We start from the raw sequence: 144,179 nt of genomic DNA, 5'->3' as shown, positions 1-144,179 counted from the left end.
CACGTGGGTTCATATTGGGGGATATATATTGAGGGGAAAATGACATAAAATATTGGGGGATATATAGGGGGTAATGGGTTTTTATATTGGAAGGTATAAAAAATGGAGCTCAAAGATAATGAAAAAATATAAAAGGGTTTAAAAAATGTTAATGAAAAAATGGATACCTATAATATCTAGTGAAAGCGGGGTCTTTAAATTGGGAAGGTGTATTGGGTTTGTATTGGTATGGGGTTAAATAATGTGATTTTTAGAGGTATTTTCCAATATGTAGTCAAATTAGGGGTATTGTTTAATATTCCATGAATGCACTACATTGAGTGAAGCCCTTGTGATGCAACTCTAGAAAAACTAAATAGGCTCAAAAAGGAAAATGAATGGAAAAAGGAAAAGACGTAGGATTTTGACAAATAAAAAGAAAAAGTTTCCCTCATCAGACTTGAATTTGAGGAATCATGAAAGAGAGATAAAATATAAACAATCCAGCTAAATGAAATTGTTTTGAAGTATGAGGCAGAGGTTACTAAAAAGAAATAAGAGGTTATTTTCTAAATGTTAGATGTCAAAAGGAAGAATCATTTCATTAATAAGAAGGATCAAGAAATTTTCCACTTGAACATGGAGGTAAAATAAGTAGGTGAAGCTCCATGCAATGAAGGAAAGAGTTCCAATTGACCACAAAGAAAGATTCAAGAGAATACTAAAAGAAAAAAATATTCAAAGGCCAAGTGAATGACAAAATAAGATTCAAAGTGTTACTACCACAATAATTTATGCTAATGCTGTTACGGGTAAGGAAGAGAAAAGGATTGATCCTCCTCCAAGATAGAATGTCTTATGAAGATCATTAAGGAAAGAAATTTCATCCATATCACGGTCATCATTCAAACCCTATAAGAAAATTTGTAGGAACATGAGACATATATCCAAATGTCTTCATCAATAGAGAATATATGTCAATTATTTTCTCATTCGGGTACCACATTGAATGCTTCAATTATTATACCTATGGACATATAGGTCTTGATTATAGAGTCATGATGAAGTCTTCCATAAGGGAAAAAATTGATATCATTTAAAAGAAAGTTTGGAGAATAAAATAAAAGAAAGACAAGTTGATCAATGAAGAAATGTCAGAGGCCATGCTCCCAACAATTGTAAAATCACAAGACCATTTTGAATCTAAAGGTACAAAGGATGATTTCAAGGTTCATAATGATCTTACTACATAGTGGGTTCATATATTATTTTAAGCAATCTAGCTTGAGGACTTCCAGTCTTGTGAATGTTGAAGAGCGGGAGTCTAACTAGCAACATCGATAATTTGAATATCTATTCTTCGAAAGTTTGATTTGGAAAGGAATATTATTAGCAATTTAATGAAGGTTTGATGTATTTCTTGTGTCAAATTGGTTGGTTACTTCATGGTGTAGTTCAATGGTTCATGATTGAATTAAAGCAGGAATATGTAGTGGAATAGTTTGAAGAAGTAGCCAGAGGTAGATTAGTCAGAATTGTGAGCATGAAAGTTGAAAATCAAATCATGGACTATTTTGTGGCACTTAAGACTAAAATCAAGAGGTATTACAGAAATGATCATTACCATTCTCATAGAGGTAAATGTTATTTACAGGTGGAATCTGCTAGTAGCAAGCCATGGAAGGCATAGCATGTCAAGGGGAGAGAAGAAGTCAAAAAAGGAAAAGAATATTGTAGGACGACATAGAAATTTACTTTTTCAGGGGGACTTACCCTTTCCCATTGATGTCAAAGGGGGAGTGAATTCAGAAGAGAACGATCATAGGCATGAAGATAGGGGGAGAAATAATCATAGGGGGAGTATGTGTGTTGCCATCAATGAGAAAGGATGATATTATTGAATGGTTTTGTCATTGATGTCAACTTGAGTCTTTGAAAGCTATATGTCATTAATTACATTTATATGGATACTCGAATGGAAAAGAAGTCCTGGAAAGGTGATAAGGAAGGAAGCACTTGTGGTGTGGTGATGTTACCCTGCATGTCATGAGGAAATTGAATGAGAAGAATATTGAATCGGCATGAAATACTGTCATAGGATGATAGATCTCATCATGATGGTTGTAATGTTATGTGGCTTGCCTTGTAAATCCTCCTGGTTGAGAAGATATGTTCCTTAAAAGTTGAAGCCTAGAATTTTCCTCAAGGTGTACTAAATGAATTGAAAAAGTAGCTCTCTTATTGGTCCAATTTTGGCATTAAAAATTCATGATGTTGATAATATTATGGGCATGGGGGATTCACCTAATGGACCTCTAACATATCACATGCGTTCATGAAATACTACATGATACCCCTAATTTGACTACATATTTGAAAATACCTCTAAAAATCACATTATTTAACCCTCTACCAATACCAACTCAATACACCATCCTAATTTAAAAAACCTCTACTTTGATATTGTAGGTATACATTTTTTCATCAACATTTTTTATATGCCTTTATATTTTTCCATTAATTTTTAACTCAATTTTTTATACTTGCCAATATAAAACCCCTTTAACGCATATATATCCCCAAATATATTAATGTAATGTTTTTCTCAATATATATCCCCGAATATGAACCGACGTGGTATGGTATTTCTCCCTAGTAAATCCCCAATGATTATGGGCCATAAGTGTTTGACCTAGTTAACCCTCGAAAAAAGGATCTTCTTCATTATGAAATTGATCTCTTAATATGCATGAGGTCAGCCCTTAGGGTGCTTATATCGACCTTGTCTCAGGTATTAATGGTCGAGTCATATGGTTTAAACAAAGATCATATTGATATGGAAAATCCCCATTGATTTGAAGAAAGGTCATGTGCTCAATTACTCCTTAAATAAATAGATAATTATATGGAAACCCTATTGAAAGGCATCATCCAAGTAGGCCTTAATTCAAACACATGAAAAAATGTATATAAGGCCCACTTGTTCATGTATATATATGGGAATCGATGGGTTCAAGAGTGGCACAGACTCGAAAATAAAAAATCAAAATAATTTAAGTTTTATTCAGAATCATGCTTTTTGCTCTGCGCAAGTGGATACAATTATTTTCTCCATTTCATAAATGTCGCAGAGGAATGGTTCTATTCTTGTGAATTTATTTCATGGTTCTTGTCTCCTTAACAAAGTCTAACTTTCAAACAAGCAAATGAGTAAGAAATACACCGAATATTTATAATAAGAGTGTTTTTAAACATTGAATTGGTGCGATGGGTTTTATATGAATTGAATAGTTAAACTGATTCTCTGGTTGCAAGGTGCATCTCAGTGCAGTGCCACTGGTCTTTTTGTCACATAAATAAAATTTGTAGGAATGAAGGTTTGATTTAGATTCTAGCACAAATATGAGGTTGGCTACATTAGAAATTTTTTTGTGAGTGTGGAATTGAAGAACATTATTTGCGATAGAGTAAATTGTGTTGATATGATCTCTTTCATTTACAATATATCGCTATTTATTTTAATATAAGCTCAATTACAAAACTTCATTCTGCAAAAATGTTTGGTTGAATTCTTAGTTACAGTTCAGCTTCACTTTGGTTGAGTTTGGATGAGGAAGATATCTAAGTTGTTGTGGTTCAGCAGAGGTCTAATATTATTTTATTATATGTGATAGAAGGATTATAGTTTATTGGCTAGAGTCATGCCATATTTTGTTGATGGTTATGTGGAAGATGTATTAAAAAATGAGTTGGGTTGTAAATTTTGGTGTAGGCTTGAGTTTTATGAACATATATAGAGGATTAACAATGAACCAAATTGATTCAAAGTTTAATGTAAGAAGACAATTCAATTTGTCACATATTATGATTTGTTGAGGATTGACACTTTGGATATTTTCCTAACCTATGTGTTGAGCCACGTAGGCGCAACATGGCTTGACACATCTAAATTCCATGTCACTAGATATTCTTCCTATAGTGCTCAGTTGGCGTGATTCCTATGGTTGGAAATTCGGATGTTTGATGTTGAATGCTTATGGATTGGGTCTTATTCGAAGCCAGTTAATCAATGCAACAACAAATTATTATGTAAGCAATTTACAACAAAGGATTGAGTAGTGCAATTGGTGAGGTATATACATGGAATGTTGTCACACGTTCAAGTTCAGGAATAGCTTAAAGTATAATTTTTTTTTTTAATAACACTAATTTTGCACACTTTTAACAATTTCGATGACTCGAGCCAGAATCTAGAAATTCATTTGGACAGTGCCAAGAAATGTACAAATTGTAAAATGTCTAATTTGGCATACAGTTTATTGTGGCTATTTTTTAATTATGGGCTCATTATTCACCCAAATTGACATATGAAAGAAGCATTGAGATCAAAATTCAGAGATAAACCTAGTTGAAGTTCACTTGCATATTTTTGATCTGAACAGTGAGGATTTAAGACAACAAAGAGGGATTGAATTATTTTGTGCTTCTTATGGTAGAAGCTGAGACAATGGAAGGCAAGGCATAAGACATACTTCTGGCACATTGTATTGTGCATAAGGACAAGTGTTACTAGTGACATTGAGAACATTGGCAACAATTTTATGACAAGTGTTGTAATAGGAAAAATTGACTATTGGACAAAAACAATGGTAGTTAAATGACATATGACTAGTGATCATAGTGCAGAGGTCGAGGAGTGTGGCCAATGAGATTTATTTTATTCACTTATATTTATTTTCATAATGGTTAGGTGGTGCAAGGTGGATATTTGAGTCTCCTTTAAGTTATAACCTGAGAACACTTCAGGGTGGCAAGGTCATGCTAGGGAAAGTTGGAGCTTATAGGGTGTTGGATCATCCTTTTAGGAGTTGTAGCTTCATTATAAATATAATGATCTTCTAATAGAGTACTAGTAAGTTTGAGCTTGTAGGGTGTTGGGGCATCCTTTCAATTGGAACTCGTAAAACTAGGGGGTTGGAAGCTCCTTCCAGTTGGAGTTGGTAAACCATGGTTTTAACACATCCTTTTAGTCAGAGTTGATAAATGAAAGGATTGGAGCCTCCTTCTAGTTGTTTCTAGATAATCTCAAAACTTGGAGCTTCCTGTTGGTGTAATTTTTAAGACTGATATTAAAAGCGTTGAATGATTTTTCTCCTAGAAGGATTCCCACCTAAAAAATATCTTGTGTACTATATTCATAGTGGTACATTGTTAAATGGTGTCGTTAATTGTTTAACGTTTACATGATATGATTAAAAATTTTAAAATGTGTCCAATATTCATTCACCCCCATTCTAAGTATTGTTGAATATTCGAACATGTCCCATCCAAAAGAAAATTATAGACCATATCAAGAGTTTATCTATATATTATGTGAAAATACAATGTGAATATATGAAATGAAATCATAAGTAAATGATGAGAGGTATTTTAATATTGAAATATAAGTAAAGATATTTTGTCATTTCAATCAATGATCCAAAATCTTCTTTTGCTCATCAAATTTTTTTTAAGAAGCAGTCACATTCAAGCATGATACCAAAGACATAATTATTCATAGGGTGATGATATCCAAATTGATAATAAGATAAACAGACTATTTAGTTCAAAAAATTAATTTTTATTTTAAAATATCATATATTGTTTAAACTCAATCATTGATAAATTCCATTAAATTTTCATTCCCAAAATCTAATTCAAAAATATAATTAATATTATAAAATTAAGTTAATTTTAATTAAAATATTAATATTAATATTTAAAAAAAAATTATCTTAAATTAAAATCTCCATCCAACTACTCCAGTCACATCATTATACTCCAAAATATATACTACAACCAAAAACATTTCAAATTCAATGTTTATAACCTTAACTTTAATTTATGAATTTATTATTTCAATTTAATATACATATATTTAACATAATACAACATATAAATATAATATTATGAGATTACAGAGATTTAAAATAAGAATAAAATTTATATATATAATAATTTTTAATGTCAACCTTACTTATATCCAATTCTTTAAAGATCTAAATTGTCTACAATCTTAGAAACATAAATACGATATATCACCGTCTCGATTAAATATTTCATCATCACCTACCTCATATATTTATTTCCGTAGTTAGTATTCATGAATAGTTCCATGGTTAAAAATTATTAGTAGTAATGAGTTAGGGGAACTTGAAAAAAGCCCCTCCTTTTGGTATATTTGTATGGCCGGTCCCGCAAAATATATCATCTTTGGAGCTTTCATGGACGATACGTGAACGAACGTATAACTCCCCTGATAAAAATAGAATATTATCTCGATTATCCAAATGGGTATTTACTAATGTGAGTATTAAATCTATATAAAGAGGACACACATGGGTCCAAATGAAATAAAAAGCACGCGTAAAATCGAAATGATAAAGGCCCTTTATTAATGTTTTAAAGCAAATAAAACATTAATAAATATTGTTATAGATTTGCACTTCTAAAATTTTAATATCTTTTGGAGAAGTTTGCTACCAACGGATGAAAACAAATAAAACAAAAACCGAATGACAAAACTATATATATATATATATATATATATATATATATATATATTGCAAAACTAATTATTTAATTACATATTATTAATAATAAATTATACATTTAGGGATGGCCATATGGCTCTCCTCTGTTGTGGCAGCTAGGGTTGAGCCCTAACTGGTTGCTTCTTTGTTCTCCTTTTGGATTCTGCGAATGAAATGGAATACAACCCTCATGGATCTCAAATATTCAATCTCCTCCTTGTCGGTGACAATTGAATCGATATCGCTCACAATGCTTCCTATTTTGTCGGCCAGAAAAATCATTTCAATGCATGTGTCGAGGAAGCTTCTATCCTCCTCCTAATCCTTCGATGACGTTCCTTCATCAGCCTCTGGTCCTTGCGTCACCTCTAATATTGACACAATCCTCAGTGTCTTCAATATCTATCTTAGAATCATTCTTCGCGCTAGCATCTAGTGATTTGTTAGTTATCCCTCCCTTTGGCAAGGAGGGTTCTTGTTTATTGAAGTCACTTGTATATTTTTGTGACATTGTGAAGGTTGCTTCTTGCCCTTTGTGGTTGCCTCCTTCCTTTATTAGTTCTTTTTCAAACTCTTGCTTTGGATCCCTCTCTTCTGCAATTCCAAGTTTTGAAGCTCCCTTGATTGACATTCTAATTATGGCTAATTCTCTCTGCGAACCAAAAAAAATAATTCAAAAGTTGGATTGATCTTCAAGTTCAATGGTTTGTGTCCAAGGCTTATTGATCTTAACTATTGGATCTATGAGAATTGTAAGTCTCTATTATCTAATGCTCTCAACATCTATCCTCTCAAACAAGGTTTTTTTATTATTGTATTATAGAAAGTTGAAGACAAAGATTTAATTTTGGGGCTAGTCCCATTGTCCTGGGGCAGCATATGGCTCTTTGGGTAGCATTGCATTCCCTCCTTAGACCCCCTCTCAACTTAAATATCAACTTCTCTAGTTTGGGTAATTATCCTCAATCTTCCTTTGTATTTATGGAATCATGATGCTTTGACTGCAACTGCTAATGTTTTAGGAAAATTCTAATTCCAAAGAGTTGATACAAAAATCTATCTAAAGTGAAAATATGATCACATATGTGTGGAAATGGATTTCAGCAAAAGGTTTAAAAACTGAAATCAAGTAAATGGGTCATGTATATATATATATATGGATGCTAAAACTAGATTAAATGAGAATATTTCTTTTTGTTGCAGAGCTTGCTATGAGACAGGCCATTCTCTCAAATGTTATCCCAAATATGGTGTTATCTCTTACAGGAAATCCGACTGAAGGAAAACCTCTAAGGTAAACCTCTAACCTCTTTGAGGTTGAAAGTTGGCCTTTCAACCTGGAGAGGGATCTCTCCCAAAAAAATCAACTACTCTAGGTCACTATAGTAGTAGGTTTTGGAATTGAGTTTGGTTGGGACATGTGAAAATTACTACCATTATGCATGGAGTCTCTTATACAAAGACACTAGCTACAGGCCATACAAATCAGTCTAACAGAGGCAAGATATTTGCAAGTTTCTTAGACAAATAATTAATGAGATATAGTAGGATACAATAGAAATAAACATAAAAAGACAGAGAAACTGAGAGAGGTTTTCACGTAGTGGGGTTTCCTCTAAGCGATAACAGCTAGGAAGAAAAAACCTAAGAATATCATTCGTAAACCTCATTGATGGGGGGAGGCACCAATCGTGACCATTACACAATCTCTAGGATCTTCCTCTTGTGCCTAGCAAGGTAGAAAATTCACAAAAAGAGTTAAAACTCTCAACAGCAAGTCAAGTTCAGACAAGAATTAATTTTAAGGGTTCCGACATTAATGAGCCCCAAAAATGTACAATTATTTGGGCTCATTCAACCTCCTAATTTGGCTTAGTCCACCATTCTCATTTGTTTATTGCATGTTTTTGATTATTTTTATGTTAATAGAGTGAATTTGGTTAGTCATTATGCCAACAAGTCTAATGGGTGCGTTGTGTAGCCTCGTTGGTCAACTTGGAGACAAAATTGAAGGTCTTAATGAGCACTTGGCAGCCAAATTCGTGGGAGAACAAGCTAGAGGATTTGTAGGAAGGTGTCCCCGTCATTTATGGGCCCTTACCTCGAATTCTCCACCATCAGCTCGGAGTTCAAAGGCCACCAAATCAATGAGCACAAGGGCAGCCAAGCAAGTCAAGTAGGACTGCTGTTAACTACAAGTCTTGGGCAGCCAAGTCCCTAACTTTTAGGAGGACTGTTGGGTCCTCAAATTGTATAAATAAGAAGGCTTGGGGCCTCATTTTGGGTTAGCTAGTGGGTAGTCATTTTGTGTAGCTAGTTAGTCAATTTGGGGATAGCCAGTTAGTCAATTTGGTTAGTCATGTTGTAGCTCGGTTTTTGCTCCTTGTAAGCCAGTTTTGGCATGTCATTAGATTCATGGTTATTCAATAAAGACAGGCAGCTTTTGATCCAATTCTGAGTTTTAGGAGAGCAATAGACCTCCTCTGTTTTATAATGTTAATTTCTTTCTGTATCAGCACTTTAGTTCATTGCTTTACCATGGAATTTGAAATTACAGGTTTGCTGAGTTAGCTTTATGAATTTGAGTGAGTTTAGCTTATGGTTGAAATGTTTTTAGTTGCATCAGTTAGATTAGCAGGTTGATAACACACAGGAGCTCCAAGGAAAACGGTTGAGAAAGCCTCCACTGCCATCTCTGTTTGGAGATTGGAATGCAGCCTATACCAACCACAAAAATACGCATTTCTTTACTTTGTGCTTGCTGGAACACAGTCACGGTTATGTTAGATTCTTTCATGTACTTCACACCTGCACTACACACCTTCATCACAGCTTCATGCCCATTTCTCTTCACACTTTGGATTGTTGTTCATCGAATTCATAGCACAGATAGCCTAGGTTAATGAATCTTTGTCTTGGTGACAATCATAAGCCATTTGTTTCCTTTACACTGCTCCCCCTCGTTCCATTACCTCCTCCTTCGTCTTGATCACGCATGCAACCACATCCTTGACCTCTGCTCCGTTCTGTTAACTCCCAAAGTCCTCCACTCCTCACGTAACTTCATTCTTTAGCCCTTTCTTTGACATAGCCCTCTATCTTCCAACCTACTTCCTACACTCATTCCCCATCCTATTCCTCCACTTCTGAGCCATCACCAGCCTTATTCCTACCTTACATATCTCCCCCTACCAGTCCATCACTCCACCATCACTTCAAACACCCACGGTAGGTCATCCTGTAGCAATTTGTAGACATCCTGTAGAAACCTCTGAGTTTCCTGTAGGATCCCCTGCAGACATCCTGTAGGAGGCCACTCACTCGGTTGCTGAGCTTCTGAACATGAGGAACCTCTGTGGATGGATGCTAAGGATCCCTAGGGACCTCTCTTAGCCTCCCCAACCTTTCTCACGCTTTCCTTCCTTCTCCATCCCATCTGCACAACCAAACCCTAATTAGCACAAAATCACAATCATTCCATCCACTTAGAGGAAAAACACAAAAACATGTATTTTAAGATGCAAGCAGCTTAGATTCATGCATTTTCACTTGTTAGAGGTAATGGTAGCATTGGTAGAAGTTGCATTCACATTCTTTGCATTATAGAGGTTAGACTAGTCAAATTAGGGTTTCCTAGGTTTACATGCTTTGATTTGCTTTCAGTTCACTTTTGTCAAGAAAAGTAGCTTTCCTTTGAGAATAGCTTTCGTCCATCAATTAACAAGCTTCCTCTGAGAGCCTATAGAAGTTGGCTTGAGCCCTAGCGGACTTGTGCCAGCTGACCAAGTGACAGCTGCGACAAGAGCTAGTACTTGTGCATACAACACCGCCGCTTCCAAGTTTGTACGAACTACCGGGTTGATAAAATTAGAGATAGGAAGCTCCAGGAGTTGCATCATTATTGCTACAATACTGGAGCCCACCATCTTTTTGGCGCCGTTGCCGGGGAAGCATCAGAGTATTGGTGATTGTCGCTTTTCTTCTATTTTCCACTACAATCTTCTTCTAAGTAGTTTATTTCATTTCCATTATGCAATTTCGTTTATGCAAAAGTAGATTAGTATTTCCCGCTTTCATAGATTAGCATTTCCCGCTTTCATAGATTAGCATTTCAATTCCGCAATTTCAATTCTGCAAGCGTAGATTAGCATTTCAATTCTGCAAGCGTAGGTTAGCATTTCAATTCTGCAAGCGTAGCCTAGAATTTCATTCCTGCAATTTCATTTGAGCAAAATAGATTAGTCATTTCCTGCTTTCATTTCCATTCCGCATTTTCATTTTAGCAAGATAGTTAGTTGCAGTTCAATTTATTTCAATTTTGCAAGTAGAAATCGAAAAAAAGCAAAACTCAACCAAAAAGATTTCATTTCATGCTTTGTAGGAGTAGAGATAAGTTAGAAAAATGATTGCACAACACCCCCACTGCTTCACACAGCCAACGTTCTTCTTCGATGGCTGTGATGAAAGGACCCCTGGGTGGACATCAAGACATATCTGAAGAACCTCTAGGGGAGAAGAAGAAGAAACACTCCTCTGAAGCAAATGGCTACAAGCAGAAATTATTGGAGCAGTCCCTTGTCCAAAGATGAATTTGAAAATCAGATCGAAGGTTTCAAGAGTGATATGAGGCGGTTTCTTGCCATGCAACTGGATACCTTGCGGATCCAGAAGAAGCAAGAAGAAGCCAAGAGGGATTTGGCCATTTTTTGTCCTAGGTGCACTAGAAAGCATCCTTGGAATGAATGTCCAATGCACTCTCTAGAAGTGTGTTTCATTTGTGAAGAATACCATCCTACAAATCAATGCCCTTCCTTGCCCAGAATCAAAGCTACATATCAAAGAGCCAAGGGAGCCACTGAATCACTCTGTTATATGAACCAAAGGAGGCCACATGGACCCGTACCCTACCAGCAGGAACTACAAGGGACACCCGAGACCTATTATGACCCTTACCAAGCCACCTTCATGCCTTCTTGGGGTCCCCCTGCTCATCCTTCCTGGTCTACACCTCCTCCTTGGTCATATCCTCCTTGTTCCTTCACAGATCCATATTATGCCCAACCAGTTGCTCATTCATTCCACTCTTATGCTCAGCCACAGCCTCAGTGGAATGCACCTTATCAGGGGTGGAGGCCCCAGTACAACTCTCATCCCACTCATTTTCCTCCACCACCTGCTCATCCACAACCATCGCCTCCTCCTCCACCAAGGCAACCCCAAATGCCTACCCAACCTCAATTCCATCCATCTCCATCTCAAACTCACACCTCCACTCATCTACCCGTACCATTTCAAAAGCCATGCAATGGAGTAGCTCAACCTAATTGCAAAGTTGAGGCACAACATGTGCAAATGACTCCTTTTGAGCTCAATGATCTTCACCATAGCTCAGGAAAAGCATTGCAAAAAAGAGCACATCTTGAAAGCATTGAAGGATCACATCCAGCAAAAGAAGATTCAAAAGAGGAGATCAAAGAACCATTGATTGCACTTGATGAAGAGAAGAGATCAGAATAAGAGATCGAGAGAGTTCCCTCATGGTTACCATCAAATCTTCCATGTACTCAAGAGGAAGATCAACAAAAAGAGGAAGATCAGAAGGTCATGATAGAAGGTGACATGAAGAATGATCGAGACCAGCAAAAGAGCCAAGGATATCAAAGCTATATTGAGATATGGTTTCAGAAGGTCACTCAGTTGCAGCAGTACTCTCTTCCTCAGCTATGTTTTGTACTTTCAAAGTCAGATCATTTGGTCCCTGAGATCTGGATACCTATCCAAGCATGCATTTCGAGCCTTCACATCATTTTTTCTCTAATCTCGATGTGCACATGGCTCCATTGGAAGTATTCTTATACTTGAAAATGATTTTGTTTTTCAAGTAGGGTAGGGTAGAAAAAAGAAAAAAAAAAACAAAAAAAAAAGAGAAAAAAGAAAAAGAAAAAAAAATGAAAAAAGAGGAAAATAGAAATCTAAGGTGAAAACCTCCTCGGAGGCACCTTAGGTTGGCTCATTGATTGAAAACCTCCATGAGGCGGTCAATGGGTTGAAAAAAGAGAAAAGAGAAAAAGATCTTTGGGTGAAAACCACCCTTGGAGGCGCCCAGGGTAGGCAATTAGGGTGAAAACCTCCATGAGGCGCCCTGGTTGTTTTTCAAAAAAAAAGAGAAAAAGAAAAAAAACAATTCAAACTAATTTCCATTGGCTAATTGCAGGTTGCAAGAAGGACATTGTAGGTCAGGTGGATCACTCAAAACAAAGACAAAGGAGTTTTTGTGCCTTCTACAGGAAGTTTCGTATCTTCTACAGGAAGCTTACAAAAAATCCAAATTGATCTCCGAGGAGGACCTGAAGGTTTGGAATATGTCCATGAGGCCTACCCACATCCATGTTTCCATTCCTCACCCCTTTTCCATCAATTTTTTTCATGTCATTAAGCTTCTTTCCTCAAAACTGTGTCTTCTACAGGAAAGTTCTGTATTTCTACAGGAAACATCCTGTAGAACCTTTGGACGAGCCAAACCCAATTTCAAAAGTGAATCTGATGGTGGGAGTCTATTGTTTAGGCCTGCAAGCACTTGTGTGTCCATCCCTTGCCTTCATCCATCATTTTTTCACCACCTTGTGCTTCTCATTGTGCTTCTACAGGAACTTCCTGTAGAAATTGTGGGAAACTAGGCATGCATTTCAAAAAGTGGTTTGGCGAACATGGTAGCTTCCTCAAGGGTTCAGAAGTCCTCATGCAGTCTTCCAACTCATCCTCCATCATCTCCACACCTGCATCACAGCCAAAATTCATTTTGTCATCCCATGCAAGAACATGCAAAAAGCCTTAAGGCAAAAATCCATAGAACCAAATTTGTTTTTGCCATAACTTGAAAACCATGCATCCTTTTGAAAAACCGTTTTATGGGGAATTATACAAGGTTGATGACAATAGGCCTGATCAGTTTCATGCAATTCCGATGCACGGTTTCCAAGAAATCAACCTCCATCACCATCAGCCAGTTTGGCATTTTCTCCATAACCGTGCATCCGTTTTAAAACCTGTATCATGGGGAGATGCACATGGGTGATAGTAGCCTACCCAAGCAGTTTTAGCCGATTCCGATGCACGGTTTCCGAGAAATCGACCTCTACAATCTTCAGCCATTTTCCATTTTTCTCGAAATCCGTGCATCCATTGATCACGAATTTGCTATGGGAGATGCATAATGATGGTAGGAACATGCTCCCCGAGTTTCAGCTCAATCCGGTTTGCCGTTTGGGAGAAATGGCAAAAAGAAGTTCTGGTCCTGTGAAAATTCAATGGCAGCAGTTTCAGGATGCAGATCTGAACGTGGAAATGAACTCTTGTTGCATGCATCTGGCCAGAGGACACCTGTACAAGAAAACCAGCCATGAATCAGCAACCAAGCCATCATGCAACCATAAAATCAAATGCATGCAGCAATGATAGCCCACAATAGCTCACGGCAGCCATTCAACTTCGAGGTACGTGACTTAACCTTGTTCCTCTGTTTGCATAGATCTAATCTAAAGCAATGCATGAATGAATGAGATGAGTGGATTCAGCCAAGAAGGGAGCCACGTCCAATTGCACTCAGCAAGGCAAAAATCACGCATGCATGGATCAGCCATTCACGTGAAGTTCAAAAACAAAACACAGCCAGTTGTGGATAGTTTAAACTCCAGTGAAACAAATGGTAAGGGATTACAGGCAGATGGAACTGCAGGGGACGAACAGTTTGCATGGGCTAAGTGCAGGTCTCTGCCACCTCACCACAAATCACGCAGTGAATAAAGGAACGCTCGGCTGAAGACTCACGTTAATTGTTGTTCATGTACACTTGCTAACTGTTGTTCATTTACACTTGAAAATGTTAAAATCACGTCCTTCATCAAGTTTTTGGGCTTGTTAACAATTCTCCTGCATGCAAAGGTCATTCAAAGGCCGAATCACGCTCTACAAGCGTTTCTATAGGATGTCGTCTACAGGAAAGGCAGAGAACAACTCTGCAGAAGGAAAACGCTGAAAGATTCAGTTGGCTTTGTGCAAACACCTTTTTGATAAGTATGACAACATTATTAGCATGGCATTTAACAATGATAAAACTTTCCAAAAATGCTTTGAATTCATCATTGGGATTCTTTATTAATTTGAATACAATGTCACCAGAATATATTTCTTTGTTTGTTGATGATAACCGTCGGAAGGATCCAATGAAATCAGCGAAGAGCCTACTTTGGCCGTGCAAGTTCTCACAACAGGTTCATGGCTAACACAGCTAGGTGCATGTTGTAACCTGCCCACAGAAATCTGGGCTTTGTGTGAACTTAATGTTTCCACTTATCAGATGTGTATTCTAATGCTGTTTGAACAGGCAACAAATATCCTAGCTGCAGATCTGAAAAGGTGCTTGCAATCTCTTGCCTGTGTAAAGGGAAAATGTACTGCGTAAAGAACCTATGGGCAGGGATATAGGTGAAAAAGATACATTCCAGTTCAATGACAGTTTCGCCAGCAAGTTTTACAAGGTGAAAATAGGAACAATGGCTGCAAGAAAAAAGAAAAGAACCACTCATACAAGGCCTGTTCGTTCGCACAAATACCACATTAGAACAATATTATTGAATGAATCGATGAAGAATGTCAAGCCCCACTTGCATACAACCTTATCCATTCTTTTGATGTTTCCACAGCCTCAATTTCATTTGTCTTCCAGTGTTTTGCAATATTTTCAGAAAAGAGGGTCATCTTGATCTGGTGCACTTAACAGTGCTTGCATACTCAGTAAAATTGTTCGAATTTGCAATACTGGACTCCACTTGATGGAGATGAAAGAGATGCAGTTGCAGGATCTGTCCTATGATCACGGAGCTCAACATACAGTTTATATTGGCTTGCATACCTCAGTGTGAACTACAAATTGATATCTCTCAATGGGTATTTGAATTCCACGGTTGCAATCACAATTTAGACACACATGGAGATCTAACCTTCAGGTAGACTTCATGGATATGATAAAGAAGCAACAGTGAGGGTCTCAATGATGATGTAACAAACACAAAAAGACCACCACAGAAGGAACAGGCAGAGGAATGAGGGAAAAGGACAAGCTGTTGAGGCCAAAGCAGGGGTGGTAAAATAACACAAATGCCAAGGGAGAAGCGGTTGCAAGCACGAGCAGAGGAGACTGAAAAAGGCCAAACAAGTAGGGGCACACCCAAGGCAGCCACATCACAGCTCAAGGAGAAGGCACCCCCAGCCAAGCAAGCAAAATCAGAGAAAAGCGGTTCAGAGGAAGTTAGCAGACTGTTTCTAAAGGATACAGTGGTGCTGACTGTTTCTACAGGAAGAAAGAGTCTGTTTCTACAGGAAGACAGAGACTGTTTCTACAGGAAGAGAGAGACCGTTTCTACAGGAAGCCAAGAAAGGAGAAATCGGCTGAGATGTTAGCCAAGGAAGCCACCAGGGCCATCAAAGACAAGGGGAGAGATTTGGTTGCTCAGAGGATGAGCAACACTTTCAGTAGGGGGGTGATGATGAGCCCCAAAAATGCACAATTATTTGGGCTCATTCAACCTCCTAATTTGGCTTAGTCCACCATTCTCATTTTTTTATTACATGTTTTTGATTATTTTTATGTTAATAGAGTGAATTTGGTTAGTCATTATGCAAACAAGTCTAATGGGTGCATTGTCTAGCCTTGTTGGTCAACATGGAGACAAAATTGAAGGTCTTAATGAGCACTTGGCAACCAAATTCGTGGGAGAACAAGCTAGAGGATTTGTAGGAAGGTGTCCCCCTCATTTATGGGCCCTTACCTCGAATTCTCCACCATCAGCTCGGAGTTCAAAGGCCACCAAATCAATGAGCACAAGGGCAGCCAAGCAAGTCAAGTAGGACTGTTGTTAACTACAAGTCTTGGGCAGCCAAGTCCCTAACTTTTAGGAGGACTGTTGGGTCCTCAAATTGTATAAACAAGAAGGCTTGGGGCCTCATTTTGGGTTAGCTAGTGGGTAGTCATTTTGTGTAGCTAGTTAGTCAATTTGGGGATAGCTAGTTAGTCAATTTGGTTAGTCATGTTGTAGCTCGGTTTTTGCTCCTTGTAAGCCAGTTTTGGCATGTCATTAGATTCATGGTTATTCAATAAAGACTGGCAGCTTTTGATCCAATTTTGAGTTTTAAGAGAGCAATATACCTCCTCTGTTTTGTAATGTTAATTTCTTTTTGTTTCAGCACTTTAGTTCATTGCTTTACCATGCAATTTGAAATTACAGGTTTGCTGAGTTAGCTTTATGAATTTGAGTGAGTTTAGCTTATGGTTGAAATTTTTTTAGTTGCATCAGTTAGATTAGCAGGTTGATAACACACAGGAGCTCCAAGGAAAACGGTTGAGAAAGCCTCCACTGCCATCTCTGTTTGGATATTGGAGTGCAGCCTATACCAACCACAAAAATACGCATTTCTTTACTTTGTGCTTGCTGCAACACAGTCACGGTTATGTTAGATTCTTTCATGTACTTCACACCTACACTACACACCTTCATCACAGCTTCATGCACATTTCTCTTCACGCTTTGGATTGTTGTTCATCGAATTCATAGCACAGATAGCCTAGGTTAATGAATCTTTGTCTTGGTGATAATCATAAGCCATTTGTTTCCTTTACACTGCTCCCCCTCGTTCCATTACCTCCTCCTTCGTCTTGATCACGCATGCAACCACATCCTTGACCTCTGCTCCGTTCTGTTAACTCCCAAAGTCCTCCACTCCTCACGTAGCTTCATTCTCTAGCCCTTTCTTTGACATAGCCCTCTATCTTCCAACCTACTTCCTACACTCATTCCCCATCCTATTCCTCCACTTCTGAGCCATCACCAGCCTTATTCCTACCTTACATATCTCCCCCTACCAGTCCATCACTCCACCATCACTTCAAACACCCACGGCAGGTCATCCTGTAGCAATTTGTAGACATCCTGTAGAAACCTCTGAGTTTCCTGTAGGATCCCCTGCAGACATCCTGTAGGAGGCCACTCACTCGGTTGTTGAGCTTCTGAACGTGAGGAACCTCTGTGGATGGATGCTAAGGATCCCTAGGGACCTTTCCTAGCCTCCCCAACCTTTCTCACGCTTTCCTTCCTTCTCCATCCCATCTGCACAACCAAACCCTAATTAGCACAAAATCACAATCATTCCATCCACTTAAAGGAAAAACACAAAAACATGTATTTTAAGATGCAAGCAGCTTAGATTCATGCATTTTCACTTGTTAGAGGTAATGGTAGCATTGGTAGAAGTTGCATTCACATTCTTTGCATTATAGAGGTTAGACTAGTCAAATTAGGGTTTCCTAGGTTTACATGCTTTGATTTGCTTTCAGTTCACTTTTGTCAAGAAAAGTATCTTTCCTTTGAGAATAGCTTTCGTCCATCAATTAACAAGCTTCCTCTGAGAGCCTATAGAAGTTGGCTTGAGCCCTAGCGGACTTGTGCCAGCTGACCAAGTGACAGCTGCGACAAGAGCTAGTACTTGTGCATACAGCACCGCCGCTTCCAAGTTTGTATGAACTACCGGGTTGATAAAATTAGAGATAGGAAGCTCCAGGAGTTGTAGCATTATTGCTACAATACTGGAGCCAAAGACAAAAATATAAATTCTTCCTAAAGTGTCCCCAATCAGTTTCTCTTGAGGAAAATGACTCTAATGGTGTGCATTAAATTATGGACTTGGGTAATTCCCTTGAATATGTTCCCCAAAAAATTACGTTTCATAAAACCCCTCCTTGGGCGATCAAATGGATATGGATTAGACTTCACTGGTTTCAAAGAAGGAAGACCTAACAAAGATCAATCAAAGAGAATTGACAAGACAGAAACTCTAGAAAATATGGGAAGGACCAAAGTTGGAAAAAAAAATAAAAGTTAGTCTCCAAGGGTAACGAGAAGCTAACCCAAGAGAAAATAAATCTAAGATGAAAACGTTACACAAATGCATATGTATTTTGGTGGTTTTATGGAAAGTTTTTAGTTGGAATAAGAACAATATTTATCTATTGTGGGGTTATCATGCAAAGTTTCAGGATGATCCTCTAAGTTCTATCCTAAAAATTCAATGTTTCGTGCTCATTATTGTTCACAAAAGAATTGTATTAGTTTGGGTCAGATCCCAACTTTTTAAATATAATCTCAATATATGTTTCTATGATTTTTTTATTTTTTTTTGTAAGTCTGGTCTGTCTATCATCTGCAACTGCTGAAATTTACATATCGATAGCTCAAAATTATATTGGTATCACTGTGACAGGGTTTTTTAACCATGAAAATTTTACCGGAAAAATGTGCCAAAAAATACATATGGAAGACAATTATAAACATTGAGTCTAAAGATGCCAAAAAAGAGATAAAACAAGTAGAGTGTCATTGATCATTATTAGTCATCCAAATTAATAGAAGTTAGATTAGATGGCATTGCTCCTAGAGGAGGAGGAGGGAGGTAGCTGCACTTTAAATGTTTCTCTAGATGAGTAAACTAGATCTCCAATCTATCGAACTTCACCATAATTTGTGTTTTCCCGTGCCACACCACTGCCATGCATTCTCTTAAGTGACATTGGAAATATTGAAGTTGAGTGAGAGTCGTTGCTAAGGCTCCATGGTCCTTGAGACGGTTCCACTTAGCTTCTTCAAGATGTGCTTTCAAGGAATGTCTCCTTTTGGTCGGGGCAGTGCGAGAGGGTCTCCCACATTTGTGTGATAGCCAACGGGAAGCACCAAAACCAGGAGCACACACACTCCCCCTTTTTAATTTAACCATGGGCTTCTTCTCCTGACCACGACCTGGACCAAGGGAACTAGAGTTGGTGCAATGTATGAGTGTATAATGTGAGAGGATTTCCTTAGTCAGTTCATACTTTATATCTAACAATCGAAGAAAATACTAGAACACCAATTCAAAAGTGTCGATGAGTGTCTAAAGGGAACAAATTTCTTGAAGAGAAATTGAGCCACCCTACCACCCATCTACCACCTTGAAAACATATTAAGTAGACATGTAAGAAAACCAAGAGGTCATGTAGAACAAAAAATTGAGTAAAAAACATCTAAAACAGAATGAAGCCAGCAACCGTCACCTTGAAAGTAGTGCACACATTTCCAATGACTGCCTTCAGGAGGAGAGGTATGATCATTTCTCTTGATAAATCCCCACCTCCCAAGGTAGAGACATTGAAGAGACACCCTATAATAAAATAGGAAGGTATTTGGGTAGAAAACCTGTATACAACACAACGCCCACCAATCATGGATACAAAAGAAGAAGTAGACTAAAATGTGAGAGACAGAATAAGGAGGAAGGAGACATAACACGCTCAATGCCTATAATTCCCCTCCACAAGAAAAAAAACCACTACTTTGGATGTCACTACTTTCAGCCCTGACTCGTAGGGAAAAAACCTATAGAGAAAGGACCTCCGTAAACACCAAGTGTTAAATAATTTGTACTGCAACAAGACGACCACGCCTTTGAACCCATGATAGAGTAGAATGAAAGGAAAACATGTGAGATGCTAAACTAGACAAAGCAAACATTCTTCAAGGGTGGGACCACAAGTGTCGTTAGTATAGGAATAAATCGCGTTGTCACACAGCTCTTTGAAACCCTTTCCTACCACACCAAATACTAAGAGAAATATAGAAACCGAGGATATATAAAAGACTCCACCCATAATAAATCCTTACCTAACCAGGTTACCTAAACTATCTGGCGGATGCCATAAATATTTTTTAAGAGTCGATTTGAAATCCCTACACCTCGTTGCTACCACCAGCACTTCACCCTCATATGAAAAAGCATGTCTACTACCTACCAAACTTTCCTCTTAATAATCTAGTGCATGGGGAGGTGCGAGAGCGTCTAGCCCCTCCTTCGTTGGCCTTGATATCACCACCACCATCAGGGAAGTAATAATAAATTTAATAAATTAATAAATATCATTTGTTTTTGTAAGCTTTGCAACATTGCATCTTCAACGTGTCTAATATGTCACCTCGATCGGGGTGGGGAATTTAACCAGTGAGTTCATTTCAAGGCGTTTCTTAACATAACACCCGATCATTGTCTTTCTAAGACCCTGTGGACAATAAATATCAATTTTAAATTATATACATACATGTAAGTATTTAAATGTCTTTTTTTTAATAAATGTGAAATACTACCAAAAGAAAATCCAAATCTTAAAAATAACATAAATATGTTATTGATACTAGTTACACAATCATTAATCCTATAAAATATTTTTTTAAAGAAAAAAGAAAGAAACATAGTATTACATAATTTATTATTTAAAAGGTTTAAATTTTTTTCTTAATTATATATATATATATATATGATAATTTTAAGTTAAAAAGATTGAATCAATGGAATTGTGAATTTTAAGATGATTAATTGTGTTTGTCTTACTCTGTAATAGATGAAAATATAATTCTATTAATAAATTTAATATTCCTTATTTTAATTAGAATTTATATTTTCTCAAGATATAATCTTACAATTTGAGAGATCATTGTTTAGACTGAGCTTTGTCATAGAGTGCTACTTGGGAAACGAAAATTGATTATAACTAACAGAAGAATAGGTTTAATAAAATATCAATACTCATTATTTATAAGTACATAACTGCTAAAATAATATACTCCACTGAAAGAAAAAAGTGTAAGCCAAGAGGCTGAATAAAACATCAAGTTGCTGATGAAGTGATTTTGGTTGAATCCTATGTGTTTGTACCTACTAGGGGTGGTGGCTTCAAGCAACATTGAAGATGGCCTTCTATGTGGGTAAAATAGACATCCAAATTGATGATACAATAACACTAGTGGCACTGAACTTGTTGAATTTTTTTCAGGAATGATATGATATTGTTGTAGCCCTCATGTTTCTCCTTCAGAACCCTTCCCAGGAGTTTCATCGTTTTTGAGTGAAGTGTAATATCGTCTTGGATTTCTAGAGGAATGGAGGAATGGAATATGGCCACAATATTCTAACTCTCAGATTGATCCTACAACTAGCCTTAAAGGTCACTGCCACCAGATCCTTGATGGAAATGCATCTGATGGCGAGGCATGGCAATCTGAGATACAAAATGATATATTAAAAGTGACCAACAATATATAGAGAAACTAATGACCCTAGATTGAATGATTCTTAATACAATGGAATAAAGTTTAACATTCATCTACCAAGCAATTATAGAGTGTAATCTAGCTAGGTATAAAAAGGGATAAAAAAGGAAGATGAACTTTGGGTAGGGACCAAAAACTATGAATCCATTGACATTAATCATTGTACACACCACCAAGGAATTCTATATATTATGAACCAAATTCTACCATACACAGAGTAGAAAACTCATAGAGATAAAATAACTGTAGAAATTGTACATTGAATAGATTATTGTGGAATGGCCAACCCATTGGGATTAAATATTATTCAAGCTTAAGACAAGTCTTTTCCAGTCACCTCCCTCCCTTGTTCTAGTCTTTGTTGTCACCACTGCCAATGTCCCATATTTCTTCACCTTGGATATTGTTTCCTTACCCCTTACATGAATGGTCACCACAAGGAGCATGTAAAGCAAGTCAGGTTCCTAGAAGCCCACATTATCATGCAACAGAATTCTTTGATAAACAACACTAAGGAAAAGGATTTTCCCATGTACGAAAGATAATCAAGAATGAATGTCATAGAGAACAGGACTATGACAAGTGGTTATGGACTCCATAAAGCTAGTGTCAAGGGGGAATATCCCACCTAGGACGAGGGAATGTTGTAGGGGCAGGAAAAATTCCTAGAGCTGAGGTTACCAAATCAAGAAATCACAATCACAAGGAAACTTTTCATCTAAAAGTGAAGGGAATGAATATTGATTAACATGTGTGGATGCATGTGGTGGGATATCCATGCCATCACTCTTTATTAAATGTGATTGAAGGCCGCAAGGTGGCTGATTCCCCTGCTCCACTAACATACCTTCGATAAACTCAATGATAAATATTAATTAATTTAATTTTAATTAATTAATAAAATAATAATATATTTACATATAAGAAAAAATAAATACTATGATAAAATTTAAATTAACATAATAAAAACATATACATGTATAACTAGAATATAAAATTACATTTACCATAATTAAATAAATTATAATGGTGATACATAGCTTTAATGGTGAGTTCTCCTTAATTTGACAAGAATTACACCCAACGAATATTGGTCATCAATTAAAATAAATTAACATTAAAAAATATGATTTGATTTAGTTAATTTGAAGGCGGAGATGGGTAGAGTACTAGTGGGAAATTACTACCATTAAACATATCCTAATCAATCTCCATAGAGTGGACACTATCTATGAAATTATATCTAATATCTAGGTAATGGAAGAATGGGTTTAGAGGTTAAATGTCATTGTTGAAGGAAGAGAAAATATTGGAAGGAGTTTATATGAATATAGATTGACTTAGGTTAGAGGTATCAATGATGAGAATTAAACAATCATTCTCAATGCAATCTGGACATTAGAGAATAATTGTTTTATTGCGTATATGTGATTCAAATAAATTACAAACACATGTTGTATATGTGATTCAAAGAAATTACAAACACGTGTGTTTGAGGTTTTGACTATTTCTTTTTCATCTTTGCGTTATTATTTTAGTTTATATTTTGTACTTCTTCTCATAAACATATTGGTTAAAATAAAACCATTAACACTAAAAAAAACTCAACATAAAGGAAAAATTATTTAATTTAGTTAATTTGAAGGGAACAATGGGTAGAGTGTTATTGGGAAATTAATATCATTTAATCTATCCTAATTAATCATTAAGGAATTAATACAGCACCTATCAAAGTTATATCTCATGTCTGAGTAATGGAAGAATGGCCTCATAGGTTAAATTTCATTGTTGTAGGAAGAGAAAGTATTTGAAGGAGTTTATTTAAATAGAAATTCAGTTAAGTTAGATATATGAATTATTAGAACTAAACAAATTTCCTCGACACAATGTCGATATGGGAGAGAATAGTTGTTTAGTTGTGTGTATATGGTGTTTAGGTAAATTAAAAACATGTGTGTTTGAGAGTTTGAATATTTCATTGTCATTGTCATTTTATGTTATCTATTTAGTCAATATTGTTTTGCTCTTCAAATTAGTATATATTTCTTGTACTTAATCAAATAAAACTGAGTGTAGCTTCCTTCTATGTTTACATCCTCATGTGTGGTTACACAAAATATTAAGGGAACGAATAAAAAACTTAAATATTGGAAATTGAAACTAGACATGGTTAAAAATAATATCTTGAAGCACTTATGCTTATTTCGATGTGTGGTAGGAATCAACCTAGTGATGTAATGGGGGCATATGGGTCCAATAGAATTAATGATAGGATAGGTATGGTGCGGTTTGGTTTGTTATATTAATATCTAGTTGGTAAAATCCATTAGCTATTAATATAAGAGCTACTAATGGTTAGGAATAGGGTTTTTCATATAGTTATAAAAGTTGGATTCATCCTTACGGCTCATGTCAACAACTAGGATTGTATTCACTACAAAGAGAACACTTAATATTGGAAAAATGTATGGAACTTCTTTGAAATATTTCTCCCTTCTCTATTTATAGTAGAGCCAAGAAATTACAGATTTTCACGTCAATGCACCCAAATCGTCATGCCACGTTAGTGTGCTCATAAAAATAATCCACTAGTGTTGATCTAATAATGCACACCAATAATTGTTATTATTATAAAATTATAAAATATCAATTTAATATTAAAAATATATATATCAAATTATAAAATATAAGTTTTGTATTAAAAAATGTATATCAATACTCCACACTAAATAAAACAAGTAGTGCACATATGAAGAATTCAGTATATCATATTAAAGTGACTAATAATTTAATAAAAAAATAATATATTAAAAGCATTTTTTTCAATCAACTTAAAAAACTTAATCTTGATATATCATATTCCATATTTAAATATTAAAAAATAATAAAAATATTCTTAAGACTTTGAATTTTTTAAACATAAAAAAAATATAACTAATGTGCTATGAATATTACGATAGGCCAATGCATTATGATATATATAATCCACCGCACATTAAAATATTTCACTTACTAAAACGTATGTTGGTGTGCTCCAATAAAACACGTTAGTACCTCTTGTTATATGAAGCACCATATAACAGTAAAATAAAAATTGCATATTGATACATATAAAAATTGCATATTCATACATAATGGTACTATTGGGCCCACACTGTTAGGATAAAAAAAAATCACCTAAATTTCATTATCACATTTGCTTTTATACTTCCAGCCACTTGCACAAGCATCAATGACCACTTTTTTTGCAATGTTTTATACTGGTTCTCCAATAGTTTTATAATCTTATTGTCTAATTCAATTAATTTTTTAATTTTCAAAAATAGTGCACATTTCGATTTTTCCCATGCGGTAACCATGCTTCCTTAGGGAAAAAGATACCAAAGTAAATGGTTTCTCAATATGCATAAGTAAATGGTTTCTCAATATGCATGAGGTCAGCTTTATATGGACCTTGGCTCAATTATTAATGGCGATGTGACAAGGTTTCAACAAAGCTCATATTGGTGCGGAATCCCCATTGATTTGAATAGAGGTCATGCCGTGGAGTACTCCTTAAATAAAATAAAATAAATATAATAAAAATATGGAAAACATGTTTAAAGGTATGATCCAAGTCAGGCTCAATTAACAAGCATGAAATAACCTATATTTAACCCACTTGTTCAGGTATATATATGGGCATCTAGGGGTTTAACAGGGGCGTGAACTCAAAAATTGAAAACCAAAATAATATAAGTTTTATTGAGAATTGACTCTGGGATCTTCACATGTTGATAAAATCAATTGCTCTTTCTCATAGGTGTTGTGGAGGAATGACTATGATCTTGCGAGTTTATTTCATGGTTCAGCTCTACTTAATGAATTATTAGTTTTGAGCAAGCGAAGGACTGAGAAAGAAATTTCACTATTTATAATTGGAGTGTTGTTAAACATTGAATTCATGAGATCAATTTTGTATGAAATGAATAGTCAGTGTGATTATCTGATTACGAGATGTATCTCAATGAAATGATATTAGTCTTTCTATCATTTAAACAAAATTTCTGGGAAAGCATGATCGATTTCAGTTCTAGTACAAGTTTGAGGTTATCTATACTAGAACTTCAGTTGAGGACGTAGATTTGAAAAACCTTAGTTATTGTAGAGTAAAGTTGTTTGATATGATATCTTTCATTGAAAATATCTTGCTCGATTCTCTTAATAGAATTTTGACTACAAAATTTCATTCTAGCAAAATTTTGATTAAATTCGTAGTTAAATTTCAACTTCACTTTAGTTGAGTTTGGACGAGGTCGATATCTAAATTATATTATTTTAGAATAGGTCAAATCTTATCTAGTTATATGTGGTAGAAGGATTATGGTTAATTGGCTACAATAGTGCTATATTTTGTTGACGATTATGTGCAAGATGTATCAACAAATGAAGTGAATTTTAAATTATTGAGTAACGCTGAGCTATATGGACATATACACAAAATCACCAATGACCAACATAGATTTAGTGTAAGTAAATAGTTCGATTTGTCACAAAATGTGGTTTTTCAAGTATTAACACGTTGGAGATTTTCCTAAACCATGAACTAAGCCACGCAGGCACAATGTGGGTTGACACATCGAAATTCCATATCACCAGACCATGTTTTTATAGCGTTGAGTTGGAATGATTCCTGTGGTTGGCAAGCTCAAAAATACGTGGATTGGAAATGTCAAGGGCCATTGGTATATACATGAGAAATTTGGATGTTGGATGTTGAATGGTCGTGGATTGGGTCTTAGTCGAAGGAAATTAGTCAATATCATAAAAAAGTTAATATATAAGAAATATTTGGAAAAGCAACGAGTAACACAATTGGTGAGGTATATGCATGCCATGTCATCATAAGTTCAAACTAAATGACAAGTTTGAGAATAATTTTTATTTTTATTTACTCCTAATTTGTTCCACTTTTAATAGTTGTCGGTGGCTAGTGTTGGAATCTATAAATTCATTTGGATGGTGCCTGAAAATGTACAAATTGTAGAATATTTAGTTTGGCATATGGTTTATCATGGTTATTTTCTATTTCTAGAGTCATTATTCACCCAAATTGATATTCAGAATAATAACTAAGATCATATCATAGAGAGAGACTTTGTTGAATCTCACTTGCATAGAGTCAATTTGAATATCTAGAGTTTGAGGAAATAGAGAGGGCTTGTATGATTTTGTGTTTCATAAGGAAACAATTGGGACAACTTAATGCTTGGTATAGAACATACTTACGACACATTGTATTATGGGTGAGGGAAACAATTAGTAGTGACAATGGTAGCATTGGAAATAATTTTGTTACAAGTGTTATTTAATAGAAAAAATGAATATTGGATAGAAACATACATAGTTCATTAACCTATGAGTAGTGATCATAGTGGATAGGTTGAGCAATGTGACTAATGTGATCTATTTTATTCATTTTTCTTTATTTTTATGTTGTTTGGGTGGTGGAAGGAAAATATTGCAATCTCCTTCAGGTTGGAGCTTGAGAACACTTCAGGGTGGCAGGGTGATGGTAGCACAAGTTGGAGCTTGCAAGGTGTTGGAGCATCCTGATAAATAGAATTATTTTATAATAGAGTAATGGGAAGTTGAATCTTCCATTTAGTTGGAGTTTTCAAGGTGTTGAAGCATCCTCTCAGTTCAAGCTAATAAAACTTGGGGGTTGGATCCTCCTTCTAGTTGGAGTTGGTAAATCAGGGTGTTTGTACATCCTTTCAGTTGGAGTTCATAAATCAGGGGGTGGGAGCCTCCTTCCAGTTTTTGTTCAAGAATATTGGAATTTGGAGATTCTTATTGATGTAATTTGTAATACTTATATTGAGAGTGTTTGGTGGCTTTTCCCCTGTAATGATTTCCACCTAAAAAATATATTGTGCATTGTAGATTTATGTTGTTAAATATTTAATGTTTACATTATATGATTAAAATTGTTAAAAAGCTCCCAATATTGATTCAGCCCCCCTAGTATTGTTGAATATTCCAACAACTGTAATCGAATCCAGTTCCTTCATATTCATCTTAAAAAATGGAAGGTAGATCTCAAGATATCAGAGATGGGAAAGTCAAGGAAACATGCATTTCAATGATCAAAGGAAGTCTCTTGTATTAGACCAAGTTTATAACTTATTTGAACTGATGAAGAGAAACATGTTGGTTTAGTTCCTCTTTTCGGTGAATCGTTCTTTAAATTCTAGAAAGGTAGAATGGAAGCTTATTTGGGAGCTCTTGATATGATGTATGACATTTAGTTATTCTAGAAGCACATCTTTAAATGAATCAATAAGGTACAACATAAAAGAAATGAATGCATTTTAAGTGATTTTCCATATTTTGTGAAATCATATGTAGGTCATTACTCATTAGCCAAATATCTTTGGGAGAATATTCAAAATTTCTACTTAAGAATCATGCATGTCAAGATGAATATGTTGATGACACTCGAAGAAAACATCCTTACAACATTGAAGAAGTAGAAGCATAAGTGAACATGGAGAGAGAATTGATCAATCCCTCAAGGGAACTTAACAAAACAAGGAAGACAAATCAAATACTTGATGCAGAAGTTATTTAAAAGAAAAAAGAACTCGATGCAACTCACGAGGGCTTCACTTGGGGAGAAATACTATACCATGTGGGTTCATATTGGGGGATATATATTGAGGGGAAAATGACATAAAATATTGGGGGATATATAGTGGGTAAAGGTTTTTTATATTGGTAGGTATAAAAAATGGAGCTCAAAGTTAATGAAAAAATATAAAGGGGTATAAAAAATGTTATGAAAAAATGGATACTTACAATATCTAGTGAAAGTGGGGTTTTTAAATTGAGAAGGTGTATTGGGTTTGTATTGGTAGGGGGTTAAATAATGTGATTTTTAGAGGTATTTTCCAATATGTAGTCAAATTAGGGGTATTGTTTAATATTCCATGAACGCACGTGATATATCATAGGTACATTGAGTGAAGCCCCTGTGATTCAACTCTGGCAAAAATAAATAGGCTCATAAAGGAAAATGAATGGAAAGAGGAAAAGATTGACAAATAAAAAGTAGAAGTTTCCCTGATAAGACATGAATTTAAGGAATGATGAAAGAGATATAAAATATTAACAAGCCAGCTAAATGAAATTGTTTTGAAGTACGAGCTAGAGGTTACTCAAAAGAAATAAGAGGTTATTTTCTAAATGTTAGATGTCAAAAGGAAGAATCATTTCATTAATGAGAAGGATCAAGAAATTGGCCACTTGAACGAGGAGGTAAAATAAGTAGGTGAAGCTCCATGCAATGAAGGAAAAAGTTCCAATTAACTGCAAAGAAATATTGAAGAGAATACTAAAAGAAAATTTCTTCGAAGGTCAAGTTAATGGCAAAATAAGATTCAAAGTGTTATTGCTCCAATAATTTATTCTAAGGTTGTTAAGGGCAAGGAAGAACAAAGGATTGATCCGCCTCCAAGATAGAATGTCTTTAGAAGTTCATTAAGGAAAGCCATTTCATCCATATCATGGTCATCATTCAAACCTTATAAGAAAGTTTGTAGGAACATGAGACATATATCCAAATGTCTTCATTAATAGAGAATACGTGTCAATTATTTTCTCATTCAGGTACCACATTGAATGCTTCAATTATTATACCTATGGGCATATAGGTCTTGATTACAAAAGCATGATGAAGTATTCCATAAGGGAAAACGTTGATATCATTTGAACGAAAGTTTGGAGAACAAAACAAAAGAAAGACGAATAGATCAATGAAGAAATGTTAGAGGTCATCTTCCCAAAAATTGTAAAATCACAAGACCATTTTCAATCTAAAGGTACAAAGGATGATGTCAAGGTTCGGAATGATCTTACTACAAAGTGGGTTCATATATTATTTTAAGCAATCTAGCTTGAAGACTTCCAGTCTTGTGAATTTTGAAGAGCGGGAGTCTAACAAGCAACATCGATAATTTGAATATCTAATCTTCGAAAGTTTGATTTGGAAAGGAATATTCTTAGTGATTTAATGAATGTTTGTTATATTTCTTGTGTCGAATTGGTTGGTTGCTTCTTGGTGTAGTTCAATGGTTCATGGTTGAATCAAAGCAGGAATATGTAGTGGAACAATTTGAAGAAGTAGTCAGAGGCAGATTAGTCAAATCATGGACTATTTTGTGGAACTTAAGACTAAAATCAAGACGTATTACAAAAGGGCTCATTACCATTTTCATAGAGGTAAATTTTATTTACAGGTGGAATATGCTAGTGGTAAGCCATGAAAGGCATATCATGTCAAGGGGAGAGAAGAAGTCAAACAAAGAAAGGAATATTGCAGGACGACATAGAAATTTATTTTATCAGGGGGACTTACCCTTTTCCATTGATGTCAAAGGGGGAGTGAATGTAGGATAGAATGATCATAAGCATGGAGATAAGGGGAGAAATAATCATAGGTGGAGTATGTGTGTCGCCATCAATGAGAAAGTAGGAGATTATTGAATGGTGTTGTCATTGATGTCAACTTGAGTCTTTGAAAGCTATATGTAATTAATTGCATTTATATGGATACTCCAATGGAAAAGAAGCCATGGAAAGGTGAGAAGGAAGGAAGCATCTGCAATGTGGTGATCATACCCTCCATGTGATGAGGAAATTGAATGAGAAGAATATTGAATCAACAAGAAATATTGTCATAGGATGATAGTACTCATCATGATGTTTGTAAAGGTAGATGGATTTCCTTGTAAGTCCTCCTAGTTGAGAAGATATGTTCCTTAAAAGTTGACGCCTTGAATTTTTCTCAAGGTGCACTAAATGAATTGAAAAAGTAGCTCTCTTATTGGTCCAATTTTGGCATTAAAAATTCATGATGTTGATAATATTATGGGCATGGGGGATTCACCTAATGGACCTCTAACATATCACATGCATTCATGAAATACTACACGATACCCCTAATTTGGCTACATATTTGAAAACACCTCTAATAATCACATTATTTAACCCCCTACCAATACCAACTCAATATACCTTCCCAAGTTAGAAAACCTCTACTTTCACTATATATTGTAGATATTCATTTTTTCATTAACATTTTTTATATGCATTTATATTTTTCCATTAACTTTTAACTCCATTTTTTATACATACCAATATAAAACCCTTTAACCCATATATATCCCCAGATATATTAATGTCATGTTTTCCTCAATATATATCCCCCAATATGAACACACGTGGTATGGTATTTCTCCCTTGTAAATCCCCAATGATTATGGGCCATAAGTGTTTGAACTAGTTAACCCTCAAAAAAGGATTTTCTTCATTATGAAATTGATCTCTTAATATGCATGAGGTTGGCCCTTAGGGTGCTTATATGGACCTTATCTTAGTTATTAATGGTCTAGTCATATGGTTTAAACAAAGATCGCATTGATATGGAAAATCCCCATTGATTTGAACAAAGTTCAGGTGGTCTACTACTCCTTAAATAAATAGATAAATTTATGGAAACCCTATTTAAAGGCATCATCCAAGTAGGCCTCAATTCAAACACATGAAATAAGCTATATAAGGCCCACTTGTGCATGTATATATATGGGAATCGATGGGTTCAAGAGTGGCACTGACTCGAAAATGAAAAATCAAAATAATTTAAGTTCTATTCAGAATCAGGTTTTTTGCTCTACGCAAGTCGATACAATTATTTTCTCTATTTCATAGATGTCACGGAGGAATGGTTCTAATCTTACGAATTTATTTCATGGTTCTTGTATCCTTAATGAATTATAACTTTCGAACAAGCAAATGAGTAAGAAATGCATCAAATATTTCTAATAAGAGTGTTTTTAAACATTGAATTGGTGCGATGGGTTTTATATGAAATGGATAGATAATGTGATTCTTTGATTGCAAGGTGCATCTCAATGCAATTTCACTGGTCTTTTTTCACATAAATGAAATTTGTAGGAATGAATGTCTGATTTCGATTCTAGCACAAATATGAGGTTGGCTACATTAGAACATTTTTTGAGAGTGTGGAATTAAAAAACATTAGTTGATGCAGAGTAAATTTTGTTGATATGACCTCTTTCATTTACAATATCTTGCTTGATTATTTTAATAGAAGTTCAATTGCAAAACTTCATTATGCAAAAATGTTTGGTTGAATTCTTACTTACAGTTCAACTTCACTTTGGTTGAGTTTGGACGAGGAAGATATCTAAGTTGCAGTGGTTTAGAAGAGGTTTAATATTATTTGATTATATGTGATAGAACAATTACGGTTTATTGGCTAGAGTAGTGCCATATTTTGTTGATGGTTATGTGCAAGATGTATTAAAAAATGAGTTGGGTTGTAAATTTTTGTGTAGGATTGATTTGTATGGACATATACAGAGGATTAACAATGAACCAAATTGATTCAAATTTTAATGTAAGAAGACAGTTCACTTTGTCACATATTATGATTTGTTGAGGATTTACACTTTGGATAGTTTCCTACCTATGAGTTGAGCCACATAGGCGCAACGTGGCTTGACACATCTAAATTACACAGATATTCTTCCTATAGTGCTCGGTTGGCGTGATTCCTATGGTTGAAAATTCAGATGTTTGATATTGAATGCTTATGGATTGGGTCTTATTCGAAGCCAATTAATCAATACAATAACAAATTATTATGTAAGCAATTTACGACAAAGTATGAGTAATGCAGTTGGTGAGGCATATACATGGAATGTTGTCACACGTTCAAGTTCAAGAATAGGTTAAAGTATATTTTTTGTTTTTAATACCATTAATTCTGCACACTTTTAACAATTTCGATGACTGGAGCTAGAATCCAGAAATTCATTTGGATAGTGCCAAGAAATGTACAAATTGTAAAATGTTTAATTTGGCATATGGTTTATTATGGTTATTTTTTAATTATGGGCTCATTATTCACCCAAATTGACTATTCACCCAAATTGACATATGAAAGAAGCATTGAGATCAAAATTCAGAGATAGACCTAGTTGAAGTTCACTTGCATATTTTTGATCTGAACAATGAGGATTTAGGATGACAAAGAGGGATTGAATTATTTTGTGCTTGTTATGGTAGAAGCTGAGACAATTGAAGGCAATGCATAGGACATACTTCTGGCACATTGGATTGTGCATAAGGACAAGAGTTACTAGTGACATCGATAACAATGGCAACAATTTTATGACAAGCGTTGCAATAGGAAAAATTGACTATTGGATAGAAACACTGGTAGTTAAATGACATATAACTAGTGATCATAGTGTAGAGGTTAAGGAGTGTGGCCAATGTGATTTATTTTATTTATTTATCTTTATTTTCATAATGGTTAGGTGGTGCAAGGTGGAAATTTGAGTCTCCTTTAAGTTATAACCTGAGAACACTTCAGGGTGGCAAGGTCATGCTAGGGAAAGTTGGAGCTTACAAGGTGTTGGAGCATCCTCTTAGGAGTTGGAGTTTCATTATAAATATAATGATTTTCTAGTAGAGTAATAGTAAGTTTAAGCTTGCAGGTTGTTGGGGCATCCTTTCAATTGGATCTCATAAAACTAGCGGGTTGGAACCTACTTCCAGTTGGAGCTGGTAAACCATGGTTTTAACACATCCTTTCAGTCGGAGATGATAAATCAAGGGGTTGGAGCCTCCTTCCAGTTGTTGCTAGATAATGTCAGAAGTTGGAGCTTCCTGTTGATGTAATTTTTAAGACTCATATTAAAAGTGTTCAATGATTTTTCTCCCAAAAGGGTTCCCACCTAAAAAATATATTGTGAAATATCTTTATGGTGGTACATTGTTAAATGGTGTCATTAATTGTTTAATGTTTACATGATATGATCAATTTTTTTTAAAAAGTGTCCAATATTCATTCACCCCAATTCTAAATATTGTTGAACATTCGAACCTGTCCCATCCAAAAAAATATTATAGACCATATCAAGAGTTTATCTATATATTATGTGAAAATACAATGTGAATATATGAAATGAAATCAAAAGTAAATGATGAGAGGTATTTTAATATTGAAATAAAAGTAAAGATATTTTGTCATTTCAATCAATGATCCAAAATCTTCTTTTTCTCGCCAAATTTTGTTTTAAGAAGAAATCACATTCAAGCATGATACCAAAGACATAGTTATTCATAAAGTGATGATATCCAAATTGATAATAAGATAAACACACTATTTAGTTCAAAAAATTAATTTTTATTTTAAAATATCATATATTATTTAAACTCAATCATTAATCATTTCCATTAGATTTCCATTCACAAGATCTAATTCAAAAATATAAATAATATTATAAAATCAAGTTTATTTTAATTAAAATATTAATATTAATATTTAAAAAAATTATCTTAAATTAAAAATCTCCACTAACTACTCCAATCACATCATTATACTCCAAAAATATATACTACGACCAAAAACATTTCAAATTCAATGTTTATAGCCTTAAATTTAATTTATGAATTTATTATTTCAATTTAAAATAAATATATTGAACACAATACAACATATAAATATAATATCATGAAATTACAGAAATTAAAAATAAGAATAAGAATTATATATATAATATATAATAATATTTTTAATGTCAACCTTACTTATATCCAATTCTTTAAAGATCTAAATTGTCTACGATCTTAGAAACATACCTACGATATATCACCGTCTCGATTAAATATTTCATCATCACCTACCTCATATATTTATTTCCGTAGTTAGTATTCATGGATAGTTCCATGGTTAAAAATTATTAGTAGTAATGAGTTAGGGGAACTTGAAAAAAGCCTGTCACGCAAAATATATAATCTTTGGAGCTTTCATGGACGATAAGTGAACGAACGTATAAGTTTTGAGCTGCCAGCATGAGATCCAAAAAATAATAGAATATTATTTCGATTATCCAAATGGGTATTTATTAATGTGAGTATTAAATCTATATAAAAAGGATCACCTCAACATTACCAAAATATCTAATAGGGCGTGTGGTGGATCACCTCAATATTCCTCCAAAGATTATGGTGTTTCACTCACCCAGTTGTGAGGTAACATCCATGATTTCTTTCTCCTTTAGATTACCTAGAATCATCACGAACCATAATGTTAACATTCCATAATATGTCAAAGCCTCTCTAGAGAATTATGTTACCTTTGCTAGAGTTAGCTTAGATAGCTAATCATAGTAAAATTGGCGCTATGGAATTTGCAAACTAATACCCAACAATGCAAATAGACTTGAACAGTAGAGGCCATTTTAGGAATAAAAAATTATAGTTTTTAATTCCAATTTTAGAGCACTTAATGTCAGTTGATGTTGTTATTAGGGAAATATGTAAGGAAATATAACTACATGCATTACTTAGTTGGTACATGACAAGTAGCTCTAATAACTATTTGATCGGATTTTATGTAAGGGGAGACTCATTTGAAAATTTTATTCAACCTATCCATTATATTGTAAATCCTCACCATATAGATGGAACATAACTATTCGAATAAAAACTTTTAACCATTATGATAAAAATTATATTTTACTATTAAATAATGCATTTTAGTTGAATTTTCAATTGGCATATGCAAAACTGGACCTTGTCACAAAAGGTGTTGATTGTGATGGAAAACCTAAAGCCTTGAGTCACCTCCCTATCTCTAGGGGATTTTCATCTTCAGGATTCTTCCCTTCATCTGAAGTTCCCTCATTTTGTCACCATCGTTGTAGATCTATTAAAACATGAGGAAATTTTTCACATCGATGTTCTTTCCTCCTTCTAGGTGATGTCATATCTTCAAACCACTCAAGGTTTTTAATCCTTGTGAGCCTACTCTCAAGGGGTATCCTCTGTCTGCAGGTGACAACCACTGACTTTGCCTCTACACTCACAATCAAATTCCAAGATTGAACAAGAATTTCTTTTGTTTCACCGTGGCTCAGACATGGGGATAGGAAGCATTACAAAGAGATTTTTCTCAAATATTTTGTTATATCCAAGGATGTGTTAATCCTCTCAGTCTGCAGACTAAATGGAAGAAACAAAAATTGGGGTATTCCCTTTTTCTCTGATACATCATATTTTAAGGATTCTTTGAACCTACAACTCTGATAATCCACTCCCAAAATCTCTTAGCACCATCTTTCATTGTAGAATTAGTAGAATATATTATAGAAATATAGGTGGAATACCACTTATCTTATATTTTTAGGTTAGTTTATGACCAAACTTCCATAATCTTCCATTGCAATGGGATTTTTCCATCAACATTCATGATATTACAATGGGTGCATCAAACCTAGTCCTTGAATACAAATATGTATTTATATTCGAAGGGATCCTTTGTGGATTATTTAAAAAATATAGAGGATTGATAAGGAGGTTTTCATCAGGGACCATGGTTTTGGGGTCATTATAGGCTCTCATTTCAACAATTATTTCCTAAATTCAAGAATTTATACATGAAAAGCTAAGCCATTCCATTTTTTGTAAGATTTCCTAATATGAAAATTCGTTTGTTAACACTAAATACTATATCTTCTTTAAGAAACTCTCTATGATATTTATTAATATAGATATGGACATGATGGATAGCGATATTACAATATTTACATGCATCTATGTCTAAAGAGATATCAATAAAGGGTTACTTCATAGCATCATTATCAATTAGAATGACAAAGCCTTTTTATCGCTTGTGGATTATGAAAGCACAACTTTCTACTATAGGTCCTATCAATAGCCAAGTCATCTCTAGAATGCTTTCCCTTCTCAAATTTATTCTCATCCTCGTGGGGCTAAGAAAAATAATTGAGGATGGAAAGACCAAATAGGATATAAGAATTGCTTAGCTCACAAGTAGGATAAGATGTAGTGACAAGAACCAAATTCAACCAAATCTAGTCCTTTGGCCTCATCTCAACCCCATGTAGCACCACGTCATCCCACAGACTCTATGATCCCTTTTCCTCTACCATCATATACCCACTCTTTTCCAAATCCATTGGATGGAGAAGGGATAGACACAACCATGATCATGGATTTTTCCAGAAGAAGACATAAGCATCTTGATGAATTTGATCACACAAATAGTGATAAGGAAGCAGACATAGTTTTCGATCCTCCGAAAATGGAAATGCCTCAAGGAAATGTATCCATTGACTCCATGTCATCTAATATCAATAACTTCTTAGGATGGATTTATTTTTACAAGAAAAAAGATAGAAAATACCTTCAAACAACTCAATTATCATTTCTCTATGTATTTCTTACTTTAACCGTCTACATAGGATTTATTGTTTTGTTGCCTTAAATCATGATTTTTTTAATATGGTTGGGCTTCCCTAGTGAGTGGCCAATGTAAAATATCTAAAAATTTATGTAGCATCTTATTTGGAAGGAAATGAAAAGAATAAATAAATAAATAAATAAATATATATATATATATATATGTATATATATATATGTATATATATATATATGTATATATATATATATGTATGTATATATATGTATGTATATATACATACATATGTATATATATATATGTATATATGTATATATATATATATGTATATATATATATGTATATATATATATGTATATATATATATATATATATACATATATATATATATATATACATATATATATATATATATACATATATATATATACATACATATATATATATATATATATATATATATATATATATATATATATATATATATATATATATATATATATATATATATATATATATATATATATATATATATATATACATATATATATGGTTGGGTAAATAAGTAAATTAGTCGAGCATAATATTATATGAAAACATTTGTCATAGTTATAAAAAGTAAAATTTTACATGAAAAATATTTTTTCTTAAGACACTACGATAAAATTGTGATGGAATATATAGTAGATCTACTAATCAATGGCCAACAAACCACCTGAAATATCTAATATTTCCTAATGTTACTTGACATATCACAAATGGCAATGGTTAGAGGTTATCATGAAAATATCATAAATCATGGTTATTAGTGGTGATTAGGTTAAGCATTTAATGCTAATTTATTGGCATGGATAACCATTTGTAGTGATGAGAAACTATAATCAATTATCATTATTAGATTATGGATTAGAGGATTATTGGGTTAATAGTGTTGAACCATTGACATAATAATGATAAATTGGTTAGAATAATATCCAACTAACCCTTGATAAAACAACTATTAACAAATATATTTGACCATTATTAGCCATGATTGACCATTGGTGTCCATGAGTAAATGTATTCCTAATGGATTATTGTACTAAAACCTAACTCATAAACCCATTACTCATAGTGATGTTTTACCATTTTGCAATGAAACATTTTGCTAACAATAAAAAAATGTTTTTTCACATAAATGAAAAGTCTCCTAACACTAATTATGTACCATTTGATAAAATATATATTTATAAAATTACATTTCCACTTATGTATTTACACTATTCTTCATGCTTTTAAGGTCACTAACAGTGAAGGTTTTCTAGGGTCTATTGTTTCACTATTGGTGACCATGTTTGACTATAGGAAACTATGGTTCAAATTAACACAAATATATCAAATCTTGATACTAATAAACCATTAATTACCTAACCCATAACCTAATAATATTGTTTATTACGCTTAGCTCTGCAACCCTAGCTACCAACTAGAATGCTTTCACCATGATCCCACACTTAACCAAGGATGTGGTTGGTAGATATGATTGCTTGCATGGGTTTAATCTACATTCCAATGACTTAGATCTGAAATATGCAGTCATCGATCCATGTAAACACCCTTTGCATTGTCATGAGATATTATTGGCTATCTATAAGTCTGTTGGCATAGCTCACCCCTTCACGATACACGGTCACTTTTCCTTCCATCTTAATTTTTACTTCTAGTTGATAGGGGACCAAGAGGCCTTCAAATTTACTCTGAGGAGCGCCACCACCATGGATTGTTAGATGAAGGTTTGAAACCTTGATATTCACACAATTTTGAAATGATGCCATTTCTTCCATTTGACTGCGGATAAGACTGGAATTAGACATCATGGCTCAGGAAAACCCAGACTCACATAGAGCGGTGGGTCAAGATAGGAAGACGTCACTCCTTACTGATGTGAATATGGGGTTTTTCAATTTGGGTAGAGTTATTAGAGGCCTTTTGTTGGAATTCATGAAAAATCAAAACTCAAGTTTGTTCCTTGTATTGGGCTCTTTCTTCCCCTAGGGTGAGTTTACTCCTTTAGACCCTAAGAATTTTTTTATTTTTGTGAAACCAATCTTAGGGGTTTCCCTTTTTTTATAGATCAAAGACACAAATATCATCTCCACCTGTGTGGCTATGATAAATAATAAGCTAATAATTTTATATGTTTCTATTCCTATCCTATATGGAGATCATCAGGTGCTTAAGGATAAAAAATTCCCTCAGTGATTATGGCATAGGAAAGAATGCCTTGATTTACCTTGGATTGAGGGTAAGTGGTAGAGACAAAGGGTGGGATATATACTCCTCATCCCATACCAAATCCTTTAAGGATGTCCTAAAACTAGAACCTTCACGCCCAAACCCTAAATATATCTCTAGAACTAATTCCGTGGTGGAACAAGAAACATAAAACCTTTCTCTTGGAGTGGAGAACTTTATAAGTAGATTCACAACTATAGATTATGAATGAGAAGTGATTATTTTCTCTTTCAATGGATTTTTTCCTATATCATCTACTCTCTAGGAATGGGTATACATGAATTGGTATTATGGTACATTTATGCTCAAAAGTATTCTCTTTTGTGCTCTTCATTAAGTTAGAAGAACGACATAAGGTTTTCAATCAAAGGCCCTAATATTGGGGTTGCACTAGCCCCTACTCGAAAGAACCTTGTTCGCACTAGGAAGATAATAAAATGAACCATGAATGGAAATATTAGAAATGATCTATAGGATCTAAGGTCACTGCAACTTAAGAGCATAATAAAACATAGAAATAGAAGTCACCTAGTTCCAATTCTGCACCCTCCAACTCAACTAAGTGGCAAGTTGAACCATCTTAGCCTTTAATAGAGGAAGCTTGTCCTTCCATCAATATGGAAAGAGACTTAGACATAATTTTTCCAACATCAATGAGCAGCCACAAATGTACACATGAATTAGATCACTTAGATAGTGATAAGGAAATGGAAAATATGCTAGAGCATTTAACAATGGACACATCTCAAGAAAATTTCATCATTGCCTCAACTACATTTATTCCTGAAAACCCCTCGAAATGGATAGACATTCGAAAGAGAAAAGAAAAGGAGGAAAAACCCATGAACAATCTTGGGACTTGAATCCAAAGAGGAAAATGTATTGCTTTGTGGTGTGTTTGTTAAAATATTTATTTAATTTTATGTTAAAAGGTAATAAAAAATTATTTACAAAAAAAAATATGGTTTATTAGGCTTCTTATAGTTGATTAAAGTTGGATATAGTTGTCATTAAGTGATGTTACGCTACGAATGACTAATCATGTTTAACATAATATATACTAACAAACATGTTTAAATATGATTTGGTATACATTATATAATATAAATTTATTATACCAATGATTGATTCTACTAACTCATTAAGCCAAAAAGCCTAACCTAATCATAATGATTTAATATTGTTAAGCATAGTTACATATTATTGTCCAAAATTAAAGCTACACCATTTAGCGACTATTAAACACCAATATAATGTCTAGTAATAAATATTATTAACCATTATTATTCCCTGCCATAGCAGGGTAATAATGTATTAAAAAAGTATTAATGTTGACATTAATTTTAAATTTACTAAAAATTAAATGATCTTATCTAATGTTTACCTTTGAAAAAAAATAAATTATTTTTTTATTTTTTTTAAATGTAATTTTTCTACATTCTAATTAGTTAGAGTCTTATTCTGTAATGATAATATGTACTTTGACAGATTAATGACAATGTACAACCATCAGTATATCGTAAGGAACATTGAACAATAGTTACTGCAGCATACACAGATCCTACACAACATACATATATTGTACACATAATCATTAAGTAGTTGTTGCAGCATACATAGTGATGAGCCCCATAAATGGGTAATTATATGGGCTCATTTTGCCTCCTAACTTAGTTTAATCCACCATTATCTTAGCTTATTTCATGTTTTTTTATTATATTTATGCTTATGGAGTGATTTGGGTTGGTTATGATGCCATGGAGTCTAATATGTGTTTAATGTAGATTTTTGTTGAATTTTGAAGACAAATTCAAAGATTTAATGGACAATTGGTAGCCATAATTTGAAGTGGACGAAGGAGAGGATTTATAGGAGGGTATCCCCCTTATTTATGACTCCCCATTTCGAATTCTCCTTGACGAAGCTTGGAGCACAAACAACCAAATCAATGCACTAAGAGGCAACCGAGCAAGTGGAGGATAACTTCTGTTTATCTCAAGTTTTGGAAGCCAAGCCTCCCTGATTTTAAGGAAGTTGTTGGGAGCTTTAGTTGTATAAGTAGAGAGGCCTAGGGGATCATTAGGGAGTTGGTCAAATTTTCGAATTTTTGTTGCAGCTTTGCTCTGCTAAACTTCGAGCTTACTTTTGTTGACAGTTTCATGTAATCCTATTATTATTTTGATAATAAAGATGAGATCCTTTTTGAGCTAGCACTGAGTTACCTCAGAGAGTTGAAGCTCTTAGGTTAGGGCCCAATCCAAGCAGCTAAGCTCCACTTGTTTGTATTTATATGCTTTGTTTTAGTCTATGGATTAGTTGCTGTTAGATGAATTTCTTTCTTGATTAAGAATAGGTTGCTTTTGGTGATTTAGAAGGTTGTTTCCATTTGTGTTTCCTATAGTAGATTGAACAGTGATAGAAAGAAGATAAAAATGCCATCAACAATGCCTTGGCCTCCTTTCCTCCCTTTAGGACCATGAACTGAGGCCAAGACTCTCTTGCTGCCACAAAAACATAGATTTTCGTTCTCCATAGGATTTCTAGTGTTGCAGTTTGTTAGAAGGTTAATCCTTTGCTTCAGATCTCTTTCACCATGCTCATTTCCATCTTTTCAATAAGTCTCCTTTCATGCTTTCTCTCATTATAACATTTTTCGGCATTTCTTTGCATAGCTCATAGTTTAGATTAGCTTGATGCAAAATTCTGTTTTTTAATGTACTTAATTTCCTTGCTTGCTTGATCTCCTTGTTTGGTTTTCAGTTCTTTCGCAGCAAATCTCTTCTCACAACAGGACAGCCTATCAGCCATCACATTCTCACCCTGATCTATGCCCCACAGGTTGCCCAAAATTCACCCCAAAGCTGCCTTAGTTTTCTGCATTTCTCCATAGACTTTCCTCTCTTTCCTTGAGAAAATCCAATGATCTTTCTCTCTCCTAGTGATCCTTGGTGGACCCTAGGCATCCCAACACATCATCCTCACCCTCAGCTACCCTTTCCACCCACTCTCCCACCTTCAAAACCTCCAAAACGTCTCTCAGCATCCTCCTATAGACCTCCTATAGATTCGCTGCATCCTCTTGTAGATTTTCCTGTAGGCTTCCTTTTCAAGTCTCATTGCAAGAATAGCCCCTAGAAGCCACTTGAGACCTCCTAGGACCCATCCACACCTTCCTACATCTTCTCAAGTCTTGAAACCGCCCTCCATCGCCACTTAATTGCTGCCATGTTCACAAACAAATAAATTACATGCATGACAATTTCATATAAAAATACATAAAAATCCAAAAAGATGTTTTTTGCTCATTTGTTTCTAGAAATAGCTTGAGTAGATGTTGTTCATTCCTTCAATAGGTAATGGCATTCATTTCATGGTTTTCATAGTGCTTTTGGAAAAAGTAGGATTAGTTGGTTAAGTAGGGTTTGCTAAGTTTTCTTTACATTTCAGTCTTCCTTTCTGCAAGTAGAGTAGCCTCTGTAGAGTAAGCTTTCCTTTCTTTCATCACATATAAAGCTTCTTCTGGAATCCATAGAAGTTTTCTTGAGCTCCTAGTGATCTTGCACCAACTGACCAAGTGACAGCCTACCGTAAGAACTAGTACTTGTGCATACATCACCGTCGCTTCCAAGTTTGTTATGAACTACCGGGTTGATAAAAGTAAAGTAGGAAGCCCATGAGTTGTAGCATTATTGTTGCAATACTGGTGCTCACCAGCTTTTTGGCGCCTTTGTTGGGGAAGCGTCAAAGTATTTTGTGATTACTACCTTCTTCTGTTTTCTATCGCGACATTATGCTAAGTAGTTTATTTCAGCAAAAGTAGAGTAGTTGTTTCTTTCAGTTTCTGCATTTCCTTTCTTTCATTTCCAATTCTGCAATTTCCATTTCAGCAAAAGTAGATTAGTCATTTCCTTGATCCAGTTCTGCATTTCATTTCAGCAAGTTCATTTTAGTTAGTTGCAATTTTTTTTTCAATCAATTTCAGTTTTGCAGGTACAATCAATGGAGAAAAAAAAAACCAACCAAAAAGATTTCCTTTCATGCCCCGTAGGAATAGAGATAATTCAGGAAAATTCTTGCCCAACACCCCAACTACATCACATAGCCAACCTTCTCTCTTCTTCAGTGGCAGTGATCAAGAATAACCTTTAGGTGAAAAACCAGAGATACTTGAAGAACCTATAGGGGACGAAGAAGAAGAAAACATCCCTCCTAAGACAATGGCCGAAAACAGAAATGCTAGGGGGACTGGAGAAAGAATAGAAGGTACCTTTCCCATCTGGGAGACCAATGGGGACACCAAAGTGAAGAATATAAGCCCTTCATCCCTACGTCACGTCCATGGTTTGACTACAGAAGATCCTGACACCTTCTTGTTTGAGTTTGTTGTTATCTATCGAACCTATGACTATGTTGAAGATGAGAAAAAGTTGAAACTATTTCCTTCTACTCTCAAGGATGAAGCATTGCGCTGGTTCATGGGGTTACCTAGCAATAGCATCAAAACTTGGGCTCAGATGTAGCAAGCCTTTAATAACAAATATCGAGACTACTATAGGTCAAAAGATACCAAGGAGGAAATCTTCCGAATGACCATGGGAAGTGATGAATCCTTGGAAGATTATGAAGAGAGGCTCCAACTCAGTTACAAAAGGGCCAGGTGCACACTTGACCTTGAATCTCTGAAGTTGGTCCTGCTCAGGGGAATTCCAGAAGACCTTCTAGACACCCTCCATCTACTGGCTGGGGGAGACATCTACTAACTACCTTATGAGGACATAAAAACTGTTTTTAGAAACCATTCTAGAGCAGCTAGAAGGAGAGGTATGGGGATTCAACCCATAGCCAGTACCTCCTTATCCAATTCATCCATCAAAGGTGAAATTAGAAATGTGCTGGAAGACTTCAAGAGTGAGATGCTGGAGACTCTTGCCATGCAATTAGATACCTTGCATATCAAAAGGAAACAAGAGGAAGTAGAGAGGGCTTTGGCCATTTTTTTTCCTAGGTGCACTAGGAGGCATCCTCGGAATGAATTTCCCTTGAACTCTATAGAGGTTTGTTCAGTCAGTGAAGAAGATCATTCTATGGATATGTGCCCTTCCCTGCCCGAAATTAAAGCTGTATACCAGGGGGCCGAAGGAGCCACTGAACCACTCTATTTCATGAACTAAAGGTGACCACATGGCCCTAGACCATACCAGCAGGGGATGCAAGGGACATCTCAGGCATACTACAACCCCAACCAAGTCACTTCCATACCTTCTTGGGGCCCTCCTACTCATCCTTCCTGGTCCACGCCTCCTCCTTAGTCCTTTCCATCTCAGTATCATGCCCAACCAGCCACTCATTCATTTCAATCCTATGCTCAACCACAACCTCAGTGGAATGCATCTCATCAGGGGTGGAGGCCATAATAAAACTCTTCTCCCTCTCTTTTTCCTCCACCACCTGGTCAACCACAAGCATTGCCTCCTGCTCCACTAAGGCAACCCCAAATTCCTGCCCAACAGAACCCGAACCCGAACAACAGACAGGCTCAACAAGTATATAGTGGGGAACCATCATGCCCAACTTATGCTGTGGAGATTCAGGAGATTAACCCATGATTTGGGAAGGTTCTACCAGATAGCCAGCCTCCCCCTAGGGAGGTTGAGGAAAATAAAGAGGAAAGTAAACCTAAAGAAATTCCACCCTTTCCTGAGAGACTATCTAGGACAACGTAGCCCACCCGAGAAGAAACTGAACTTCTGGGAGAATTGAAGTAGTTATGTGTGAAAATACCACTTATCCAAGCCATGAAAGATGTGGCTATATACAATAGGATGATCAAACAGAAGTTCTTTAGGCATCTAGGCAGGCGCAAGAGAGATACCCCAACCATCAATCTCATAGGACAATTGTCCGACCTGATGTTGGGGTAGGTAATCTGTCTGAAATATCTGGACCCTAGAAGCTTAGTATTTGATGTCCACATCAATGGCACCATGATCCCACATACCTTGATTGATTTTGGAGCTGCCATTAATGTGATGACAAAGGACACCATGGTCAAACTTAACCTTAGAGCTCCTTGAGGAAGACCATGACAATACTGCAGCTAGCAGACCGCTCCACCATGACCCCTGAAGGGATTGTGGAAGATGTGATGGTCTCCATTGATTCATGGGAGTACCTTGTTGATTTCTTAGTTCTCCAGCCGAAGTCGAAGCTCATTGGGTATCGTCTCATCCTTGGGAAACCCTGGTTGGCTACTGTCAATGCCTACATCAGTTGTCAAGCTGGGAATATGACCATCAACAATGGGTATATGTCCAAACAGTTAATCCTATACCCTCCTGCTCAACCCCTACTAGAACATGATCTACCCCTCTGGTTGGAGGAGGAGGGTGAGGATGAAGTTTATTTTGAACCACTTTGTGCATTAGAAATTTCCATTGGGGGGAAACCGCAGTATGAGGATGATATCATTGAAAATTTAATTCAGAATCCACCCCCCAGTACCTTGCCATTAGAAGATATAGTGAAGGAAACCGAAGACAATCCCTTAACTGATCTCTGTGTGGCCGACTCGACCTCTCTCCGTGTTAAGAGTGTAGAGTTCAGCCCAAAAAGAACCTTGAAAATCAATCCATGCCTATCCACTGCCTAGGAGAAGGAGTTGTCCAGATTATTGAGAAAACATTTAGATGCCTTCGCTTGGAGTTATAAGGAGATGAAGGGAGTGCACCCTTCAGTATGTACTCATCATATATACATTAAGGAAGATTGAAAACCAGTCAGGCAACCTCAAAGGAGGATGAATACAACCCTTAAAGACATTGTTAAAGAAGAATTGCAAAAATTACTTGATGCAGGATTCATCTACCCCATCTCCGACAGTGAATTGGTCTCTCCTTTGGTGCTAGTGCTAAAGAAAAATGGTAAGTGGAAAATCTGCGTTGACTATAGGGAACTGAACGAAGCCACTAAAAAGGACCATTTTCCTTTGCATTTCATAGATCAAGTGTTAGATGGTTTGGCTAGGAAAGAGTTTTTTTCCTTCCTAGATGGGTTTAGCGGGTGCATTCAGATTCAAATCAGCCCGAAAGACCAGGTTAAGACCAGTTTCACTTATCCTTGGGGTACCTTCACATATCAGGTCCTTCCTTTTGGTTTGTGCAATGCTCCAACCACTTTCTAGAGAGAAGTATTGAGTATATTTTCTAAGCTGGTTCATGATGCAGTGGAAATATATATGGATGATTTTACTCCTTATGGTTATAACTCTCAGGAAGCTTTATCTAACCTAGAAAAAGTTTTGGACAAGTGTATTGAAATGAACCTGTCCCTCAGTCCAGAAAAATGTGAATTCTTAATGACTGAAGGGACCGTGCTAGGTCATGCAATATATCAACAAGGACTGCAGGTGGACCCCAACAAAATTGCTATTATCCAAAGGGTCTCACCTCCTCAAAAGGTGAGAGATGTCAGAAGTTTCCTAGGATTAGCTAGATATTACAAAAGATTCATTAACGATTTCAGTAAGTTAGCCTCTCCGTTATTTGGTCTTTCAGGAAAAGATGTTAAGTTCATATGGTTCGAAAACTGTGAAGAAGCCCTAGATACCTTGAAAAGCAAACTTGTGACTACCCCAATTTTGAGAGGCCCAAACTGGGCCCTACCTTTCCACATTCACACAGATGCCTCGAACAAAGCAATAGGAGTAGCCTTAGGACAAATTGATTAAAAGTTACCTTATGCCATATAATTTATAAGAAAAAACTTATCAAAGGTAGAGTTAAGCTGCACGGTGACCGATAAGGAACTCCTAGCTATAGTGCATTCCTTAAACAAATTGAAACATTATATAATAGGTTATCAAACCTTTGTGCACACTAATCATGTTGCAGTTAAATATTTAAAGAAAAAACTGGATGTAAATGCTCGCATTATTATATGGTTTCTTTCATTGCAATAGTTTGATCTGACCATTGTTGATAAGCTTGGTAAAGAAAATGTTGTTGTTGACTTTTTGTCTAGAGTAAATTTGCCTGCAGGTGAAGAAGGAATGGTGGATGATCAAATGCCAGATGAACACCTATTTTCTATATCAGTATTGTCTCCATGGTTTGCTGATATAGCAAATTACTTGGTTTCAACACAGTTTCCACCACACCTGTCCTCAAAGGAGAAGAGCAAGATCGTGAGGAAAAGCGCCCCTTTCACCTGGATTGGGGGCAACCTCTTCAAACTTGGCCCTGATCAGATCTTGAGAAGATGTGTCAGGGAGGAGGAAGTTTTTGACATTCTCCTCGCCTATCATGACGGGCCTTGTGGAGGCCATTTTGCAGCCAAGAGGACTGCCTTCAAAATACTGCAAGAAGGCTACTATTGGCCCACTTTTCATCAAGATGTGAGGAGATACACCAGCCAATGTGATCGGGGTCAAAGGATGGGGAAACTTACTCCAAAGGATGAGATGCCCATGCAACCTCAAGTGACCTTTGAGCCATTTGAGAAGTGGGGCATGGACTTTGTGGGTCCTATCAACCCTCCTTCAAAACAAAAGAAGTACATCATTGTGTGCACCGACTATCTAACAAAGTGGGCAGAAACAAAAGCAACCAAAGTAGCAACAAAGGAAAAAGTAGCTGAGTTTTTAAGAGAAAACATATTCTATAAGTTCGGGTATCCAAGAGAACTGGTCACAGATAAAGGAAGTCAGTTCACTTCCAATTTGATTGAAGACCTACTCACACATCATAAAATCAAGCACAGGACTTCCACCCCTTACCATCCACAAGCCAATGGGTAGGTGGAAGTCACTAACATAGCTTTGGAAGGAATTTTGACCAAGGTAGTAGCAGCAACAGAAAAGATTGGGTGGATAAATTAGTTGAGGTCACCTGGGCCTACAACACAACATGGAAGACCACCACAGTCTTCACACCCTATGAACTGGTCTATGGAAAGAAGGCTTTTCTGTCAATAGAATTTGAATTTAACACAGTAAGGATGGTAGCTTAGTTGGACCTAGACCTCAGCCATGCATAGAAGGAAAGACAACTCCAGCTCAATGGATTGGATGAACAAAGATTGCAAGCCCTTCTCCACACAGAGGTAGTTTAGCTTCAGAGGAAGATATGACATGAAAAAAATATCAAGGACAATCAATTCCAAGAGGAAGATTGGGGACTGCTCTATGACTCAAGGTATAAAGACTTCAAAGGCAAGCTGAGGAAAAGATGGCTGGGACCCCACACTGTGGAAAAATGCAATGCAAATGGTTCAGTCCTGATCAGAACCATTGATGAGGAAGCCATACCCATGCTTGTCAATGGACATAGGTTGAAAATTTACAAGAAGCCTCTCTCTAAGCGAGAATTCATTGAAGATCTGAATAAGACAATGATGGTAGTGGAGCATGTCTTAGCCTCCACTTCACCCACTCACCGAAGAAGAAAAAAGAGAAAAATAATAAGGACTCAAGTGAAAACCTCCATGAGGCACTTGAGTCCCATCATTGGGTTGAAAACCTCTTCTGAGGCGGCCCAGTGATGCAAAAAAGAGAGAAAAGGAAAAGAGAATAATATCCCTAGGTGAAAACCTCCCTTGGAGGTGCCCAGGGTAGACAATCAAGGTGAAAACATCCTTGAGGCACCCTAGTTGTCTTTCAGAAAAAGAAAAATAGAGAAAAGAAGAAAAAGAAAATTGAATTTTAATGTGCATTGCAGGTTCCAGGAGGACCACAGGGAGCAAGAGAAGATGCCACAAAGCCTATTTCATCTCCTCCACACTCTTCTCCATCATTTTTGACCATTCTTCCACCCCAGTGTGTTTTTTTGCGGGAAACTATGTGTTCAACAAGAGGCCCTTTGTTTTATATAGGAGGCTCATGTAGAAATCACAGAGAGCCAGAAAAGGTTCCAAAATGCAGTTTGATGGGGCTGGGAAATTTCATGAAGAGAATGTAGACTCTCCTACAGCTATCCACCCTCCTTGCCATCCATTCCACATCTGCATCACATCATCATCATCATCATTTTTGCCTTCCTGTCATAGAAAACACAGAAAACCAGTTTTAGAAAAAAAATTAAGAAAATAAAGGGAGCAACACCTAAAATCTCACCTACAACTTACCAAGTACCTCTCCATCTCCATCATCATCTCTGGCACCATCCTCACAACTCCCAGCACAAAAATCAGCTAAATTTTTTAAAGGGAGAAGCAGCTAGAGGAGCTCCTGTAGGAATTCCTGTAGCAACTAATCCCATTAAAATCAAGCCACAACAGCACAAGAAGTGAAACCATGGGATTGAAGGGGACATATGAAGCTAGATCCAACCAGAGGATACCTGTAAAGAAAAAACATGCCACACATCATGAAGTAGAGAGCATGCAGCAAAGGAAATACAGGCATGCAACAATTGAAATACAAGCATGCAACAACAAAAGGAACCTAAAATGCCTCACAGCACATACATTCGACTCGCAAGTAAGTTACTAACCCTCTCCTTTGTTGCATCTGTGTAATTGGAAAATATGCATAAGCAAATGAGATGGTTAGTGTTGAACGAGAAAAGGTGGCCAGTTAACTGACCACCCTCATCCAGTTGACTGCACTCATCCGAAGATGCCACCACACGTGCACCTAGTCAACTCAGAAGAAAAATCCCAAGGACATGTAGTGGAGGGTTTGCAAACTCTGATGCAATGATGAGAGGTGATTGTATGAAAGAGCCATGATGACAAGGCAATTGGGGACCAATTGTCCAAATATGGCAACGTACATTTTTGCCAGCTCACCCCATGACCGGAAATATCTAAATGAAGGAATAAGTACTCCTCCTTGAAACTCCTTCACCACCTTTTTGTTTCATTCTATCCTCATCCACTTAGCTGCAGAAAGCTCTTTGTCACCACCACAACCTGGAAACCATCGTTCTCCATCGCCTTCATCCAACCTCCTGCTATCGTAGTTCTACAGGAGCACCTACAAGCATTTCTACGGGAGGGGCAGTAAGTTGTTTTTAAGGAGAAAATGTTGGGTGTGGAGCCTGATTATCTTCTATATTCAAAGGTTTCAGCCAGATGTATACCCCAAGAGTATTGTACACCCCTCCACGTGGGGGGGTGCATGGGTCTGAGTGCTAGTGGTCCCCTAGCAGGGGTTTGGGGGTAGCGCCCCTGAAGCTAAAAACAAATGTAAAATTGCCGTGTAAAAGTATTGTAATTTCTACTCAATCTGGGCCGTTCATTAGGCAGATGATCTGACATTAGAAGTTATGATTTTTAGGGTTTTTGGCCCTAGAAGGCAACCCCTCACTATATATGAGGGAAGTGTATTACATCTATGTAGATATATATTCTGAGTGAGGAAGAGAGAGGAGATTGAGAGAGAAAAGGGAGTTACAACGGATTTGTTGTAGGTTGTATCTCTTCAGTTTGCTAGATAATATAAAAAGAAGGACTGGCTATTTCTTCATGGACGTAGCCCAAACTGGGTGAACCACGTATATCTATGTCTCTCTTGTTTTATGCGTTTCTATGTTTATATTTCTGCAATATCCTATGTGTTCCATTGCTCTGTAATATATAATTTTCGAACAACTGGTATCAGAGCCGAAGGTCTATTTGGCTAATAAACTTGTAGGAGAGAAGGATTCCTAGTTCAAGTGGGAGCAATGGCAGAAAATGGTAGGTTTAGGGTCGAAAAATTTAACGGCCAAAACTACCAGCCGTGCAAGATGAAAATGGAAGATTATCTGTATCAGAGAGATCTGTACCTACCATTGACTGGAAAGACAAAGAATTTGATGAGTATGACTGACATAGAATGGAATATTCTCAATAGAAAGGCACTTGGAACAATACGGTTGTGCCTAGCAGTGTTGGTAGCATTTAATATTTTAAAGGAAACGACAACATATGGTTTAATGTCGACATTGGCGAAACTATATGAAAAACCCTCGGCCTCAAATAAGGTATTTCTTATAAAGCATTTATTTAATATGAAGATGTCAGAAGGTGGATCTGTTGCTAATTATTTAAATGATTTTAATACAGTTACAATTCAGTTAAGTTTTGTACAGGTAACTTTTGATGATGAGGCTAGGGCTCTGTTATTTCAGTGATCATTGCCAGAAAGTTGGAATGGTTTAGTTACAGCCATTAGTAACTCTATCTCTGGATCTAGTAATTTAAAGTTTGATGACGTTGTCGGTGCAATCCTTAGCGAGGAAATGCAACGGAAAAGCTCCTGTGAGACATCAGGTAATGCTTTGACTGTAGAGACTAGGGGAAGAAAAATGGAAAGAGGAAAGAGTTCAGGATATCGCAGTAGGTCAAGAAAAGGTAGATCCATGTCTAGATCGATGATAGTGTGCTAAAAATGTGGGAAGAAAGGACACCTGAAGAAAGATTGCAAGTCTCAGAAGGGAAAAGAAGGAGATGCACAACAAGAAACTAATCATGAAGCGAATGTAACAGGTGATGTGTTGCAAGATTCTTTGATTCTTTCATTAGAAAATATTATTTAAGCCTGGGTAGTAGATTCAGGGGCCTCATTTGATGCCACACCTTATAAGTAACATTTTCATGATTATGTTCAAGGAGATTTTGGACATGTTTGATTGGGTGATGATAAACCCTATAAAATCATTGGAATGGGTACAATTTTCATAAAACATCAGAATGGAAATCAATGGTTATTGAAGGAGGTAAGGCATGTTTCAGATCTGAAGAAAAATCTGATTTCAACAAGGCAGTTGGGAGGTGAAGGTTGCGTAACTACTTTCACAAATAAAACCTGGAGGGTCACTAAAGGATCCCTAGTAATAGCGAATGGAGGAAAGGTTGGTACATTGTATTTATGCAATGGTATTTCTAATTCTGTTAATGCTTTAACCTCTATAGGAGAAGATACGACATTGTGGCATCATAGGCTCAGGCACATGAGTGAGAAGGGGATGCAGATTCTTCACTCAAGAAATTTGTTTCCAGGTTTGAAGCATGTTGATTTAAAATTTTGTGAGAATTGTGTTTATGGAAAACATAAGAGAATCAGATTCCTTAAAGTTGGGAAAGAAAAGAAGAGTGAAAAATTAGAGCTTGTGCATACAGATGTATGGGGACATGCTCAGGTATCATCTCTTGGTGGATCTCATTATTATGTTACTTTTATTGATGGTGCAACTAGAAAAACATGGATTTATTGTATTTGAAATAAATCTGATATATTTGATATTTTCAAGAAATGGAAAGATTTGGTTGAAAATGAGACAGGAAAAAGGTTGAAGTGTCTCAGATCAAACAATGGAGGTGAATATTGCAGCAAAGATTTTGATAGGTATTGTTTTGAGAATGGAATTTGCAGAGAGAATACAGTTCCAGGAACACCACAAGAAAATGGTGTGTCAGAAAGGATGAACAAGACAATCATGGAGCGTGCAAGGTGCATGCGATTTCATGCAGGATTGCCTTTACAATTTTGGGCAGATGTTGTAGATATTGCTATTTATCTAATAAACAGAGGGCCTTCAAGTTCCTTGGATGGTGGTATTCCAGAGGAGGCATGGATAGGTAAAACGTTAAACTACTTTTTTTTAAAGGCTTTTGGTTGTGAAGCCTTTGTCCACATTAATAAAGAAAATAGAACAATTCTTGAGGCAAAATAAAAGAAATGTACCTTTATTGGATATGGTGTTAATGATTTTGGTTATCACTTTTTTTATTATGAAAAACATAAAATCATTAGGAGCATATATTTCATATTCAATGAAAAGGTAGTGTATAAGGATCAACAATAGGAAAAGAAACATGGAAAAGAAAAGAGAGAATACACAGTGCTTGAAGAGATCACAGAAAAAGTGATGGTGCCTGAAAATCATAATGATCAACAGCGAGAACAAAAACCACAACAACAATAAGCACTTCTAACACCTGAAAGTGGTGTTACAAGATCCACCAGGATAAGTAGACCCCGCGAACGATACTCTCCTTCATTATATTATGTATTTTTGACTGATTCTGGTGAACCAGAATGTTATGAAGAAGTAGTGCAGGTAGAAACCAGGAAGAAGGGGGAGCAAGCCATGAAAGAAGAGATGGACTTCTTAGCACATAACCAGACTTGGGACTTAGTAAGGTTGCCTACAGGTAAAACAACATTGCAGAATAAATGGGTTTACAAGTTGAACGAAGAAGATGGAGGTAGAAGAAGGTATAAAGCTAGACTTCTGGTGAAAGGGTTTGCACAAAATAGGGTATATACTTTGATGAGATATTTTCTCCTGTTGTGAAAATGATTTCAATCAGAACTATTCTAAGTCTAGCAGCAACTGAAGATTTGCATCTTGAGCAGTTAGATGTAAAGACAACCTTTCTCCATGGGGATTTGGAGGAAGAGATATCTATGCAGCAACCATAAGGGTATGAGGTAAAAGGGAAGGAGAAACTAGTGTGCAAGTTGAAGAAGAGCTTGTATGGCTTAAAACAGGCTCCAAGGCAGTGGTATCTAAAATTTGACAGGTTTATGTATGAACAAGGTTATACTAGGTGTCACTTTGATCATTATGTTTATCTCAAAAGGAAAAATGATGACAGCTATATTATATTGTTATTGTATGTAGATGACATAGTTGTTGCAGGTTCTAACATGCAGGAAATAGATGTGCTCAAAAGGAAATTGACAAAATCATTTTCAATGAAGGATTTGGGTGCTTCAAAACGAATCCTTGGTATGAGAATAACTAGAGACAGGAAGAATCGCAAATTAACATTGTCTCAAAGTGAGTACATAGAAAAGGTTTAACATGCAAAATGTAAAACCAGTTAGCATACCTTTGGCTAGCCATTTCAAATTAAGTAAGGAGATGTGCCCAAAGACCTAATAAGACATGGATTATATGTCTAAAGTTCCGTATGCATCAACAGTTGGAAGCTTAATGTATGCAATGGTCTACACAATGCCTAATGTTACACATGCAGTGGGAGTTGTAAGAAGGTACATGAACAATCCAGGAAAAGAACATTGGATGGCGGTGAAGTGGATTCTTAGGTATTTGAGAGGTACCACAAATCAAGCATTATGCTTTGGTGGTTCAAACATTGCTCTATAGGGATATGCTGATGCAAATATGGCAGGCGACAGAGATAACAAGAGGAGAAATATAGGATATGTATTTACTGTAGGTGAAACAACTGTCAATTGGGTTTAAAAAATCCAAAGTGTTGTTTCACTTTCAACAACAAAAGCAGAGTATGTCGCTGCTACAGAGGCTAGTAAAGAAATGATTTGGTTACAAAGGTTTCTAGATGAATTGGGTAAGAAGTAGGAGTTGGGTAGGTTATACAGTGACAACTAGAGTGCCATACATCTTGCAAAGAAATATGCATTTCATTCCAAGACTAAACATATAAAACTCAAGTACCATTTCATATGGTCAGCATTGGAAGATGGATAATTGAAGCTGGAAAAGATACACGCTAACCATAATCCTACAGATATGTTAACAAAAGTTGTAACCAGGGATACATTGAGAATCTACTCAGTTTCAATTGGTCTTCAGGTATGATGAAGAAGATGAGAAATAACCAGGTCCAAAATGGAGTCATTTTCTAGAAAATGAAGCAGCGGTGGAGTTGCTATAATCAGTCTCCAAGTGGGAGATTGTTGGGTGTGGAGCCTAATTATCTTCTGTATTCAAAGGTTTCAGCTGGATGTATACCCCAAGAAGATTGTACACCCCTCCGCGTGCGGGGTTCGGGGGGGCTAATCCCCCCTGGCTGGGGGGTTCGGGGGCCAATGGTCCCCCGGTAGGGGTTTGGGGGCAATGCCCCTGAAGCTAAAAACAAATGTAAAATTGCCTTGTAAAAGTATAGTAATTTCTAGTCAATCTGGGTCGTTCATTAGGCAGATGATCTGATGGTAGAAGTTATGTTTGATTTAAGGGTTTTTTCCCTAGAAGGCAGCCCCTCACTATATATGAGGGAATTGTATTGCATCTATGTAGATTTGTATTCTGAGTGAGGAAGAGAGAGGAGATTGAGAGCGAAGAGGGAGTTACAGTGCATCTGCTATAGGTTGTATCTCTTCAGTTTGCTGGATAATATAAAAAGAAGTACTCGCTATTTCTCCGTGGACATAGCCCAAACTGGGTGAACCACATATATCTGTGTCTCTCTTGTTTTTTGTGTTTTCTGTGTTTTAATTGATGCAACATTCTATGTGTTCCATTTCTCTGTAATATATAATTGTCTAACAGAAAACACGAGTTTTTTGCTTGATTTCTAGCTTGAGGAGGTAGGTTCTGTGCATACCCACCTTCATTATCAATATGTGCAAGGAATGATATAATTTTAAGAAGGAATTGAGTCCATAGAGAAAGATGAATTCCATAGAAAGTTTCTGTCTGTTTTCTTACAAAAAGAAAAAACACAATGTTCTTCTGTTTTCTTCAAAAATTTTGTCTCCATCTCTACCTTGAAAGTTCAAAAGGGGTATAAGCACAATGAAAGGGGGATTCATGATGAAGGAGCCCATAAATTTATCCAGGCTCCATGAACACCCCTAAGTAGTAGCCATATTCAGCAGAGCAAATTGGATGCCATTTTTTGAGAAATTCTCAGGGTTTGATGAAAAACTGGCTCAGGAGTTTTCCCTCTATTTAGTCCCTCACTCAAGGACCCATGCCACTGTTATTTTTAGAGGTATCTCCATGGAAATCACCCCATAATTTATCAGTAGGGTTACCACCCTTCCTCTTGGATTACCTTGGAGCAAAGATGAAAAGCCAATTGGACAAGCTGCCAAGAAAAACTTCTTCCAAAACAATGAACATCCTGTAGAAGATAAAAATGGCATTAGAAGGACAAGCATACCCTACCTTTGGGATGAGGTTGGTTACCAAGTCATCAAATATATTTCCTGTGAGGGAAGGTATATCGTATTCTCTGGCTACCCTTTTAGACTCCTCCATGAGTTGAGATATGGGATGGAGACTCCAACACCCTAGAATCTCAGCATTCCCTATTTCCTCCTACAATCCCTCATAGACTCCAACATTAAGTTTAAGGCAAGAGTTCCATATCAGCTGGCTCACCATGGGTTAATTAAAATGTTAGTGGAAGAAGCCCTCCATACCTTCACAATCCCCATAGCATGGGAAATCTTCCGGAACATGATAACAGGAGATGACAAAAAGGCCCTCACATATGATATCAGTCCTTTTGACAGTGAGGAAGAAGAGTAGAAAGGGGGAGAAGGTGAAGCAATTGATGACTCTGCTGAACAAGAGAAGCAGGGGGAAGATACCAAGATAGAAGAGGAGAAGGATGAAGAGGCAGAAAAGGAAGAAACAAAGCAAACAAAGATAGCAGAAAAGATAGAAGTGTCTCCTGAGACCTTATAAGGAGAGGTAGAAACTGGCCTCACTACCCTGAGCACTCCAATTAAACCAAAAGAGAAAGGAAAAAGGTAGGCCTCCATGTATTTCAAGGCCAGGAAGAGCACAAGGATAAAAACAAGGAAACCACAACCATCCTCAACAGTTCCCATCATAATTGAATATTCACCCACTGTCAAAGGGGAGGAATCCCACTCTAAAACCCATATCATATATGAAAGAGGGAATCCCAGATCTTCCACCTAGAAGGAAAGAGTGCAACTACAAGACTCAAAAACAATTCTACAGGAGGCACAGACTGTTCTACAGGAGACCCTGTCAAAGCTACAGGAGACCGAGAAACTTGAGAAAAGGGTAGAAGAACAGCCAAAGGGGAAGGAGGAAGCTACAGAGCCACAAGAACCTGATCCCCAGCCCAACCTTGCCTCCTATTACCGCCTCCTTGAAGGAGGAAGGATAATTCCACAAACATTTGCAATTCCACTATTCTTTGAGTTGGAGAAAGAAAGAATAAGGAGCCATAGGTGGATGCAAATCGCCAAATCCAAGGGAGTAGAGGATATTGGCCACATGGAGAACAAGCTTAGAGAAATGGGCAGGGAGTTAAGTGTTGTAAGACATAGAGAGGCAATCACAAGAACTCACTTGGAAACAGAAAATGCATTACTTAGAAGACAGTTGCAAGAGAGGGAGACACAACTAGCATGCATGGCCAGTTGGTCCGTTGAGGCACTGCAATGCAGAACAATGGCAAAATCATATGGATTATACCTCAAGGACCAATGGCTACATTTTTAGATAAAGACTTTGGCACAGAGAGGCACAATGCCTTTTTAGGATTAAAGATAGTTCATGGACCTATGTGACCAAAGCTCTTCAGAAGACAAGGAAAAAATAACATAATTCTATTTGCATAACATGGCCCTCGTAGACATGAATGTGTGGGACCCCAATGCTAGGCTAAGGGACCTGCAACTAATGGCCATGGCCTCATGGATGAATCATGAGGAGTTAAGGGAATCAGAAATAAGAAAGTTGATGATAAAGGAGAAAAATGAGACCTTAATGATCAAATTTGAGCCATTAGATCCCATGGCCCTCACAAGCACACATAACCTACTTGCAAGAAATCCCCAAGTTTCCCCTGAATATACCAATCATAAAGCTCAAGCCATTGCACATTTTGAAGATATGGAAAGATTACTTGGGGATAACTATATTCGTGCTTGTATGAGGAAGTGGAACACCTTACCACACAGTTTGCAGATATGGGAGTATCAATCCCCAATAAGGATGAAAGAAGCATTAAGGAGAGTGCCACTGTATAAGCACTCCATGCAGAGTTTGAAGGTCAATTAGATTGGCCTCAAACTAAGTCCTCCATTGCTGCTAGGCATGCTAGAAGGTAGAACAAAGGAAGAAGAGCAACAACAGTGGGAAGAGGTAGACAAAAAGGCACGATTCCATGACAAGGAAGAGGAGCTCACATCAGAAGCATGGGATGTCAGGGAGGCCATCAGGGCCATCAAAGATGAGGAAATGGACTAGTTGCTCAAAGGATGAGCAACACCTTCAATAAAGGGGTGATGATGAACCCCATAAATTGGTAATTATATGGGTTCATTTTTCCTCCTAACTTAGTTTAATCCACCATTCTCTTAGCTTATTGCATGTTTTTTTATTATATTAATGCTTATGGAGTGAGTTGGGTTAGTTATGATGCCATGGAGACTAATATGTGTTTAATGCATATTTTTGTCGAATTATGAAGGCAAAGTCAAAGATTTAATGGACAATTGGCAGCAACAATGAAAAGTGGACAAAGGAGAGGATTTATAGGAGGGTATCCCCCTCATTTATGACTCCCCACTTCGAATTCTCCTTCATGAATCTCAAAGCACAAACAACCAAATCAATGCACTAGGAGAGAGCCAAGCAAGTCGAGAATAACTTCTGTTTATCTCAAGTTTTGGGAGCCAAGCCTCCCTGATTTTGAGGAAGTTGTTGGGAGCTTCAGTTGTATAAGTAGAGAGGCCTAGGGTCACATTAGGGAGTTGGTCAAATTTTCGAATTTTTTTTGCAGCTTTGCTCTGCTCAACTTTGAGCTTACTTTTCTTGACAATTTCATGTAATTCTATTATTATTTTGAGAATAAACATGGAATCCTTTTTGAGCTAGCACTGAGTTACCTCAGAGGGATGAAGCTCTTGGGTTAGGGCCCAATCCAAGTAGCCAATATCCTCTTGCTTTTATTTATATGCTTTGTTTCAGTTCATCGATTAGTTGCTGTTAGATGAATTTCTTTCTTGATTAAGAATGGGTTGCTTTTGGTGATTTAGAAGATTGTTTCGATTTGTGTTTCCTATAGCAGATTGAACAGTGATAGAAAGAAGATAAAAATTCCATCAACAGTTCCTTGGCCTCCTTTCCTCCCTTTGGGACCATGAACTAAGGCCAAGACCCTGTTGCTGCCAGGAAAACACAAATTTTCCTTCTCCATAGGATTTCTAGTGTTGCAGTTTGTTAGAAGGTTAATTCTTTGCTTTAGATTTCTTTCCCCATGCTCATTTTTGTCTTTACAATAAGTCTCCTTTCATGCTTTCTCTCATTATAGCATTTTTCAACATTTCTTTCCAGAGCTCATAGTTTAGATTAGCTTGATGCAAAATTTTGTTTTTTGATGTACTTAATTTCCTTACTTGCTTGATCTCCTTGTTTGGTTTTCAGTTCTTTTGTAGCAAACATCTTCTCACAGCAGGTTAGCTTAGTAGCCATCACATTCTCTCCCTGATCTATGCCCCACAGGTTGCCCAAAGTTCACCCCAAATCTGCCTTAGCTTTCTGCATTTCTCCATAGACTTTCCTCTCTTTCCTTGAGCAAATCCAATCATCTTTCTCTCTCCTAATGATCCTTGGTGGACCCTAGGCACCAAAACACATCATCCTGGCCCTCATCTACCCTTTCCACCCACTCTCCCACCTTCAAAACCTTCAAAATTTCTCTTGGCATCCTCCTGTAGACCTCTTGTAGATCCCCTGCATCCTCCTGTAGATTTTCCTGTAGGCTTCCTTTTGAAGTCCGATTGTAGGAAAAGCCTCCAAAAGGCCAACTGAGACCTCCTAGGACCCATCCAAACCTTCCTACATCTTCTCAAGTCCCGAAACCACCCTCCATCACCACCTAATTGCTGCCACATTCACAAACAAATAAATTACATGCATGACAATTTCATATAAAAATACATAAAAATCCAAAAAGATGTTTTTTGCTCATTGGTTTCTAAAAATAGCTTGACTTCGTTGAGTAGGTAATGGCATTCATTTCATGGTTTTCATAGCGCTTTTTGCAAAAGTAGGATTAGTTGGTTAAGCAGGGTTTGCTAGGTTTGCTTTACATTTCAGTCTTCCTTTCTGCAAGTAAAGTAGCCTCTGTAGAGTAAGCTTTCCTTTCTTTCATCACGTATAAAGGTTCTTCTAGAATCCATAGAAGTTAGCTTGGGCTCCTAGTGATCTTGCGCCAGCTGACCAAGTGATAGCCTACAATAAGAACTAGTACTTGTGCATACAACACTGTCGCTTCCAAGTTTGTTATGAACTACCGTGTTGATAAAAGTAAAGTAGGAAGCCCAGGAGTTGTAGCATTATTGCTGCAATACTGGTACTCACCACATAGACCCTACCCAACATACATAGATTGTACACATAATCATTACTTTTATGTAATCGATTGCAGCTGTGGAGATTGATTACCATTGTTTTTTAATGGAATTGATGTGAACGTGATGATGACTGAACGAGAGAACACATTAATTTGTAGTTGACTATGAGAGAAAGTATTTACCATCACCGTACATAGCAATGAATTTCTGAACCATATATTTTTGTGCATCACGTGCCCATCTAATATCGTTGCGTTACAATTGTATTGTGGCATTTATCTCAACCCATTCCTCCATAAATTTTGAAATAGAAGAATGGCAATGACTTGTTTAATTTTCAGAGGCAAGAATTTATTTACTGCGTAGTCTAACCAGGTTTAAATTTGATCTGGAAAACGAGAAAAAATTCTTAAAATTATATGATTTTTTGGTTTTTTAAAACCTTGCGTACTTAAACTATTTTCACCATCATTCAAACACTGCTCTCAATTTTATTTTTAAAAAATCATAAGATTCAAACAATTTTTTACCATGGAAAATACATTTTAAGAAACAAAAGATTAAAATTTCACTAGAATGTGTTTCCTCAAATTCATATAGAAATGAATTCCCAAATATATAATAATTAAACACTGTCATTTTCATGTCAATGGGATGTCCTCACCAACTTACCGTCCAAGAAAGTTTCAATAATGCAGATCTTGAAGATTGTCTATAAAAAAGAAACAGAGATCTTGAAGATTATCTATCAAAAAGAAATAAAATGTGACTCATCTTCTGAAAATGGAATTGTAAAATAACAAGTTACATCATATAAAAAATAAATTATCAAATAATAAATAATACATTTTATTTGGGGAAATATAGAAATTATTTAAAAAATTAATAGTTAGCTAAATTATTATTTTAGAGTACTTAGATTACATAACTTTTAATCTATTGGTTCTTTAAATACACCTTGAAATACTCATTTTTCATGGAAAAAGATTTTAATCATATTTATCTTCAGTGTCTTTGATATAATGTTTACTTAAATTATAATTTTATATTGTTTAAATGATATTTTTAATATCAATTTTGCGAAATACTTTATTCATTTTTAAATTTCATAAGGTAATTAATGAAAATGTAAATTTTTTATATTTTTTACAATACATTGGTATCTAGTTATGTAAGTCATGGTCAAATTGTCACTAGTTAATTTTGTCTAAAATCAAATAAATATTAATTGAAATATCTTTAAATTATCATGCATTCAAAAACACATTGTTAAAAAAAATATATATCATAATTTTGCTAAAAATTGTATCGCCTAAAATTAATAAGGTAATTGTTTCTTTATAGATCAATATTTTCTTAATTTATTAGTTCGTTTATTGTATTTGATAAAAATCTCTACTTGAGTATCCGTTTCACTTGTGTAGAACATATACTTTTTGTTCATATTTAATATATTCATATATATTTGTGATGTTTATCTTGAGAATATTCATATATCCGAACAAATGAAATATTGTGTAAAAATAGAATTTGATGAGAGGTTATATATATGTATATGTTAGCACATTTCCAATGCATGATAACAATATTCTTTTTATTTCTTTTGGTAGAAACACTTTTTGGTTTGGAAGTATGGTTCTAGAATTTTGGTTTCAATGTTAAAGTACTAAGTCTCATGTCATTAGTAGTATTTTATAGCTACTAAAAACACTTTAGTCATTCATTCATGTATGTCTTATTTGTTTCTTACTCTAATTTAAGGATACTTAAAACAAGAAAGAATATCTACAAAGTAGCCTTTGTTCAAATACAATATTTAGTTCATACATTCCAAAATTCAATAATTGAACTAAGTGGCAGGAAACGCTAGCTATGCGGCCTTCTTAAAAATGTATGTCAATAATTGAGTTTAGTGTTATTATATCAAACCTCTGGATATATAAAAATTAATTAGATAACCTAAAATTTAGGCTATAATAATAGATATATTGCGTTTGAAAATAATATATTTTATTTTGTATGGGACTGTTTTTTGTTTTTCATGGTAGTTAAATTCCAGATGTGTTAATTTTTTTAATATCATCTTGTAGATTAATTTGATCAATACATATTAATTTGATCAATACATATTACAAGAAAAACACGAGTTATTTGAGGTTTTAGCCACAGTTTTAAGTATTATAAACTAAAAGAAATATCCAAAGAAGTTTGGAAAACCCTTTATTAATGAAAGCACATGTTTTTATGTTGGTTTCAACATGTGTTTATTGTACATATTAAAATTTAGGTCATCCAAGGCTTTGGTAAAGGTTTTTAAAATTGTGTGCACATTATGGATTCACTTAATATTGACATGGTAGGTCACTATTGAATGCGATTTTTAATGGAGCTTCAATTCCTTAAACGGGTAAAAACACATGCATTTATTGACTAATAAAAATCATCCATATGTTGATTATTTATTGCACATTGTTTTTTCATAATTTTATAATGGTAAATTAATTTATAATGATTAATATTTTCTCATTTAAATTTTACTATTTTGTCAAAAAAATAAAAACTTATGTTAATAATTTTGAAAATATTTTTTCATATTTTTTAAAAGTCTTTTACTTTAAACTACTTACGATTTTATCAAAATTTATATTGAGAAAATTAAATATGTAGGTATATACATGTTTTTTTTTACATTAACTTATATATTTTAAAGTCATTTTTATGATAGTTTTTCATTATGATGATGATGGTGGTGGTTAGCGTCTGCTGAGACCAAACATTGGTCTATCGGACCTAAAGAAACAAATTTTTTATTTTGATTTAAGATTTTATTCCTATGCTCAAAAAGCTTGGAGGGAAGCCTCCCGAGCTCACTATAATTTTGAAATTGTAAAAGGTTAGGAAGGTTAGTATTGTAACAAAGATTGTGAAACTAAGAACTAATGTGGTTGTACGCAGGGCACTCTAAGACGAAGTGGTTTTCATCCTTGATGTTCCTATTCTCACATATATGGCAGATCCTTTCCATCCATGGTGTTTTAGGAACTGCCCAACGACCTGTTTCACTATGGAGCTCAAGAGAATTCGTTCTAATCTTTGCTATATTAATTTTCTTCTTTGAGCTAGTTAAAATAGAGAGATACTTTTGATCTTCTAGGGTGGGGTTGATGACCTTCTTATAATAACTTAATTTTCTTTTAGCCGCTAAATCTTTCTCACAGCACATTTTTTCTTTGAACTTAGAAGTAACAATATCTTTAATGTTATTAATGTTTTGCAATGCATCATTCTCGTTGATCTCCCAATAGTTTAACTAGGCCCTTGTGTCTTTATGCCACCAACGATTGAGCATTAGGTGGTTTTGGCTGGAATTTAATGCTAGCTTAGGAAGTCTATGATCGTCTATGTTATTGAGTTTGTGCTTGTACAACAGAAACCTAATCATAGCTAGGTTCTCAATAGGGGAAATAATTGCTTCTATAAGGAGAATAGGATAGGGTGTATTACTTTTAATTTTTAGGTTATAAGTTGTAAAAAGCTTCTGGATTTGCTCAATCCTTCTCCATGATTCTGAGGAGATGCTGCAATCCCAAACCTCACAGCCATATAAGATAACAGGAGTGACTAGAGTTTCAAAGAGGAACTTCTTCTTATCCCACATTACGAGGTTTGTTGTTTTAAAATTATTTTCAAGACCAAAATAATCTTTTCAGCCCCCATTAATCCTTTTCTCGATGCTATGGTTCCAGTTGAGCTTGTGATGAATATCAATTCCTAGGTACTTGTAAGAATACACTTCCTCTAAGTTATTATTGTCATACATAAAATTAGCGTAAGTGTCCTTCTTGGATTTGATGATCATAACTTTTGTTTTGTTAGTGTTAACAGTCATACCCATGGTAGAGCAGAAATCCTTAAGAAGCCTGAGTTGCTTATCAAGATCAAATGGGCACCTTGCGAAAAGAACAACATTGTCAGCATAGAGAAGAAAGATGACTACTATCCCAGCTAAGATCGTGCCATCACATCTTGCTTCCTCTAAATAGCCTTCGAGCTTATCGATGTAAATGCCAAATAGGCTAGGGGAGGGGGGGTAACCTTGATTATCTCTGATGTTACACTTAATATCTTTCAACCACCCCTCATTGCTCTTTAGCTTGGAAATTACATTATTGTATCACCTTATAGCGGCAGCTCTCAACCTGAGAGGAACCTTTAGCTCTTCTAATCTATTCCAAAGGCTGTATCTAGAAACCATATCAAAGGCCTTTCTAAAGTCCACAAAGCAACAAAATAAATTGGATTTATCATTACGACATTCCTCCGCAATGATCCTAAGCGTAACGAGGTGGTCTGTTGTTAAGTGATGCCTTCTGAAAATTTCTTGGCCTTTAGCCCACTTACCTTCACTTTCAAGCCATATGCTTAACTTCTTTTCCAAAATAATACCATATAACTTGGCTAAGAGAGGGCTGATCATCATTGTCCAATAATTAGAGGGGTTATTTGTATCCCCACTTTTAAAAGTTGGGATAACGAGGCTCTCAGTCTAACGTTTACGGAACCCTTGCTTGACTGCTTGATTGAAAAGCTTGTGCATGTGGGGGATGAGGACAGGACCTCCAATTTTTTAGATTTCCGCCTGGTAACCTTCAATGTCCTTAGCTTTCCCATTAGCGAGGCGATTAACCCAAAACTTAATGTCTTCTAAAGAGAAAAATTCTTTTGTTGTGAGCAGGGTTTCCAAATTATGCATGACATTTGGAGATTCATAAAGCTTTTTAAGATAGGAATTCCAATCGTGAAGAGCAATTTTATTATTATTTTTAGTCTTCCTAGTCAGAATCTGCCTCCAAAATATCTTAGGAGCTACTTGTTGTGGCCAGCAACAACCCCCCTTCTTATTTAGTGTTATTACTAATACCAAATAAGTGGGGACCCTTAGTAAAAATTTAAAAAATCAATTAGTACTTGTATTTCCTTTTTCAATAAAACTTACCGTAAAAAATCGTAAGAAAATACCCTTGAAAAATCTAAAAAAAAAACTTAAGTTTTATGATAAAGTAGGATTATTCCTTAGGAAATATCGCATCGCAAAAGGATAATAGGGTACCTCCTTGCAAGCCGAATTCTAAGACTGCAAGATCGCGATACGGGACAACAAACATATATCGCATCGCATCCATCAAAGACCACTTACATTGAAAAACTTTAAATTGCCGATATGTGATGGTGCATATCGAAAATCACATTTCACAGAAAACAAATTAACGAAAATTGTCATATGTCACGTTCCTGCGATATTGCGATATTGAGATTTTACAATAGAGTGATAATGCGATATAGCGAGCTAGCGATTCTATGATATAGCAATTTTGCGATATTGCGAAGCAAATCGCAAAATCGCTTCATCACAGATCTTTCGGACTCATGGTTCAAAAAAGTATTGTCCATAAACCAACACCTAGTTATGCACTTTAATGCTAATTAATGAATTAGTTGCCATTTATTAATGGAATATGGTTCTGTGCTTATCGAAAAGTCATTTCATATATGGTGGTATATTTTATATGTTTTTAGCATTTAAGGCTTTCCCGTCACCTTTCCATATCATTATTCTCACTTCACTTGTAAATTGCAAGAACGAAGAACAGAGAACGATACAAAGCAGTACGCAGGATACCATGGGAAAGAAAGGAAAAGCCCCGAGCTCTGAAGAGAAGGAAATGGTGCCCTTGTATACAGACACCGCCTACAACAGAGACGCTGGTATTGCTACCTAGGAAGGCATGTACAATCTACTTGAGGAAGAAAATCCCAGAGTAATGGAGGTCGAGGCTACTGGAGGCTCACATAGTTCCTCTGAGGCATCCATCACAGAATTGGCTTGTTCGTTCTTACACAGGATAGAGGTGAGGCCTAGAATTCTTCCATACACAGACATGGTTAAATGGATACTAGACAGTGCTGATATCAGAAACAGACAGTTTAAGACTCAAGGTCAAGAGCTTACGGAATCATTATTTTCACAAATTTTGAGCTTTATACCCGCTAAATGAAAAAGCGCAAAATGTGAAAAATGCACCAAGGAAGTCCAGATCAAGAAACAGAGGCAGTTTTCGATGCGCGATTAAGAGCAAAACTTCTTGAAAAAAAAAGCTTATAATTTCTCAATCACCCGTAAGCCCGAAAATTTGTAAGAAAGCAACGATAGAGGTAAAAAGTATAACTTGAATCCTATACCAATGGTATTTGTCAGAAATATCTTCAAAAGGGTATCTACCAAAGCCACAACAACTACAGACAGACTGGATGCAGAAGGCTCAAGAAAAGGCAGAATCAATCCAAAGGTTAACCAAGTTGAATTGGGATTCTTACTGGATGTACTTGGTAAAACCACACAGCCAGTGCATGACTCTCAAGTGTATCATCAATTCTGCCAAGAAGATGGTGCCATCTCTTGCCGATTCTGTTTTCACAGCACATCTAAAATTGGAAGTCAGCCAACCGACTCTTCTCAAACAGATGCTGAACGCGTGTGATTTCAAGGATCAGATACACAGTTAGTTAGTAATTTTAATTTTAGATTCAGTTTTAGTTTTAATTTTGTTTTATTTTTTCCCAAAGTGAGGACGTTCATTTAAACCGCATCCAATATTTTTGTAATACGTTATTTTTAGATTTAGTTAGTAGTATTTAAACCCTTCTCATGCATTTAGAGAAGGGTCCTGAAATCTGTTAAAACTTATCGCCAGAACATGCACTTTTGTACCCTCTGTGGAGGTTTTGATAAATGAATGGAACAGGATTTATCGATATCTGTATTTAATATCTGCTACTGATGTTGCACTTCTGTACTCTTAGTGGATGTTGGGTTACGAAGAGATAAATCATTATCACTTGAAGCTCATGAGTAGGACTAGTTATAAATGGTACTTTTATCTCTTAACTATTTATGCCTTTGCGTTAAAAGTGATATTCAAGTTCAGTTGTTTATATATTGATGTGTGAATGTTTGAGTTATCATTTGGCACTTTTGTACGGTGATAGCTATTTATTTATGCTTAATGTATGAATAGCTTATTATGCAATATGTTTTTCACTACTGTTTTTTATAACTTTTTATACGAAGTGGTTCATTTTTATTGAATTCTTTTCTCATAACAGTTGAATGATCTTTATTACCAATTGTTATCTAAAATCATTTTAGATCGCATAACAGAAGCATTACACCGCGGGTTGGTGTAGAATTAGATGTTTCTGTTTATTATAATAAAATTTTCATGTTATTAGATTAGAGTATCTCACTTAGTAACTTTTAGAAGGGAAATATCAATTCTTCACACACATACACATAGATTGGGAAATTGGCCCCATATCCCTAGTTGGACCCACTATACCAAAAGGAAAAGGAGCTGCTAACCAAGGTCTGGACTGGGTGGGTATCCCCCTTGTTGTAGACCCGATTTTCGGGGCTTCAAAATATTTGGCGCTAGAAGGAGGACCTCAAACTATGAATGGCAAGTAAATCCTAATCTAAATACCATTCTGAGACTAAATCACCCTCACCATCTCCCCCGACTTCTCCATCACATTTAGAGTCTTTAAATCCAGAGCCAGAAGTCACAGGAGTAACAACTGCTGCTACAAACCCTAACATTTTAGAACAATCTACTATTGAACCTCCCGAAGTTGAATCTTTGATCCACAAACTTTAGCGATTTTATATATCTCCTAAAAAATCTGATAAATCTCAAGGAAGCGTGACTTCGCAATATAACCCTGCTCATCCTCTTACCAGATTAAAGAGTGAAAAGTTTGGTGTTCATCCAACCGAGTTACCTCTACCTACAAGGAAGAGAGCAAGGAAATCTCCTAAAGGGTCCAGTAGCGAGACTCTTTCATCATCATCATCCATTTCAACCTCTCCACAGCGAAATCAACCATCCACTCCTCCACTTCAGATCATTGTCCATCAGTCTACTGGAACTCCCACAACCTCTTCTCAATCATTTGGAATCATAACATCCTCATCCTCTCAACCACAGGGATCATCTTCTGCACTTTCCTCTGTTAGTAGTTCAACGATGCCCCAATCTCCATGGAATAACCTAGGGGCAGTCTTAATACCTGCGCCCTTGAGTTAGTTACTGGCCCATCCTAAAAAATGGTTGCCTAAGTTTAATCCTGAGGCAGGCATGCTAGCGGAAGAAGATATAAATAACTTTATGTTATCCATAAATCTTAATGGAGTTACCAATGAAGATGTTGTTGTTCTACTTTTCCCTTATACTCTGCAAGACAGCCAGATCATGGTATTTCTCATTACCATCTGGATCTATTACTAGTTGGGAGATTTTCCAAGAAGAATTCTTGATTAAGTTTGGTGATGATAGGTCTACAGCGACACTGATCAACGAACTTTCTAACCTTAGGGCCGAGTCAAAAGAACCTATCAAATATTTCAATTTACATTTCAATAAAATCTTAAATAAAATTCCTGTTTCTTCCCAGCCTAGCGAAGAAGTGCGAAGTGAATGGTACAGTACCTCTTTACCATCAAACATAGTAATCTTTGTTGATAGGGCTAACAAAAAATATTTAGTTGAAAATATGAAAGAAGCGATAGCAGTAGAGAAACGTATTATGGCCTTAGAAAAGAAAAACGCAATAGAAGAACGAAAATCCAAGAAGGTTACTTTCAAGGAAGATCCCAAGAAAAAACAATCGAAAGATCCATTCGATTTAGAAGGATTGAAAAAAGTTTTGAAGACCATGTCTAACGAGATGGTTGACATTAAGAAACAAGTGGCAGAAACTTCTTCTAAAAAGCCATACAGACCTTTTAAAAGAAACCCTTCGACCGATTCCAAACCCCCTAACACTATTACAAGTGTTGAATCCGAAGAAGAAGAAGAGGAAATCGCTACTGAGGAACATACCGATGAAGAAGAAGTTGTAGAGTTACAAGGTATGTGGGATTTCATCCTCCCAGATGAAGAGGATCAAGAGGCATCCCCGGTTAGTACTCGCAACAGAAATCAACTTGATCCTCCTCAACCTACCCCTAAGCCAAAAAGCGCAAGCTCGATGACTAAGGATAAAGTCGCAGCCAAGAAAACGACACCTAAAGCGACTCAAACCAGCCCAGTCCAAACAGACCCATCAACTCCATCTAAAACGCTGATCGTTTCGAATGAAATGGAGTATAATATCATAGAAGACATGAAAAGGACTAGGGCCAATATCACTTTTTACAAATTGAGCAAGTTAAAACACCAGCAAAAGGTACTTTTGAAAGAATTACATGTTGTACCAGTTGCACCTTTACCGGCCACTGTAATCTCTCAAGCTTCCCATGACATGGGAAGACCTCCAACTAATGCGATTAATAAAGTTGATCCAAATGATATCGCCTTAATTGGAGGAAGATCAAGATCTCTTACTCCCCCATTTCTTCTTACTTATGAAATTTTCAATTAAAATTTGCATAATTGCTTAGTAGATTCTGCAACTTCATCGAATATTTTACCAAAGTCAATATGGGCAAAATTGAATGTTCAACCACAGAAATCCGATGTGCGCATAGTTCAATTAGATCGATCACAAGTCGAAGTGATTGGCAAATTAAATCATGTCACCATAAGGTTGTCATCCAACCCAAAGGTATGTCAAGTTATCAACATTTTAGTTGCTGATATTCCGGAATTTTATGGCTTAATTCTTAGCAGAGATTAGTTAGAAAAACTTCACGGATACTTTGCAACTGACTGGTCGCACATGTGGCTCCCTTACAATGGTAAACCAAATCAGATAAAAGTTGAGCGGGAAAGACATCAGAAATACATAGTAATAGAACTGGAGGGAGAACATGAACTAGTAGCATATAGTTCTAACATCATTGGCAACTATTTAGTAGATTCTTTCCTAGGAAATTTTAATGCTCATACCTCACCTTTCTTAGAACATTCTGTTTTATCTCAAGTAGAAAATTTCTCTCAAACAGATAGTTCTAAATGTATCAATTTTATAGATAGTCCTGTAAATAAATATTTATTTTGGAAACTATTTTTTGACGGTTCTAAGTCTAACAAAGGAGGAGGAGCAAGATGTGTGTTAATAAGTCCAGAGGGAGATAAGATTATGCTAACCTGCAGACTCGAATTTGATTGCACCAACAACACCACAGAATAGGAGGCTTTAGTCTAAGGATTATACAAAGCAATCAGATTAGATGTCAAATACCTTCAAGTTTTCAGAGATTCTGAAATTGTAATCAGACAGGTACACAATACTATACATTGTTTATCAGGTCATTTAAAACATTACCAATCTTTAGTTCAAGATCTGACTGAACACTTTATAGCATTTAATATTTCATCAATTCCCAGACTCTAGAATGCTAGTGCAGACCTCTTAGCCAACGTAGCTTCCAAACTCATTCCTTCAGAAGATTTTAGCCCTGATCGATTTTCAATTGAATTAATTTTTAGACCATCTATTCCTGATAACATTACCAATTGGAGGATTTTCAACGACGATCCTGATATCGTGAGTTTCCTCACATCTGAAGGATCCTATACCAATCAAATAATTGACGAAGACCAACATGACCAACAATTGCAACAGGATAGCACTAACAATGCCATACCTAAGTCAGTAGTCAAGTTAGAAGATCTTTATGATTTGAAATATCGGTTTAAAAGATCTACCAATTCAAAATGCCAAAGTTCAACTTTCAATTATGAAGTAGTAAATCTAGGAACTGATGCTAAACCACATAATATCAATCTAGGCCTTGGTCTAACTCCTAAAGAAAAATTAGCGTATATTCGTCTCTTGAGACAATACAAAATTTCCTTTGCTTGGAATTACGATGAACTTAAAACGTATGACACATCCATCATCCAACATACTATTCCAATGATAGACGATGAAAAACATGTCCAACAAAAGTTGAGAAAGATCCATCCCAATCTAGAAAACTAGATCAAATCTGAACTAAATAAATTACTGAAAGCCAAAATAATTTTTCCCGTTAGACATTCCGAATGGGTTTCCAATATGCTCCCTGTTAGAAAGAGAAACAGAGACATTAGAATCTGCATTGACTTTCGAAATCTTAACAAAGCCTGCCAAAAGGACAATTTTCCTTTGCCTCCCATGGAACAAATACTACAGGTGGTCGCGGGCTCAAAATTGATGTCCTTCTTGGATGGATTCTTAGGATACAATCAAGTGTTGGTACATCCCGATGATCAATAAAACCAAATTCATAACTAAATGGGTCACATATGCATATCAAAAGATGCCATTTGGTCTGATTAATGCTGGTGCCACATTTCAGAGAGCTATGGACATCGCATTCAAAGGGTTAGTTAATAAATCAGTGGTAATATATTTGGATGATATAACTGTATATTCTAAGAAATGAAACAATCATCTTAGAGATTTAAAACAAATCTTCCAATGTTGTCAAAGGTATGGAATTTCACTTAACCTGAAAAAATCATTTCTCGCATTAAGTGAAGGAAAACTGCTCGGATTCATAGTGTCAAAATCTGGAATTCATATTGATCCTGACAGAATCAAGGAGATTTCCACAGTTCCTCTACCTCACAACAAGAAAGCCATGCAATCTTTTCTTGGCCAGATTAATTTTGTAAACAGATTTGTTCCAGATTTTTCAAGAATTATGTCTCCTTTACAAGCAATGATTAAAAAGAACTCAAACTTTAAATGGGGCCAAGATGAACATGAGGCATTCAATTTGATCAAACAAGCAATCATTAATGCTCCATCTTTAGCAAATCCAAATTTTTCCGATCCTTTTATTTTATATACATTTGCCTTGATAGGTCATATGTTGCGATACTCACTCAAGTAAATCAAGAAAAGGCAGAAGCCCCCATTGATTTTTTCAGTTCCAATTTACAAGGGGCTGAGTTGAATTATTTAGATGTGGAGAAACAAGCTTATGCTGTTTTAAAAGAAATTAAATATTTCAGACCTTTTTTACTCAAAACACATACTAAAATCATAGTACCATTTCCAGCGGTAAGAAATGTTCTAGTACAGAAAGATGTGGGTGAGAAAAGGGCCAATTGGGTTACTGCCTTGAAGGAATATGACGTAGAAATCAAACCAACAAGTATTGTAAAAGGTCAAGGCTTTTGCAAGATGTTGGCCGGAGCATCGCTGATGTCCGAAATTCCATCTGCAGAGATACAAATGTATGAGGTAAGCCTAAACGATGCTGAGTCATTATACGCTGATATCATTTATTATCTAAAGAATGGATATGCTCCTTCAAACCTCGATCATACCAAGAAAAGAACTCTAAGGTTAAAAGCCAAACAATATTAGCTCGTCAATGATGTTCTTTTTAGAAGAAATTATGATTATGTTCTCCTTAGATGTCTTGAGAAATTTGAAGTTGAAAAAGTCTTGTAGGAACTCCACGATGGGCCAGCAGGCGGACACTATGTTGGAGACGCTACTGCTCATAAAATCATACGCGCAAGCTATTACTAACCCACATTATTCAAAGACTCACATAACTACGTGAGGAAATGTCAAGTCTGTCAAACCGCTGCTGGGAGACAAAAGAAACCATCCTTGCCACTGCAACCAGTTAACATTGAGCAGCCTTTCGATCAATAGGGATTGGACGTAATAGGTGAGATCGTTCCTCACTCCTCTAAACATCATAGATATATTCTTACAGCAGTAGATTACTTTACTAAATGGGTAGAAGCAGTTCCACTCAAGACGGCTAATGCTGAAAATATCATTGAGTTCATAGATCAGTTCATCATCACCAGGTTTGGGTTGCCATCTGCTTTAATGTTTGATAATGCATCATATTTTTTTGGTAATGCAATGACTGAATTTGCACTCAAAAGGGGTTTCAAGCTTAAATACTCTGCCAATTACTACTTGCAAGGGAATGGGTTAGCTGAATCTACAAATAAAAACTTAATCAGAATTGTTAAGCAAACCATTGACCAAAATCATAAAACTTGGCACAAGTCTTTAATAAATGCTTTATGGGCAGATCGAATAACTCACAAAGACTCCATCGGCACTTCCCCCTTCAATCTATTTTATGGGAAAGAAGTGGTTCTTCCAACTCATTTGGCAATTCCCTCTTTAGCCTTAGCTCAATATATCGATGAAGCACCAACTTCTTCCTTACAACTAAGGCAGCTGGAAATACTTAATTTAGAAGAACAACGAGAACAAGCCAAGATAACTCACGCTCATCATCAAGCCTTAGTAAAAGCCTCTTTTGATTCCAACATGATATCTAGAAAAGATTTTCAAATGGGAGATCTAGTTTTAAAATGGGACAAGGCTCATGAGGAAAAAGGGAAACATACAAAATTTCAACGAATGTGGCTTGGCCCTTTTCAAATCGTAGAAGTGATAGGTCCGTCCACTTTTATGTTACATGATTTAATAGGAAAAAGAGATTCTTTACCTGTTAATGGACAGATCCTCAAAAAATATTTTCCATAGGAGATCATTCTTCTATTTTGTAGAGTAGATGTTTTTCTTTTCATAATAAAACCGGTTGTAAATGGTTAAATTTGAGATTTATGAAAAAGACACAAATTCTCTTTTAGATTTTGTTTTTTCACTTGTATAAATAGAATTCTTTTTAGAAAATTGATCGTTATTATTGAAAGATACAGTTAAAAGCTCTAGGCCTAGAAATGATACTAGTTTCAACTTTGTAAATTTTGATAAAAAACGACTTTTAGTGGGAAATTGTTTTGCATCAGTCCAATGAAAGGTATCAATAACAAAAATAAAGATTCTCTGTAGAAAATCCATTTCCAAAAAACTCTATTATTGTCGTCCAGAGCTATCTTAAGGAAACAATGACTTCCTCCCCACCTAGGAAACTACAATGTTCAGAGAATGATCCAAAGATACACTTTAACTTAAAGAGTAAGAGGTCTCATCACGAGCAGGCTTATCATGATCATAGATATTATAGCTTGCTCACTTTGCGAATACTGCATACCACAATAGGGAAATGACTCAAGATTGTTGCAATCAAAAGACAAGGGGTCTCATCACAAGCCAACTTGTTCAGCAAATCTATAAATCAGTGAATGATTATGTCATAAATTGGCTACCAAACCAAGACATTGTTATTTAAGGGTAAAAAGGAAAATGAAAGCAATAAGTGTGGATATGGATTTCTCTTTGAAAATTGTAAATTTCTCTAAGTAGGATACAAGATCATTGCTAGGTAACAGGTAACCTTGTCGAGGCTATAAATGCCTGCTGGCAGCAGAGGCTCTACCTACGACAAATGAGCATATTCAAAACTAATTTACAGAGAAGGCTTTGTTTTTATCTCTATAAACCAAGTAATGACTGATGTAGATACAAGTACTAGCTTAATAGAGTGAATAATCAAAGTTGAAAAATAGAAGAAACAAAATATCATTGATAGGTAAAAGCATAATGTACTTTGTCTTTCTATAATAAAGTTTAATTTTCTGAAAAGTTTTCTGTTTTGGAAGTTTAGAAAATTCAAAAGAAAAGCAGAGATAACTGGTTCTTCCAAGTGAATCGCCAATTGTTGTGGCCAGCAACAACCCCCCTTCTTATTGGATGTTATTACTAATACCAAATAAGTGGGGACCCTTAGTCAAAATTTAAAAATTCAATTAGTACTTGTATTTCCTTTTTCAATAAAAATTACCGTAAAAAAACGTAAGAAAATACCCTTGAAAAATCTAAAAAAAAAAGCTTAAGTTTTATGATAAAGTAGGATTATTCCTTAGGAAATATTGCATCGCAAAAGGATAATAGGGTACCTCCTTGCAAGCCGAATTCTAAGACTGCGAGATTGCGATATGGGACAACAAACATATATCGCATTGCATCCATCAAAGACCACTTACATTGAAAAACTTTAAATTGCTGATATGCGATGGCGCATATCACAAATCACATTTCGCAGAAAATAGATTAACAAAAATTGTCATATGTCATGTTCCTGCGATATTGCGATATTGCGATTTTACGATAGAGCAATAATGCGATATAGCGAGCTAGAGATTCTACGATATAGCGATTCTGCGATGTTGCGATCTGCAATATTGCAAAGCAAATCGCAAAATCACTTCATCACAGATCTTTTGGACTCGTGGTTCAAAAAAGTATTTTCCATAAACCAACACCTGGTTATGCAGTTTAATGCTAATTAATGAATTAGTTGCCAGTTATTAATGGAATATGGTTTCGTGCTTATCGAAAAGTCATTTCACGTAAGGTGGTATATTTTATATGTTTTCAGCATTTAAGGCTTTCCCGTCAGCTTTCCATATCATTATTCTCACTTCACTTGTAAATTGCAGGAACGAAGAACAGAGAACAATACAAGGTAGTACACAGGATGCCATGGGAAAGAAAGGCAAAGCCCCAAGCTCTAAAGAGAAGGAAATGATGCCCTTGTATACAGACACTGCCTGCAATAGAGATGCTAGTATTGCTACCTAGGAAGGCATGTACAATCTACTTGAGGAAGAGAATCCCAGAGTAATGGAGGTTGAGGCTACTGCAGGCTCACATAGTTCCTCTGAGGCATCCATTACAGAACTAGCTTGTTCATTCTTACACAGGATAGTGGCGAGGCCCACAATTCTTCCAAAGACAGACATGGTTAAATGGATACTGGACAGTGTTGATATCAGAAACAGGCAGTTTAAGACTCAAGGTGAAGAGCTTATGGAATCATTATTTTCACAAATTTTGAGCTTTATACCCGCTAAAAGAAAAAGTGCAAAAGGTGAAAAACGCACCAAGAAAGCCCGGATCAAGAAATGGAGGAAGTTTTCGATGCGCTATTAGCACCTAGCGCTAATTGCACATAGCTGAGAAAAACTTCCTGAAAAGGAAAGCTTCTAATTGCTCAGTCACCCATAAGCCCGAAAATTTGTAAGAAAGAAACGATAGAGGTAAAAAGTAAAACTTGAATCCTAAACCAGTGGTATTTGTCAGAAATATCTTCAAAAGGGTATCTACCAAAGGCACAACAGCTATAGACGGACTGGAGGTAGAAGGATCAAGAAAAGGCAAAATCAATCCAAAGGTTAACCAAGTTGAATTGGGATTCGTACTGGATGTACTTGGTAAAACCACACAGCCAGTGCATGACTCGCAAGTGTATCATCAATTCTGCCGAGAAGATGGCGCCAACTCTTGCCAATTCTGTTTTCACAGCACAGCTAAAATCGGAAGTCGTCCAGCTGACTCTTCTGAAACAGATGCTAAACGCGTGCGATTTCAAGGATCAGATACAGAGTTAGTTAGTAATTTAAATTTTAGATTCAGTTTTAGTTTTAATTTTGTTTTATTTTTGCCCAAAGTGCGGACGTTCATTTAAACCGCATCCTACATTTTTGTAATAAGTTATTTTTAGATTTAGTTAGTAGTATTTAAACCCTTCTCATGCATTTAGAGAAGGGTCTTGAAATTTGTCAAAAACGTATCCCCAGAACATGCACTTATGTACCCCTTGTGGAGGTTTTGATAAATGAATGGAACAAGATTTATTGATATCTGTATTTAATATCTGCTACTGATGTTGCACTTCTGTACTCTTAGTGGATGTTGGGTTACGAAGAGATAAATCATTATCACTTGAAGCTTATGAGTAGGACTAGTTATAAATGGTACTTCTATCTCTTAACTATTTCTGCCTTTGCGTTAAAAGTGATATTCAAGTTCAGTTTTTTATATATTGATGTGTGAATGTTTGAGTTATCATTTGGCACTTTTGTACGGTGATAGCTATTTATTTATGCTTAATGTATGAATAGCTTATTATGCGATATGTTTCTCACAACTGTTTCGTCTAACTTTTTATACTAAGTGGTTCATCTTTATTGAATTCTTTTCTCATAACAGTTGAATGATCTTTATTACCAATTGTTATTTGAAATCATTTTAGATTGCATAACAAAAGTATTACACCCTGGGTTAGTGTAGAATTAGATGTTTTTGTTTATTAGAATAAAATTTTCATGTTATTAGATTAGAGTTAGAATTAGAGTATCTCACTTCGGAACTTTTAGAAGTGAAATATCAATTCTTTACACACATACACATAAATTGGGAAACTGGTCACATATCCCCAGTCGGACCCACTATACCAAATGGAAAAGGAGTTGCTAACCAAGGTCCGGACCAGGTGGGTATCCCCCTTGTTGTAGATCCGATTTTTTGGGCTCCAACACTACCTTAGAGAGGTGTGAGAGATTCTCCTGTCTTTGATGAATGCACTGCCTCTTTTTCCTTTTAGTTAGGGCTTTGTATATTTTTATCTTGTCCATTTTAAGAGATTCATCAATAGCTTCCTTAATTTCTCTCCTCGCACTTTTACAATCTTTGTCATACCATGGATTGGTTTTGCTATTTCTTTTATTATTTGAAACTTCAATTGAGAACTTGTTAATAGAATATGAGAGGGTTGTAGTAAAATTATGATAGAGGTCTTCTATGTTGTCTATACTAGATAAAGGAAGAAAATTAGTTTTTAATTCATTTAGAAAGAGATCGTTTTTATTTCTATCAAATATTAAGTTCTTTTGGCTGTAAGTATTATTTTCTGTGGGAACTCTATGCATGACAAAATTCAGAGTTATAAGTAAAGGCCTATGATCAGAGTCAGGTTTGTGGTCATTTAAGATGTCAAAATTTATTATTCCATTATATAATGGGAGATCAGAAATAACGTAGTCTACCACGTTGCTACCAAGTCCATGGATGCAGGTCATCTTGCTGGAATTGGGCCACTTCTGTAGACCATTGCAAATTATCAGATCCTGATCACTACAGAGCTTGACTAGCTCCGACCCAAACAAATTTTCCCCAAGGTCTTCAGAGCTCCTTTTGTACCTACTAGCCAGAGTAGGGTCTTCATCTAACCAAAGAAGATTAGGGTTGGAATGATTGTTTAGAATAATAGCTTGGTTGTTTGAAGTTCGAGCATTAAAGTCACCTATTAAAAGGATATTACCGTCATTCCTTAGGCTAGAAATATCATTATCTAAACCATTGTAATGGTTAGTTTTATCTAGATTATTCTTATTATATAAGTTAGAATTGATGGGGGGGAATAACATATTGCTATGTAGGAATTTTTTATTATTAATGTCACTGATCTCTATCCAACTATATTGGTTGTGAGGGTTGTTTTTATATATTGGAATATTACAGGTGAGTTTAAGAGAATATAGTTAAATTTGACTTCACTGTGTTAATTGTTCATGTTATTGAATTATTAATTTAATTACTCATAAGACTATTTTTATTATAGTTGGCTAAGGTTGATTATAATTGTGAATGGTTGATAATATGCCACCAATTGTGAACCATGTTTCACATAATGTCTATTTGAAACACTGAGATGAGAGGTGAATCAATATTTCATTGATTTTAAACAATTTAAATATCACCCAAAATTAACAGAATTACACTACAAGAATAGTACACAAGGTTTATCTTGACAATTGAATTTTATTTTGAAGAAAGCTACAACTTCTAGTTTTACCATCCTTGATGTAAGAAGCTACAACCCCTGATTATTTAGTAGCCATTACTAGAATGAGGTAATGACCCCCTTATTTTTAGGTTCTCACCTAAAGGAGTAACAAATCCCTAAAGAATATGATATAGAGATAAATATTAAATGATGTGAGTTCTCGTACCATGGATAATAACCCACTTACCAAAATGTCAAACATTCTCAACAATTATAAAATCTTTTCATTGTCCTCTTACCCAATCACTATTTCTCATCCATTATTGTTTGATTGTATCATCATCATTGAGCTTTGACTCATGCAAATTCACATCCTCAAGCTACTTTCTCACGCAAAATTCAATTTTCCTTTGGTCTACCCTACGACTAACTTCTAACTACCTCAATCTCAGTATGTAACTACAAAAGTTCTTTCCTTTTATAATGACTGTCACTTTCACCTTTTCACTGAGCTGACCAAAACACTGTATTTCATTTACAGTTTATGTATTTCTAGATTTCTAGTAACATTTATTTAAAACTCTCCTCAAAAAAACTTCTTATTCATAACTAATTTGAGTTCGATTACTTATGGAATGAGATACTAATAGTGAACCCTTCACAATTAATCTAGGTTTACAATAACATATCAATAGAGAAGACTCAAACTATAACCTTCAAGTGTTAAGATCAAGCCACCCTAGCTCAAGTTTGTAATATGCCAGAGAATGATTCCTAAACATGTGGATAACATAGAGAAAATATCCCACAAATATTACCGAAATAATACTTCACCATTTTTTGTGTATTATAGTAGAGATAACATGGAAAATCAACCAAGAAATTAATTTCATAAACCCACATATATAATCAAGATTGCTTCATAAAAAACCTCATCCCAAAATATTTGCATCAAAATAGGTCTCAACTTTCTGATTGTGTTGTGGATTTATAAGATCCTTTTCTTCCTTTTAATATTGCCTAAAAACCACCAAAAAATCATCATATTTATACATGTTTTGGTAGGGCTCTATATTATATGGGAAGACCTATACACTAGACCCTCCTTGAGCCCATAACCCATTAAACAATTTCCTTCAAAAATATATTTGTTACTTTAGCCGACTTAGGGTTTTTTTGTAGTTAAATTGTCCAATTTTAATTTTAGCTAAATTCCATTGTTGGTTATATCAAAGTTGACTTCTTCATCATTTGATAAATATTCTTTTGAAGGGCCACATTGAATATTTAAATAATGATTTTAGAGCATGACAAGGGACATACCCATCAATTCTTAGGGAACCTACCTTTAAACATGAATATCTCATCAACCACGAAGAACCAAAAAATGTGCCACCTATAAAATGGTATGATAATCAAAATACACCACCTGTCAAATAAGTGCATCGTATCAATAGACAATTCACCCTTTGACATCAACGACAATTTCTTCCAACAATCTCCCCCTTTTTCATTGATGTCAACACTCATGCTCGCCCTAACATCATGTTTTCCTTGTCTCCATGCTTCATGTCCTTTCTCACCCCTTTTCAAATCAATGGCAAAGGGTGACGTGTTTCTTTGGGGCTACTCCCCCTAAACATATGACACTTAACAACACTTGTGTTTTCTTATCCTTCCCTTCTTAGTTGTTCCTTAGGCTCTTTCTCTTGGGTGCAATTTCCTTTTGCTCTTCTTGGTCTAGAATGTATATTGTTTGATCTTCTTATAGTTGTTGCAACCAATCTCCCTTGGTCTTATTCTCTGATTTCACATTTTCAAGAATTAAACCTTGATTACATATTTTTCGAAAACTAAGAAGATTTTGCTTCAAATCCTTGACCAACAAAACATTTACAACTTTTACATGTTCACTTACAAGATTTACTACACCTTTTCCAAGTATCTTGAGGGAGGAGTTATCTCCAAATACAATACTGTCACTTTTTCTTATTAGCCTAATTTTTTTTTTTTCATCTCTTGTCATATGTGTCGATCACCCATTGTCTATGTTCCATTCATCTTCTTTATCTTCAATAATCAATGCTACATTTCAATTTACCTTCTTTTTATGTTCCCATATCATTGTTGGTTTCACTATCTTTATTATTTGAGCATATTATTTATAAACCTACAATCTTGTGCCTTGTGACCAATATTATTGCACTTGTATCATATAATTTTCTAATTCATCAATGGTTCAACTCGATTGTAGCTTCTATTAGTAGATCCATGAACATTTATATGGTTGTTTCGTGCATATCCATAATCATTCCTCCTTCTTGTCTAGTTCAATATTGTATTGATTTTACAACGAATTGCCTTATGCCTGAAATTTCTACAAGAGTAATTATGACCAAGAAAATCATTTTCATAACCAGAAAGGTAGGATTTCCATGATGAAATTCTAGATTTTTTCCCTTGGAGGAGGTGTTATAGTCTATTTTGTCTAAAATTATCATTGAAACTCCTAATGGGATCATTCACTTCCTATTCCCCCTTTGCATAATCATTGCACAAAGCCCTTTGAATGACTCTCTCATTCCCCACGGGTTCTACCCTAAACTACATCATCTGAGCTAGTTTTAGGACCAACACACCTTGGACTCTTGTTTCACAATGTTCACCTACGGGTTGCTCCATTATGGCCTATGTTGATCACCTACAGGTTTTTTTCCTTGCACCTACAATTGTGATAGAAAGTCGGGAAAAAGAAAGAGAATCCTAAGGCCTCCATTTCCAGAATATTCTAGGATTTGCTGTAACCATTTACCTCTGATAAAAAACTTAAACCTTATATTATCCTACCTTTGAGATTCCATCCCTTATCATTAGATCTCATCCTCCCATCAAGAGTGGATCTCAATCCCAAGATTGGTAAAAGGATAAGAACTCCTTACTTACCTCACTCCTCTATATATTTACAAGCTTCCATATGAAAGAGGTTGGCTTTTGGAGAATAATCCTAAGCTTACGTTGTTGTAGTTAGAGTGATTCTTTCATGCATTTAGCATGATTGGAGGTACACCTTGTGACAAAGGAAGGAAAAGTCAACAACTTGGAGCAAATCTTCTAAAAGATTTACACCTATTTATGGTTGTAATTCACTCCATTTATATCAATACAAATGGTTCTTTTTTTTTTCCTATTTTTGATATCATTATTTCATATATTTCAATACAATGTCAGTCTGTTGAATGAAGTAGCTAGACGATGCTACATAGATCTCGTAGCTTATTGGCTTGTGTTGTATGGTTATGGAGGTTCTAATTTTGGTAGCTAGAGCTAGGATTGGAGCATTCAAGCCAAATTAGGAGTGAAACATATGAAAGATTCTAAGTAGGTTTCTTGCCCTCATATACTTAATTTCATAAAAACTTTGGGTCCTTTCTCATTATATTTTTCTAGGTTCTCCACCAAACCTATGGGAGATATTTATGTCTGCAGTCATAAATCCCCCATAAAAAATTGGCGACTCCACTAGGGAAGGGTGTATTCCCTTGGTTTTTTATTTGTCTATTGTATTTTATTTATCTCTATCATAGACCTCTGTTGCTTTAACCAAGAAAGAATAGACCTACGAAGTGATCAGATTGAGTCTTGTTTGCAATTTTTGTGTTAGAATCCTCTTTCCCAGAACCAATGGACTTGGTGTACTGACAGAGTGTTGCACCTCACCTAGGCCTTCTTTATTCCCGTGTTTCACCTCATTTGGACCCTCTCTTTTCCTACATTGCAGAGCACTGGTGCCCGTCTTTCACATGCGTTGAACCTATTTTTGCAAAAAAATACCTTGTTATCTCAGTGTTGATTTGATTAGCCTACTTCTAGTTGACATTCTCTAAGGCTTGAGTGTCTTTTGGTTCTGAATCCTTTGTAGAAATTTCACTGTAGATTACCCGATAATGCAATGTAACTAAAGCAAAAGACTTGATCTACTTGTACAAACAAACTTGCAGAAGCTTAATCAATTTTGAGCATGATAAAAGAGAACACATATAACAGATGAAGAATATTCAATCACACATGAGCACAGAAGAATACTTTGGGGAAAGCCTCAGCTAAAAACCCTACTATCTGTATTATCATACAAGTGGAAATATCTCAGGATTACACAAAGATTTAGCTCTCAAGCTATCCATATCTCAGTACAATCTCTCACTGTTGCTCATAGATAGAATAAACAACACATATGCCTTCCTTCAGTCCTCCAAGCCTCCTATTTCCTTGCACAGTTTCTCCTGGGTCCTCTAGTTGCAACCTGTGTGATTCTCACCTCACACACAACACTGACCTCTGAAATAACTACGCAATCCTGAAGCAGATAATTCCTTTTGCATGGACGAGTTTCCTATATAGGAAAATTCCTCCAACTGGTAGTACATTGTCCCTTCCTTTAATCTCAACTGGGTCTTTCTCTGAACTGACATGCATGAGTTATTTATGAGAGAATATTCAGTTATCTAGAGAACACTAGTTGCATGAATCCATGCATTAACTGACTGAACTCACAAGTAGTTCCTCCAAATGTTTGGAACTAATTTAACTAGACTTAACTCAGTTAACTGAGCTAGCTAATTACAACACAAATACAATTCATCCTTATCTCCTTAATTAAGGGATAACTTCCTCAATCAAAGGGATAACTGTTGCATGTCTTCACATAGATGTTATAGACATTTTTGTGCCTTACAGCTTTGAGCATGAAATGTCCATAATCCAAGGGATCCAAAGTCCCTAAAAGTGTTGTTCCTGCCCCTAAAGGAACAAGGTCAACCAATGATAGCTTCTCCCAGAAGTTCTCCACCAAAAACTACTCAGAATTAGTCAAATCAGGACCAATTCAAGTGCTCCACTAGCTGCCTGCGTTGCAAAGCACCCCAGTACACTAGCTAGGTGCATTGCAACGCACCTAAATGCACTACCAGGGTGCGCTGAGCGAGAAATGCCAAATGGCAATGTCATTCCACGAGGTGTACAGACAATGGAAGCTTCCAGAATCTTCCTCAATGACACTTGCCTTACTGAATTCAACCAAGGATGAGTAAGAGGCTCTCAGCCTCCAAGTGGAAGCAAGAACTGACAGAGAGAAGCCGCAAGTCAAAACATAAGCTGACTCATCCTCTCTGCTTACATCTATATATGGATCCCTCATCCCAGAGATCCAGAGGCTGGAATTTTTTACTTTGCAGAGAATTGCTGTTGGTTTGAGATTGAGATTAGTGCATTGGGTGATTTATGCTTTGTTGGAGGTGAGGAAGGGATTCCTTTGCTGGGAGGTAGATGCTGGATCGAGACTCACTTGGTTGTATCTCCTCTTGGACTTTCTTATTATATCAATAAAACTATTTGAGTTTCTCCTATATGCTTGTATATCAATGATGCTTTGTTATATTTGCATGTTTAGCTTAAATCTGATCCTAAGCTAGTTATGAATGTAAATCTATGTCTTTTGTGTAGTTTTCCTCCTCTATGATCTTGCAGGAACTTGGTGAAGCTGGACCACTGAGGGAGCAGGCAGTGGGAAGCGAACAAAGAGGAGAGCGAGTGGATCAACAAACTAGCGAAAGACACAGGTTAGTTACATCCTTCCTCTTCGTTTACATTCCATAAAGAAGAATACAAAAATAGTTGTCCTTGTTTGTTGCTAAGGCACTATCACACGTTAGAGTGGGATAGGGGCGTTCTGAATAGATACTTTTCCCAACAACAAATTGGTGACTCCACTGGGGATCGTGTCTAGTTAGTTTATTTGTGTTTCTATTGTTGTTCATCTCATAAACGCAGGAGTGCCGAATTGAACTGCATTTGCCATTTACAAATGCAAAGTAGAGATCTGCTACTCTAGTCCATTCACTGGGCTTGTTTATGATCTGAACAGCTGATCCACAAATTCTCTAATGGTCCTTTGTGATAGCTCTTAGTCCTCCTTTAAATCATCCCTCTAATTGTACCTTACTGATAGCTTTTATCCGGCCAAAAACCATAGATTAAACTGCAAACCGTGACCCAGAACCCAGAGACAATTCTCGTTTCTGCTTTAGTGCAGGCTCTGTGAAGAGGTTCTGCATTTCAACACAGGTCCCAAGAGGGCTACCTGCGCTGCAATTCAGTTTCTCTGTGCAACAGGTGCGTTGATCAGCCTTTGCCCTGTGCAGCTGTGGTTCTTTGCTTCATTTTGTTCAGTTTTATCTCTGATTTTTGCAGCCTGTTATCAGTGTGTGTACCTATCTGAAAACCCCTTTTCTTTGCCTTAATTCCGCCTCAGTTTTATAAAAGAAATTGTATTTGTTTTTGTGTATTTGTTACGTCATTTGCAGTTTCCCATTACAAAAGTAAACTAGTCATACTGTCGCCCTTAGATCTAGACCTGTCGTAAGTGTCGTTTTGATCTTAGGAGTGAGTTTGTTTGCTGTTGACATTTGATTACGCTTTTACTTTTGTCTTTTGGTTCGAATTTATGAATTTCTAGTGTCGAAACAAGTGTTTATTTCAAAATCATAAAGTGTTGTAATCGTCTCTACTTTGTTGATTTCGAAAAAGAAGCTTGTTTGTGTTTTTCACTTGAAATTGAATTCAAATTTGTACAATAACTTTATTTTTAGGCATCAATATTAATAAAGTGAAAACAAATACATGCACAAGTGCATTTTCATTTTGACAGTTTGTATGGTTTGATTTAGGAAAAGTGCATTTACAGTGTGCTCTATGCTCTTTGAGAAAAGATTGTGTCTTTCTTTTCCCCTTGTAGCTAAGATTTTCATTGTTGAAAAGAGATAAAAGCTTGCTTATCATCTTTAGCCTGCATTTAGGAATTGTATCTACATCTCGTGGTGATCCAAAAAGGCAAACTTCTAAGAAAGATCAACCTAAAATAAATTGAATGAACTTAACAACGCTTTGTAACTTAATGCACAACATAGAGGTCTAGGCTAGAGACGTGTTCCGACGTCGTAAAACCTGGTAACTGTTGGGCTCACTGATGGTTGGGTGATTCCTCTTGAGAGACGATAAGTGCCAGTACGGATTGTGCTCCCATGTACCGGCGAGTATATATTGGGAGACCCCTATAGGCTCAAAACCTTTATTCATAGGAAGCCATGTCGGCCGCCCTACTGATCGCAATGCACTGAACACAACATTCGGGAAGATTGACCGCCTGTACCCTAAAAATTATTCTGTGGTTTTGCGATTGGTTTGGCACACCCTCTACCTAGAACTCCAGAGCAGTCCCTTTCTTTCCTTTTCAGACTCCTTAACAGAAAAGGTCCATCTGAGCACTTGTCATTTCAAGCTCATTAAAAATCGAAGGAGACTAGAGTCATCTTTTGTTTTTTCTCGACTCTTTAAAATTGAAAAAACAAGTTGTGTCTAAAGCGTCTAAAAATTCATTTAATTTAGAAACACACCTTCCCCTTTTGTACTTTACTTGATCGAGTAATCTGCAATCGTGCAAGAAAGTCAATTGAAACCCTGTCGTTCGCGGAGGCTTACGAGTCAACTGTCTTTGTCTCTGGAATCGAAAACAGTACGAACAAAGCGAACTTGTTTAACCGGTTCGAAATTTCCTATTAAAGTTAGAACAAATGTTCCAACAACATCCGAGATTCTGGTTACTCCAAACATTTCTGGAAACCCTACCTCTACAGAAGAAGTTCGACAGCCACAGAAGGACAGTGATACTGATCCTAGTCTGAGAGTAAACACTTGTGTGACTGAACCAGTTCCATCAGCAACCGGTTCAGAGAGTCTTGCTCCTCAAACATCTGTCGCTGTCGATTCAAACCCTTCTTCAGCACCAGAAATATGTGTTGGAAATAATACTGAGAGGGGGGGTGAATCAGTATTATCAGAGTAATCAAACTTTTTCTATGCCCAAAAACATATACGCTACTTCAGTTAAGTGAACCAGCGTGTACACGCTACTGTGACGAAGTAAAACAGCGTATAAGCAGAAAACTCTCAATTTAGTTAGCTTATTCTTCAATTAAGTGCATCAGGACATTATTCATCATATTAACAGTAAACATGTGCAGTATAACAGAACAGATAAAAGCCACACACATGAACACCAAGATATAAGGTGGAAACCCAATGTGGGTGAAAACCACCTGCTGCAAGTTGTCTCTATCTTTCTTTAATATGAAACTTCAGTTTACAATCTTTTGTACTGGTGCAGCCTTATACCAGTACGCAGGCTACAACCTGCAGAAGGCTTCAACCTTCTCTCGTTCTCCAAACTTCCTTGGAAGGGAGCTCCAACCCCCTTTGCTCTTTGTACTAGCCAAGATACTAGTACGTAGGTGCTGACCTACAATCTTCCTTCTTCCAGGTATCACTTTTCATACATTTTCAGACTTGGATATTCCTGAAGCACAACATTATAATCTGAAGACCACAATTCATTCAATTTCCACAACAGATCATTGAAGCATAAGACAACCAAACTTTGAATCACTGAACCACTGAACCCTGTCAATCACCAGTTACCAGAACACAGAGCAGACTACAGAACTCTGCAATAACAGTCAGACCCTACTGTAAATCCAAAATCAAGCTTCAAAAGATATACGCTACTTTAATGAGCAGAACCCGCGTGTACACGCTCTTTTACCGAAGCCAACCTGCGTACAGATCTAAAAATAAACTTTCTCAATTTGCAGCTGTACCAGATATTAGTTAGACCCAGAACGTAACATTGCGACAATATGCAGATCTAGAAATACGCATAATCAACCATATCATGATAGTGCATTTCAAACCATTAGATCCGATCTATCCTTAGATCTAGTCTTCCATCAACCGATGTGATCTCTCCTTGACTTAGATCAAGCAACTCAGAACCTGCATATCAGATCTCTTTCTCTCTTAGATATTCAAGCCTTGTCCAAAGATGATATTTGCCTAATGATCTTCTTCTCCTTATATAGCCTTAGGCCTTTCTCAATACCAAGAGCCAAAACCATAGTAACACAATACCATCAACTTTAAAACTAGGGATCGACACGCCCGTCGAGACATAATGGTCCGAAATCATAGGCACAACTTCCAAGGACTAACCACCATGAATCAAAGGAACCTTTCCACATACACGCGCTTTTTCTGAATCGAACTTGCGTGTACACGCGACTTGGGCTTAACGAAACAGCGTGTATGAGCTTTCTTGCCATGCTGTACTGAGATCTGTCTTCTGATTAAGTTGCCATCACCTGTACTAACCTTTGAGCACCTGTACCATCCACTGAGTGAGTTGCCATCAAGGACAACACTTGAACCATAATGCCAACAATCTCCCCCTTTGGACTTGATGGCAACCACCACACCAAGTCACTCTCCCCCTTTGTCATCAAGGGCAAAGGGTGGACCAAGATATTATCTTCCTTGGTATTCCTTCTGCTATCCATACTGTTGTTCATACTCCCCCTGAGTACATGCTGAAATCTCCAAGTGTGCTCCCCCTTTGTGTATGCCAAAGTGTACCAATCTATCCATCCACCAAGTGCTGTTCATGCTCCCCTTGACTGTAGGCAAGATCTGCAAAAGATGTTCTCCAAGAAGTACAAAGACTTATACATTAAAGAAGACCTTCCTATCACCAAAAAAACTCAACATACATTCATCACCCAACCTAGTGGGGATATACCAATATTGACTCATCCACCTAACCATGTGAAGATACATGATAATACATGAACATTTCATCATTCATCCCAGGCATAGTGGGGAAACCAACAAAGGCCGTTACATGACCTTGACACCATAAAAGAGACAAGAGAGATACATGACATAGAGACAACAGATCTAGACCAAGACTTAGGAAAGACACCAGCAGCATTTGATAAACATCTTGTTATATCAGCAACTAGAATTTCTTTCTGAGCTCCTTCTTCTTAAACCAACAACCAAAACATCTGAATGCCAACAATGCTTTATGAGACTTTTGAGCTGCTCCCCCTGAACCTGTGCCTGTTGCACTCCCTGAAACTGTGCCTGAATACTTCTGACATTCCTATTGCTGTTCAGAACTTCAGAGTTTTACCTTGCTGTTCAGAACTTCAGATACGCGATTTATCCTGTATAAAACAGCGTATGTACGCGGATATTCTTTCTGCAACAAGCGTCCATCATACACGCGACTTACTCACCATGAATCCGCGTGTATACGCTCATATCCCTTCCGTAACCTGCGTATACCAACTTTTCTGTAGAACAAACAAATTTCAACAACAGGATGAAGCATCAACTACTCCCAGCTTTTGTCTGAGATATTCAAAAGTTTCCCTGGGCAGTGGTTTTGTGAGAATATCAGCAACTTGCTCCTTAGAAGGAACATACTCCAATTTGACCTTCTGCTCAAGCACTTGTTCCCGAAGAAAATGGTACTTGATTGGTATGTGCTTGGTCTTTGAGTGCATGACTGGATTCTTTGAAATGCTGATTGCACTTGTATTATCACATAAGATAGAGACAGGTGGAGTGCAAGTGATTTGAAAGTCCTGCAAGGTCTGCATCATCCAAAGAAGTTGTGTGCAACAAGATGCTGCAGCCACATATTCTGCTTCAGCTGTAGATAAGGCAATCGAACTTTGCTTCTTGCTGAACCAAGATACTAATCTGGAACCCATGAAGAAAGCACCTCCACTTGTGCTTTTCCTATCATCCACACTTCCAGCCCAATCTGCATCTGTGTAAGCATGAAGAGTGAGATCTGTATTTCTAGGATACCATAAGCCATAGTTTTGGGTCCCTTGAAGATATTTGAAGATTCTTTTGACTGCCTGAAGATGGGTTTCCTTTGGGTTGGCTTGAAATCTTCCAACCATTCCTACTGCATGTGTAATATCTGGTCGAGTACCTGCCAAATAAAGCAAACTCCCAATCATGGATCTATAAGTGGGTTGGTGAACTGCTGCTGATTCATCATTTGCACTGAGGCTGCATCCTGTAACCATGGGTGTACATACTGGTTTTGACTCTTCCATGCCATACTTCTTCAAGATCTGCTTGAGGTATTTGGTTTGAGACAAGAAGATACCTCCTTCATTTTGTTGGATTTGCAATCCAAGAAAATATGTCAATTCTCCAAGAAGTGACATTTCGAACTCTTTCTGCATAACCAAGGCAAAGTTTTGACTCATAGTCTCTTCATTGCTGCCAAAAATAATATCATCTACATAAACAACAAGAATTAGCAATTTGTTATTTTCAACTTTTATATAGAGATTGCTATCTGCTGATCCTTTTGAAAAGCCTTGTTGGTGAAGATATTTGTCCAACCGATAGTACCAAGCCCTTGGGGCTTGTTTGAGCCCATAGAGAGCTTTTTTCAATCTGCATACAAGGTTTGGATCATTTCCAAGAATGAACCCATCTGGCTGCTCAATATATACTTCTTCTTCTAAGTCTCCATTCAGGAAGGCTGATTTCACGTCCATTTGAAATACCTTGAAGTTTTGAAAGCTTGAGAGAGCAAGGAACATTCGGATGGCCTCTAGTCTTGCCACAGGAGCAAAGGTCTCTTCAAAATCTATTCCTTCTTGCTGTGCATACCCTTTACAAACAAGTCTGGCCTTGTTTCTAATTACTTCTCCATTTTCATTTAACTTATTCTTGAAGACCCATTTTGTTCCTATTACATTCTTATCTTTTGGTCTAGGAACTAATTCCCAAGTGTTGTTCCTTTCGATTTGCTCAAGTTCTTCATCCATTGCTTTGACCCAACATTCATCTTTGCATGCTTCTTTCACATTTTGTGGTTCAATGGAGGAGAGTAGAGCCAAGTAGCTTGAAGCTTCTGCAAGTGTCCTTCTTGTTTGTACTCCTGCTTCTTTCTGCCCCACAATCTGAGTTTCTGGATGATTCTTTTGGACATATCTGGATGGAGTCTTCTCTTCTATTCTTGTCTGCTCCTCTGGTTCTTCTTGAGATTCTTCTTCTTCTTGAGGTTCTTCTTCTTCATCATTTCGCCTTTGAGAGTAACCTTCATCTTCTTCATGATGAACTTGCCTAGGAATATATCCCTTCTCATCAACCACTATATCAATACTGTCAACAATTCTGCCAAGTCTTTTATTGTAGCACTTGTATGCTTTGCTATGTGGAGAATAACCAAGAAGAATGCCCTCATCTGCTCTAGGTTCAAGTTTGCCAAGTTGCTCATCAGTATTCTTAATATAACATTTGCTCCCAAAGATTTTGAAATGCTTCACGGAAGGAGTTTTACCACTCCAAAGCTCATGAGGTGTTTGAGTGCTGTTTACTCGGACATTTGTTTTGTTAAGAATGATAACAGCAGCATGTGCGGCTTCTCCCCAGAAGGTTGCAGGAGTACCTGATTCATCGAGCATAGCACGAGCCATTTGTTGGATAGTTCTGTTCATTCTTTCCACAACCCCATTTTGCTGAGGAGTTCTAGCTGTAGAGAATTCTCTTCTTATCCCATGTTCATCGCAGAAATCAAAAAATTCATTTGATGTGAACTCCCCACCTCTGTCAGATCTGAGGCACTTGATTTTGTGTCCTGATTCATTTTCAGCCAATGCTTTGAAGGATTTGAATTTTTCGAATGCTTCATCTTTGTGCTTCATAAGCCCTAACCAAACAAACCTTGAGAAATCATCAATGAATAATATCAGATATTCTTCTCCTCGAGGTGACCTTTTCCTAAATGGACCACATACATCTGTATGGACTAGCTCAAGAGGCAAGCTAGCTGATCCTTCCTTCTCTGGAAAGTTAGTTCTGGTCTGCTTTCCAAACTGACAAGATTTGCATATGGTGTTGTCTGGAATTTTGATATCTGGAAGATCGCGAACTGCCTGATATTTGCATGCTTTCCTTATTTGTGAGAAGCTTAGATGTCCCAACCTTCGATGCCATAACCAGTGCTCTTCATCCTTGCTAAGATAGCATTGTTGTTGTCCTTCTTCAAATATGTACAGATTATTTGGAGTTCTTTTGCCTTTGAGAACTGTTTTACCTGTATCAAGATCACGAACAAGACATCCATTCGATCTGAAAATAACCTCTGTTTTTTGATCACACATCTGGCTGACACTTAGAAGATTATGTTTCAATCCATCAACATACAAAACATTTCCAGCCTTGACCTTTTCTTTCAAAGGAGCAATACCTTTTCCTTTTATAGTTGCAGGAGTATCATTTCCAAAAGAGACTTTCTTTCCCTTTTCTAAAGTAGAATAAGATTCAAGTTTTTCTTTATCACCTGTCATATGTTTCGAACATCCACTGTCAATGTACCATAGATTTTCCTGTCCTTCTGCATAAAATGCTATCCCACATCTTTCTGTTTGAGGTTCCTTTATTCTCCATGTTTTGGTGCTTGTGGCTTGTTCCTTTTTCTCCTGAAACCTGCTCCTGCATTCAGAGTCTTTATGACCAAAATTATTGCAAATAGAACATTCAACTTCATTTTCAAGCACCGAAAAGTTGTTATAGGTCCTTTTTGTAATCCCTGTCATACTTCTTTGTTTTTGAGCTTCCCTAGTCATGATTGTTTTATATGCAACACATTGAGCTGCTCTGTGACCAAAGTTGTGGCAAGAAAAGCATTGTCCATTGAAGAAGCTTCTGCGGTTATTGAATCTACCAGCCAACTGATTGTAATTTCTATTTTCATCTATTCTTGAGCCAAACTGAGAAGATTTTACCTGTGGTTGGTTGTAGCTTTTGTTCATCCTTAAGGAGGATTGTCCCTGATAGTTTCTGTTTGTAACTCGTCCCTGCTTTACCTGATTATCTTCATTGTTCTTCCGCTCATTTCCTCTTGCTGCATCAAGATAACTTTTTGAGGTGGATGCTTGAGAGGTTTCTCCATTATAGCCCAAACCTGTCTTGTTTAGAGGAGACCGCTGCACACTGATAATCTCATCCAAAGTTTCAGATCCTTTGACAAATTTAAGATTAATAGCTTTTGTTTTCTCAATTTCTTTTCTGAGACCAACAATTTCACCTTCTAGTTTTTCAAGATGTTTTTCCTTTTCATCAATCTGAAATTGCAAAGTATCAATGATCACATTCTTTTCTTCTATGCCTCTCTTGAGTCTAGTGATTTCATTATAGAGATTATCCACATCTATAGCATCCTCATAATCATCATCTTCAAATGCCATTAACAGCTTATATTTATTACCTTGTTCATCTTCATCACTGTTTGATAAGCCATCACTATCTTCATGGGTGTAGTAGCTTTTCTTATTTGCACTTTGTTTCTTGTTCCATCTAGCAGGTTCTTTTCCTTTATCCTTATAAGGACATTTTGCAGCATAATGACCTACTTTCCCACAAGCAAAGCATTTGAAAGGTAGCTTACCTCTGAACCTTCCAGAACCCCTTTGAAGATTTCTGACAAAATTTGATTCTTCTTCCTCTTCTTCTGGAACATGGCTTGCTTCATAGTAATCTTCTTTTCCTGATGCCTTAAAAGCAGCTTCCCTTCTGTCAGATGGACCTCCCTTTCTCATTTCATAAGCGGTTAGAATTCCATGTAGCTGAGACATAGTGAGAACACGAAGATTTTCTTTTTCTTCTATTGCAGATACTTTAGATTCAAACTTGGGGGATAAAGATCTTAGAATCTTTTGAACTACTATAGTTTCTCTTATTTCTTCACCCAAATTTTTCATACAATTAACAATCTCATCTACCCGAAGAAAATAATTAGCCACACTTTCATCATTATACATCTTGAGAGTCTCATATTGAATCCTGAGTGTTTGAAGTTTAGCTTGCTTTACCTGTTCATCTCCTTCATAGCTAGTGATCATTTTGTCCCATATTTCTTTTGCTGATTTGAAGTGCATGACCTTCATGAATTCTGTTTGAGATATACTTCCTAATAGAGTACTGACTGCTTTTGCATTTGTTTCATATGCCTTTTTCTCAGCTGGATCTGTAGGAGTAGCTGAAGGAAAAGCATAACCTGTTTCTACAATGTCCCAAACTTCTGTACCAAGAGATTGAAGATATGCAGTAACTCTTACCTTCCAATAATTGAAATTTGATCCATCAAAAACCGGTGGCCTGATTGATGCTTCTTTCTCGTAGTTGCTCATGATGAATGATCTTCCTTCAAGCGATCAAGCTTCTCTGAAGGACCTGCTCTGATACCAATTGTTGGAAATAATACTGAGAGGGGGGGTGAATCAGTATTATCAGAGTAATCAAACTTTTTCTATGCCCAAAAACATATACGCTACTTCAGTTAAGTGAACCAGCGTGTACACGCTACTGTGACGAAGTAAAACAGCGTATAAGCAGAAAACTCTCAATTTAGTTAGCTTATTCTTCAATTAAGTGCATCAGGACATTATTCATCATATTAACAGTAAACATGTGCAGTATAACAGAACAGATAAAAGCCACACACATGAACACCAAGATATAAGGTGGAAACCCAATGTGGGTGAAAACCACCTGCTGCAAGTTGTCTCTATCTTTCTTTAATATGAAACTTCAGTTTACAATCTTTTGTACTAGTGCAGCCTTATACCAGTACGCAGGCTACAACCTGCAGAAGGATTCAACCTTCTCTCGTTCTCCAAACTTCCTTGGAAGGGAGCTCCAACCCCCTTTGCTCTTTGTACTAGCCAAGATACTAGTACGTAGGTGCTGACCTACAATCTTCCTTCTTCCAGGTATCACTTTTCATACATTTTCAGACTTGGATATTCCTGAAGCACAACATTATAATCTGAAGACCACAATTCATTTAATTTCCACAACAGATCATTGAAGCATAAGACAACCAAACTTTGAATCACTGAACCACTGAACCCTGTCAATCACCAGTTACCAGAACACAGAGCAGACTACAGAACTCTGCAATAACAGTCAGACCCTACTGTAAATCCAAAATCAAGCTTCAAAAGATATACGCTACTTTAATGAGCAGAACCCGCGTGTACACGCTCTTTTACCGAAGCCAACCTGCGTACAGATCTAAAAATAAACTTTCTCAATTTGCAGCTGTACCAGATATTAGTTAGACCCAGAACGTAACATTGCGACAATATGCAGATCTAGAAATACGCATAATCAACCATATCATGATAGTGCATTTCAAACCATTAGATCCGATCTATCCTTAGATCTAGTCTTCCATCAACCGATGTGATCTCTCCTCGACTTAGATCAAGCAACTCAGAACCTGCATATCAGATCTCTTTCTCTCTTAGATATTCAAGCCTTGTCCAAAGATGATATTTGCCTAATGATCTTCTTCTCCTTATATAGCCTTAGGCCTTTCTCAATACCAAGAGCCAAAACCATAGTAACACAATACCATCAACTTTAAAACTAGGGATCGACACGCCCGTCGAGACATAATGGTCCGAAATCATAGGCACAACTTCCAAGGACTAACCACCATGAACCAAAGGAACCTTTCCACATACACGCGCTTTTTCTGAATCGAACTTGCGTGTACACGCGACTTGGGCTTAACGAAACAGCGTGTATGAGCTTTCTTGCCATGCTGTACTGAGATCTGTCTTCTGATTAAGTTGCCATCACCTGTACTAACCTTTGAGCACCTGTACCATCCACTGAGTGAGTTGCCATCAAGGACAACACTTGAACCATAATGCCAACAATATGTTACGGACTTGACGGTCTTCCCCTTCTACCTGGTTTGATTGCGATATAGGAAATTGTAGAAGATCCACAAGCAAGTACTCCAACACACTTTGGAGTCGGGGTTACTCTATTTCCTTCTTCATCAGAAGTTGGTCTACCACCAGCGGAAGTTCCTATAGAATCGCTAGGTAATCTTCTGGATAGACTCAAAATGTCTGAACAACCGTCAACATCTAGGACTGTGTCGACTGACACAGCGACAACAGAACTCCCTGCCGTCACTCCAACAATGTTTGTCGGCGTACCATCTGTCCCGACTAGCTCACAACCGCTAGAAGGAGTCCATCCAGGGGTTATTTCGACAGTATGGTCTGTTCCGATTTGTTCCTCCGGAATAATATCCGACAACTCTTATGTTGAGACTCGACAAATTGATCTATTTGGAGGTCAATTTGGGCAATCCAGTCCCCAAGGGCAGACAATCCCCTTGAGTTCCGGATTACCACCGTATGGGGGGCAGTATGCCCTTTCATTACCCCCTCCGGGAGGATATCCATACGGGAGTTCACAACAGTATTCAGGTTATACTGGAGTTACATCAAGTGGTTGGGTACCTATACTACCCCAACAACCAAGAGTTGTGTATTCTATGCAACAATGTGTACCTATGTCGAACATCCCAACTACACTGGCTATTGTGACAGTGTCACAAGTTCAAACGCTGCCTGTTGTATGTCAACCTCAGATTTTTCAGGTTGTAATGCAACAACCCCTTGACCCTGTGACTCAACCACAATCGTCGACTGGTGGGGCGACACAGGTCCAAACGGGTACAATTACCCCACACCTGGGTCCAACGGTTAGTATAGCGCAACAGAACATGGCTTCACAACCGTGGCTGGTGCAATACCAACAACCACAATTCCAACAAGTATACCAAGGTTCCGAGTAGCAGATCTTTGCGAACAGTGGACAGCCGTACATTCAAAACGGTCAAAATCAACCACTTTACAATGGTCATGTCCACCAACTGTATTAGTCGTACCAGCATCAACTACATTATGCTGGTATGCAAAGGCCAACTGCTCAGGCAATTCCATCGTATCCTGGGTATGCTTCACCTAACCTGAATCAATAGTTACCATTCGTGGCAACTTTAGAGTTACCCGATTTACACCGGTTAGTAAACGATCCAATTGCTTACGCCCCTTGGTGGCCAGTGATTCCTCATAAACTCCCATCAGATATTCCTAAATTTAATGGAAATCCAGGTGAAGACCCATCGAATCACGTGATGACATTTCATCTATGGTGTTCATCAAACACCCTAAACGATGATTCGATAAGGCTTCGCCTTTTTCAGAGGACGTTAACGGGTCCAGCGGCAAAATGGTATATTGAATTGCCTAGAGCTTCGTTCGACAATTTTAGTACCTTAGCCACGACTTTTTTAACCCATTTTCAATTACCGATAAGGTATGAAACGGGAACGGAAATCCTAACCAACTTCAAACAGACAACGGCCACTCACATATCTGATCATATACATGAGTGGCGATGACGTCGTAGGATGGTAAAAACGTACGTTCCCGATCAGCTATTAGCTGAATGGTTTATCAAGTTGTTACTTCCTTCCATAACGGAAGATGTGGCAAAGGGGGGAGTCGTAACGGAAGAGCAAGTTATCGCTCGTGCGCAATATCTAGACTTGGTCTATACTCAGTTTGGCACGCTCTACAACAAAATACCTTACGCCCCTAGACAAGAATTCTCAATTCCTCCTCCCCCTAAATCAAACAATGACTCTCACACCAGCGATGGCGTGATTGGCACGACAAACGCGAAATCGAAAAAGGCTACGTCCAAGAAAGCCCGTAAGATTTCCGATCAAAATGCAAAAGACAAAATTCTTGCTTCGGAAGTAAATGCCGTATCGACAGATAAGGGCAAAGAAACCAAACAACCAGGAAGCAAGAAGAAACAAAGCAAAGGGAAGAAGAAGAAACAGGATGAATCATCTCCTGAAAAAACTTCTTCAAACCCTCCTGGAAATAGGAAACCAAAAAATCCATGTTATATATGCGATGAGGATCATTGGACAACAGATTGTCCATACAGAGCTGAGCTTAAGAAATTCTTTAAAAGTTCGAAAACCTCAGTAGTGTTAACTGATCCGTTTCCAAATCCAGTAACAAATCTGGTTGATAGTGGAAATGCTTCCCCGTCGCAAGTGCTAATGTTGTCAATTTCGAAGCAGCAAAATGATGCTTTGATTTCGACAAGGAACAAAGATTACGGGAATCTGCAGCTGTCGAACGACAAGGATAAAGATCAACCAAGTAGTTCGACAACAACTTTGACAGAAGTTGTACCACCCTTCATTCCTGAATTAACAATAAAACCGCCAAAGGGAGTGGTACACAAGTCGACATTTAATCCCCGCGCTAGAGCGGCACAGCATTATAACATAGTGGAAGATTTGGCCCAATCGCCATCCGCTATGTCGACTCTTGAAGTACTACAAAATTGCCCATCCCAAAGGCAGGCTTTGTTATCAGCCATTGGTGGGGTTGATCCAAGGGATTCCAATCTTGTATCCTTTGACCACAAAGGATACGATCCTCAGTTACCAGCTCAACTAGCTTTCCTTATTCAAGTGAAAGCCCTCAACAAAATTGTTCATCGGACAATTATTGATGAGGGGGCATCTACATGTATTATGTCGATGCGTTGCTGGAAAACTTTAGGATCTCCAACATTGTCGCGATCTTCGACGACATTAAAAGCATTCGACGGAAGGACATATACCCCATATGGTATCCTAAATAACTTGAAGCTTGAAATAGGGGGAAAAAAAGTAGAAATAGATGTTGAAGTCATCGATGGAAATCTTGATTACAACATCCTACTAGGAAGACTGTGGATATATGCCATGGCAGCTGTTGTGTTGACCTATTTTAGAAAGATTGCATTTCCCTTTCAGGGGGGGATTACAATCATCGACCAACAAAACTTCCTCTCCAATGGCTCACAAGTTACAGGAAGCATTCCCATGATCCATGGAAGCCCCCATTCGCTTCAGAATATCGAAGTAGGCCTACTAAAAGATCCTATACTAATGGGAACTTTCGCTCTTCCACCTCCAATCAACTTGGCGGAAGTAGCGTCGATAGGTACCTGCAATATGATATCTTCCACAAAGATCTCAGAAAACGATATCAACATGGATCATGCAATGGTTTTGCCCCCAAGCCCAATAGAAGTATTGTAGCAATCAATGTTTCTACCATGGGAGGCAAACCCGAATCAACGCTCATCAAGCGTTTGGGTAGATAGGTCTAGAGAATATGGTACCCCTTCAGATCCTTGGTTGCGAGTGCATGGAACCGACGAAGGAATTGTACAATCAATGTTGATTGAAGGGGCACCATGGAATGATTGCCACCATCGTTCCCTTCTTCCGGATTATGAAGAAGATACTCAAGATGACCTTTATCATCCTTCAGTCTTTGAATTCCTATCAAATACTGTAAATACGGTGGATTCCGAGCGAAACTTATCCAACATTGAAGAGACTATAGCCATAAATATCTCGACTAAAACAAATGTTGTAGAGAATATTTATGTCGGCAAATGTTGTTCTCCTTCAGAACTCGAAATATACAACGCTCTTTTTCGCGAGTTGAGAGATGTCTTTGCTTGGTCATATGATGAAATGCCAGGCATTGACTCGAGTATCGTTGAACACGAAATTAAGATGTATCCAGATGTCAAACCTGTACGACAACGGCTCAGGCAGGTGCACCCCAAGAAAGCCATTGCCATTAAGGCAGAAGTTGAAAAACTTCTCCATGTTGGTTTCATCTACCCGGTTCCTCTAACCGATTGGGTATCAAATATTGTCCCTGTTATGAAGAAACAAGGGACAATCAGAGTGTGTGTCGATTATAGGGATGTAAATCAAGCTTGTCCAAAAGACAACTACCCTACACCCTTCATCGACCAGATAATTGATGAATGCGCGAGATGCAAAATCTTTTCGTTCATGGATGGATTTTCCGGGTATAATCAAATAAATATCCGCTCACAGGACCACTCAAAGACTGCATTCATTTGTCCATGGGGCACATTCGCATATCGAAAATTACCCTTCGGTTTAAAGAACGCAGGGGCGACCTTTCAGAGGGCAATGAATTATGCCTTCCATGACATCAAGAACATCGTTCAACCATACCTCGACGACCTTCCGGCTAATTCGCGAAAGCGGACTGATCATCCGCAGCGTTTAAGAGCGATATTTCTACATTGCCGACACTACAAGATACGACTCAATCCGCACAAATGTGTATTTTGTGTCGGTTCTGGTCATTTACTTGGCTTTGTATTCTCCAAGGATGGGATTCGTCTCGACCCTTGCAAGGTCCAGGCAATCATCAATTTGCCTCCACCTTCAAATTTGCTTCAGATTCAGAAACTCCAAGGGAAAGCGAACTTTCTGAGGAGGTTCATTCCAAATTACGCCGAAATTGCTAAAGGTTATACACGTCTTTTGAAAAAGGAGGTACTTCGTCTGGGATCAGGTTGCGCAAGCTTCCTTTGATGCTTTAAAAGATTCCTTAATAAAAGCATCATTAATGTACGCCCCCGATTATCAAAGAGATTTTAACCTGTATCTGGCTGCAGCAGATACAACCATCGCAATGGTTTTAGTTCAAGAAGTCGATGGAATTGAACACCCTATATATTATTTAAGTAAAAACTTAAATGATACAGAAAGCAAATATACTTATGTTGAAAAACTAGCGCTTGCAGCTGTTCAAGCGATACAAAGATTTCGGCACTATGTCCTCTTTCGGAAAACTACCATTCTGTCAGATTGCAACCCCATGACTTATATATTGTCGCGACAGTTGCTGTGGGGCAAATATTCAAAATGGATAGAAATCCTTCAAGAGTCTGATCTGGAATTTGTAAAATCCAAATCAAAGAAAGCTCTAGTTTTTGCAGAACTATTATGCGATCTCCCATCGTCGTCCAATGATGAAACATCCGAAGAATCAATCGTGGACGAGAATTTGATTCTGATATCTACAAGCAATGAGTGGTATGGAGATATAATAATTTATCTCCAAATCCAAAAGTTTAGGCCTAACACCTCTCACTCTGAACAGAAACGTATACGATACGAAGCAAAAGACTACATGATTCTCGGTGATACACTTTACCGTCGTGGTATCGATACAGTTCTGAGAAGGTGCCTCACCCATGAGGAGGCTGAAAAAGCCCTAAATGAGTGTCATTCAGGGGCCTGTGGGGGGCATCAATCTGGATATGCTACAACAGAAAAAATCTTACGAGCAGGATACTTATGGCCAACAATGTTCAAAGATTGCATAACCGCAGTCAGAAGTTGCCATGCTTGTCAAATTCTTGATAGCAAAACCAGAAGACCACCCGCACCTCTACAGCCAATAATTATTGTTGGGCCTTTCGCCAAATGGGGCATCGATTTCATGACATGTAACCCCACCTCGACCGGGGGGCATGGGTATATTATAGTCGCCGTTGACTATTTTACCAAATGGGCCGAGGCGATGCCTACATTAGATAACACTAGTGAAACAACTGCCATTTTCTTTTTCAATCATGTAGTCGCCAGATTCGACGTACCACAGGCTATAGCTACAGATCATGGATCGCATTTTCGCAATCACATGATGCTCGAATTAGTTGCCAAACTAGGATTGTCTCACGACAGCTCTACTCCATATTATCGACAAGCCAATGGACAAGTTGAAACGATCAACAAAGTCCTGAAGCGTATGTTGCAAAGGATGATCGGAGTTCACAAAAGAAGGTGGCAGCTAATCCTGTACTCAACCTTGTGGGCTTACCGAACATCGGTAAGGAATGCGACCGGGTTCACACCCTTCCAACTGGTATATGGCCTGGAAGCAGTCTTACCAGTCCAGTGCGAAATCTCGTCTCTTAAACTCGTAATCGATCTCCTCCCCGGAACTTCAGAAGAAGAGGCCCATTTCTTGGAATTAATCCAATTGGATGAAACCCGTCGTGATGCCGCTTTGGCTAACGAAGCCCATAAGAAACGAGTCAAGGCGCGGTTCGACAAAAATGTCAAACCCCGTGTCTTCTCAGAAGGTGACTTGGTCTTGCTTTACGACCAAGAATCCGATAAATTGGGAGCAGGTAAATTTAATTCTTTATGGATGGGCCCCTATATTGTTAAACGAGTGTTAGCAAAAGGAGCCTACGAGTTAATGGATTATGACGGAATTCCACTGGCGCAACCGCGTAATGGGTTGTACCTCAAGCATTACTATGCTTAAATAGTAACCAATATGCTTTTGTTGTATTTTGTTTTCGCTAAAGTGTTCGTTTTGGTCGAGTAATCCACTTTTTTACATTTATTGCAGATGTCAAACCTTTTGGAGACATGTGTTGTATATGCCGATGGAGCGAGTCGTAGTTCGCGGAACCTGTCCTCCGCAGCCTGGGCCATTTTTGATCCAAGCAGCGAGTTAGTAAGTTTCAGAGGTGTATGTATTGGTCAATCAACGAATAACATCGCTGAGTATAGCACGTTGATAGAACTGCTCTCTGCTGCCATCACCCATGGTATACGCCGACTAATCGTCAGGCTAGACTCACAACTCGTATTACTACAACTCAATGGTATATATTACGTCCGAAACCCAGCCATTTATCGCATGTTCCTAAGGGTTAAGATTTTGGAATGACAATTTGATTTGATTCAGTACCAACATATTTCCAGAAACTTAAACACATTAACCGACTCATTAGAAAACTATGTGTTAGATAGACATTTGCGACATTTATAAAAAGAAACACATAATCAATGTTTACATGTGGATCATATAACTCAACCAGAATAAAACCCCGAAAATCAAAATATATATAGCTGTTTATGGTTTACATATAATGTTTTGTAACCAAGACAAAATCGGTCATATGATTAAAAAACTCAAAATGCTAGGGGGCACCCTAGTCTAATGATGCTCGTCATAGCAAGTCACAGCCTGTGCAATCATGTGTAAGAGACGAGTCCATTGTCTAGGCACACCAATAGTATGCCGCTGTAACTGCAAAGGTAGCTCGTCGATCCTCACATCTGGAATACCGAGAGTAAGGCTCTCAACCTACTCCTACACAGCTGTGAGAGTCTCGGCCACATCAAGGTCACGAAGAATAACCCGCCCGGCGGCCTCTCCTGCTGGGGCAGCGGCTGGCGCTCTCAGGCGAAATACTGGACGAACAGGACCAACATCTGCATGCACACATGAGTTTGATTAAAAGTCTTGATAGAATAAAGCACAAGGACATTATAAATAAAAACAGTAAACAGTGATATGGTCGAAGATTTTACCAATAGCGCCCCACTGCTCGCCATCCGGCAGTACTAAATCTGGATCACCCCGGAAGTCCATGCCAACATATGGATACTCGGAATAGACCATCTCCTGACGATCAAACCATCTGAAGAAGGTATCAGAAAAAGAAATTTGAGATTGACCAGCATGCCTAGACATATGGTCAACCCATCTCTGCATGCGTGGTTCAGTAGGAGAAGGTAAGTCAAGAGCAATGTACTGCGGCTGCATCAATGGTATCTTCTCCAAGGCAAAGGCGGTCAAAATAGAACCGAACCCAAAGTTCTTCAACCTCCCATCCTTTATCTTGGTCAAATGACTTTTCATCACAAGAAGTACTGCATCACACCAGTTGAATATTTTTGGTTGGAGGCATTCCAAGGCATGCTGCATATAGGATCTGTTGGCTACATGAAGAGATGCACTTCTGGCCATCCTACCAAAAGTATACAGGATAGACCTAAGGGACCTGTCAGTAACATCACGGATGATGATCTTGCCGTCTTTACTCGGCTGAGATCCTTCCCTGCAATACTGGCGGACATAATCTCTCACAGAGTCACCCCCTTGGGCCGAACCTGACAAAGAGATGGGGGCACCCCTCCTCGACAAGCCAGTCAAGAAGTAAATGTCTACTGCGGTCAAGGGGATAGATTTCCCCTTAATCTGGAAAACTTGATTTATAGGATCCCAAGCATCGAGCAAATACTGCAGTAGGTTGATCTGCTGTCTCATGCTAGAGATGCGGAAGAACTTCAGCAGACCACAGTTCCGCAGCGCGTTCACCGTAACCGGATCATGTAGGGCAATCATGTCCTTTTCTTCATGTTCTCGTTCTCGCCGTGTAAGGGTCATTTTGCTCCAAGATCTCTGAAAAACAAACAAGAGGGGAGTTAGATCCTGGTTTTGATGGGAAACAGGCAAAACTTTTCATCAAAAACTGTGCAACAAAATCCTTTTCTGCGCCCAACGCACCTGCACAGTGTTCCACCTGCGTTGAATGTCAAACTGCCTTCATAATGGTCAACATTCAGCGTAGTTTTCGAGTGCCCAGGGTGCGCTGATGGAAGAACGAACCCATCAAACCCCAAAGGCTCAGAAAAGCAGGGAATGAAGCACAGAATGCAGAAAGGAAACCATGAAATGAAAGAGCTCAAGTTTAGCTCCTACCTGGTCCAGACGGCGCCGAGAATCGTCCACAGAATCTCCCGAAATCAGCTGATGAAAATCAAGGGGGAAGAGGCACCTCCAAAGCTCCAACAAACCAAGTTCAAATGAAATGGTAAAATGAGAGGTAAAAACACTTTTTAATTGCTTTTTACGTAGTTCAAAGTGAAATATTAGCGTTTTAATCTCATTTTCAAGCAAATGTTATTCATTTCTAACTAGTTTGATGCAGCAATTGAGGGTACAGTACTATCTTTGAAAAGGCAAAGCTATTTATGGTAAAAAATCAAAACTAGACCATGTTATCGAGCAGTTTTAGCACATAGTTCATGCTCGTTAAAAAATAAACATAAGATCGAGCAAGTGTTTCAATCCGCGTTTAAGCTCGTTAAAAAATGAACTATCCTCCGGTAAATAACCACTGTGAATGTAACATTATCAGCCATTAAAGCCTTGGTCGTGTTTGCACCGTCACCTCCACTTTTCCATTGGCCGATCATTCACCTCCATTTGATTGTTTACCCATTTTGAGGAACAGCTGCAAAGAGTGATTTCACTAGCCATCCTTGTGACACTGCCATGATTGGAAAATTCCGACCCTTACCTGGAATCAGCTGCTACCCGTCTTATCACTCGTTCCTCAAAAGGCGAGTCTTCTTTAAGCTCTTTTCATCTGACTCGTAAAATATGAAAAGATTGCCGAGTTTTGGCCTTCCAGCTCGTTAAAGCGACCGGAAGTGCTCTCCCTCCTCTAGATTTTAATCTTTTTGGACCTGAGGGATTATTGCACAAAAAGATCGAGCGCTTGTATTGTTCGGCTCATTAAAACTATCGAAAATTCATCCCTTCTGTATTGTTTTATACTTTTTCGGACTTAAGGGATTAGATGACGAAAAAGGAATTCCGGAGTTACCTTTACGTTCCTTTTCAGACTCTCTAAAAATGAAAAGGACTGAGTTATCTTTGTCGTTAAACTCGTTAAAAACATTAATAGCGACAAACTTGTCTTTAGACGAGAACGAGTTTCACTATTGCTAGGCTCGTTAAAACATAGCGATGGGTTTGCCCGAAGGGAAAATTATAGAACAAGCATATGTTATCCTCCTCAAGCTTGACAAAAATAAAGAGGTACTGGTCAGAAATGACTGGGGAAAAATTGGGAAGAAACTCAAAGAACCTTTATTGGTAGCGAGTCGCTCTTGAACATGACACTTCCACTCTGTGCCTGAGTCGGGTTGGGTTGTTTCATTCACCAGTCACATCACCATGGTCTCGCCATACCATCCATCTTTGGGGTAAATGCTACCAATCCATCATATAAGTGTCGCCGATATGTTCAAGAGAAGTCATCTAGAGAAGTCACCCGTGTCCCATCCATTACCATACATTATACTTCATTCTTTCATGACTGCCACCCTGAACCATATATCATCATATTATTTTCACCTCCATCAAAATCATTTGCTCCGTTCCGTGTCACTGATGTGGGATACATCAAGGCCCTCCTTTAATGGATCGCTTCTTGTCGACATCAGCTCATTATCCAAGAAGTTGATCTAGGAACACCCCTTTAGTACTTTGAAGCTTGCATGCCTCAATGGCAAGTTTCTCACTTCCGGCGACAGGTATACATCAATGACCTTCGATCGAAAGATTTTGCGTGGTGTTCGGCGCCAAGTCTTTTATTCACACCACGTGAAATGTACTACAGTACCTTGAGGGTCATTATCATTATCGGTGATTCCTCTCGCGCTTGTTAACAGTTTACATCATTGACTGGTAATCAAGCGATGTCTTTCCATGCTCGACTTCAAAACATTTCTCACATGGATCGACTTGTACTTAGAGTGAAGATCGGACGAGATTGAAGACCCCGAATCTAGTTTCATCCATCCGGGCTGCGATATATATTCAGGAAAAATAAAGACATTGACATGTACAACATTGCAGCACAGATAATCATCCTACCAAAAGGATGATGATTTCATCAGAATCATCAGTCTACCATCAGACGATTGTCTGTCCTATGTACATAAAAAATGAATTTATAAAGCTGAGCATGGGAATTCCTGCCTCAGCTAGATCATGAAAACAGTATGAAAAATAATGTATTGTATTGTATCTTATTACAGGTCTCCTCCCAGCATTGAAAGAACTTCGGATCCTCCTAATAAAGCATTTCACCCGATAAATGGCCTCATACTTTAGGGGGCAACTGTTATAGACATTTTTGTGCCTTACAGCTTTGAGCATGAAATTTCCATAATCCAAGGGATCCAAAGTCCCTAAAAGTGTTGTTCCTGCCCCTAAAGGAATAAGGTCAACCAATGACAGCTTCTCCCAGAAGTTCTCCACCAAAAACTACTCAGAATCAGTCAAATCAGGATCAATTCAAGTGCTCCACTAGCTGCCTGCGTTGCAAAGCACCCTAGTACACTAGCTAGGTGCGTTGCAACGCACCTAAATGCACTACCAGGGTGCGCTGAGTGAGAAATGCCAAATGGAAGTGTCATTCCGCGAGGTGTACAGACAATGGAAGCTTCCAGAATCTTCCTCAATGACACTTGCCTTACTGAATTCGACCAAGGATGAGTAAGAGGTTCTCAGCCTCCAAGTGGAAGCAAGAACTGACAGAGAGAAGCCGCAAGTCAAAACATAAGCTGACTCATCCTCTCTGCTTACATCTATATATGGATCCCTCATCCCAGAGATCTAGAGGCTGGAATTTTGTACTTTGCAGAGAATTGCTGTTGGTTTGAGATTGAGATTAGTGCATTGGGTGATTTATGCTTTGTTGGAGGTGAGGAAGGGATTCCTTTGCTGGGAGGTAGATGCTGGATCGGGACTCACTTGGTTGTATCTCCTCTTCGACTTTCTTATTATATCAATAAAACTATTCGAGTTTCTCCTATATGCTTGTATATCAATGATGCTTTGTTATATTTGCATGTTTAGCTTAAATCTGATCCTAAGCTAGTTATGAATGTAAATCTATGTCTTTTGTGTAGTTTTCCTCTTCTGTGATCTTGCAGGAACTTGGTGAAGCTGGACCACTAAGGGAGCAGGCAGTGGGAAGCGAACAAAGAGGAGAGCGAGTGGATCAACAAACTAGCGAAAGGCACAGGTTAGTTACATCCTTCCTCTTCGTTTACATTCCATAAAGAAGAATACGAAAATATTTGTCCTTGTTTGTTGCTAAGGCACTATCACACCTTAGAGTGGGATAGGGGCGTTCTGAATAGATACTTTTCCCAACAACAATAGACTTCATGTTTGATTTTCTCCAACTAATTAACTCAAGATGAATTAATTAATTATTTTCAAATAGGTGCTGATACCAAATTTGAATCTTAATTCTCAATTTTAATTCAGGGACTAATTAAAATTGGAATCTATCCCGAAATTCTATTTATAGGAATGTTATTTTTAGCATTTTTATTTTTTGTTATTTCCAATGGAGTTGGAGTGTATCCTGAAATGCTATTTATAGAAATGTTATTTTTAGCATTTCTATTTTTAGCATTTCTTGTTGCTATTTTCAACATTCTTCACTTGGTTTGCAGTTGTGTTTGATTTCCTTTAGTGAGAATTCTTTTTCTTTTTTCTTTGTTCTTATGACTAGGTCACTTGCAAACTTATTTCATTTGATCATTGATAGCTTGGATGAATTGTTGTTCTAGTCCTCATTCAGAAAAGTTCATTTGAATCAGTGATTAGACTTCGCATGTTAGTTTTCCTCATTTTTAAAAATTAAGTGTGGTGAAAAGAAAAAATCTTGCATTTACATTTAGGGTTTTCATTCATATCGATTTAGTAACAATTGCATGAAAAACAAATTGTATTGTGCATCTTGTTTGCTACAATTTTTATGCTACATATTGTTTGTCTCTTCCCTTCCTTAGCTAGATTTTCATTGAAGAGAATGATTCCATTTCCTCATGCTAGATTTACATTTTATGGAATTTAGGTGAATTCCTGGTGAGCCATAAAACTGAAACTTAATTCAAGATCAACTTAAAATTTATTGAATAAACCTAAGGAGAATTTGTAACATTAATGCAAACACATAGAGGTCTAGGTTAGAGACGTGTTTTGGCATCGTTAAATGTAGGAGTTGTCATTGTTTGCTAGCATTTCATCCCATGGGTGAAATCCTATTCCATGTAGGTATGTTTATAAGATCGTTCTCCACATACCTTTGGGTATATTGGGAATCACTCCACGCACGTAAATTATATGGGAACACACTCGTTGAACAGTTATGCATTAGACAACACTACTATAGACTGCACTCCCACGTATCATCGAGCATATTTTTGGAGTCCCCTATAGGTTGTTATCCTCACCATAGGTAACCAAGTTGGTTGCCTTGTACACCATGATACACCGAACACAACATCCGGGGAGATTTCATGTGCATACAGTAAGTCCTTGGTTCACAATGGTGTATATTTCAGTTCACGGTTTCTTGGTAAAACTTTATGCCTAGATACACCTTTGTGTTTTATATGTCTTTAATTTATAAAATCAATTAATTGATCGCGGAGCAACATCATCCCCATGGAACAACTCCTTTGTGGATATTAGGTTGAGACTAATGGCAACAATTCCATAGGTTACCAATCAAGGGAATCCTAGTCCTTTTCCTTATTTTGCAAATATTAGTGCTCCTTATATGGCAATGTTGTTCCTTCCTGGATTTACCATTAGTTTGGCAGTTTGGTTATTTTCAACCCCTATGGTTCCAAATGTCCAAACTGATTCTCAACCAGATTCTACTTCACCTGAACAATATCAACCTCAAGTTGACCCTTTGTCTTCTTCACCTATTGTTTCTTCATCCCCTTCTTCCTATTCACCTAGTGAAATTCTTGATTTTAGTAACTAGGAAGCTAAGAAAAAGAAGAAAAGGATGAAGAAAAAGAAGGAAAATAAGCAGGGCAACAACCAAGAAACCATTGCTACAGATGAAACTAGTATGGAAAAATCTTCCAATCAACCCCGTCAAGTTAAATTATCTTGCATGTTATGTAAGGGTGACCACCTTCTTAGATATTTTCCTGGTATTTCCAAGGTATTAGAAGTGTGGTCTACAGGCTCACATCGACTTTTGTCTTCAATTTTTGGAGATCATGTTGATGAAAAACCTTCAACTAGTGATAGTAAGGTCCATGGGAGAAAAGGGTAAAGTAAAATTTCCCTGTATGTTGTGTGAAGGGAATCATCTTATTCACCTTTTCCCTTATCTAGGTGAAGCCTCAAAAGTGTTGGAAAACCTTACAGCTTCTCAGCCTCGTCTCCTAGCTGGTTATTGAAATATTTCTCTCAATCCTCCACTAGTTGATGATGTGATTGATCAGAATCCAAATACAAACAATCCCACTTTCTCTCAACATGAAACCCATGAGTCCATTCCTGACCAACCATTTGTTGATAAAATGGTTGACTCGGTTCCACCTTCATTTAATCGTACTTTTCTCGTAGAGAGTAATGATCATACCACTTAGGTTCTTCTTATTTCTTTTTATTTTACCGGACAAGGGGGTACTTATCCCATTTCTATGGTCCCTCCTCCAAGTAGTATGGTCACATCCTTTGGTTGGAGTCAACTAATAGGATATCGTCTTCCAACTTACCTTCCCTTCCATATCACGGTACATTCTTATAATGTGGTCGTACCTAGAAAAATCATAGATGAAGGCGCATCTATTAGTATTATGTCCTCAACTACCCGAAAATATTTTGGTTCTTTGTAGCTTGTGTGTGTTACCCAAAATTTGTTGGCTTTTAACAGAGGAACCAGTAAACCATTAGGGATACTTCCTAAGTTTCCTATTATTTTGGGAGGAAATACTGTCTATATTGATGTGATGTTAGTCTAAGGCCCTTTGTATTACTCATTGGGCATGACTACGTTTATGTCATGGGAGCTCTTGTCTGTTCACTATTTCATGTGATTTGTTTCCCACATGAAGGAAGAATCTTGACAACTGACCAACTTTTGTTTGTTGGTCCTAATTTGAATCCCAATCAACTAGCTTCCCTAAATGGTCCTTGTATGAAATTGGTATCTCCCCCATCACATATTAGTTATGTGGAAACCTATTGAATTCAAATACCTACTGATGAAGATGAGCCTTTCATTATCTGCTCAAATTCTTTCGACATAGATCCAGCAAGTGATGTAGCGCACCATTTACTGGGGGAATTGTAGTATAATCTAACCGTTGGATCCTTTGACATGTATCCCTTCCAAAGCATTGTTCTTCCAATTGACGAGAACCACTTGGAAGCCATGGCCTCTTACAAGTCACGATCAAGGTGCCTGGAGAAGAGTTCATTTTCTTGTGTCAAGATCCTTAAAAAATGAAATAGGTTTCCTAGAGTAGAGTTCATTGTTTTGTATTAAGCTCAGTAAAAAATGAAACAAGGTCATTAGCGTAGTTCCTTTTCTTGTGTCAAGCTTGTTAAAAAATTAAATAAACTGTTATGAGGATAGTTCTTTTACTATGTCAACCTCATTAAAAAGTGAAATAAGCTTTTATGACAAATTTCTTTTCTTGTGCCAAGCTCATTAAAAAATGAAACATATCCCCTTTCCAATTAGAGTCTTTGATTAGATCTCATAAATTCCCAGTCGATTCTTTCACTTGATCTCAGAAATAAACCTTCATTCCATCAACCTATTAGTATCCAATGGTATACTTGGGTGACTGAAATGAAGCTTGGGGGGCATGTGCCTCGAATTTAGTCATTATGTTGGGGGCATGAATCTTATTTCAAATATAGTTTTCCTCTGTTTCAAGCTTCTCTAGAAATGAAACCAATTTCAAGCATAATTTTTCTCATGTTCCAACCTTGTGAAAAACTAAAACCATTTTCAAGTATTCACAATCATAGTTTCCCATGTTACAAGATTTTGTAAAAATGAAGCCATTCCCATTTTATCCCTCATGATTTCCATTTTTATCATCAAGATGAGCCTTGTTTCTTTCATTCCATCATTACCATTTTCTTGGCCAAGCATACACTTTCACTTTGTTTTGACCCTTTCCTGAGGAACCACTATGATGGGTGGTCTTATTAGGCAGCCTCTTCACCTATACATGTTTTGAGTAGTTCCATCATGAATAGAACTAGCTAATATCTTTAATACCACTCATTCCTACAGGAGGAGTCATCTTTTAGCTATTTTCAGACTCCCAAAATATGAAAAGATCGTCAAGCACTTGTCTTTTCGAACTCATAAAAGTAAATGAAAATACATCTACTCAATATAACTTTAGTCCTTTTACGAACTAAGATAGACTAACTACAGAAAAGGAATAACTTATTCGAACATGGATAAGAGGTTCTCTTGAGTATTATTTTCTATATTTTCGGACTTGAGATACTATCTACGAAAACAAACATCTGGAACTTTATTTTTCTCTTCTTTTTCAAACTCTATAAACATGAAAACTAAGTTGATTTTTACCTTCACTAAACTTATTAAAGCATCAAACAACCATGGGTTTGTCGAACATTACAAGGTGAAACCACTCCTTCTTACAGTTCGTTAAATATACTCAGAGGGATTCATCCAAAGGATGAACTTACAGATCAAGCATATGTTATCATCCTCAAGATTGTTAAAAAATAAAGAGGTACTGACTAGTATGGTTGGGGAAATTGGGAAAATAGGGTTCTCCGTTTGTTAATGGAAATGAGTAGCTCTTCAAAATGACACTCTTCCACTTCATCTTCGTGGATGTTGTGTTGGATAATTTTCTTTTCTTTAAGTTTATTATACCTTCATAGAACCTCTGTTTCAGTTTTGGGTCAATGCTTCCAAGTCCATTTCAGTGTCACTGTTGTCTTTAATAGAAGTCATTTAGTTTATGTCTGTGACAATAATATTAAGCCTTCATTCCATATTTTACTTTCCTAATTCAGTTTCGTATCAACATTATTATGATCATTTTGTCTCAATCATGGTACCCGTTTCATGTCGTTGATGGGGGATACATCAAGGTGCTCTTGTCATGGGTCACTTCCCGTCAACATCAACACATTATCCAAGAAGTTGTCTCAAGAACACCCATCATTACCGAAGTGATTTCATATATAAATGGAAATTCTCCTCACTCTCAGTGACAAGTTTACATTAATGGCCATTGATCGGAAGATTTTGTGTGGTGTTCGACATCAACTCATTTACTCACACCATACGAATTGTAGTTGAGTACCTTGAGAGCCATTAACATCATCGATGGTTTCTCTCACATCTCTTAATGGCTTATATCATCAACCGATAATGTGATGGTATCTACCGTGTTTGACCTCAGTGCATTTATTTACATGGTTAGACTTGTTTGTTGGTTGATTGTATGAATGAGATAAAAGCACCCCAAATCTAGTTTCTTCCATCCAGGTTGCGACATCCGAATTATACTATATCACAATGTATGATGGCCATGATTATATTGATAGTCATTTAGTCATGGAACCACCATTAGACATTAGTGGACATCTCTTTCGAATTAAACATGTAATATTAGATTATATGTTGAGTATGGTTATGTATCCTTCAACAAAAGAGATATAAAGATCTAAATGTATTGTAACAAGAGACAATCTTACTAGTTGTTCTAGATCCCGACTTGTCACAAGGTAAAGCACTTCAGTTGTGAGTCATCATCTCTAACTTTGCAGTTTAGGGGAGCACTCTGTTATAGGTTATTTTGTCTCATCTGGTCAATTAGTCTCCTAATGGGATCATTCACATCTTATTCCCCCTTTACATCATCATTTCACAAATCCCAATGCATGAATCTCTCATTCCCCACAGTTTCTTCCCTAAACTGCATCATCTGAGCCAGTTTTAGGACCAACATACCCTGGCCTCTTGTTGGACAATGTTAACGTACTTGTTGCTCCATTTTGGCCTGCATTAGTCATCTACAGGTTGCTCTCCTTACACCTGCATTAGTTCTAGAAAGTCAGGAAAAGAGAGAGAATCATGAAGCCTCCATTTCCACAAGCTTCCAGGATCTGTTCTAACCATTTACCTTAGATAAAACCCTCAAATCCTATCCTATCCTACCTTGGAGTTTCCATCCCTTACCCTTAGATCTCATCCTCCCATCAAGAGTGGATCTGAATCCCAAGATTGGTAAAAGGATAGGAACTCCCAACATACCTCACTCCTCTATATATTTACAACCTTCCATATGGAAGAGATTGTTTTTTGGAGAGTGATTATACCCTTATGTTGTTGTAGCGAGAGTGATTCTTTCATGAATATAGGGTGATTGGAGGTACACTTTGTGACAAAGGAATGACAAGTTAACAACTTGGAGGAGTTCTTATACAAGATTGACACCTATTTATGGTTGTAACTCACTCCATTTATATCAATACAAAGAGTTATTTTATTTTCATATATGTGATGTTGCTATTTCATATATTTCAATAGCATGTAAATATGTTGAATGAAGTAAATAGATGATGCCACATAGATCTCATAGTTTCTTGGCTTCTGTTGTCTCGTTGTGCAGATTCTAATTTTGGTAGTTGGAGCTAGGATTGGAGCATTGAAGCCAAATAAGGAGCGAAACATATGATAGATTCCAAGTAGGTTTCCTCCCCTCATCTACTTACTTTAAGGAAAACATTAGGTCCCTTGTCATTATATTGTTCTATGTTAGCCACCAAACCTAGGGGAGATATTTTTGTCTGGAGTCATAAATCCCGCATAATAGGAGGTTCAATCCATTGTTGTATTCTCTATGATGGAAAACACTCTTTTCTTGAAGATTCACATGGATAACCAAGACTTGTTTTATCGAATGGTGATATTTTACAACTAAGAATGTTATCCAACACTTGCGAGCTCTTCAAATTCATGTTGAGCTTATCAACTTCAACCCTCAATGACACAAATTCCTTCTCAAGCTTCTCACAATCTTGTTCTTTCTTCATCATTTAGATATTCATTACTTAACTCTTTTTTCTTCTACAAGTTTGACATTTAAAGAGATATTTTCTTCATCATATTTTTCAATTAGGCTTTTCAATTCGCTATTTTTATTTTTTCCATTTTCCTTTTTTTTATTCTTCAATTTTTCTTTAAGATCTTTATCTTCCTATTTAGTTTTTTATCATTTCTAAGTCACCGAAAAGAATATATTTTCATGTTTGGTTCTTTTGTTTCTTCATTCTAATCAAAGACATATTCCTTAATATTGACATTATGATCATTAATTTTTGGTTTCTTGAGTTATCAAGAGGACTCATATTGCTTCACCTTCTTTTGTATCACTCTCATCTGAACAACTATTGTCCTGTTTCAAATAAATATTTTTCTTGAATAAGATTCTCTTTTCCACAAAAGGACATATCTTAGTATAATGACCTATTTTTCCACACATGAAACATTTAAATGGAAACTTACCTTTGGGTTTTATAGTTCCCATCTTGACCTTCCCAACGAGATTCGTTTCTTATTCATATGATTCATCGCATGGTGTTCCTTCTATCTTGAGTTATTTTTTTATTGTTTTCTTCATGGCTCTAAAAGATACTTCTCTATTCTACTTTCTATCTTTTGTATATGTTCTCATTTCATATGTTATAAGGATGCCATGCAATTCATCCATTATTATATTGTTCGAATCCTAGGTTTCTTCTATAGTAGATACCTTTGCGTCGTATCAGAAAGGAAAAAATATTAGCACCTTTTCTATGATCAAGGATTATTTGACCTCTTATCATAATATTTTGATGGCATTTACAACCTCATCTACTTTGAGTACATAGGTCGCAATGTTTTTTTCTTCATCAATTTTCTGATTTTCAAACTATGTTTTATGTCATTGAAGTTTGAATTGTGTAACTTGATCATCACCTTCATAAAGACTAGTTGATTCAAACCTATTTAGTTGTGCTGCAAGAAGTCAACTTGGTATGAATGGTTCTTGGAAATTCACGTGTGATGGAAGGATGAGCCTTTGAATTACAACCAAATTATTTCTTCTCATCAGAATGAGTTAGAGGATTTTTTCATGTTTTGTAGCCATTATAGTTGAGAGCTAAACATCCACTCTTGAATCCTTCAAGTAGGTTTCATGCTATTGCTCCATAATGCGTAATCATTTCCACCAAATACCTGAATTGTTCTTAAATAGATGCTTTCTATTTGATCCATATTTATTCACAATCTTCCCTCTAGTGATTAAACTATATTGAGGGTAAGCTACTCTAATTCCAATTGTTGGAAATACTGAAGGGGGGCTGAATCAGTATTTCATAGGTTTTAAACAATTTAACGATCATACAATATTAATATAATTACACTACAAGAGTAACACAGAAGATTTATCTTACCAATTTATTTCTTGTTTTACTAGCCCTTATTGGAAGGAGCTATAGGCTTTGATTCTTTACTAGTCTCTACTAGAAAGAGCTACAACCCCTAATTATCTACCAACAACTATAGGAAGGAGGTAATGACCCCCTTACTTTCAGACCACCACCCAAAGGAGATATAACTCCATAAAGAAGATGATATAAAGATAATGATTAAATGATGTCGGTTCCCATACCAGGGATAATGACCCACTTACAAAAATACAGAACAATCTCAACACTTATAAAATATTTTCATTGTCCTCTTACTCAGCCACTCTTGCTCATCAATTGTTGTCTCACTATATCATCATCACCAAATTTTCACTCATGCAAATTCACATCCCCAAGTTGCTTTCTCAAACACAATTCTATGTTCCGTTGGTCTACCTTAGGACACACTTCTAACTACCTCAAACTCAATCTGGAACTACACCAACTCTATCCTTTTCCAATGACTATCACTTTTACCTTTTCACTTAGATGGCCAAAATATTGTATATCTCTTACAATTTGTATCTTAGCAATGTTCAAGTAACACTTACGCTTTAAAACTCTCATTGAAGTAACTTCTAATTCACAAATAACTTGAGGTTGATTACTTGTGTATTGTGATCCTAACAATGAACCCTTCACAATTAATACAGGTCTTCAACCACATGTCAATTAAGAAGAATCGAACTAGAACCTTCAAATGCTGAGATTCAACTGCCATAGCTTGGGTGTGTAATATGGTTGAGAATGATACTTAAACATGCAGATAACACACAAAAAAATATTCCACAAAGATGACCAAAATAACGCTTCAAACTTTACTTCGGATTATAGCATACATACCATGACGAATCAACCATATTCCATAAACGCACAAATATAATCCAACGTGCTTCCCATAAAAACTCGACCCAAAATATTTGCATCGAAACAGGGCTCATCCTTCTCACTATACGACGGATTTCAAAGCTCCAATTTTTCATTTTCACATTGCTTAAAAACTACCCACGAATCATCCTATTTATGTGTCTTTTATTAGGGTTTAATCTTAGATGGGCAACCGGTATACTAAAGCCAACCTGAGCCCATAACCCATTAAAAAATTTCATTCAAACATATATTTCTTGTTATATTATGCACTTAAGCTATTCAATTTTAATTTGATGTAAATGCCATGCTTGCTTTTATCAAAGCCAACTTCTTCATCATTTGATAAATATTATTTTAAAAGGCAACGTTGAATATTTAAATCATAATTTCAAATCATGGGAGTAGACATACGCATTCATTCTTGGGGAATTAACCTTTAATCACAAATATCTCATCAATCACGAAGATCACAAAATGTACCACTAATCAGTTTTTATCATAATCAACATGTACCAATTATCAAGCAAGTGCATTGCATAAATAGTCCATTCACTCTTTTGAAATTAATAACAATTTCTTGCAAAAATGTCTACCAAGGAAAATTTTAAGGATGGAAAATTTTCTTGAAGTTTAAAACATTGGCGAATCTCACTAATCCCTAATATGCAAATTATAAATGTTTATTGATATATTTGTAAAATTAATCAAATTTATAATTATTTTATATATAGTCTCTCTATAATGTTGGCGATTTTTAAGGTAAAATAATTTTATATTCTAAAATTTGGGCGAATCGTCTTTTATAAAATTGGAAATTGGCGAATCTTTTTTTTGGAAAAATCATGGAAAATTAGCCCACTGGACGAACATTAGCCCCTAAAATTTTCCATGACTACTAATAAATATATAATTAATTAATTAATTAATTATATATATATATAATTTCAATTATTAAATATATTAAACTATCACCCTCCAAAACCTTTAACCTATTTATAGTACCTATAGTGCGTAAATATCCTTCACCATGGTTTCATAGTTCATTACATTAATAAACAACTACTAACATAGTTGATGCTACACTACTAAGCAACTACTAATCACCCGTATAATGTTGGTTGGCTAACAAGATGATTCAAACTAGTCAGTAATGCCATTATATCAATGTTTAATTATATTAATTTTATAATTATCTACAAAATTAAGTTAGAAAATCTTGAAAATCGATTTAGAAAGTAGATCTGAAAACAAATAATGAAACTATATCCATTTTATATAAAAATAATTTATAAATCTTAAAAATCAATTTAGAAAGTAAATCGGAAAACAAATAATGAAAGTATACCAATTTAATATATAAAATATTTTTTAATGAAAATGTATATAATTCCAATTTTAGATAAAAATTAATTGTTAATCAAAATATATATAGGATTTTTTTAATGTTATCTTAATATACCTTATAAATAAAATGCTTTTTTTGATAAAATAAAAAATATATGTATTATAAATTATAAAAAATTATCAAAACGAATTTAAAAAAACTATATAAATTAATATATATGTTTTTGTGTTGATTTTAATATATGTTCATTTATATATTATTATTTTTTGTAATTTTGGTAGAAATTTTCTTTTCATTATCATCAAAAATAGGAAGATTACATCCATATACTAAATGGTTAGGTGGTTTTAACATTCCTAGTGAGAAACCAAGTCTGTTGGCTACCTAACTGCATGCTAAGTCATCAAAAAACAAAATAGAATAATTTTATCCATCCATGCTAAAAAATTCTAATTGTCCTTAAACTGCCTGACATCTAAATATCCGTATACATACTGAAGGTACTGAAAAGGCACAAACTACTGCATATAATAATAAGTAAGAGGGAAGTGATATGCAAGATGACTCGTCATATGCTGAGTCAATTAGAGCCAGATCCTTCACACTTGACCCGAGAAGTTCAGATTGTGGAATCCATGGGATATGCCTCTCGATACGGCTAAGGCGTCTGCTTTGTTGCTATAACTAAAATTTGATTTTCTGAAAATCTTTACTATAGTCTGGTGAAGCCGAGTAGTTGTGGCCAATCGTAGGGGGATGTACTCCAGGGCTTTAACTACTAGGCCCTTTAACAACCAATACAAGTGCACAACCTGCTTATACTGAGAAACCTGACCCTGAGAATGCCCCAGATCAGGCACGAGGGTCTGCCCATCTTCTAATCCAAGGTCCAATAGTCCCGCTATCTCATTTAACTATGCTTCCCATTTGGCGAAGAGTTGACGAACCAAGGCCGAGCCTATGTGATACGTAGTAGCTGCTTCTTCAATAATCCTCAAGGTGGAAATGCATCCACGTTATTTACCAAAATATGTGTTGGGATTGTTGGAGGCACTGACCGAATTGATCTTCTTTCCATGCCCACAAGTGCCTCAAATGGTCCGTCCTCTTCCCGAAGTCGCTCGGGCCATGATGCAGCGCTGATGACACAGATGAAACAAATTGAAACCCACAAAGTGATGCCTAGAGTATTGACTTGAAACGAGCCATAATTCAAGAGTAGAGTGCTACTAGGGGTCACACTTGAGAGGACCTGTCAAGGTAATCGATGGTGAGAACCACAACCCATACAAAACCCAATAGTGGCCCCAATTGTGGCCCCGTAGCCTTACAAAGAAGGTGGTCCAATGTTCAAAACCAAAAGTCCAACAATAATCAAATTGGCTGAGGGTAGAATGACGAGCCAAACCATTATTTCGTAGAAACTTGAGAATATTTGGGCCATAGCCACAAAATTCCTGAGTAGAACTAGGGATGGGTTGCCCATAATACAACCAGAGTGACCGTAAGCAGCTCGTCGAGCACCCATACGAGCCAACAAAATCCATAAAGCACAAATACATGAATAAATAAAACGAGCCATCCTTCAAGAAATTCAAAGACAACCATACCCATTTCGAGAGAATACATTTTCTCATAATACATTTCCAAAACCATTTCAATATATATTTATTAATATTATAAAAACATAATTATTGAAAATGTTAATTTTAACATATATTTATTAGAATTATAAAAATATATGTTACTAAATGTTTTGGAAAAACCTGTTGAGTGGTTGGCATATTATTGTAGGGCTTGGTAATGCAATTATATGTATGAGGCATTTGTATTATATTTGTGTGTATTACAATATCCGAACTGGGAGCAATGATACTCAAAATGATAGTATTGAATTTAGAGATGCTTTAGTAATATAATAAAATATTGGAGTATTTGATATAATTATAAAAATTTGTACATCACTAATACAAAAAGAAGATAATATTGAATTTAAAGATAATATTGAATTTAAAGATTCTATAGTATTATAATGAAAAATGAATTTAAAGATTCTATAGTATTATAATAAAATCTTATGATACAATTCAGTACTTAATTATTATGAATAAACATATGAATGTCAACATATTCATAGACATTCATAATATTCACGAATTTAAGAATTAAACGAGATTTGAAAGATTCACTAGACCTAACATATTTAAAAGAAATAAATTAAAATAAAAAATTGGATAGCCTAAATGGTCCCTATCGTGCAAGGACAGGACATATCTTTTCACCAATTTAACATAAACCAGACCTGAAATCAGTCACTCGGCATTATAAAAATGGTCGTCAATAACCAGACAAATCATTTGATTTATTATATTATTTTGAAATGTAGTTAGTGATATATAATCATATTAGTTACTTATTTTAATGTTATTGATACGTGATCCTTTAAAACAAGACAATATTTCAATTAAAATAATTTATTATTTTAAGTGATTTTTAAAATGATAAATTGTTTATAAAATATTTCTTACATTTTCAGGTGTTTCTAAATTATTAATTGATTTCTTTTTATTTGATGTGCAAATATGGTTAATTAAAAATAATTTGGATCATATTTTATGTGGAAAAATTCATGGCAATGCTTCCAATATAAAATAAGTAGAAATTATTTTAGTATGAGTGAGAGTGAGGCCAGTGAATTAAGGATGCTTAAAAATCGAATGAGCAAGTACGTATCACGTCAAAATCATGACATCCAAATAATAACTCCCTCGGTTAGCAAATAAGTAAATAAAATATTATTTCAGTTGAGGTTGACTACTACCCGTATTATTATCTAATTGGTATTTATTAATCTACATGTTACATTTATATTATATAATACATGGTTCCATCAAGAGAGAGACTTAAATCTAAATTAATAATAATTATTAATTTAGAGCTTGCAGTCACTATGATGTCCCAATAGACATTGTGTATCAATCACCAACAGTCATATTATAAATATAATGACGTCAACCTTGTTCATTGGTGGAAATATTATAATATAATGACGCCAACCTTGTTCATGGGTATAAAAGATTGACATCAACGTATCTTAAATTAGATTGAAAGTTTTCTTAAAAAGTATTTTCAAAGTGTTGCACTTGAAAACATCAAATTATTTTAAGAGAGTTTAATACAAATATATAAAGGTTTCAATTCATTATTACGACATGTCAAGCCTTTCCATTACGAAACTAGGTCACATAATACAAAACTGAATGAGAATTCAGATATAATTAATGCCATCTGTATCGTAAAATAACTTTGCAGTATAAACGATATTATATTGTAATGGTTATTTCACTTTACCATTTTTGTCTGTACTAATTAACGTATGTATATACCTGTGTTTTTTTTTTTTTTTTCAATTATAGAATATGAAAAAAAAAAGGGAGCTTTAACCATTTTTAAATTTATTTATTTTAACAATTTTATAAAACTATTTCTTTGATCCATTTTAAAATAGAGTGTAATCATGTTAATGTGTTATATTGAGATTTTATCAAAATGTTATGATATTTTGGTTTTTTTTTTTTTTTTTAATATTATTATTTATATTTATTTGTAAAAATCGTGGAAGTATTGGTTGGGAGTTAAAGCTGGTCATAAAATGTAAATGTTAATATATTGTTGTGAATAAATATTATTTCACTTATTTGCTATTTACTCTAAAATTTCAAGAAACAATTAGAACCAGTTATGGTCCAAGAAGAGACACAAACAAAGAAAAATAAAATATTCAATCTTTCAAGATGATATTCCTCATCACCATAATGATCATGATTCGAGAGAAATGTCATGGGTAGAAGATGAATTAGAAAACAAGATTGTAGCAGAGAAAAGCAATGTGGAAAAAGAAACAAATTTTGAATGAGAGGAAAAGAGTATAGTTGTGTGAATTAATATTCATCCCAACTTAGTAGGACGATGCTAAGGGCATGAGGAGGTGACTATAAAATATTTAGTCATTGGATTTAGAACAATAAAGGAGCCTAGAGCTCGAGGGGTTACCAAAATAGTAGTTCATTGGTTAGGAAGAGATTGGCTACTCCTATCATATTTCCAAAGATTCATATAAGTGTTGGTTATCTGATTACATTGCAATGAGTGTGTGTAACATGTTTTTCTTATGATGCTAGATAGGAAGTAAAAGTAATTATAACATCTATTGTATGCAAGTGTGTGGTTGTATCACACAAATTTTAACCTATGATATTTAATTTTAAGGGTGTGACCAGGTGTGTTTGAAGAAGAGTTTGTGTATGAATATATATATATATATATATATATATATATATATATATATATATATATATATATATATATATATAGAGAGAGAGAGAGAGAGAGAGAGAGAGAGAGAGAGAGAGAGAGAGAGAATAGAATATACTTATGGCATGGTTAGAAAGACTTAGTTAACTCCAAGATAAAGCACCAAGTTATCCCCATTTAGTCCCAACCAAGTGACAAGCTTAGTCACCAGGTTCGACAAATTTGAACGAATAAGTTCGAAATTCACCAAACTTCAAACGAAAACAAACTTATTCGTTCAAGTTCGCCGAATTTTATGGCGAACTCGAACTTCATCATGAACGTGAATTTCATGGCGAACAAATTCGTTTAAGTTCGTTTAGGGTTCAATTAAATTCGTTTAGGGTTCAAATAAATTCGTTTAGGTTTGAATTGTTATTCTGTTTTAAATAAATTTACAAAACAATTGCGGGCCCGTTTTACCAAATCAACTGCAATCTGTGGGTTTCATTGTTCGCTAGAGGGTTAAACGATAGTTTCATTGTTTGCACCGTGCAGAGGGTTTCATTGTTCGCCAGAGGGTCTAGTCTACAGAGTCCAGGCTACCACGGTCCACTGAGCACCGATGACCGTCGACCAGTCCGCTATCCTCTGCAAATTCTTACCAGAAAGTTTTAGAGTTACCTTTTTGCTGGAGGGTTTCATTTCATAAGACAGTGAGCAACATACTAATACACCAACACACATCTTGATTGAGGACTCTTGCTACCTCAGGCTCTTAGGCTTCAGCATTCAGCTCGGCTTTGAACTTGTAGTTGTAAGTTTATAAATTTACGCCATCATACTAGCCTGAGTTATAACTTATGTAGGAGCATTTTTCATCATTCCACATCTATATATAAGCCTCAAACACCATCTTCAAACTAGCGTTTAGTGCTTCTTTACCAAGCTTTGAGGTGGGATCACTCCACTGGTCACATTACAGGTTGCTGTGTGAAAATGTATATGCTTAACAAAATACCCAAGCAATCAATTCATTATCTTCAGTCTGGTTAGAGAAGGCTCAGACTGATCTACTGTTTCCCTCAGAGAGATCAGTGAACTGTTGGACACTTTTGCAATACAAATCCTGAGCCATTACTCTAGTCTCTGTCCGAGTGTATACTTATAACTTATAAGGTTCAACCACTGTTTGTCGATGTCATAAACTTTTACCAGATTTCTTTATTTCTCACCAGTGTTAAATGTGTGTACCTTTGACATCTATGCATTCTCTGTGGCAACGTTTATGCCAACTATTGTTGAATGCTTCCACTCCTATCAGCTCCAAGAGTTTTACTTTGACGAGCTTAGTGCCTTTTTAAGTGCCTCCAAGACCTGCTTGACTCCCCTTTCAATCCTATAGAACTTTTGTTGAAACTTGTTAGTATTGACCCACTTCTTGACTCTGTAAGCTGCAAATTTCTCAAGTCTAGGTGACTGTTGTCCTAATTTTTTTTCACTAAATAACTCAAAATGTAATTTATTTGAAAGTAGAAAATTGAGTTTATGAAGATTGAACATTGTATCAATCACACAACAGCTGTAAAATTGAACACTAGAAGAAATGATACACATACACAGGGATTTATCCTTCTAATAAGATTTTCATTCATTTAATAAAAGTTTACAAGGTGATCCTGTAGCCTTCTTTTAATCCGTAGTTATATGGTCATTAAATCTTTTAGACCTGAAGTGTATGGCTTGTGTAAGAAAAGAAAAAGCTACAACAATACAGCCTGCTCTTTTCTGCTTGTTTTGAATCACTCTTCCTTCCTCTAACTTATATCATTAACTTCCTCCTTTTCTGCTAAAGTGTGGCCCAGAAATAGCCTCAAACTTGGCCTTCAATAGTCTCAAAGATGGCCAAAAAAGGCCTTAGAAAGAGGGCTGAAACTGAGCCTCAGAATTGGTCTAAATTTGCTTGAACTGATAATTTTTTTTATATAAAATATAGTTTCAAATTTTCATAATTTAATTCCACAAAAAAAAAACTAATGAAAATGTAAATTCAAAAATAATTGCAAACATTTCAGACTTCAAGCCTTCACCATTTTTCAACAATTAGAGGTTCAGAACCTTCAAATTTCAATGGCACCCCCAAAATCAACTGTTGTAGCTTGGAATTTTGTCAAAAAAGATGGTTATAATCTTTCATGTCAGCTGTGTGGACATAATTTCATTGCGACTTTAACTAGAGCAGTGGATCACCTTCTCGGTATTAGCAATAGAAGTGGTGGTGGTGTTGAAGCCTGCACTAAGATCACTGATGAAAAAAAAGCCACAGTGCAGAAAGACCATTCCAATTCACAGATGCAAAAGGAGGAAAGGGTAAATAAGAGGCAGCAAATTGAGAGGGAGATTTCCATGTCTTCCTCCAACACCATTAATTCAATCTCAAACATTGGTGGATCAAGTTCTACTCAAGCAAAAACAAGTGGAACCAAAACATTAAATCAATTCTGGAAACCTGTTGAGAAACAGGAAGTTGATGATGTTGTTGCAGAATTCTTTTATGCATGTGCAATTCCCTTTAATGTGGCGAGGAGTCCATATTTTAAAAATGTAATTAAAAAGGCAATTGATTTTGGGAAGGGCTATGTTCCTCCTGGATCCGAAGCTTTAAGGACAACTTTGCTAAAGAAAGCAAAAGACAGAGTGACAGGAAAGTTTGCTGATATTAAAGAGTCTTGGAAGCTTACAGGATGCACAATTTTGAGTGATGGTTGGTCAGATTTGTGTCATCACCCATTGATCAATGTGCTTGTTTATTGTCCTCAAGGGGTACTTTTCTTGAAGGCAATAAATGCAATGGATCGATTGAAGACATCAGAATTTATTTTTGGAATTTTGGATGAAGCGATTCAAGAGGTTGGGGTGGAAAATGTTGTCCATGTTATTACAGATAATGCACCAAATTGTGTTGGTGCAGGGAAGCTAATTATGGAAAAGTATAATCAGATTTATTGGACCCCTTGTGTAGCTCACTGCTTGGATTTAATGTTTCATGATTTAGCCAAATTTCCTTGGGTCAATGAGACAATCTGAAGAGCCAAAAGAATTTCAAACTTCATCATCAACCATTGTCTCACTTTGAGCATATATAGGAAGAATGCATCAAAAGAGTTGTTGAGGCCTTGTGATATAAGGTTTGCCACTTTTTATATTACTCTGAAAAGAGTTGTTGAGGAAAAAGCGAGCCTAAGAGTTGTTTTTTGCAACACTGAGTGGGAGAGATCTACCCTTTCAAAAGAAACTAAGGGGGAAAATGTTGAACAAATAGTGCTCAATAATGGCTTTTGGGAAAATGCAAACAAGGTTTTAAAAATTTATGGCCCAATTGTTAATGTGCTCCGCATGGTTGATGGTGACAAACCTTGTATGGGTTTTGTTTATGAAAGCATTGATCGTTGTAAAGAGACCATTGCAACTGCTTTTAATAATGTGGACGCTGATTACAAGGATATATGGGATTTAATTGATCAAGGATGGAAGATGATGCATAGTCCATTACACGCAGCAACATGCTATTTGGACCCTAGATTGTTTGGGTTACAAGACATAGGTATGAAGAAATAATGAATGGACTTATCCAGTCTATTGAGAAGCTAAATCCAAATCCAGAAATTGCAGGTTTGATCAGAAGTCGGTTGAGGGCATACAGGTTAGAAGAAGGGTTATTTGGAACACAATCAACAAAGTATGATAGGAGCAGAAGTGATCCAGCAATATGGTGGGAATTTTATGGTTCAGGGGCACCAGAATTGCAAAATTTTGCAATTCGTATCTTAAGTCAGGGATCAAGTGCATCAGCATGTTAAAGGAATTGGAGTTTCTTTGACCACATTCATTCCAAGAAAAGAAATAGATTGTTATCTGGAAAACTAGAAGATCTTGTTTATGTTCATAGTAACTTGTAGTTGGCATTGAAGAATGTGGCTAAAGATTCATCCAATTCCTCTACTCCATGGATCGATCCTGTTCCAAATGCATCAATGGATGATGCTGATTTATACATTGATAGTGACATTGACAGGGAATTGACTAATGAATTTGATGCTGAAGCATATAGCAAATTCACAACTCCTATTGCTCTTGATGAAATAGAACCTTTTGATATAACAAGTGGGTCACGGGAACATCAAGAATAAAACTTGTGTTCCTGTTTTAGATTTCTAGTTCACTTTTTGCATGAAAAATTTTCTAAAACTGCCAAGCTACTTTAAAGTTTAAACTTTCGAGCTTATATATAATTATATTTTGATATATTAAGGAACGAATTGCTCTCATTATTGGCTCACTTCATGGTTTACCGCTCACTGTCATAAATGAAAATAGGTCTGAAAACATATCAGAGGCTTAAGTTTATTTCCACTGTTTGCTTGCTTCAATCTAACCTGAAAAGGAGTGGTGATTTTAGGACTATTTTCAGCACTTGGTATTAAAGTTCACTGCTGTCATAAAGGCTCTTGGCATTGGTTAATGTTCAATTTAGTTGTTTTATGATTTCATAAGAAGAATACTACACAGTAATCATATGAAAATTCTGAACTGTGTTTAGTTAATTAACTGAATTTGAGCCACTGTATTTGCAGAGATTCTTTATTCATTTTCTGAGTTTGAACTTCAGAGTTTTGTAGTGATCTTTTGTCTCCTAGGCCATGGGCATTTTTAATTGTACTCTTTCTTTTTGAAGGCTGAAAATCATTGGAAATCTGAAGCATATAATTTGGAGGATAATTACAATAAAAATTAACATAAAAAGGATTGAAAATGACCAAAATTGATCACACATAATTTATAAAATTTAATAAATTTTCTAGCTTCTGTTCTCTTTCTAAGCCATCACCTTTTATGGACTGATCTACCTTGGCTGTGGGGTTTTCTTGGGGGTCTCGCATATGGTTGTTTGTCCCTGAAGTAACACACAATGATCATAAAAAACGTTGACAAATTTTCTAGCTCTTATCTCTTGAAACCTTGGTGAATTTTATGTAACTGTTTTGTATTCTCTAAGTCGATTGTAACCTACAACAATCTAATCTAACATTACAGTGGTAACTTTACTCTGCTTCTGGCACTAAAATTGGATCCTAAGCATTGGCATTTTCCTTTGCATCTTGGACATGACCTTATGGACTGATCTCATCATTAAGTGACTGGTATATACTTGTAAGTTTGTAACTTGGTAATAAGCTACAGAGGCTAGAAAATTTATTTGAATTTGACTTTAAAGAATTATATATATATATCTATCTATACATTTTTTTTCAAATTTCTATATGTCAAACTTTATCGACAAAATTTTAGTTGCTGAACTTTATTCGAATTTCAAGGTCGCCAAACTCGAACTCGAACACTAACCTAGTGACTTAGGTGACAAGTCCTCCACGAAGTACAAATGTTTAAAAACCCAATAGCCAATAACATTGAAAGCTACTCCCTATCCACTAGGATTGTCCATAATTATATATGTACATACTAGTATAAATGTAATTGCAATAAAACATGAAAATCAAGTGTATAAGAGAAACAAAATCTCAAAAGAAAAGAATACACAATAGAGAAGAATTATGTCTAAAATAAAACACAGAGAGTGTTTAACATGCTTAGATCCGTATTAGAGGGAGGTAAGTTCTAGGGGGTAAGAGATAAGACCTCAATACTAGGATTTCAAGATCTAGTCCTACATTACATAGTTAAAACCATTGTCAAAGATTTTAGAGAGAGAAACTTTGAAGCTAATTTTTATTTTTCCTCATTTCCAGGAGTTCATCACACTTTTTATGGAAGCAACTTGTAATGGCCAACACAGTTTCCATGTGTGCAACCTACATCGTCATTGTTTATCTTAACAGTAAGTGCGATGACCCACAAAATTAGAATTTTTAACCAATGTAATCCAATATTCTTGTAACTTCTCAAATGAGAATGCTTTTCTCTTTATAGGAGATGATTTCAAAGTAGCAATAGAATATAACATATCCAAGTTCAGGGCCATTTATATGGATTCAACAAAACAACCTGTAACAGATTGCTCCCAAAAGTACAGAGTAAGAAGTTGGGGTAGATAACTAAAGTTCTTTACCATGTGAAAAGTCCAAATCAAGAATTGACTGGACGATATCACCAATTGATTGTTACAATACATTATCATCATGATATCATTGTTTAGGGAGGCATACCAATACTCAACTTATAAGTCATTTCACATGTATATGACAAAAGTCACGTCCATTGATTACATATAGTGGACTCATGCTAGACTGAATTTTTGCATGACTGTAGGCGTCATACTTTGCATATCTTGTATGAATCCTGAAATCAAAGCCAAATGGATGAATCTAGATCTGGGGTCTTCTACCTTGTCACTCAATTGTACAAATCTAACCATCTGAATAGATGTTTTTGAGTTGAACATGGTAGACACCATGTAATTACCAACCAATGATGAAAAGAATTAACGGATGTGAGAGGAACCATTGTAATGACAATGTCCCTCAAGGTACTAAGTGAATTCTATGAGATGTGAACAAATGAGTTGAAGTCGAACAACTCACAAAATCTTCCTATTGAAGGGAAATGATGAGAACCTGATGTCGAAAGTGAAGATATTTTCCATTGAGGTATCCTATTTCGAAGGAACTGAAGGGATTTTCTAAGTCAAACTCCTAGATAATGTGTTGATGTCAATAGGAAGCAACCCATCATGGGAGGGCCTTAATATATCCCACATCAGCAACACAAAACGTGTATTAATATTTGTGATAGAATGTGATGATTCAGAGTTAGTTTAGGGGCAGGAGACATGAAATCAGGCTTAAGGTATTGTAGAAGATGTAAACTAAGGATAGACATCTCTTGAACATATCAACGACACTCATATGGAGTTGGCAGCATTGACTCGAAGACCCATTATGAAGGATTTAAATGAGGTGAGATCAACAGAGAGGAAAGTAGATTCTAGACCCCAAAGTAGTCCCAGAGGTGAAAGAGTGTTATGTTCATGAATGACTCACTACCATAACTAGGTTTCATGCATTATTTCCCTAATTCCCCACCATTTATGGCAAGCACCTCTTTATTTTTGACAAGCTTTAGGAGGATCACATATCCTTGATCTATAAGTTCATTCTTCGGATGAATCCTTTTGAGTATTTCCAACAAACCTTGAGAAGGAGTGGTTCGGTCTCATCATTCTTGACGAGACCTACGTTGTTGATGTTTTTACGAGTATAGTGAAGACATAACTAAACTTATTTTTCATGTTTATAGAGTTTAAAAAAAAGGCCATAAATAAAACTCCAAGAGGTTCCTTTTCATAAATTTATTCCCTTGGGCCTAAAAATACATAAAATAATATTGAGGAGAAACTTTTATCCATGTTTGACTAAAGTATTCCTTTTTTCTAAATAGCCCCTCTAGTCTAGAAAAGTCTTAAACTCATACTAGGCATATGTCCTTTCATTTACTTTATTTAGTTCGAAAGGGACAAGTTCTTGACAATCTTTTCATGTTTTTGGGAATGTCAAAATATGTTAAAGAAGACTCCTCCTGGAGGAATGAGTGGTATAAAGGGTAGGGAATAGTTTCGCTATGATGTAACTACTGAAAAATTATAGAGGTTTGGAGGCGGGCTAATAATACCACTCATTGCAACGGTTCCTCTAGGAAAGGGTAAAACACCAAGTGAAAGTGAATGATCGGCCAAGAATATGGTGACGATGGAGAGGGAAAACCAAGGCTCATCTTGCAGAAACAGGCTGATAAAAAGTGGAAATCATGAGGGAGAATGTGTGAAATCCTTCAGGGGTTTCCTTTTTCATAAAATATTAACGAGCCTGAAAAAGTTATAAATGTATGCTCAATAACTTATTCTCCTATATTTGCAAGATCAAGGAAGGACAAAGATTAAGCTCGGAATAGAAAATTTTGTGGTTGAGAGTTGTTTCATTTTTACACAAGCTTGAAACAAGAAAAATCATGCTAGATATTTGTTTCATTTTTACACAAGATTGAAACAAATAAAAAGTATGCTTAAGATAAGTACATTACCCCTAGCATAACGGTAGAGGCATGCCCCCTTGAGCTTAGTTTCATCTAGCAACTCTTCCTATGGAGTCATATAGATTGTTGGTTACTGATATAAATATGTTCACAAGGAAAGCAAGGAAGAGAAGCATGTGATACAGAAGGATGAAATGAAGGTGACATAGAAAAAGACTATGTTCATAGGTTTGTTTCATTTTTATGTGAGATTGAAACATAGAAGAAACTATGCTCGTGCTAACTTGTTTCATTTTTTAACGAGATTGAAATAGGAAAAGAACTATTCTCATGGCGACCTGTTTCATTTTTTAACGAGCTTAAAACAGCAAAAGAACTCTGCTAATAGTAACATATTTCTTTTTTTAACAAGCTTGACATAATAAAATAACTATTCTCATGATGAATTGTTCATTTTTTAACGATCTTGACACATAAAAAGAGCTATGCTCATGGAACTATTTATCTTAATCATGGCTCCCAAGAGGCAAAGGCTCTGGAAGGAATACATATAAAGGGCTTGATCATGCCTTCCAAAAGGGATTGATAAAACGAAAGAACAATGCTCTGGTGGGAAGACATATCAACGAGTCCAATAGTAATAGAAGTCGAGAAAATAGTGAGAGGCTCTTCTTCGTCAGTAGGTGCAGGAATGGAACATGTTGCCACATAATTAACCTGTAGCGAGGGGGATACCACTTGCATATTAGGAATGTTTAGGGAACTTATATGGTTAACACTGAGATCAAGGCCAATGAATGAAATCTGGTCAATAGTCACATTTTTTCCATTAGGCAGGAAAGATATCACTCAAAAGAGTGTGGATACAACAAAATTCATGGCATAAATATAGTTCTGTCCAAGAAGTAAATTGAAATCCAAGTGGTTTTGAACTACAATAACATCAAGACAAACATTTTTTTCTTCCAAGGTAATAGCGGGTTGAGGAAGGATCCCTAAAGGTATATTATTTATTTTGCTAAGATCCAATAGGTTATTAAGTAATGGAAATAAGCAGAGGAAAGGCTAAAGCTTAGTGCGATATATGTTCTTACCACAAGAATTCACCATGATCTCGAAGTGCATGTAAGAAGGGAGATGAGGCTCTGTTAATTGATTCCAATGAAAGACAATGACCTCATTAATTAGAGGAGGTTCCATGAGAATGGAAGAAATGACCCCTCGTTCAGTGGGATCTGAAGTAACAAGAAGAATATGAGTGGTATGAACTTCACTCTCTAAATGAAGAGAATGATCGAGTGAAGTTGGAGTCAGATAAATCACTTCATCAACTAATGAAGGATTTGGGAAAATTTTATGGTAACTAGTTGGAAGTTGTTGTTGAGAAATAGTAATGCTTTCCAACAATTTTGAGGCTTCATCCTTATGAGAGAAAAGGTGAAATTGATGACTCCCTTGACATAATATACAAGGAAACTAAAATTTACCCTTTTTCATAGTAACTTCATTATCACTAGTTGTTTTTTTGTCATCATCATTGTTATGTGGAACCTATGGTTGCAGACAAACGTATCTTCCCTAGGCCTAGTGGACTGACCTAGAACAACAAAAAGAAAAAGGGACTAATGTTTTCCTTAAAGTAAATAGATAACAGGATGAAGCCTACATAGAAAATTTTGTATGCTTCACTCCTTCCTTGCCTTGAATGCTACAATCCTAGCTTCAATCGTTATTATTAGAACCTGCAAAGTCATATAACACAAGACAATATCCAAAAAACCTATGTAGCATCACCTAATCAATTTATTCAATAGATAAACATGGTATTGAAATATATGAAACCATAAAATAATATATAAGAAAAAAAGAACTCTTTGCATTAGTCGAAATGGAGTGATTTACAACCAAAATAAATGTTTATCCTGTTAAATAGCTCCTCCAAGTTGTCTTGTCCTTTCCTTGTCACAAAGTGCACCTCTAATAACCATAATGCATGTAAATATATCTCTCACATCAACAACATAAGGGTAGAATCACTCTCAAAAGCCAACCCCTTGCTTATGGATGGTAGTAAATATATAGGTGAAGGAGGTAGTTCATGAATTCTTATCCTTTTACCAATTAGGGGTTGAGATCCACTCTTGATGGGAGGATGAGGTCAAGGGATAAGGGATGAAAACTCAAGGTAGGATAGGATAGTGTTCGAGAATTTTATTTTAGTTAAATGGTTACAACAGATCCTAGAAGCTTTTGGAAGAATAGGCTTCATGATTCTCTCTCATTTCTAGAATCAACGCACCCCCAACACTGAGCAACCTGCTCATGATCAACACAGGTGCAAAGTAGAGAAACCTAGTTGTCAACGTTGTCTAGTAAGTGTACAGGGAGCGTGGGTCCTTAAAATGACTGAAACAAGGTGTTTTCAGGAAGAAACTATGGGATTATAATGAGTCCTTCTTAGGGGTTTGTTCAAGGATAAAAAGAATGAGGTCAAAGGATGTTGATTGATCCAATTGAAGTCCTATTGATCAGATGTGAGAAAATCACCTATAACGGATTTCCCCCTAAAGAGAAATGTCAGAAGTGATAGCTAATGACTGAAATGCTTTACCTTGTGACACTTCAGAATCAAGAATAACTAGTGAGATCATCATCTGCTACAATACATTTACATCAGCATATGTTTACTTAGGGAGGCATACCCATACTTAGCACATAAGCTAACATTGCATGTACAATGATCAAAAGACACGTACACAGATGAAGTGATGGTGGAATTATGGCTCGATAACTTTGTATATAATGATATCCATCATATATTTTGATCTTGTATTACTCCTGAAATCACAGCCCAGATGGATGAAACTAGATCTGGGGTCTTCTATCCCATTCACACGACCAATAAATGTACGAGTCTAACCATGTGAACCAATGAGCTGGAGTCAAAACTGATAGAAACCATCTAATTACTGACCAATGATGTAAGTCGTTAACAAACACAAGAGAAACTATCGATAATGTTAAGGCTCAAAAGATACTCTAGTATAATCTGTATGGTGTGAATAAATGATTTGATGTCACAGAATCTTTCGGTCGAAGGCCAATGATGTAAACTTGTCCCTGAGAGTGAGGAAACTTTCTATTCATGTATGTAAGCACCAAGGTACCAAGGGGAGTTTCTAGGTCAACTTCCTGGATAATGAGTTGATGTCACCAGGAAGAGACCCATTGAAGGAGGGCCTCGATGTATCCCCCATCAACGACATGAAATGGGTATGATGTTTTGAGAGAGAATGATCAGAGTGATGTTGATACGGAATTGGATTGGAAAAGGAAGATATGGAATGAAGGATTAAGAGTATTGTAGAATATGTTAACTGAATGACTTCTCTTGAACACAACGGAGACATTAAATGGAGTTGCCAGTATTAGCCCAAAACCAAAAATAGAGGCTTTGAAACAATATGATAAAGAAAAAGAAAAGCATCTTTCCCAACCCAACAATGATGGAGTTGAAGTGGAAGAGTTTCATGTTCAAGAGCGAGTCATTGCCATTTACAAATGGAGTACCCTGTTTTCCCAATTTCCCCCACGATATTGGTCAGTACCTCTTTATTTTTTAACAATATTGAGAAGGATAACATATGCTTGATCTGTAAGTTCATCCTTTAGATTAATCCCTCTGAGAATATTTAATGAACCTTGAGAAAGAATGGTTTGGTCCCATCATCAACAATGATTTTGTCACTATTTGATGTTTTAACAAGTCCAATGAAGGTAAGACTCAGCATATTTTTCATGTTTAGAGAGTTTGAAAAAGATGCAACAAAAAAACTCCAGATGTTCCTTTTCATAAATAGACCCATAGGTCTGAAAAGGAAGAAAATAATACCCAACATAACCTCTTAGGCATGTTTGACTAAGGTATTATTTTTTCATAGCTAGTTTATCTCAGTCTGAAAAAGGGTTAGACTTATACTGAGTAGACATATATTCACTTACATTAATGAGCTTGAAAGAGAAAGTTCTCGACAATATTTTCATATTTTGGAAGTTTGAAAAGAGAAGAAAGAGGACTCAAGGGGATTCATTTTTCTTAAGTTTCAGAGCTTGAAAAAGTGATAAACGTGTGCTCCTTGGTCAAAATAATATATTCAAAACATCGCAAAATTTTTCAAACAATTGTCGACCTCCTCAAAACAAGGGATTAAAATACCCGTTTCATGGTAAAAATGGGTTGTAACTAGGTGAAATAATTAAAAGTGAATAAACTAAGGGAAGAAACAACCATAAATATTGAAAATCACTATTCATATTTACCATTTCATGTTTATCTTGAAGAGTGAGAGTTCTAAGTAGTTTTTTCCCTCGATCTTCTGAAGTTGATTATGCTCAATTTGGCAGATAATTTCTAGTGTCGTCACTTCTAGGTAGGAGCTAAGACCTTTCATTTTCAATTCATGGTCCCATTTTATTATTTCATGCAATTTATAGGTATTGTTTAGGGCCCCAGGGTTCAAAAAACTCGCCTTAGGACCAACACAGGTCTAGGTAGTTGAAAAAATGTGTTGAACCAAGGTGATGGTACACTGCGGGGAGGGGTGTGATGATCTGTTTCTCCTTTTGAGGGCATGTTGGGCACAAACTGAAAATTTGTTTGCAAGTTTCTCTTCAAAATTTTTGGATTTCATTGCATAAAAATTATCCTAGAGTCTCCCTTTGATGTTTCAGGTCTTCATTAGCATAAAACGGATTTTATCTGGAGAGAAATTGAACATGAAGAGTAGGATTTAAATGCAGCTAATGATCATGCTACCATCCAGGCACTAAAATATTATGGATTGTTAAAATTCTTCTGGATTCCTTGTATGAGGAAACATATGGAGCTACTAACATATCTTGTTCATGCATGGGATGTGAGAGCACAAGAATTCATATTTGGGGAACATCTTCTCGATATTATAATAGAGGGCAGATATTTTCTGATTGGTTTATCTAGGATAGGTGCCCCCATCTCTCTCCTAGGAGCGAGAAGAGGTAGATAAACAATGAAAGATTATATCACTACCTACTGTAGACATCAATCCAAGCTAACTAGAGATGGAAATATCAACATAAAAGATGTAACCCATTTTACCTTAGGAATGATATAGTTCATCATTGCTAGATTGGCAGGTAGATCAACACTTCATGTCGGCAACAGGTCATGCATGTAACACAGTATGGTGTGGAGTGTTTGGATCCAACAGTCTTTAATTGGAGTGAGGGAGTGTTGGTAAATATGAAAGAACAATTGTATAAAGCATGAGAGGGAATGTTGAAAAACTTTGGATATAGTTCCATCTTGGTATCTCTTTCCCTAGAACGGAGTCCATTACTATAGCCTCAGCAAATTACACTTGAACCCATTGATCCAAGTGTACCGTGGATGAAGACACGGATATATCATATGTCCTGACATGTAGGTTCATCAGAGATCAAATTCTCACTAGCCTTCATTGGATCATTATGAATATACTTCATTATGGTAAATGATTATCCATATGCGGGGATGGATTTCTGTGACAACCTCGAGCTCATGCTTCTTGAGGTTCAGCGATGGGATGCTATAGCTAATATATTTTGACCATTTTAATTTTTGAAAGCTTTACAGTTTTTTTTGTTTTTTGTGTTTCCGAGACTTAAACTATTGATTTGTTCATGCAAATATTAGGCTTGTTCGACTGATGGGTGCTTCATATCTCCGTCATGTAGGAGAACAACCACAAGAAGTAGCAGAACCAAAAGATGTTGTTGCAGTATGGCATGATTCACAATGGGATCTAAATGTAGCCAAGATCGTAATAGACGTGGATCACCACATGGAGGGGTTAACACGTGGGATAGATGAGACTGCGATTGACGAGGTTTCATTTCGACTTCAACAAGACGCAATCAGAGTGCCTAGCCATATTGGTTAGATACTGCGCAGGATAGCTCATGCAGTGGCTTGTTATCATGAGCACTTTGGTTAGTCTACTTAGATATTTACAAGTAGTTTTGTATATGGGTTGTGTGTCCATATGTTTCTTGGGAATTTTTTTTCTAAAACCAAACTTTATATATATATATATCTATATATCTATATATATATATATATATATATATATATATATATATATATATATATATATATATATATATAGTTCAATGATGTGATGGGTATTGAAATTTATTTACATTTTTTGCAAATGTCTATCTAAAAAAAGATTAGCAAGCACATCTCTCAATGTATTTAGATTTCTAGAAATGTGTTCATATTATATGAAATTCAAATGTATTTCTAGAATGTGAACCCTTAAAAACATACACAACATGGTAGGAATTCTCACTCAATAAAAATTATCAAGTTGCATTACCACGAGGTTTGAGTCAAGTCTAATGACTAAACGACGGATACCATGTGAAATAACATCAGACAGTAGCTCGACCACTGTGCTATAATCAACAATATTGTTGGTAGAATGACCAATACAAATCCCTTGTAGACTTAATAACTCCCAATTTGGAGAAAAGATAGTCCACACTGCGAGAGATAGGTTTTGAGTACTACAGCTAGCACCATCAGCATAACCAAAATACGATTCAAGAGATGCCGACATCTACAAACCAAATGTAAAAGAGATCAACAGAAACCTTAGAAAAATCTAAAGAGACACACCACAACCAAACTGAACACACCTATAGATAGTATGTACACATTGTTACTATGCATGAGATCAAGCATAATATTTATTTAGGTACAATCCATTCCTAGGTTGCACCAGTGGAATTCCATCAAAATAGACTAACTCATTTATTATATATATATATATATATATAATATTTATATATATATCGTGAGTCTTTCCGTGTTCCTATTATACTTTCAATGATGCGATGTGAATTGAAATTTATATACATTTGTTCCTAATGTTTATCTAAAACATGATTAGAAAGAACACATGTCAATGTATTTAGATTTCTAGAAATGCGTTCCTATTGTATGAAATCAAAATGTCATTCTAGAAGGCAAACACTTAATCATACGCAAGATGGTAGGAATTATAATCGAATAAACATTAGAAAGTTGGAGTACCATGAGTTGTGAGTCAAGTTTGATTACTAAACAACAGATAACATATGAAATAGCACTAGATAGTAGCTCGACCAGTGCTCTATACTCAACGATGTTGTTGGTATAACAACCAATACAAATCCCTTTAGACTTACTAGCTTGCCATTTGGAGCAAAGATAGCCCACGCTACGGAAGATAGGTCTTGAATACTACGATTAGCGCCATCAGCATAACCAAAATATGATTCAAGGGATGCCAAAATCTGCAAACTAAACGTAAAATGGGTCAACATTAACCCTAGGAAACTCTAAAGAGAAACACCACAAACACACTCAACACACCTATAGACAGTATGTAGATAGTGTTACTACGCATGCCATCAAGCATAGTATTGATTTAGGTATATGACATTCCTAGGTTGTGCCAATGGAATTCCATCAAAATAAACTAACTCATAAGCCCCTTTGGTAAGGAAATGCTTGAAAATATATGGACCTGACCACATAAGTTGGAACTTTCCTGATCCTAACTTATCAAATTATTGGTCATAGAAAATAACAAGGTCTCCTTCTGAGAAGACACAAGGCTTGAAATTTTTATATTATTTTGCCTTGATATGTCTTTTATGAGCCTGGTTAATTATAGAGGCATCACTCCATGTATCATCTAATAGAGTTAGATGTAAAATACATTCCTCTTCTACATAAGTGGTAGGAATAATTTCAACAACTAGTTTCAGTGACAAAATCTCACATTCGGTTGGAAGGATTTCTTCAAGACCATAAACAAACTGAAAGGGTGTAAATATAGTATCAGTCATCAATGAGGTTTGCTATACCCATAAGGCAGCATAAAGGACCAAATTCCATTCTCATTTATGGACCCCTACCATACGTTGAAGCATAGTTTTTAGAATTTTATTGATGGCCTCAACTTGTCCATTAACCTGAGGATGGTAGGGAGTGGAACTTTCATGGGAAACTCCCAGCTTAGTAGTTAGTTCGATCATCATATGATTCCAGAAATTTTTTCTGTTACTCATAACTACATCTTGTGAAACACCAAACCATGCGATAATGTGATTGAAAAAGAAATATGCAATTGTTTCCCTATTGTTGTTAAATGAAGGCATCCCCTCGACAAATTTAGTAAAATAATCTAATGTAACAATGATATAACCATGCCCCTTGACCGAGTGAGGGTTACATGTTATGAATTACTTACCCCATTTAAAAAATGGTCCAATAGGAATAACGAGATGCAATGGAGCGAGTAGAGCACGAGTCTTACAATCATAAATTTGGCATGCATGACACTTATGGAGAGCAAGAATACAGTCTCAAAAAATTGTAGGCCAAAAGTAACCAGTGAGTAAGATCTTCTACACAGTAATGTAGCCAGATAAATGGTTGTCGCATGCCCCCAAGTCGCATTCATTAAGTATTTTCTAAGCCTCCTCATGCGTGAGGCACCTTCGTAAAATTATATCAATACCATGTCGATAAAGGGTGTTGCCAATAATGATGTATTTCTTGGTTTGGTATCAAATACGTCACTACTTTGAGCAAGAGGTATCAGACCAGAGAGTGTGGGTCTAGAGATAAATTAGTATGTCTCCATACCATGGGTCATATGACGAAATCAGAAACAACAACTTGTCAAGGATAGAATTGTTAGATGTCGATTCTAAATCAGGGAAGGAAAGTTACACATAAGCTCAGAAAAAACCAAGTACTTATTTGACTTGCATTTGATGAATTCCAGGTCAAACTCTTGCAGGATGATGATCTATTTAGATTATTTTCACCCCAAAAATTGACGTGTGAAAATGTATGTCATACGGTTGCAATCTGAAACAACCATAGTTTTCAAGAACAAAATGCAATAGATGAACCTTTTGACAGCCTGGACAACCACCAAATCCAAATTTTCTATGTATGTATACCTGATCTCAATATCATTCATATTCTGACTCTGATAATATATCGGGGTGTTCTATCCCTACATCGTCTTCTTGGACCAATACCATTGCTATAGTAGAAATGGTGGTAGCAAGATACAAGAAATAGTCGCGTTGGTAATCAGGGAGATATAATAGAGATTCCCAAACTAGTACATCTTTCAAGGCATCAAACGCTTTTGGCGCTATGTTATCCCAATGGAAAAGAACCCATTTCTTAAGTAAGTGAGTGAATCCTTTGGTCAACTTAGTGTAACTAGGGACGAATTGTCTGAGGAGGTTATATTTCCCTTGAGGTTGTTAAAGTTGAATGTGCGAAGAAGGTGCAGGAAAGTTGATGATTGTATTTACTTTCATACGATTAATATGAATTTCATGCTTTGAAATAAAAAAGAATTGAGAAGCTGACCAGAACTAACGTAGAACACACATTTGTGTGGTTTTAGTCAAATATAATAGTGTCTATAGAGATTGTAAGAAAATGGCCCTATGATGCACCAGGTGATCAACCCAGTACTTAGAATGCACTACAAGAAAAAAGGACATTGGTGAGGGTCGCAAAATGTCACCATAAGCACATTGGTGACAGTCAAGAGTCTCTGTCACCAAAGGTGGCGTCACTAAAAGTATAGGTGTTGTGGTGACATTCAAGGTCCATGACCAATAATGGTTTATAATGACAGATAATGACTATTGCCATTTCATATGAGCAACGGTGACGGAAATTAGCCTCCATCACCAAAAAATTGAACATCACCAAAGGTGGTGTCGCCAAAGGTATAGGTGTTTTTGTGACATTCAAGTTCAATCATGAATAATTATTATAATGACAGATAGTGACCTTCACCATTGCATATGAATAATAATGATTTATTGTGATGGACCTTTTATGGTTGTCACTATTGATGCATATATATGGTGACATTCATTGATCGTCACCATTTCATATTTTGATGATGGTCGAAAAATGTCACCATAAGCTCATTGGTGACGGTCAAAAGAGCGTTTATCACCAAAAAAAGAACGTCACCAAAGACCGCATCGCCAAAAGTATAGGTGTTGTGGTGACATTCAAGGTCTGTCATGAATAATTATTATAATGACATATAGTGAACTTCACCATTTCATATGACCAACAGTGATTTATGGTGATGAACCTTTCATGGTCGTCACTATATATATATATATATATATATATATATATATACGGTGGAAGTCATTGAACATCACCATTTCATATTTTGGCGAGGGTCGAAAAATGTCACTATAAGCTCATTGGTGATGGTCAAAGGAGCCTTTGTCACCAAAAACTGATCGTTGTCATTCCATATGAATATAGGGAATGATCGAATCAAACCAACAACCTCCTGCTTGTAAAGAAGGTGTTCTTCCATTGAGCTAGCACCTTTTAAAAATTATACTTTCAAATATTAGACCTTGAAACTCTATAAATGGTAAATTCTACAACTTTTAATCAATCATGAAACTTTCTAAATTCTTGGAAAGTCTTTTACTAATCAAATAACATAGCATCGATGTTGCAAGCCCCTACCTAATGGTTATGGAAGTTATTAATAGTGGGTGGAGGGAAAAATAGTTATGTATAAGATACTCAATATGTTTAGTTGAATACTTAATTAAAAGTGAAACTTTAGTAACATCCATAGCCTAAAAATGACCTATAATTATCAAACTTAAAATTTTTAGTTATACGAAAGATTGATTTCTCACCTTATAAATCATGTAAATATCTTATAACAACATAAAAATAGGACTCTAAAACATTGATTTTCATGCCAAGAAGTAAAAAATAGTGAGTACATATGATGCAGTTATGAATAATGAGCTATATTCTTGAATCCAACTAGTTATGGATAACATTTTAAGGTGTTTCTAAATTATTAATTGATTTCATTTTATTTGATGTGCAAATAAACATTTTGTTAATTAAAAATGATTGGGATCATATTTTATAATGGAAAAAATTCATGGCAATGCTTCCGATATAAAATAAGTAAAATTATTTTAATATGAGTGAGAGTGAGGCCACTGAATTAAGGATGCTTAAAAATCGAATCAGCCAGTACGTATCACGTCAAAATCATGACACCCAAATACTAACTCCCTCGGTTAACAAATAAGTAAATAAAATATTATTTCAGTTAAGGTTGACTACTACCCCTATTATTATCTAATTGGTATTTATTAATCTACATGTTACATTTATATTATATAATACATGGTTCCATGAAGAGAGAGACTTAAATCTAAATTAATAATAAATATTGTTATGAATTTGCGCTTCGAAAACTTGCATATATAGGTTAAGAGCATGCAGTCACTATGATGTCCCAATAGACAGTGTGTATCAATCACCAACAGTCGTATTATAAATATAATGACGTCAACCTTGTTCATTGGTGGAAATATTATAAATATAATGACGTCAACCTTGTTCATGGGTATAAAAGATTGACATCAACGTATCTTAAATTAGGTTGAAAACATCAAATAATTTTAAGAGAGTTTAATAAAAATATTCAAAGGTTTCAATTCATTATTATGTCATTTCAAACTTTTCAATTACGAAACTAGGTCAGATAATACAAAACTGAATGAGAATCCAGATATAATTGAATGCCGTCGGTATCGTAAAATAACTTTGGAGTATAAACGATATTATATTGTAATTGTTATTTCACTTTACCATTTTTGTCTGTATTAATTAACGTATGTATATAGCTGTTTTTTTTTTCAATTATAGAATATGAAAAAAAATGAGCTTTAACCAATTTTTTTTATTTTTTATTTTTAACAATTTTATAAAACTATTTATTTGATAAATTTTAAAATATGTTGTAATCATGTTAATGTGTTACATTGAAATTTTATCCAAATGTTATGATATTTTGGTTTTTATTTTTTTATTTTTGTAAATATTATTATTTATATTTATTTGAAAAAATCGTGAAAGTATTGGTTGGGAGTTAATGTTGGTCATAAAATGTAAATGTAATGTATTGTTATGAATAAATATTATTTCATTTATTTGCTATTTACTCTAAAATTTGAACAAACAATTAGAATGAGTTATGGTCGAAGAAAAGACACAAACAAAGAAAAATAAAATCTTTAATCTTTAAGGATGATATTCCTCATCACCATAATGATTATGATTCGAGAGAAATGTCATGGGTAGAAGGTGAATTAGAAAACAAGATTGTAGGAGAGAAAAGCAATGTGGAAGAAGAAACAAATTTCCAATGAGAGGAAAAGAGTACAGTGGTGTGAATAAATATTCATCCCAACTTAGTAGGATGATGCTAAGGGCATGAGGAGGTAACTGTAAAATATTTAGTGATTGGGTTTAGAACAATAAAGGAGCCTAGAGCTCGGGGGGTTACTGAAATAGCAGTTCATTGGTTAGGAAGAGAGTGGCTACTCCTATTATATTTCCAAAGATTCATATAATTGTTGGTTATCTAATTACATTGCAATGAGTGTGTGTAACAAGTTTTGCATATGATGCTAGATAAGAAGTAAAAGTAATTATAACATCTATTGTATGCAAGTGTGTGGTTGTATCATGCAAATCTTAATCTATGATATTTAATTTTAAGGGTGTGACCAGGTGAGTTTGAAGAAAAGTTTGTGTGTGTGTGTGTGTGTGTGTAAGCGAATAGAATATACTAATGGCATGGTTAGAAAGACTTAGTTAACTCCAATATAAAGCACCAAGTTATCCTCATTTAGTCCCAACCAAGTGACAAGTCCTCCACGAAGTACAAATGTTCGAAAACCCAATAGCCAATAACATTGAAAGCTACTCCCTATCCATCGGGATTGTCCATAATTATATATGTACATACTAATATATATGTAGTTGCAATAAAACATGAAAATCAAGTGTATAAGAGAAACACAATCTCAGAAGAAAAGAATATACAATAGAGAAAAATTATTTCTAAAATAAAACATAGAAAGTGTTCAACATGCTTAGATCCATATTAGAGGGACATAAGTTCTAGGGGATAAGAGATAAGACCTCAATACTAGGATTTCAAGATCTGGTCCTACATTAAATAGTTAAAACCACTTTCAAAGCTTTTAGAAAGAGAAACTTTGAAGCTAATTTTTTTTTTTCTTCATTTCCAGGATTTCATCACACATAGTTTCCATGGCCAACATAGTTTCCATGTGTGCAACCTGCATCGCCATTGTTTGTCTTAATGGTAAGTGCGATGACCAACAAAATTAGAATTTTTAACCAATGTAATCTAAGATTCTTGTTACTTCTCAAATGGGAAAGCTTTTTTCTTTATAGGAGATGATTTCAAAGTATCAATAGAATATGACATATCCAAGTTCAGAGCCATTTATATGGATGCAACAAAACAACCTATAATAGATTGCTCCCAAAAGTACAGAGTAAGAAGCTGGGGTAGATAACTAATGTTCTTTACCATGTGAAAAGTCTAGATCAAGAATTGACTGGATGATATCACCAATTGATTGTTACAATACAAATGCTGAGAAGGAGTGGTTCAGTCTCATCATGCTTGTTGAGTCCTACGTTGCTGATGTTTTTATGAGTCCAATGAAGGCATAACTAAACTTATTTTTCATGTTTATAGAGTTTTAAAAAAATGCCAAAAATAAAACTCCAAGAGGTTTCTTTTCGTAAATTTAGTCCCTTGGGCCTAAAAATACATAAAAGAATACCGAGGAGAACCTTTTACCCATGTTTGACTAAATTATTATTTTCTTGTAAATAGTCCATCTAGTCCAGAAAAGGCTTAAACTCATACTGGGCATATGTCCTTTCATTTACTTTATTGAGTTCGAAAGGGACAAGTTCTTGATAATATTTTCATGTTTTTGGGAATGTCAAAATAGGTTAAAGAAGACTCCTCCTCAAGGAATGTGTGATATAAAGGGTAGCAAATAGTTTCGCTCATGATGTAACTGTTGAAAACATATAGAGGTTAGGAGGCAGGCTAATAATACCAGTCATTGCAATGGTTCCTCCAGGAAAGGTTAAAACACCAAGTACAAGTGAATGATCAACCAAGAATATGGTGACGATGGAGAGGATAAATCAAGGCTCATCTTGCAGAAA

Source organism: Pinus tabuliformis, chromosome 6 (genome assembly GCF_031772625.1).
Source record: "Pinus tabuliformis cultivar Carrire ecotype Pingquan chromosome 6, CPIR1, whole genome shotgun sequence".
Classification (NCBI taxonomy): domain Eukaryota; kingdom Viridiplantae; phylum Streptophyta; class Pinopsida; order Pinales; family Pinaceae; genus Pinus; species Pinus tabuliformis.
This window is presented reverse-complemented; position numbering follows the sequence as displayed.